This window comes from Ictidomys tridecemlineatus, chromosome 5 (assembly GCF_052094955.1).
Source record: "Ictidomys tridecemlineatus isolate mIctTri1 chromosome 5, mIctTri1.hap1, whole genome shotgun sequence".
NCBI lineage: Eukaryota > Metazoa > Chordata > Mammalia > Rodentia > Sciuridae > Ictidomys > Ictidomys tridecemlineatus.
Window position 1 is genome coordinate 130,998,727 of NC_135481.1, and position 138,432 is coordinate 131,137,158.

The 138,432-nt window shown below is 37.7% G+C and overlaps 1 long non-coding RNA gene and 1 other non-coding gene across 2 annotated transcripts; both read right to left on the reverse strand.

The window, feature by feature from the left end:
• Positions 1 to 25,928: 25,928 nt before the first annotated feature.
• Positions 25,929 to 120,935, reverse strand: LOC144377586 (uncharacterized). The gene is made up of 3 exons (XR_013438577.1): positions 120,653 to 120,935; positions 50,759 to 51,032; positions 25,929 to 26,126 (listed from the first exon to the last, which is right to left on the reverse strand). It is a non-coding gene; the product is annotated as an uncharacterized LOC144377586 (long non-coding RNA).
• Positions 120,936 to 137,254: 16,319 nt separating this feature from the next.
• Trnaa-ugc (transfer RNA alanine (anticodon UGC)) lies at positions 137,255 to 137,328 on the reverse strand. The gene has a single exon. It is a non-coding gene; the product is annotated as a tRNA-Ala (tRNA).
• Positions 137,329 to 138,432: the final 1,104 nt, after the last annotated feature.

Consider the following 138,432-nt stretch of genomic DNA (forward strand, 5'->3'; position numbering starts at 1 on the left):
ATTTGCTGTTATCTTGCTGGGTTGTATTATAGTAGAAATACGGGATCAGCAATTAGTAAAAAACAAACCGAAAGACTGTTAAGTAAATTGTTAGAGGAAGGAGGCTTCCCAGTAAAATCAAGAGCAGTCAGGGCATACGTTGATATAATACAAAAATATAGCCCATGGCTTTTTAAGGAGGAGCTGTTAGATATATCACAATGGAACCATCATGGTGAAGATTTAAAAAGAATAGAAAAGAACAACCCAGGGACTCTGCCAGTTGGCACATTGCCATTGTGGACGAACGTATCTGGTTTGCTTAGTCCAAAGCCTTCAGTTCAGACAGAGGTAGAGGAAGAAGAAGACATATTGATTCAAGTAGAAGAGGAAGTCTCTCAAGTTAGTCAGAAAGAGGAAAAGATTCAAGTAAAAGAGAAGGTCTTTCGAGATAGTGAGACAGAGGAAGGAAGTTTAGAGCAGAAAAATCTATCAGGGGAAAAGTTAAAACAGGAGACTGCTAATAAGACCTTTTTATTAGAGAGCGTAAGTGTCCAACCAACAGCACCACCTCTACAGGAGACTGCTACTAACAGCATTCTATCAACAGAGGGCGTAAGTGTTCAACCAACAGCGCCACCTCTACAGGAGACTGCTACTAACAGCATTCTATCACCAGAGGGCGTAAGTGTTCAACCAACAGCGCCACCTCTACAGGAGACTGCTACTAACAGCACTCTATCACCAGAGGGCATAAGTGTCCAATCAACAGCACCACCTCCATATGCTAAGAGACTCCCAACCCCCGCAGTTGATAGTTGGGATCCTGAGACAGGATCTCAAGTATGCCCTGTATTTGAGGTAGGAGGGCAGCGAACTTACCAGGGTTTAAATTTCAAATCAGTGAAGGAGCTAAAAGAGGCTGTAACAACCTATGGTCCTCAAGCACCCTTCACTGTAAGCTTGGTCGAATCCATTACCAACTTAAGCATGACGCCAGCAGATTGGGCTAGTTTGTGTAAAGCTGTGCTAAATGGAGGACAATACCTGTTATGGAAGGTTGCCAATGAGGAATTTTGCAAGGAGACGGCTAGTCGAAATGCAGCAGCTGGTTATCCTCAGAGAAATCTAGATATGTTGTTAGGAAAGGGACCTTATGAGGATCGGCAGCAACAAAATGCATATGATCCTGGTGTATATTTACAAATTGCTGTAGATGCAGTTAGGGCATGGAAGACTTTACAAGAACCTGGAGGTTTACAAGGTCAATTATCTAAGATAATACAAGGAGCTAATGAACCTTACGCTGAATTTGTAGATAGGCTTATTCAAACAGCTACCAGAGTTTTTGGGAATACAGAACAAGCAATGCCATTTATAAAACAACTGGCTTATGACCAAGCGAATCGTTGGTGTAGAGATATCATTAGACCATGGAAACAGGAAGATTTAAACACATATATTAAATTATGTAGAGACATTAATGAACAAGGGCAAATTGTGGCAGCTGCAGTAAAACAGGCTTTAGATGCCAGAGACATTAATGAACAAGGGCAAATTGTGGCAGCTGCAGTAAAACAGGTTTTAGATGCCAGAGACATTAATGAACAAGGGCAAATTGTGGCAGCTGCAGTAAAACAGGCTTTAGATGCCAGGCCAAGAACATGCTACAATTGTCAACAAACAGGACATTTTAAAAGGAATTGCCCCATAGGAGGAGGGTTTAACAAAACTAGGTATCAAACAAGTAGAATACCGGGTATTTGCCCACGATGCCGTAGAGGGAGACATTGGGCTAATGAATGCCGTTCTCAAACCACCATAGAGGGTACTCCATTATATTGGGCTAATGAATACCGTCCTCAAACCACCATAGAGGGTACTCCATTATCAAAAAACGAACAAGGACAAGGTGTTTATCCACAATATCGTGGACAAAGGCATTGGGCTCCGTTGCCAAAAAATGGACAGGGGGCCCCAATGCTCCGGGGCCCCAAACCACAAATATACGGAGCACTGGAGGAACCCAGCAACCCCAGCAACCCCATCAGGGTAGTGCCCAGCACATCAGATCCCTCATCAGACAAACCAGAGGGAGCGCAGGGTTGGACATCTGCGCCTCCACCAAATCAGTACTAACTCCAGAGATGGGAGTTCAAATCATTCCCACAGGGGTAAAAGGACCTCTTCCCAAAGGAACAGTAGGCTTATTATTGGGACGCAGCTCTTCTACTCTAAAAGGACTTTTGATAAGTCCTGGAGTAATTGATTCCAATTATGAAGGTGAAATAAAAATTATAGCCAGTTCTCCAAAGGGTATATCAGTAATTTCACCAGGAGATAGAATAGCACAGTTACTAATAATACCAAGCCTACATGATAAATTTTTCAGTCATGTTGTAGACAGAGGTTCCAAGGGATTGGGCTCCACAGGTGTAGATTGGGCTATGCTTTCTTTAAATTTAGATTCTCGCCCCATGCTAAAACTAAATATTCAAGGACATGAATTTAATGGGCTACTGGATACAGGTGCAGACCTTAGCATCATCTCTCGTCAAGAATGGCCAAAACATTGGCCATTACAACAAGCCACTCAATCGCTTCGAGGCCTAGGAGTGGCGACTAATCCCGATAGAAGTGCAATGCTATTAGATTGGAAGGATCCTGAAGGATGTGAAGGAACTATACAGCCATATGTATTGGATCATCTTCCCGTAAATTTATGGGGACGAGATGTCTTAGATCAATTAGGTTTGACATTAACAAATAATATCAATCAAAATGCACCCACTATTATGGCTAGACAAGGTTTTAGGAAAGGAAAAAGATTAGAAAGACAAGAACAATGTATAGCAGCACCAATACAAATAGATCAAGGAACAGACAGACATGGGTTGGATTTTCACAAAGGGCCACTGAGACAATAAAAATTACATGGAAATCAGAAAAACCAGTATGGGTTCCTCAGTGGCCCTTGACTAAAGAAAAGACACAAGTAGCCCATGATCTGGTCAAACAACAATTAGCGGAAGGACATATACAACCTTCTGTATCTCCCCATAATACTCCCATTTTTGTCATCAAAAAGAAATCTGGTAAATGGAGATTACTGCAAGATTTAAGAGCCATTAACAATGAAATGGTCATTATGGGACCTGCTCAATCGGGGATTCCTCAATTGTCTGCTTTGCCAAAAACTTGGTATGTTTTAGTTATAGATATTAAAGATTGTTTTTTTTCAATTCCAATTCATCCTGAGGATAGTCCACGTTTTGCATTTACTATCCCTGCACTAAATCATGAAGGTCCTGATCAGAGATATGAATGGAAAGTACTCCCTCAAGGGATGGCTAACAGCCCAACTATGTGTCAAATTTATGTTAACAAAGTAATCCAGCCACTTAGAAATCAAAATCCTGAACTACAAATATTTCATTATATGGATGATGTATTATTAGCACACAAAGCTAAAAACACATTGCTAGAATGTTATGCCACACTTACAAACTTATTAAAAAATTATAATCTAGAGATAGCAATAGATAAAGTACAATTAAATTTTCCAATTAATTATTTAGGAGTTCTATTATCCTCAACCATGGTCCGTCCACCAAAAATTCAAATACGAGTAGATCAACTCAAATCACTTAATGACTTTCAAAAGTTATTAGGAGACATAAATTGGATAAGGCCTTATCTAGGTATTCCAACAGGAGAATTGGGACCTTTATTTGATATCCTAAAAGGTCCATCAGATCCAAATTCACCCCGAATGTTAACGCCTGAAGCAAGAAAGGCATTAAAAATCATTGAAACATATATGGAAAATATGCATTTGGATAGAATTGATATAAGTTTGCCTTTATTATTTATTGTATTACCAACAAAAAATATTCCTACAGGAGTATTTTGGCAAGAAGGTCCATTATTATGGATACATTTATCTTATTCTCCTAACACTATTCTTACTAGGTATCCTGAGGCTGTAGGACAATTAATACTCAAAGGAATAAAAACAGCAAAGGCAGTGTTTGGAATTTCTCCCCATAAAATTATTACTCCATATACTATGAATCAAATTGATGAATTAGCTAATGAGTTAAATACTTGGGCAATAATAATGTGCAAATCTAATGTTTCATTTGATAACCACTTACCATCTAATCCTTTATTGTCTTTTTGGTCATTGCATCCTGTAATTTTTCCAAAAATGACAAGAAAAACACCTATCATGAATGCTCCAAATATATTCACTGATGGGTCAAATAATGGTACAGCAGCAATAGTTACACCTGATCAAGCTTTTACATTTTTAGTACCCAAACAATCAGCTCAAAAGGTAGAGCTTAATGCAGTATTACAAACTTTTGTGATGTTTAAAGATTCTGTATTTAATTTATTTTCTGATAGCCAGTATATAGTTAATGCTATAGTATCCCTTGAAGATGCTGGTAGAATTTCCCCTTCTTCTACTGTTTTCTCTTTGTTTTCCACTATACAAAGTTTAATCTGGGACAGAAAAGATCCATTCTTTATAGGACATATCAGGGCACATACAGGATTGCCTGGAGCCCTTAGTTTAGGCAATGATTTAGCAGATAAAACTACACGTGACATACATATTTTCTCTGTACTAGAAGAAGCTATAAATTTTCATGAAAGATTCCATGTCAATGCTAATACTTTACAAAAGCGTTTTAAAATAACTAAGGAACAAGCTAGACAAATAATAAAACAATGTCAAAATTGTGTGACCTTTTTACCACAAGTTAATCTTGGAGTCAATCCTAGAGGATTGATGCCTAACCATATTTGGCAGATGGACGTCACACACTTGCCAGAATTTGGAAAATTAAAATATTTGCATGTTACAGTTGATACTTCTTCTGGATTTTTGATGGGCTCCCTTCATGCCGGCGAAAAAACTAAAGATGTTATAGCTCATTGCTTACAAAATTTTGCCACTGTGGGCATTCCAAAACAGTTAAAAACAGATAATGCCCCTGGTTATACGTCTACTTCTTTTAAACAATTTTGCTCATCATTTGGCATTACTCATATAACAGGAATCCCATACAATCCACAGGGTCAAGGCATAGTTGAAAGAGCTCATCAAACTATTAAAATGTACTTATTAAAGCAAAAAGACGGAATTGGGAAGGGGTATATATTCCCCAAAGATAAACTTAAAATAACTCTTTTTACTCTAAACTTTTTAAATTTGGATTCATCAGGACTTAGTGCTGCAGAAAGGCATATGTGTCCAAAAAATGTACATAAGCCCAAGGTACTTTGGAAAGATATTCTAACAGGACAATGGAAAGGTCCTGACCCAGTAATTGTCTGGAATCGGGGGTCTGTTTGTGTGTTTCCACAGGAAGAACAGCAGCCGATTTGGATTCCAGAGAGATTAACCAAGGTTCTGACCCAGAACAGCAGCCGATTTGGATTTCAGAGAGATTAACCAAGGTTCTGACCCAGTGATTGTCTGGAGTCGGGGGCCTGTTTGTGTGTTTCCACAGGGAGAACAGCAGCTGATTTGGATTCCGGAGAGATTAACTAAAATCCTGACCCAGTGATTGTCTGGAGTCGGGGGTCTGTTTTTGTGTTTCCACAGAGAGAACAGCAGCCGATTTGGATTCCAGAGAGATTAACTAAAGCGATTTCTACAGACCAAAAAGAAGATGATTTAGCTCAAATCCATAATAGCTGATATCCAAAACTCCAATTTGGCTATCCTTACATCTGCGACAGAACCAGGATGCTTTTTTCAATATCTATTTTATTATTGCCCTTTCCCATATCATGAAGTTCTATTTTATTTTTTTTGAGCTCATACAGACCTAGGTTAATGTTTTGCTGATCAGTTCTATTTTTTTTTTTTTTTTGACTATAGAGTTTTTAAACATTGCAATAGAGATTTTACCTGTAAAAAGTTATAAGGCCTTTACTATTGTGTTATGTGTTGTATGTATTATATTATGTGTGCACACTTGTGTTTTGTGTTATATGTTTGAATGTACGTATGTCCAATGTACATATTTCTATATATCATATATGATGAGCGCTCATGAAAAGATGGATCCAAATATTTTTTTTTTATTCACGTGATTTAAATGGTTTAATTTAAATTGGGTAAATAACTGTTAAGAATTGTTTTAATATGTAAACAAAAAGGAGGTTAACAGATCTGTTTGTTTACTCTCACCTTTAGTTTTCATTATATTTAATAATTCTCTTCACTATAATATAAATTGTTAAGAAAATTGTTTTCTTTTAAGAAAATTGTTTTCTTTTAGTGCCTTCTGGAATGTTACCTAATTTTTTCTTTAGCCATTATTGCCAGAATTTCTATCTTCATCCCAGTGCCGATGAAGATAATATAAATTGTTAAGAAAATTGTTTTCTTTTAGTGTCTTCTGGAATGTTACCTAATTTTTTCTTTAGTCATTATTGCCAGAATTCCTATCTTCATCCCTGTGCCGGTGAAGACAAAGATAAAACTAATCTACAGTTTCTGCAATAGCCATCACTGAACTGCTTACAGAACTTGCACTGAACTGCTTACAGAACTATGTGTCACTTGTATGCATTGTGAACTATCTGTTGGTGCAGCGACTTGTGGTAGTGTTGGGGTATTTTTGCTGATGATATCATCGGTGGTACAATTTTCCCAAAAGGAGCCGTCAATTGACTTGGTATATCTTCCTCCCTTCTGCTTGTCATGATCATTCAGCTAAAATTTGGGGGTCAACAGAGGTGAGGCAAAGAACCTCACCCCCCCCCTGAGACCTCTCCACAGGTGTGGCTGTATACTGGACCGGTAGTCAATGACGGGTAAGATCCAATTACAATGGTACCAACCTAAGACAGGAGGCTGACGCCCTGAGGTCAGCTCATCCGAAGACGGGTAAGGACCATATGTATTGGACAACCTAAGGCAGGCACGGTCCATAAGCCACATGCTTGTTGTTTAAACAGAGAGGGGGAGATGTTGAGAGCCACAGCCAAAGGGGCCCCAGCAAACTTCCAGCTGCCGGCTGATGATCCAGCTGCCAGCAAACTTCCAGTTGCCGGCTGATGATTGGCTCACAGTGGCCCCAGCAACATCTAGCTGATTGGCTCCTCTGCGGTGATGTTCATTGGGCTGTTTCCCTGCCCTTCAGACTGCCAGCTGATGATTGGCTCACAGCTGCCCCAGCAACATCTAGCTGATTGGCTCCTCCACGGAGCTGCTCATTGGGTGACTTCTTTGGCTCTGCCCACGCAACCCAGCCAATCGGCCTCAAGAGGAGGAGGATTGTGGGAGGAAAAGGCTGGTGTTGGGGAGAGAGGCTTGTGGAAGCCGGTGGTGGCAGTTGGGCTCTGAGGGTTTTTCCCTGGAGCTGTTTTGTTTGGCGTTTGTAGTTCTAAAAATAAAGTTAGTTTCTTTTTGACAAGTGGCTCCTGATTTGTGCCAAGCCAGACTTCGGCAAACTTGGCTTGGGTTTGTTGACATATGTTCAGGGTGAGCAACAGGGTGCTACAGAGCAATGTAGAGTTTTCCATCTCCTTTACATGGGAAATAAATACACCAACTCTTTACAATCCCTGATCCATTCAGTTCATATCTTTTTTTCCCCAGTCGAATGATATCAGTTGACTTTGTGAGATTGTCTTAAACAATACATGCATTGTAACTATATCCTATTTATGCAAAATAGCGCTCTGCACTTTCTTCTAATATTCGAATAATCTCTGATTAAGTAGCCTCCCTAATTTCCATGCTAAATTTCACTCAGGCAGTGGGCTTCTGAATTTTAACTCTCTAGAATCTGCTTTCCAATTGCTAGCATCAGAATAACCTGGCAAGTTTTCGAAGACAAAGGTCTCTGAGCTCGGTGCACAGACAATTGTATTATTCCTCACATTAGGAATAAGGTCCAAGCAAATGAGTTTCCAGTTCAAAATGTTTGATGTCAAATATGGCCAGTGCCTCATGCCTAAGGGCTGTGATCTAAGTAGCAAATCCCTACAAGAAAGTTAAAAAGCACATCCTCATATCTCAAGGAGTCTTCCAGTTTTTAGCAGATATTGTGTCATGTTAAATCCAAAGCATAAGTAGAGTGTGTAATACTGATTAACCATTTTGTTTAAATTTAAGCATTCTTAATATAAAAATTTAAATGTATAAGATGAATGTATAAGATGATGTACCTACAGAATCACAAATGTGCATAGAAGTTTTCTATATATCAGCTTTATTTACACTTTGTATGAACACCAACATATCCACATTTATTCCTGTTCTGGGGAAACTGCATGAACTCACTCCATAGTCAGCATATATGATTTTTTTTTAAATCACCAATATCAAGGTCTACATTGATGTTGTCTAATAAAATACAGAAAACCACTCAAATTTATTTCTTCCAACTAATGGTTTCAGATATTTATTCTAGGTTTTCTATGTGTCATAGATATGTTCTTGTCATCAACCTCCTTTCTCTTCTTTCTCCTCCTCCTTTTTCTCCCCCGCCCCTTTTGCCTTCTCTTCTTTCTCTTAATACAAAGATCTTTATGAAGCACCTACTGTGTGTTGGATGCTCCAAGCTTTATGAGGAATACAAGCTCAGACTCCTTTAGGGAGTTGCCATCACATTTAGGACAATGTATCCCCTGTGTGCATGACTACATCATAAAATGGGGTCAGTATGGACAGCATAACAAGAAAAGTTAAAGAGGAAAGGCATCATCTCAATCTGGAGGGATAAGTAGGGTACCATGTTGGAGTAATTGAAACAGAATCTGGAGCACAGAAGATGCCCCATAAATCACTGCCCAGTGGAGATGCCATACGGCTTGGGCTTTTAAGGACAAATGCAGAATCTGGACACAAGAGGATGAAAAAGGCAACATTCTAAGAGTCTGTAAAAGACTGAATGGTGGAAGAAGACAAGTAAAGCTTGGACTTACAAGTGAGAGGTAAATGAATGTACCTTGATACTACTTTAATGTGTATGAACAAAAGACAAAGCAAGAAGTCTATTGTTGTAGACAGATTTCAGTTCCATGCTAAAGATTTTGCTCATTATTTGGTAGAATATTGGAAACTCTTGGCTATTCTGGATAAGAAAAAATTTTTTACAAAGATTAGTCTTTTACAAAGATTAGTATTTATATAGGTTTTTAGAAAGGAGAAAGAATAGGAAGTGGAAACCTACTAAGGGGCTAGATAATAGTAGGGCTCATGATAGAGCAGTGGATATGGAGAGGAAGAAATGGTTTGACGATTGCTAAATATGTAGAATTTATGCTGCAAGAAAGCTGGTATTTACATGTGACAAGGGAATAACCCAATCCTAACTGCCAGCCTTCCAGTTTCTGCCACCCAGACTTTTGAATCCAATATAATGATGATGAGGTAATTTGGAGACATAAATAGTTTGAAGAATGGGTTAATAGCAATACTGATTTTCCATTTTTCTCATCAATAGGAAACTCTCCTGTAATGATTTTTAAAAGTAAATCTTTAGCCAGAATTAGTTTTCAAAAATACATATTCCCAACCTGAAACCTCCTTTGACCAAGATAGAAGGAAAAACAACTATACACATTCATGTTCAAATGTGCTGGTTATACAATTGCTAAAATGAACTTTCTGGCAGGCAAGTACATTTTCAGGAATAGACAAGTGCAGTGTGCTTCTTGGTGATTACTGACACTGTGGCGTGCCAGTGGAGTTGCAGCTCTGACAATCTGTTCATTTTGGGACTCTCATCAGAGAATCAATGGAGTGAAATCATTCATATGGCACTTATCACTGAACATGAAAATGACAGAAGTCAGCACATTGGCAAAGCCATCATCCATTCATTTTCCTTCTAGAAAAACATTGTGTTTGGCTTTTGAATCCAGCTATTTCTCTTGATTCATTTTTCCTAGTTTGTTATTCAAATCCATGAAAACAGCTCAAATGCCCCTAAAATCGATGGATACATTTACTTGACCAATACATAATTTTCATTTTCAGAGAGTAGGTGACATACCAGATTTTTTAAGAATTAAGAACTTGGTGGCTTAGGATTGGAACGTGCGATTTGTGTCTTCTGTGACTATTGCTAAAAGAAAAAGTTCAATTTTGGATAATCAAAGGTAATTTTTAAGACTTCAAAACTTTTGTTCAAGTCAGAGGACAGAATTTGTTAAAATATATGCTTTCCTTGCAATGGAGAAAAACGGTGCCTCTCTCCATGTTAGGTAAGAATTATAAGCTTCTTGAAATTTTGTGCATATCCAGGAATGCAGCTATCTTCCGCCTTCACCTCCAGGATAGTACTGATGTCAAGATATAGAAAGGGACAAGGGGAGTTTGAAAACACTTTCAAAAATAATGAGGTTGCCACTGATCATACCTTTTATCTATGGGTCATAAAGCAATGCACATCACAGTATTCTTTCTCAGTCCTCATGAGGTGGACTGTATTACCTATATTTTACAGTTGGATAAACAGGAGCTCAATCAGGTTTAAAATCACACGGTGGGAGGGCTGGGAGAAGAGCCCAGAAGATCATATTCCCAGTTAGTGGTCAGAATCATTAGTGTTGCTCTAAATACACTCTTCTCCTTGGATTGTCAGTGAACTGTGACCCTACTAAATGGGGAGAAGAAGGAGGAAGAGATGAAGGAAAGAGAAAGGGTCGAGGGAAATAAGAGATGAGGGATGTTTATGGATGCACATTATATTTTCATGTGTTGGGCGTGGAAAAGACAGGCATGAATTGATCTAGCACTATCCATAGACAGCAAGAACCATATGCCTCACAGTCACTCACATAAAAGTACACACACACACATACACACACACACACACACAAACACACTGCAGTGAAAAACAAAAAGCAATAAAGCATAGTAAATCATATGTTCTCTAGTTTCTCATCTTATTCTGAAATTTCAAATGAAATGATCTTGAATCAGTTATCAAAAATTTTGGAACCTCAATTATTTACATACAAAAGTTGGATAGTAACTCACACCTTGCTCAACTGTTATGCAGGTTCAATAACACTTATATGTACAAATTGTCCGATTTACCATAGTCCAGTTCCATCCATGTACAGGTGCTCAGGACTTTTGTGGCCCTACTCACATTGCCCCTCTGGATTTTAAAAACTCCTCTGTCAGTTTTGGGACCATGATTAAGACTTTAAAAGTGTGTGTTTCATAACAGAAAAGATTGGGTGGGGAATTTGGAAAAGCTAAGCACACCGTTGAGACCATTTCTGCTGGAAAATCTAGAGGAGATATCTGAAAAGCTGCTGGTGAGAGGTCTTCATCAGATCACAAAAAGATAGGGATCTTGAGCATAGGCAAAGCAAAGAGTTCATCCACATCCTACCAGGGTTTTAACAACCTAATCTAGTTTCTCCCCCACTCCATTCTTTTCTTTTGAGATGATTCTAAGTCTCCTGCAAAACAGCAGTGTGGCCCTGTGGGACCCGTGCAGAGCTCTCGGATTGCCAGATCTGACGTAAACTTCCTTGTAGGACTCTCAGGATTTGGCTCATTGATTTCTGCACATGGCCATCCCCGTCCCTGCTTTCCCCACCTTGTCCTGATGAGGCAGTTAATTCTCCTGTTGTCTTCCTGACAGTGAGTTGGGCTAGGCCACCTTTTATTCTTTTTCTAGTCTCTCTCTGCATAATCTCAATGTTTATCATCCTTTGAGGCTATCTCAAAAGCTTTTTCTCCCTTAAGAAATAAATAATTGGAGTTGGGATTGTGGCTCAGCAGTAGAGTGCTCGCCTAGCACGGGCACAACCCAGGTTCGATTCTCAGCACCACATAAATATAAAGGCATTGTGTTGTGTCCATTTACAATTAAACAAAAAAATTCTCTCTATATATCTCTCCCTTTGAAAGAAAGAAAGAAAGAAAGAAAGAAAGAAAGAAAGGAAGGAAGGAAGGAAGGAAGGAAGGAAGGAAGGAAGGAAGGAAGAAAGAAAGAAAGAAAGAAAGAAAGAAAGAAAGAAAGAAAGAAAGAAAGAAAGAAAGAAAGAAAGAAAGAAAGAAAGAAAGAAAGAAAAAGAAAAAGAAAAATAAGTAAATAAATGCTGCAGTCCGGCTGCAGCAAAATAACGAGGGGCGGGGGGTGACGAACAACTTGTGTACATTGATACAGCAGGAGTAGGAGCCGTTTATTGTAGGACAGAAGTGGTATTTATACATTCCATACAGCTTATCTTAATTAGCATAAACTAGATACATCAGTCAACCAATAAGAAATCTCGACACTTAATGGCTCGCTGGCCTTACTTCACAAACCACTCCCTCTGGCATTTTGCCAGGTGCCATCCAGACTTGTTTACAGACTCTAATATTCCCCTGGCAAAATGCCAGGTGCCATCCTGACTTGTTTACAGACTCTAACAAATAAATAAATAAATATTTTATCCTCAGTGGAAAACTTTGGTTTTCAGGATGCAATTCCTGTGATAGGACCTCAGAGCTTATTTGAGATGTTTTAACAACCAAATCTGATTTCTCACTCGCACCATTCTTTTTTTTTTTTTTAAATGATTCTAAGTCTCCTGGAGGCAATGTAAATGTTGTCACTGACTCAACGAGGGGAGAGGGGATGTGTCAACTACAAGAAAGACCGAAGAGGAATGTTCAAAGATTAAGAGGATGTCAAGACCTTGTTGTGCCTCATGGGGAAAGCACGAAAGTAATGCACTGTCAGCCACAGGTTAAAGATCTAATGAACAGTTGGTCTTATTCCTGTGATGTCTGTGGTTGCGTAATGTGTCGAATAAAGCTTTTTGCACGTGATTTTGAATCCTTACCCCATTTACAGACATTCACCTACCTGCTAAGGATCATCTCGTAAGCTAGGTGCTGTGCTTGTTCCTGGGAAATAGTGAGATACCCTGTCTGACTCCATCTTTAAAAGAGATCATAGTTATTTAGTGGAAGAGACAATCGGGTTGACAAAAGTGTGCTGGGGAGAAGTTATAAGAATGTTTAGGGACTTCAAAAAGGAAGTTATGATGAAAGATGGGAGATGTCAGAATTTTCAGGTGAAGTGATGTTTGAACTTGGCTTTGAGGGAGAATGTGTCTTCGACATGGACGAATACAAGGAGGCATGGAAATCATGAAACTGCAAGAAAATTACTCCTTCCAATTAGAAATATAACAGAAGGAGATGCAGGGAGTGGTGGGAGCCAAGAAGTTGAAAGAACATGGGTCCAGATTGTGAAATCCCTGATCTTCTTTCCTTCAGGATTGCATAACCCTGTGAGCAAGTAGAAGCTAGGACAAATGATGCCTTCTGATGCTTCACAAACCAACGGCTGCATCCCTCTTCCCTGACAAGTGTTCCAACAAAAAAAAAATCACTGATGATTCTCTTCCAATGTTCAGAGAATGTATTTAATATAAATTGAAAACACAATATTAAAAATGTTTTCTTGAACTCCATGACAAAAAAAAATTTACCAAGTAACATTATGTCTTATAAACTAACATTAGAAGATAATTTTGTCTATGTCAATTTAAGCTTGTTGAATTAACAATTAAACCTTCTCAACAATAAAAATATCAATGAAAACATTTTCCCAGTGGTAAATCATAGTAACCACAAGTCAAATTTCATGGCACTCAGTTCTAGGTCAGTAGAAGGGCCTTAGGCACACCACTTAATCATAGGTGGCTCCTTCCTTGTCTTCACATCTTTGTGATGTCTAGCCAAGAAGCTGTGTCCCAGTTGTCACCACAATTAGTCAGTGGACCATGATTACTCATGAGATTATTTCAGTTGGTTTTGTGATACCTGTTTCCAAACAGCTGTCAGAAATGCGGGTTCTTAGGCTTTGAAGACACACCAAAAGGAAGAAGGAAGAAATGCATGGGGGTGAATGATATGTCAGTCCTGGGCTGATGTATGAGAATGTGCACAGACTTCCAGGTCTAATGAGCCTTTTTGTTGAGGAAACACTTTCAAACACACAAGATAAGACCCTATTCATGTTCATGGCTGCTATAGCTCTAATATATTGGGAGAACTGCATTTGACTATCTCATTTAGAATTACACACATGGTTCTTTTCTTATGGTGGTGTTTTGGGCTGATTTGAAAATTAGACCACATTTACCCCATTTTGTTCAGGCATCTCACCTTGTGTGAATTTGTACCCCCATCCCCATGAGCCCACTCCCATAGATGCCAACACTTCCACCTCCACCTACTTGGACCCTGACGACAATATCCTTGCTCTATGGGATTAATGCAAAAAAGTTTTCCTGAGCATGTGATTTCTATGACTCTTTTTTGGTAACTTTCCATTTGTATGAAATGTACCTTATGATTATGATGGCTTCTCCTGCCCACCCCACCCGCTTTATGCCTTATAAGCATGTTCCTGTCTTCGACTAGGGTTGAGGGTTGCAGAGAACTGCTTGGTTCTCTGTGCTTTTGGCCCCCACCAGAAAATAAAGATACGTTTTCACTTTCAAAATACCCAGAAAATTATTTGGAAACTTGGGAATAACATCTTAACAGTGGGTATGAAAATACTATGGAAATTTTTCTGGTTTAGCCATTATGAGGTACATTGCTATTTTTTCTTATTCTTTTTTTTTTTTTTTTGGTGTTGCTTTTGGAAGTTTATGAGCACAACTAGATTAATGTGTAATGGTAAACTCATTGAAAAATCAATATGATGTTTTAGATGAAGAAGCATATCTTTTTCTTACTCAATTGCTATAGCTGGTCTTTGTAGCAGAAGCTGCCACTGATCTGTGAATGTGCTCAGGTCCTAACTTTTGCTTGATCAAAACCAAAAAACTGTTTACTTCACACTGTGCACTCTGCCCAAATACATTTTTTTTCTGACTGAAGGAGTACATAATCAAGGAGGAACTCAAGAGTATTGGAGAGATGATGAACCTAGAAGCAAACTTCAACCAATAGCAGACAAGGAGCTGGTATATAAAACTTCAATTTCCTTGGTTCTCACTGGGCATAACTCTGAAGTGTGGTTCAATTTCCTTGGTTCTCACTGGGCATAACTCTGAAGTGTGGTTCATACAGTTCCTCAGAGTTCGCCTGTGAGATTGTGTCCAGTTGCCCATGGTGGCCATGAGTTTAGTAACTCAGCTTTTCCTGGTTTTCTGTGCTTTCTTGCCTCTCTTCACCACTCCTCTACTGATGATTCTCAAATAACTTCCCAGATAAACAATCTATGCTTGTTTGTAGAGTAACCCAGACCAAGACTGTCTAGCAGAGCCCTGGGTGCATTCAGTATAAATATATGTACCCAAACTGTGCCTTTTCTTGACAGCCCACAGTTCTGTGGATTCTAAAATGTGTTACTTAAATTCCTTTAGTTCATGGTGCACAAATGGTATAAACCCAGACCCTGCTGCATGTTAGACTAGATATTCACCGCTTCAGAGAGAGGAAGCTTCCTCTCACCCTCCCTGGGCTGGTGGCTGACTTTCACTAGTGCCTTTTGGATACATGGGCAGAAATGCAAGGGTCACCTCAGTTTTAGCTTCAAAGGTTCCCTCCATCCTGGGACACATTTCCTGCTCAGCACATTCTGCTCCACCATGTTTCACCCCACACAGAAGCCACCTGGATGCCAGCTTGCCCCAGCTCTTTCACTCCCTTCAAAGAGTCTTCCACATCTGACTCCTGGAAAGATTTTTTCATTCTTATTCTTTCCTTTGATCAAGTATTAATTTGCCTATTTAATTTTAAAAAGTTATTTGATAAAGTTTTAGCAAAAATTTCTTCAAATATATTTTCACTTATCACTATCTTTTATTGGAAAATATTCAAATGGTATGAATAATACTGTAATAAACATCTAAATATGCACAACTCAGCTTCAACTAAAAATTACAGATATGGATCCAGATATACCTATGAGTGCAAAGATATAAACACATATGATAGCATACAGAGATGTGTTGTCATTATAGCTAATCCAACATATATACCTGGTAAAATAAGTGAGGTTGTTCCTACCAAAGGAGTATGACAAGTTATGAGGAATGCCTGCCATTTTCAAACTATCATTTCTTTCATTTATTATCACTATAAAAAGACAACTGCATACAGAAGCCAGGGTTGTGGCTCAGTGGCAGAGTGCTTGTCTAGCATGTGTGAGGCACTGGGTTAGATCTTTGGCACCACAAAAAAATAAACAAATTGGGGCTGTGGATGTGGCTCAAGCAGTAGTGAGCTCGCCTGGCATGAGTGCGGCCCAGGGTTCGATCCTCAGCACCACATACAAACAAAGATGTTGTGTCCGCCGAAAACTAAAAAAATATATATATATATTGAAATTCTCTCTCAAAAAAAAACCAAATAAAATAAAGGTATTGTATCCATCTACAACTAAGAAAATATTTTAAAAAGGGATTCCAACAAATGCTCACCATCTCTAGCAGTCAGAGAAATGCAAATCAAAACCACCCTAAGATACCATCTCACTCCAGTAAGATTGGCAGCCATTATGAAGTCAAACAACAACAAGTGCTGGCGAGGATGTGGAGAAAAGGGTACTCTTGTACATTGCTGGTGGGACTGCAAATTGGTGCAGCCAATTTGGAAAGCAGTATGGAGACTCCTGGGAAAGCTGGGAATGGAACCACCATTTGACCCTGCCATTGCCCTTCTCGGACTATTCCCTGAAGACCTTAAAAGAGCATGCTACAGGGATACTGCCACATCGATGTTCATAGCAGCACAATTCACAATAGCTAGACTGTGGAACCAACCCAGATGCCCTTCAATAGATGAATGGATAAAAAAAGTGGCATTTATACACCATGGAATATTACACAGCACTAAAAAATGACAAAATCATGGAATTTGCAGGGAAATGGATGGCACTAGAGCAGATTATGCTTAGTGAAGCTAGCCAATCCCTAAAAAACAAATACCAAATATCTTCTTTGATATAATGAGAGCAACTATGAACAGAGCAGGGAGGAAGAGCAGAAAGAAAAGATTAACATTAAACAGAGACATGAGATGGGAGGGAAAGGGAGAGAAAAGGGAAATTGCATGGAAATGAAGGGAGACCCTCATTGCTATACAAAATTACATATAAGAGGTTGTGAGGGGAATGGGAAAATAAACAAGAAAAGAAATGAGTTACAGTAGATGGGGTAGAGAGAGAAGATGTGAGGGAAGGGGAGAAGGGATAGTAGGGGATAGGAAAGGTAGCAGAATACAACAGTTACTAATAGGGCATTATGTAAAATTGTGGATGTGTAACCTACGTGATTCTGCAATTTGCATTTGGGGTAAAATTGGGAGCTCATAACCCACTTCAATCTAATGTATGAAATATGATATATCAAGAGCTTTGTAATGTTGTGAACAACCAATAAAAAATAAATAAATAAAAATTTTTAAAAAAGATAATTGGATACTGTTCTTTAGTTGGTCATTTTGCAGTGATTGATTCATATTTCTCAACTAGGTATTATAGAATTTAGTCTTCCTTGCTACCAGATTTCAAAGCCAAGCATTTAACCTCTTTTATTTCTTTCTGAGAAAATTTATAACTTCCAAAAATTATGGAAAACATCTACTTTCTGGGTTTGGAGTGAAGAATGAAAATTGTCTTAGCCCAGGTCTGCTGCAGGTGTTAAAGTTGGTACTATGTTGTCACAGGATGATAGGTGGGGTAGAGGAAAAATTCCTGGAAAGTCACAAATAAAAGATACCTAAGGACTGCAACAAGTTTCATCCTGAACATCCTGGGCCTCCATGTTAAGAAGAACCTAGGGATGCACCACGTTCAAGGAGAAGGGTACCATGCTTGGAACCAAAACACACTGGTAAAGACTAAGAACTTCTCTTTAAGACAATTACTAGGTGGTAAAGGCTTTTAACCCAGTGCAGTCAGATCCCAGAGTCCCAGATTTTACCAGAGGGCTGCATGGCTCCTCTTTATTTGCAGATAAAAATGAATTCTGCATGATCAGATTTCACTATGATGGGGCCCATTGGATTTTTTTGCTATCAAGATTATCTCTTTTGATTTTGGGCAAGGTGGCACATAGCTGTAAGTGACGCTGGAGACTGAGGCAGGAGGATCTTCAGTTCAAAACCAGCCTCAGCAACTTAGCAAAGCCCTAAGCAACTTAGTGAGACCCTGTCTCTAATAAAATATAAAAAGGGCTGGGGAGGTGACTCAGTGGTTAAGTGCCCCTAGGTTCAAACCCTGGTACTAAACAAACAAACAAACAAAAAAAAAAAAACCAGATAGTCTCTTTTGGGTTACCAACCAATGACAAATTAAAATTGATTCTGGAAAGAAACAGTGTGTAACAGCTGGTCAACTGCTTCATTATATAGTCATATTTCTCTTTTTCATATTTTTTCTTCTTCAGGGCTTAGAACATTTGAAATATGCTAATTCAGCCTAAAATAAAGCAGAAGAGTAATATGTTACATACAATTTAAGGTTGGATTATTTGTTTTATTCTTTTCACTGTCTTTTTTCTTCCTCCACTAATGATATTAGAAGGAAGTCCAGACAATGAATAGCAAGTAATGGTTTTCTTTGACTTCATCAAAAAGTGCTATAGTATTGAATATTGCCTAATTTGAAAGTAATTAATCCTCCGTTTTAAAATTGCCTGAGATTAAATTGACTCATAAAAGGTATATTTGTACTCAATTTTATCAATACATACTCTTTTATTTCTCTATGTTCTTATAGCTTCTACCTACAAGACCTTATTACTGTAGCAGATGCTAATTCTTCAAAACTATAAATAAATATCCTGGTTTCTGATGGGATGAATTCAACCAAACAAAAATATGGTTATGCACTGAACTGATGAATTTATGTATAGGAATTTTTTTAAAAAAAAATAATTGCATTAAAAATACTAATATACTAAGAGTCATAGTCATAAATAAATATCTGCATAAAAAAGCTAAAAAGGATGTGAAATTAAGTTAGATAATCCAAAGTGCATGTAAAAGCATATATTAAGGTATGTTGAAAACACTAATAAAAATTGAAAAATGTTGATAAGAATATGTAGTACTGAAAAATTATATTCTGTTTTAACTGAAATTATAATATATAATTATATATAATATGTACATATAACATATATGTAATTATATGTATATATAATTCAATATGTGTGTGTATCTGTATTTTTGTGTGTGTGTGTGTTTTCCCTCTTAATTAAGATAAAACAGAAATTTGAAATTCAATTTCCTAAAATCATGTTGGTTTCCCCTCTGGCTCTATTTCAGTATCCCAGGCTGGATTTTAAAAAGACTCATTTACCCATCTTCTCCTCCTATCTCAAAATCTTGGTAGTCGCATGCATCTAGTACCACAAGACTGAAACCACACCTTCACTCTGTCACACACAATCACATGAGATAAAAAAGCTTGGCAACGTAAAGGAGCATGAACCCCGCTCTTTACCAGCTCTCAGATCCTTGAGTATAAGGGTGATTTATGTAATCACTTGGATGCATGTTGCATGTTTGCTTTCTCTACTAAACTGTTTGTTATTTGAGAGCAAGGAGGGCATCTTCACTCATTTTTATATATTGCACATACATATCTTCAAAATAATATTAACTGCCATTTACAAAATTCCCACTATCTGTCTTACATATCTGTGGATGTACTTCAAGCCCTTGCATCTCTGTGAGACTATCATCTCCACCATCATCTGTGACAGAGCAAACTTCTGATAAAAAGCACACAGTATGAAACATTTCCAATTGCTGTTTATTGGATGGAGGTTATCTCATGCCCTTGAAGAAATGTGTTGAAATGTGTGCATTTGATTCACATGATAACTGTAATATGGAGCATGTTTAACAGGAGGAAAACCAGGATTCTAACTGCCCAGAAATGTGAGACATGGCCTTTCTCAGTTAAGAATGGTCTTACCCCAAATGACAAGAAGATCCCATTGAAAACTACTGTTAGGAGGTTGATGACTTTCTCTCCATTTCTCTATGAAATGTCTTTTTAAAAACTGCATCCAGCTGTAGTTGGGCATCCTGAGATAGTGGACTCTAATAAGCAAAACAAAACAAAAGGAATTAGGGAAAAATAAAGGAAAGGGGGAAGAATTTGATTCTTCTGGTTTGGGGCTTCCTATTTTCAGCACCATATCTTCACAGTCAGGTTATTTCTAGGCATTTAACTCAAGTGCCTTTTCTCCTCCCATTGACCCTATTAGTCAACTGATAATGCAAAAGATGTTAAATGTAATATGTTCTTCCCCTTGACACTCCGCACACTGTGGGCAAATTAAGAGAGTTCTCTTTATATCACTGTTTACTATGGGGATAATAAGCCTAGAGCTCAACATGCATTTTATGTACTTTATGGAATAAATCACTTGCAAGTGATATTATGCCCAGATCTGTCTCATCTGACAAGTGAGTTGTTTGCAGTGCTGCAGACTGGAAATGACACTAAAAGCATACAGTGGTTTAAGAAGCTAGTTGACTCATGCACTGGCAATGGCAGAGTCAATGGATGGCTGAGGGGACTGAAAGAGAGCTGGAATATCTGCATATTTCCATTCTCTATGAAGCCAAGGCAGTCATGTTTTTAAAATAATCTTTTGTTCATTACATTCATCCTTGGCTTTATAATGAGCTTAATAAACAATTAACCCATGGGTCTTTAACCTAATTAGTGAAAACCCATCCAGTTATTTTTTCTCTGTTTTAACACAGAGCAGTGATATTGTCATGGGTTGCAGTGGGTAAGTGACAGTATGATAATAAAGCAGCCCAATCAAAATCCGAAATTCTCCCCAGCAATAGCTTGGAGAGACAGAAGGCAGTTGGGAAACAAGCAACATGTTCTAAATTAGTGTGAAGTTGCCAACCAATACTTCACTTTGGCTCTCCCACAACCTCTGCTGGTTGATGGAAGTAACAGAACCAGTTTCTAGATGTCAAGAGCAGCATTTCAATAGTAAGCACAGTTGGCACCTTCAGGGTCAAGTGCAAGACCAGCTTTGGGTCTTGATTTCAGAATCACTCCTCAGTGTTTTTCTCTCTTCTTGTTCGCTTTCCCCTGACCTTTAATCTCACTCCACATTTTTTTTTCCTAACTGAAGGAGAAAATCAATTAGAACGCTCATTGTTTAGTGCTGCTTCTTTTATTCCTCCCTTCCTTCCTTTCTTCCTTCCCTACCTCCATCCCTCCCATTCTTTCCTCCTCCTTGACATATTAGAAGCCACATAAGTCATGTTTTCATTCATCGGATATTTATTGTGTGCAACAGTCATCAAGCATTCTCTGCTCATCCTGGAGAGAGTTTATTGGCATTTACCACTTCGATTGTCTGATGTCAAGTATAGCCAACATTTAGTGAGAGGAAACTCTGTGCCAAACTCTGTGTCAGACATGGATATGCTTCATTAATAATGTATCCTCCCTGCTGTGAAAAAAATTCTTCCTATAAGACATCTAGAGAAATAAAGGATCTCAAAATAGTGGAAACAGTGGCATACAAAAGGTATGCTTCCTGTACAGAAGAAGCTCAATGTGTGCACTGGGAATGGGGTTATCCAGTCAGGCTTTCTGGAGGTTTTCGGCCTTAATGTTAGTACTAGGGAGCTAACTGAATGAAGGATATGGGATTCCAGGCAGAAGGGAGAGTTTGCATACATGAAAAGAGATGAAACTAAGCATGGTATAAATCAGAGCTTGCATGAACTTCAAAGTCTCCAACACAATGCATTTGAGATAAGAGGCAGCAGGGGAAAGGAAACCAGAGTCCAAATTGGGGTGAATCCTTTTCACATGGTCAAGGCTTAGTTAGACTGCACCATGTAGGCCATACAGAGACAGCTAAAAGATCTTCACCACTATGGAGGCAGGAGAGGGAAGCAGAGAGATAAGTGAGGAAGCTCTGTAATCCTCTTGGGAAAATGACATGGACTTAAGTAAGGAAATGCATAGATTTCAGGAATGCTTGGGGCTTGGTGGTTGATTGGGCACAGAAACATTAAGGGAGGTGAAGGACTTGGAGGCAACTAGCATTCTCACCTGGATGGATAGTGAGTGGGACAGGTAAGATATAAGTGAGACAGGTAACACAAGAAAGCAAAGAAGTTTGGGAGAAAAAAAATATTATATAAGTCCAGTTTTTGTCCTTTAGAATAGAGATTTTATTACTCAAAAAAATTAAAAAGTCAGGTAAAAAGTAGAAAAGTCATAGGGGGTGAAGTGATACATTTAGATTTTGTGCTCATTAAAAAATTAGTATTAAAAATATGTAAGTGAATAATGCTACCTGGAGAAGTTTATGGTTTGGGTCTGGAACATTCCAAAGCTCCTGTGTTGAAAGCATGATTCCAGTGAAGCAAGGTAAAGAGGTGGAGCTTTCAGACAATGATTGGGTGATGAGTGGTCTAAGCTCATCAGTGAATTAATCCATTTATAGTTGGATGGCTATTGGGAGGAGGGACCAAGTGGAAGAAAATAGGTCACTAGAGCATAATCTGGAAGGGTTTATTTTCTTTCCAGCGCTCTTAATCTCTCTCTCTCTCTCTCTCTCTCTCTCTCTCTCTCTCTCTCTCTCTCTCTTTATTCCTCCCTCTGGCCCAATTTCCCTCCACCCCGTTTCTAGGCTGCTATTAACTGAGCAGATTTTCTTCACCACACACTTCCACCATGATGTTTTCCTTACCTCTGGCCCAGAGCTATGGAGTCAGCCAACCATGGACTGAAATCTCTGAAACCATAGTTAAAAAATAAAACTTGCATAAGTTGTCCTTTTCTGGACAAAAAAAAAAGTTAACTAAAACACTAATACATCAGCAGATTAATAAAGGAAATACAGATTGCTGTAGTTCGGGCTGCTGTAACAAGGTATTGCAGACAGGGTGGCTTACAGAATGCAGGAATGCATTCCTCCCAGCTCTGGAGGCTGGGAAGTCAAGATCAGGACCCCAGCCTGACTAGCTCTGGAAAGCCCTCTTGGGGCTTGTCAGCCTCTTCCGTTTTTACATGGCAGAAATGGTGTTCAACGCTCTCTCCATCCAGTCCCTTTGATAAATCACCGATCCCATTCATGAGGACCCTCACAATCTAATCACCTCTCAAAAGCCCCACCTCAAAATATTGTCAGGTTGGGGATTTAATAAACGCTAATTAATAAAAATCTTCCAATGAAAAGAGTATTCAATGAGATTCAATTCAATGCAATATATATTTATTGGGAACCTGGTAGGTACAGGAACTCAGCTGAGAATTCTCTGTGATCTTTTGAGGGTGGGAGACACAAGCATTCAGTCTCTAACATGGAACCTAGCAATTTCAGAAGTCTAGGAGGCCTTCAGTCAAAGTGTAGAATATTTATATTTAATATTTGTGATATAGAAAGTGATAAAAATTTCTAGTCTGTTTTTGGTAAGTTAGTTAATTTTTAATGCTTGAGACTAAGGCAAAGAAAGAAAGAAAAAACATATAAATGCATTTGAAAAGCTATTCTAGATGGTTTATAACTATGAATGTTAAATTTTCCTATGTAGAGGACAGAAGTATATTCAGACACTCAAATGTTCAATGAACTGGAGCTACCAAAAATAGATAAATATTATCTATAAGGAAAATCAGAGCAAGTAAATTATGAACAACCAGGAAAGAAGAGTTGTTCTTCTCCCAGACTTACTGTGTTTAATGAAATTAAATTCAGCAAGAATTCAGTATTCACAATATTGTGCTATATCTTGAGCTGGGAATGGTACTTGATAATGAAGGATTTAACCATTTGTATAAAGTATTACTATTTTTCCTCTTTTAAGAAAAATTTTTGTGCCCCCCCAAAAAAAAGAAAAAGAAAGAAAGAAAGCTTTTTCTTAAAATTTTATTCTGTGTATCCCATTGGTAAAAGCAGCTTGCTGATTTGGAAGTTGCTAGGGAGTTGCTAAGGGATGTTGCACAGAGCAACATAAGTTTTGCATTAGCTGTGATGATCCATGATGAAAGGAAAAATACTTATTTCTTTTTTCAAAAAGGACAAAAAGATCACAGAGAACTCCAAGCTGAGTTTCTATACCTACCAGGTTCCTAATAAATATGCATTACATTAAATTGAATCTAATTGAATACTCTTTTCATTGGAATATTTTTATTAATTAGCTTTTATTAATTTTGACTTAGTCATTATGCAGTTAACTTAGTTGTCACTGTTATTCCTCCATTTATTCTATGTTGGTTGAAGGACAGGAAAATTCTAATTAAAATTCTCCATGAAAAAAGGGAGAAGATAGCTTCTATTGGTGTGTGTAAAAAACTTTAAAATACCCCCAAAATCACAGCATGGAAGTCATTACCTTTTATGTCTAACCAAAGAGCTGCCCTCAGACCAGAGGTTCCTAAGCTGTTCTGGAGTGTTTCCCTGTAAGGATACGATAAATCCAACTTATAGTAAACAATAACTGTGTACTGCCACCTGGAAACACTCCTTTTATTAGTTACCTTAAATGCATCCATTCTGCTCTTGTTCCTCAGACACCTTTTTCTAAGCCCTGCACCCAAGTTCATGGCCACACCTTTGGAAGCCACTTGAAGGCACCCACGACTTCATACAGCTATTGCTTTTTGTTATTTAATTTTAAAATTAGTCCCACACCACAAATTCTGTCCCTCGACACAACTGACATTCCAGATGATCATTCACAGATGACCTTACTAAGCACAGGATTGCAAGCACAGGCCCCTCAGCTCCATGCTGCTGCCACTAAGAACAAAGCACACCTGGATGCTGGATGCGTGCTCTTGTCTCACAGTTTCTCATGGAAACTGTTCCTTCCACTTCTATTCTCATCTCTCCTTTTCATAACACAAAGAACCAATGTGCAAGAAAAACATTATGATCCCCTCCACTCCCTCTTTTACTGAGAGAACTCACAAAACATTTTTTATCTCTCACTTCCAGGGCTAGAAGATCCAACTCATGAAAATTATGAACATATGCTATGAGAAAGTGTAGGAATAAACCTATAAAAATGTGAAGGAAAGCTTCACTGATGTTTTTCTTAAAAAAAGATATGATCCTATAGAGATTAAAAGAATAGTCACAGAAAAGACTTGACTTCTAGCTTATAGGATATTGTATAAGTCTGATATTGGGGTGGGCGACATTAGGCAAAATCTCAATGATATCATTGTCAACAAAATCATTTTTCATGTGCTTAGAATTTTTAGGCACTGATGCAAATTTAAATGATTTTATTTAACAGCAATTAGAAAAAAATTGTGATGAGAGAAGACATTCTATCATCTGTATCAACATTCTTAAATGCTTAGGTTAAAATGACTCCAGGTTATCATAAAACAATGTGAAATGAATTAAAATTGTTTAGCTTAGTTATTTGGATATTTGGAAAAAAAAAGGTTACCTTAACTGTACCATATTGATTGCAAATAAATTGTAAAACTAAGTGTTTTTAAAAAGTTGATTCAAAATATAGATGAATATTTAATAGAGCTCTAGAGAGAAGAAACTAAAGAGCAAAGTAATACATAAACTACTAGGAAATATTACTGTAATATTTTTAAATTTTACATTTAATTGTATAAAAAATAAAAGATCAAATACCAAGTCGAAAATTTATTTGTAGAAAAAATAATGAAAATTCATAAACTTCATGTTAAAATGCTTTCACTTACAGATAATGAAATAACAACAAACGCTCTTTCAATTGCCACCTTTTGTGCCTTGCCCTATCCTCAGCCCACCATTTCAGTGAAATGTGAACAGTTCCAGAAACCAGCACCTGTCTCTTTGTCCAGGGCCTTTCTCCATTGCACCTGGTAGTGGGCAGGAAGTATTAGGAAAAATCAGTCACCTTCCTCAACTGTACCCCCCTGCCCCGCTGCCCACCCGCCAAGGAATAATAACATTGTGTGATTATGCCAGTGCTCCTGTCTTGTGTGTGGACTAACTTTGAAGTTCTCAGTTCCAAAATTGGATGAAAATCCTCAAACTCATTCTGAAGATCTGCTCAAAAATGCACCTTCTTCTCTTCCCCATTCTCACTTCATGTCCCCATTCCCTACCAGCATTTTCCAGGATCAGCAACCAGATTAATCTCTTGTTCTCATATCTTGGTCTCAAAGCAGCTCCTAGAAAAACAAAATAAGATGCATTAACAACAAAATATTATAACAATAAAATCTATCAGCATGAAATTTGCCTCAAATAAAAAAAATGAACATTAAAGGAAGAACTGGTTTTTTTATTTGTTATTTATCAGATAGCTCAAGATCAAAAACTAATCCTCAACATTATAAAAGCTATACTGAGAGAATCCTTCCTACTCTGCTGAGGAGAATACAAATTGATGAGATGATGTTTATTTTAAAAAAGGAAAAGAAAGAAAATTGGCAAAAGATACAGCTCCCTAATATGTATGCCTTTTTGCTCACCGGGTCCAATTTTATTACTTTATTCATTTATTCACTGAATTGAATTACGTTAATTAAAATAGAGTTTGATTTATGGCATAGTTTATGCTAAGCATATAATCACAGACTAGGGGAACCTAAGCACAAAGTCTGAGGCTTAGTTACATTAGAGGGATCTGATTCCAGTGGAGGAGGTAGGGGTGAGGAAGAAGTGAAAGAGTCCCATGGTTCCTCAACTTTTCTCCTTTGCCTTCCTCTTGGCTCTGAAATGTACTGCCCCCAGGGCTGTGGCTCTGATGCCCATCATTGCCTAAGTCATGCCACCTTTTCTCTTGGCCTGCTTCTCTGTTTGACTTTTCCTGAGTTATAGTGCTGTGACTTCCAGCATCTTCCTACCTGTTCGCTCTCCTGTGATTGGCTTGAATCTCATCCAGTTTTCAATATCACTCCTCTCACAGCTCAGTGGCAACCAATTCTATTTTGTGACACTTTATCACCCAGACTATTGCTTCATTTGCTGGAAGGCACTCATACTCATGTCTAAAAAAAAAAACATATGCCAACTCCCTGTTTTATAATCCATGTCCTGAGCAGTGATTGAAGAAAGGAAAACATACAGATTTTGCCCATATATATTTTAGCATAAAAATTAGTTTTCCTTAAACAGTGGGTATGGCTTCTACTTTTCTGCAAAAATTTATTCCATACCATGAAAATCACTAACACATGATAGGAATGCACATTGTGTGTGTGTGTGTGTGTAACTCAGAAGTACTTTTTTTGTAATGTCACCTTTTTGTTAATTATTTTACAACAAATGATATTCAGAAATAAAAATCTGAAGTTTATATCATTCTCAGGACACCAATTATGGGAACTTTTAAACATACATCAAAACCTTCCTGAGCTCTTCAAATAGGAAAATGAAATTCTGCCAAGTTCCTGATTTCAAAATGACAAGAGTACTTGTGGCAGCAACACACTGGAGGGACTCACTACTGCTTGCTCAATTGGCCACCTGCCACGTTATTTTGGCACCAGAGGGATGTGCAGAAATGTCATCAAACCACAATTTATAGATGCCACTGCAGCTAATGATCAGAACTGCTGCTGGAATTCTGTCCAGAGAGGTGTCAGGGAGTTGGGTTCCAAGAATGGATTTGTATCCTTATGAACACATCGGACCCAAAGGACATTACCTTCCTATCATAGGTAGTTAAAAGAGAAAATAAATGCATTGTGAAATTAAACATATATTTGGATTTATTGCCGCCATTTAAGATGAAATTTAGTTTCATTATATGTAAAATAATCTGTCCACATTTAACACTACATAAAGTGTGTAGAAAACTATGTTACTCATATATTTAACCAACCTCTTTGGATTAGCGATGAATTTGTGGGATTGAACTTTAGGCAATTTCCATTCTAAAAGTGTGTTGTACTGACTTAAATGTCTCCATGTGCCCAATGTCTGCATTTGATTTTACGTTTCAATATGTGAGGTTCACTGTATATACATTTAGTTGTTTTCTATTAACTTGTGATATGACTATATGATTGGAGTGGCTTCTTAGATTGAAAATGCTTTGAGAAATATTTAATGTTTATGTCTCAAATAAAATATTTTTAAAGTACTAGAAATAATGAACTATTAAAGCATTATGTTTAAATAAACTTCATGTTTACTCAGTATTTTTACTGAGCTATTTGCACTTTATGACTACAACATGTTTATGAAGTAGGAGTCACTGAATCCAAATTGTACTTTCTAAATGGGACAGAGTCAGGAATTTGCCAAAGATCAAAAACCTCATGGTTTAACAAGGACCTGAAAAGTATATCCATGCTGCTGCTTCTTTGCTCCTTCAATACAGGTGACCTTGAAATAGATAATTTCCCCTGGCAGAATTTTTTGTTTAATATGAATAATGAATATTTATTGGTTTTCCAGATAGTATTTTAGCGAATCAGCCCTGAGTGAGACAGTTATTTGCTTAATGGTAGAGATAACCTCTGCATGTGATTTATCATGCCTTATAATTATAGTCTGCATATAATGAGTTAACTTTTACTATGTGCCATTTACTTGTTTATTAGTAATATTGTTTTAGACCAGCAATTCAATTAACTATACATATCACTGGTGATTTCTAATGATTTCCCTCTTCTTATAATGAAAAACAGTGGGTCTTTGTAGGTTTTAATATACCAGATGGAATGAAGACGTTTGCTAAGTGTTATTAGTCTATTTTGTGCAAAAGAACAAGAATGATATCAAGGGCATTAGTAATTATTTGAATAAAAATAAGTGGTATCTCTACTCAATTTACAGCCTTATGAAAAGTTGTTTAGTCTCCAGCTTGGAAAAGTAAATCACCATGCTAGCTCTGTAATATATAAAGCATAATAAGACACATTTTTGTGTGGATCCAAAATATGCAAAACAGTGTTTCATGCATAATGTCATTAAATCCTGATAATAATGGAGCAGTACTCAATACAGGAACAGGGACAGAGTGCCCTGGTACAGGCTATAATTGTCCATTTATGGATGATTTTCATAGTTTAGAATGAATATCTGAAAGAATGTGAAGCCAATGTCCAGTGTTTGAGAAAAACTTACTTTTCATAATCTGAGAAATACATGCATTAAAAGACCCTTCCACATTTTGTCATCACTCACTGCACCCCTCCCCACTATCACTTATGGCATTAATTTTGAAATAGTAAAATCAACACATGAAATTTGGACTTGGATCCTGGTAGTGTATTCTAGCAAATGGTCCAATAGTCTGAGATACAAAATGTCACAGAATATAAATTGTCACCTTTTGATGGTGGGAAGAGTGACACTGAAAGCTAAAAGTGGGATCCAAGTGAGGCCTAGGGAAAAGAATAGGTAGGCCAATGCCAGACCAATGGCAGAAACACAATATGTAGTCCAAGACAGACAAGATGCAGAAGCAGGTGGAAAGAAGGAGATGCCAAGACTAAAGCAACTGTGAACCTCAGAGCCAGTGCTTTGGTGGATGTGCAACATGGGAATCAAGAGGACAGAGGAGAAAGGTAGATGAATGCAGGAAGCCTGTCTACTGCTTCATTAGCCTCAGCTCCTCCATTCTTGTCATAACTAACACACTGAGAGCTTGAATGCAGGTTTAATTAATTTACTTAATTAGGTGTATATGACAGCAGAATGCATTTTGATTCATTGTACACAATTGCAGCACAACTTTTCATTTCTCTGGTTGTATTTATGTTGGATTACACCATATGTACAGTCATATGTATACCTAGAGTAATGATATACATCTCATTCCACCATCTTTCCTACCTCCATGCCCCCTTCTCATCCCTACCTCCCCTTTGCCTCATCAAAGTTCCTCCATTTTTCCCATGTTACCCCCCATTATGGATCAGCATCCACTTATCAGAGAGAAGATTCTGCCTTTGATTTTTTGGGATTGGCTTAGCATGATATTCTCCAACTCCATCCATTTACATGCAAATTCCATGATTTTGTTCCATTTTAATGATGAATAATATTCCATTGTGTATATATATATTACAGTTTCTTTTTCCATTCACCTATTAAAGGGCATCTAGGTTGTTTCTCCTTTAGCTATTGTGAATTAAGCTGCTATAAACATTGATGTGGCTGTGTTACTATAGTATGCTGATTTTAAGTCCTTTGGGTATAGATGGAGGAGTGGGATAGCTGGGTCAAATGGTGGTTCAATTCCAAGTTTTCTAAGGAATCTTTATCCTGCTTTCCAGATTGGTTGCACCAATTTGAAGTCCCACCAGCAATGTTTGAGCGTGCCTTTGCCCCTACATCCTTACCAACATTTATTGTTGTCTATATTCTTGATAGCTGCCATTCTGATTCGTGTGAGAGTAGTTTTTATTTGCATTTCTCTAATTACTAGAGATATTGAACATTTTTTTTCATATATTTGTTGATCAAATGTACTTCTTCTGAGAAGTGTCTGTTCAGCTCCTTAGCCCATTTATTGATTGGGTTGTTTGTTTCTTTGGTGTTAAGTTTTTTGAGTTCTTTATATATTCTGGAGATGAGTGCTGTATCTGACATGTGTGTGGCAAAATTTTGCTCCCAAAATGTAGGCTCTCTCTTCACCTCATTGATTGCTTCTTTTGCTGAGAGGAAGATTTCTAGTTTGAGTCCATCCCATTTATTAATTATTTATTTTATTTCTTGTACTTTAGGAGTCTTGATAAGGAAGTTGGGGCCTAATCCAATGCGATGTAGATTTGGGACCACTTTTTCCTTTGTTAGGCACAGGGTCTCTGGACTAATTCCTAAGTTCTTGATGCACTTTGAGTGTTTATTTTCATTTTTATTTTGCTACATATAGATTTCAAGTTCTCCTGGCACCATATGTTGAAAAGGCTATCTTTTCTCTAATGTATGTTTTTGGTGCCTTTGTATAGTATGAGATAACTGTATTTATGTGTTTTTCTATGTCTTCCATTCTATACAATTGGTCTACATGTCTATTTTGGTCCCAATACATGCTGTTTTTGTTACTATTGCTCTGTAGTATAGTTTAAGATCTGGTATTGTGATGCCTCCTGCTTCACTTTTCTTGCTAAGGATTGCTTTGGCAATCTAGGTCTCTTATTTTTCCAAATGAATTTCGTGATTTTCTATTTCTATAAGGAATAATGATGCGATTTTAATTGGAATCACATTTAATCTGTACAATGCTTTGGGTAGTATAGCCATTTTGACAATATTAATTTTGCCTATCCAAGAGCACAGGAGGTCTTTCCTTCTTTTAAGGTCTTCTTCAAATTTTTTCTCTAGTGCTCTGTAGTTTTCATTGTAGAGGACTTTCACCTCTTTTTTTTAAGTTGATTCAAAAGTGTGTGTGTGTGTGTGTGTGTGTGTGTGTGTGTGTGTGTGTCTATTGTGAATGGGATAGGTTTCCTAATTTCTCTTTCAGAGGATTCATCACAGGTATGGAAATTCATTTGATTTATGGGTATTGATTTTATATCCTGCTACTTTACTGAATTTATTAATTAATTCTAGAAGTTTTTCTTGTAGAGGTTTTTGGATCCTCTAAGTACAGAATCATGTTGTCAGCAAATAATTATAGGTTGAGTTATTCTTTTCCTATTTGTATCCCTTTAATTTCTTTCATCTTTCGAATTTCTCTGGGTAGATTTTCAAGGACTATGTTGAATAGAAGTGGTGAAAGAGAGTATCCCTGTCTTGTTCCATTTTTTACAGGAAATGCTCCCAATTTTTTCTCCCTTTTAGAATTATGTTGGACTTGGGTTTAGCATAGATAGCTTTTACAATGTTGAGGTATGTTCCTACTATCCCCAGTTTTTCTAGTGTTTTAAACATGAAAGAATGCTGTATTTTGTCAAATGCTTTCTCTGCATCAATTGATATAATCATATGATTCTTATATTTAAATCTATTAATGTAATTAATTATATTTATTGATTTCCATATGTTTAACCAACTTTGTGTCCCTGGAATAAACCCACTTGACCATGGTGCATTATTTTTTTAATGTGTTTTTGTATGTGATTTGCCAAAATTTTATTGAGACTTTTTGCATCAGTGTTCATCAAGTATGTTGGTCTGAAATTTTCTTTCCTTGATGTGTCTCTGTCTGATTTTGGTATCAGGATGATATTAGCTTCATAGAATGAGTTTGAAAGGATTCCTTCCTTTCTATCTCATGGAATAATTTAAGAAGTATAAATTTTATGTCGAGACAAGGTCTTGCTGAGTTGCTTAGGGCCTCACTAAGTTGCTAAGGCTGGTTTTGAACTCACAATCCTCCAGCCTCAGCCTTCTGAGCTGCTGGGATTACAGGTGTGAGTCACCACACCTGGCATATCATGCATTTTTCAAATTTAATTTTTAAAATATTTTTTTAGTTGTAGTTGAACACAATACTTTTATTTTACTTATTTATTTTTATGTGGTGTTGAGGACCAAACCCAGGACCTCACCCATGCTAGGCGAGCACTCTACCACTGAGCCACAACCCCAATCCCAAAATTTAATTTTTAATTGATAAATATTGTATACACTCATCAGGTACAACATGGTGTTTCGATGCATATTTATAAGATGGAATGATTAAATTAGGCTAGTTAATGTATTCATCCATTCATGACATTTTGTGGTGAAACATTTAAAATCTCTTTTAAAATTTTTGAAAGTAAATTAATTATCTAAGTGTGTATTATTTGGGTTCTTTTTAAGTTTCTTTTTAAGTTTTTAATTAGCATGTACGAATGGAGTTCAGTCATTGTTCTGTCCATGCCTGCAGTATGCACTGATCAAACCCAGCCTCATTTGATCCACCCATCCCAACTTCTAGTGGTCACTCTTCTACACTAGGGTCAACTTTTCTTCTTTTTCTTTCTTTTTCAACTTCTAGATATGAGGCAGAACATGTAGTACTGGTCTTTCTTTTTCTGGTATGCTTCATATCACATAACTTCTTCCAATTTCATCTGATTTGCTACAAAGCACAGGTTTTCATTACTCTCTAGAAACTTTCCCTGAAAGTTCAAGTGAGTGGAAACAGAAGTTCTGGGTGATAATCCTAGGAAATACCGATCAGAGAGAAGGACAGTGAAATGATAAAGATAAAGGAATTAATGAAGTGTCTGTTTTTCAGTAGGTTCACACTCCAAATTATCCCACGTGGGTGAGGATACTTCCAAGTTGACACCTGTCATACTGTAGTGAGGTGGGAAGACTGGGGACTAACTCTGGCACTTCCAGTGCACCACAGCTGAACAGAGGCATGCTCAAGGAAGAACAGCAGGCACTGGCTTCACCCCAAAAGCATGTGCCAAGAATAAAGGGGTGGGTCACCCACTGTGTCTACTACAAGGTATATTTTGGTTTAGTTGTTGTGTAAAAATTTTTGATTTTGAAGGATTATTAATTTCTAATTTTTATTAAAACTATTTTTGCTCATTTATAGTAATTTTATTTTTATGGACTTTTTCTATACAATTTTTAAACGTTATGAACTTTTCCTCTTACACTGAGCCTAGGATATCTAGACTTAAATCTTTTTCTCATTTTTTAAAATTTATGTTTCATATTTATTTTGGAAAATTCTATCAGAAAACACAAAATAATGTTATTCTAATTGTACAGTGAATATGTTTGAATATACACTGACATATTCAGTCTCCCCAGTTGCATAGAGCTGTAGTTATTCTCCCTCTTCTCCCTTCCTAACACTAAGGAGAGATTTCTTGGGAAAACTTGCCATTTGCCATTGTGTAGCAATGGATGGATTCGATTAAACTCAAATTGGGTAATCCCAACATCTATGCCATGGATGCTGGACCTTATAATGAGCCTTTGCCAGTTAGCATATGTTCTTCCCTTGCTCACAGAGACTGAGTTAGGAGTAAATCAGGGGGAAACACAGGCAGTTTTTGAAGCTCTGGTCAGGCAGTGCCCTCTCCACAGGATGAGAATGAGACGCCATGGCTGTGGTTCCTGTCTGCACCCACCTCACAATTACGTACATATGTGACACAGCGGTCTGAGAAATAAGCCAACACAAAGACGGGGGCACCAGGCAGCTTGTATATGAACAAACTACCTGCAGCCCTAACTGGATTGTGGCTTTTAGAGTATTTCAGTGGACTCATCCCACAATTCCGCCTCATTCTTGAAAATAGTTTTTATGCAGTTTTCTTTTTCTTAACCACACATAGCTGTGATTGATTGATTGACATGAATATTTGTACTTTTGTTAAGATTATATTTGATACATTTTTAGAAGGAAAGAAAAATCCACAGGAAAAAAATGTTTACAACCAAAGAGCACGTAAGTTATTTATCTTAATAAAAGTAAAGCATTAAGTGTAAATGACCTTGTTCTCTACAGGAAGGTCTAGCAACAGACTGGCTGTTGTCTACTTACAACTATAAAGTATTTTTTTCTTATAAGAATCCTCCTATATAAAATATATTTTGGCAAAAAAGTATACTCTCAACTTTAAAATTTTGAGTTTTAAGCAACAATAAAGAAATTTAGTAAAAGTTATTAATAAGGAAACTGAGCCCCATAAAATTTAACCTATCTCTTGAGAATTTGTCAACTTTTTGTAAAACAATGACAAATTAGTCCTATAATTTCAGTTTAATTCAGGAAAGCTACTTCCTTATGGATAATAAGGTGTCTGAATATTTACACATTATACCTATTAATTCAAATATTTATGCTGAAAACATTTGTGACTATCATTGAGTTTCTATTTTCTTTGAGATATGGTACAAAGTAACTCTATTCTATTGGAGACTGATGTACAAGGCAGTTAAGTATTCTCACACTTGTTCTTGGCATGTTCTTGTATTGCAAGGAGTTTTATGACTCTTTACAAAAGTGCAAGATCTTAAACTTAAGAGAAAAATATAACCAACAAAGAATTCAATGATGAATGACTGAATACTGAATACTGTGATCAAGGATTCATCCATTTGGTTCTTTAAGAAGATTTTGTTTAAACTGAGTGTGCTTATATGTTAGGTTGTTAGTGCAAGTGTTAGGGGGTATTACTGTACTTTGCAAAGTAAACATTTCTGCTTTTTCTATTTTCTCAGATATTTTTGGGTTGTCAGGCTATAGAGCAAAGTCTTTAATCTGTATTACACACTTGGGGTCAGACTTCTCATTGTTGCAAACAACCATGGAACTCTTCCAATGATTTCATTGATGACTCAGAAACACAGACAATGTTATCATTGGTATGTTTTACTTATTTCCTTTTTCTTAAATTCAGCTGCATATCATCTTTCCTATGAGACTAAGTTCCACTGAAATAGGAATAGCACAGGCCTGATTGATTTCAAAAGTATTTGTGTAAAGCAAACTGTGCTTATCAGCTAAACTAGCATGGCTCTTGTGAGGGTGATGACAAAGGTAAAAGCTGAGATGCAGCCTGAAGAAAAGGGAGATAAGACAGCATTATAGACTTGAAATCACTGAGTCAACAGATGGCATGGGATGTGTGTATCAAAGGCTGCTTGAGAGTTTTTAAAAATCATTCCTTTAAAAAACAAGGAATGCCATCAGTTAGGAAAAAAATCAATATTCCAATAACATTTGCCTGGGATTCAGTCTCATGGTGCCTTGAAAATACCAGTTTTTAATGTAAATGTGTTTGATTTTTGTAATTTATAATAACTATCAAGACAGATGGGGGAAGGTTGATCAAAGGATACAAAGTTATAGTCAGGAGCAAGAAGTTCTTTTAAGCTGCAGGGCAATTATAGATAATAACAATATACTATACATTTCAAAAACAAGGTTGTGTGTTTTCACCATACTGAATTGATTAATGTTTGATATGATAGGTACATTTAACCTAATTTAAACATCATGCAAAGTATGCATGTATCAAAACATTATATTGTACCCTACTAATAGTACAACTTTTTGTTTTACATAGGGGTTAATTTTTTTTAATTAAAAAAATAAAACTCTTGAAAGAATATTAATATTTTTATGATTATAGTGAACAAGCAGAGGTTTTATACAAGTGATCATATTTGATATTCATATCAACCATTTGGAAAAATTATTTTAATTATGCTTGTGTTACAGATGCAGAAACCAGGGTTCAGAATAGTTAAGTAATTTCCCCAAGACCTCAGAGTTTTTATGTAGTTGAGAAGAGATTAAACACAAGTCAGTTTTGAATTTAAATGTCATATTCTTGTTATAACATTAGTCAGCAATCCTACATACCAATTTTTGCATTTGTGAGTGTATTAGTCAGTTTTGTGGTCACTGTGATAAAATACCAAAAAAAAAAAAAAAAAAAAAAAAAAAAACAAGGGAAGGGAAGATTTATTTTGGCACATGGTTTCAAAGCTTTCAGGCTATGGTTGGCTGTGTCCACTGCTTTGGGACTGAGATAAGGTAGAACATCCTGGCTGAGGTGTGGCAGAACCCAGCTGCTTACCTCAAGCCAGATGGGAAGCAGGGGGTGGGGAGGGGACAGGAAAAATGTAGGGACCAGAAATAATCTCCCAGAACATACACCAAGGACACATTCCTTAATTAGATCCCACCAATTACACTTTTCACCACCTCCCATTAATGCCATAAAATTGTTAATCTGATGATTTTGTCAATGCCCTGAGGATTCAACCACTTCTCAAAAGCCCCACATCTGAACATGGCTGCACTGGGGACCAAACCTTTAACACACAGGAGCCTTTGAGGGACTTTCCAGAAGCAAACCATAACAATGAGTTATCATAGGTTTCTTTTGTCTGCGGTTTTCCATACTGGTATGTGGGATTGCTTGAATATGCATAATGAATACATGTCATTCCAGGTGACACTGTGACTTTAAGACAGTAAGCTGTCTTGTCAAAGATGCAGTTGGTCACTAAATTCCCAGAATTTTGTTCTGTTCCTACTGGAAATCAATATATGTGAGTGCCTACTGTGTTACAAAGATTAAAATGATTTTTTAAATTGTAAAGATGAATATGATATAATTCATATCCTTTAAGATTTTTCAGAGAATCTCAGTTATCTTGAAAAGTTGTAACTGTAGCAAAGGGAACCATATTAAAGGAAAAAAAATCAATTTTTAACTTTTCTGATGTCTTAAATCTGAAAACATCACTTCCTAATGAAAGATTGCTAGCTTCAGAGTTAGACTTATCTATTTGTATACTATTCATTTCATAGAAATTCAATAGGAATTATGAAAAGAAAACTTTTAAGAAGAACAGAGAGACGGGATTTGAGATAGTCTGTGATACAACCCTTTGGTCTGACAGAGGGTTTTACTTAATAATACCATTGAGTCAACATATATGCTCCATTTCTCCCCACTTTTCAATGGATCACTTCTCTATTCATTTTTTATTGCTGTAAAAAAATTAGAAAAAAAAATAGTGGGTTAAAACAGCACCCATCTATTAGCTCACAGTTCTTTCAGTCAGAAGTCTGGCACAGACCTGGGTTCTTTAGGTATCGGCCATGGCTGACTTCTCACATGGATATTCTGGGGAGAAGTCTGTTTCCAAGCCTACTTCAGCTGGTGGAGATTTCCGATCCTTGCAGTTATGGAATTGAGACCCATATTTTCTTGTTGGCTGTCAACTGGAGTCTCTCCCAGATAGATATCACCCATATTCCTTGCTTACCTTCCTTCTTCAAGCCAGCAACCATGCACAAAGTCCCTTTCATGCTTTAAACCTCTCTGACTTCCTCTTCAGCTACCAGCCACAGAAAGTTGCCTGTTTGCCAGGGTTCCCACAGCTCCTTATGGATTAAGGCCAGTGAATAATCTCCAAAAGTCGTAGTTACAAACTTCAGGCATTAGAACAGGACAAACCTACTTCTACAGGATGTTCATAAAATGTTGGGTCAATCTTGCATGCCCTTGTAGAAGTTCTTTTCATAGTTTGTGTCATAGTGCATTTCACAACCTCCCCTGATCTTTGTCACAGTGGCCTCCTCTTGTCTTGCAGCTTATCTTGTACCAGAACTCTTGGCCACAGTGCCTGTTCTGGGCTGATGTTTTTTCTCTCAAAGTCACAGAGGAAGTTGAGCAAAACCACATTTCTCTGGACTTAGTGTCCTACACTTTTCCCAAATACCATACAAGTCTTCTACGTATAGCAGACTTTATGAGGGAGGAAGACAGGAATCCCTCTTGACATGATATTTTCAAAGACAGGAGTTGGAACAGGTAAAGGCAAATAAGACACTAAGGGCACAAAATTTAAGAAATTGCTCCGGGACCAGTGGAAATGACAATCCTGTACCTGCCAACTCAGTGCTCCTTCACACCTGAGAGTTAGTTCTCCCTCCAGCTCACACAGCCACAGGATCCAGCCCCAGTCATTTTCAAATCCATAAAATAACATACATAAAAAATGGAAACTGATTCTATAAAAGCATGATTAAAGCAATTAAAATCAATTATCTGACATTCTAATGTACATGATTTCCTATGAATGTAGTAAATAAAAATAGACCAGTAGATTAGAGGAAGGGAATCAGAAGGAGGGAGGAGAGGGAAAGGGGAAGTACTGGAGAGTGAAGTGGAGCAAATTATACCCCATGATTGTATGCTTATGTCAGAATAAACCCCAATATTATATATCATCATCTTTCACTAATAAAAACATTTTAATAATCCAGCACAGAGTCCAATAATTTTGAAATAATGATGAACATAAATGGTATTTCAAAATATCTTCAAACTGATGATTTTAAAATATCTGTGATTTCTAGTAGTGGCCAATGTTTAGGAACACAGCATTACTATCTTGGGGGGAGTCTTATATTCACAGTAGAAGCATATTTTAATTTCCAATTAAAAATCACTCATGCAGAAAGAGAATTTTTTTACCCAGGGTCACAGACCCCTTTACTTCTGTCCACCCACTCCAGTTTAGGATTACAATATAAAACAATAATCCAATATTCTGAATGCTTCAAGAAGTTGAGAAATAAAAAAAAAAGATTATTCTGAGTCTCCAAGAAATAACAAATTTAAATTCAATTCATAGATGGTTTTTGAGTACAGTGTATAAGGCATTGGTTGAGAAAAGTGGTAAAGAAAAATAATAAAATACTTTTTAAAAATGAAAAACTAAGCCACAGAAGGATTTTCTTCTCAAACACATTGCTGGCTTTACAATGGTATTTCAGCTGCTCCCAGGGGGAGCCCAGTTTCAATTATTTAAACTTACGTTTGATCTACTTTAACTAACCTACTTTCAGTGGGCCTGGTCAGGGAAGGAGGGGGAAGATGTGAAAGATGATTGTTCTATAGGGCACTTTTGTGGTAATTCAAAATATATAACTGATTCATCAAAGATTACAAATCCACAAGATTCCTAAGCATTGGTAAATATTTAAAGCTCCTATGGAAATGGAATTAGAAGTAGGAATTAAGTCGTCTAATCATTTCACCTGCTCAGATGCAATGGGAAGGCTTAATGAGAGAAACCCTTGGATATTTGCTGATGGTGCATTTGTGAGCTTCCCTTCCATTACTGAACACATGGAGAGAGTAATTTTTCATATTGACATTCACTTTTGAAAATGGTTTCATGTGTTAAAATAAATCCAACAAAGGAAAAGAACCCATTATCTTAAAGGAGATGAACTACAATAAGCTGATTCATGCCATGAGAACAATTTTATCTTACAAATGTCTCCTGCATATCATCTGCAAAGCCTTTTCTAAAAATACACCTTGAGGAGATAACCCAAATTACCCTTTTTCAGCATGTAAAAAGCCTCAAAATACTGTGACTATAAGTGAAGTTGACCAGCTTAGGTTGACTTTTGACTATATTCTTTTACAAAATTGAGCTGCCATAAGTTTCATAAATCATTTCCTAAATCAGAACTTGATTTCATAGAAATAGGACACAAAATAGATTCTTTAGCAGAACTTGGAAATGCAGGATTAGTAACTCACCAGTGGGGCTCAACTTTGGTGTCTCCATTAACCAGGAAGATGGTAAGATGCTGATCATCCATCCCTAGTTCTCACACTGACCACTAGGATGCATTTCAACTTGGGTGCCTTGTAGGGTAAAGTATAGTATCAGTTTATCAAATAGTCTAAAATAAAGAACTTTAAGCTAAGGATGAGTTTATGTGCCTGTAAAATGAACCTAATAACCTCACTTAAAGGGTTATCCATGAGTATCAAGTGAAATAATGTATTTGAAAGGACCTGTAAACTGTAAAATATGAGATTGATTTTTTAATCTGACCTTTTCACCCATTTTGTTTTAATTTTCATTTTTCAGACACAAAAGTCCTGAACATACTTATTGTATAAATTTAAAGGATATGTCTGGACATATGTATATAGTTATGAAGTCATCACTACAATTAAAATAATAAACATGGAGGTTGGTTGCTATTTAGATTTTTTTCTTTTTACCCAACTAACAAAGGAAGCTACAAAGTTCTGTTTGTGGGTTTCTGAGGGCAAAGGAACTAAGTATCTAGCACAAGAAGTGAGACAGTAGGCTAATGACAAGGGGTGTGCTTACCTTAGCAAGAGTTCTAAAATTCAGCAATGGCTAGACTTATGGTATGACATACTGACCCTTTTAAGACAATCCAGCTACAAATCCATGTACCCAACAAAGGATCACATCCAGAATAAATAAAGAATTCCTGGGACTCAGTAATAAGAAGTCACCAAGTTTAAAAACAGGCAAAAGTTTCTTCACCAAAGAAGACATAAAAATTGAAACACACACACACACACACACACACACACACACACACACACACAGACAAATACCATCTGTTGTGAAAATACAAAACACATGAAATGGCTCATTCTAAATGGCTAAATTTTTAAATTACGGATGACACCAAATGTCAGTGAGAATGTGAAGCAACTAGAACTCTCATACTTTCTTGGACAGGATATAAAATTATAGGATAATTACTTCAGCCATTCCTGAAACTGGAACCTGCCTAGGAATTATTAACAAAAGACTACATACAATGCAACTCATTCATGCAGTGAAATACACCTTAATCATAAGAAGAAACTGACTACTCATAGAAGCAACATGGGGACTACATCTCAGATCTTCATGCTGGTTGGAGGAAAGCTTCCAAAGACAGTGCATACAGTAGCATTCCATTAATACGATGGTCTGGAAGTGAAGTGTGGTGTCAAGTAATTAGAATGCTGGCTTTTGGGCAGGGGAAGGGCTGAAGATTGACAGGAATGAGGTGTAAGCAAATTTTTCTGAGGTTATGACAGGATATAAGTTGCACAGATGTGCGCATTTGTCAAAACCAGCAAATGTACACTGAAGACTTATACATTACCTTGTCTTTATTTTATATCAAAATTTTAAAAAGTGAAGAATTATTGAGCTGTAGGTATGTTCACACTAAAGTATTTAGGGAAAGTATACAGATATCTGTAATTTATTAAATGCATCAAAAATAGGATAGATTGATGGATTGCTAGACAGATGGATAGATATGTGACAAAACAGTGTGGCAAAATATAAAATTGAGGAGATAAATCTATAAATGTTCACTGTACAGTTATATTTTAACTTTTTATCAATATATTTGGAACTTGTATGATAATGTTTTGAACAAAATTGTGAAAACACATCCAGTATGCTACCATCTGTGAATCTTTTTCTAGGAAACCTGAAGTCCTGTTTTACAGGATGTGTATATCCTTGCCTTTGCATCCTGATACAAAGCCAGACACCAAATGGGAGCAGTGGGATATACCTTGTTATATCCACCTTTATTTTTCACCTTCATTGTGACTCCAAATGTCCCTCCTGGAGAGTTCCATCATGGTGGAAGGGAGTTTACTAGGAGCTACATTAACATCATAACTAACCTGGAAGCTGAGGTTCTGCCCCCATGTTTTCAAGAATCATAAGAAAAGTAGAGTGACATTGGCTGAGGGAGAATGAGCTTTGCCTCATGGGGTGGGATTGCTATCACCGAGCACAGGCCTGGGGGGACTCTTCACAACACTTTTATGAAGTGAAGACACCCCCTCCAGTGAAGAGTTCCCCTCAGCAAATAAAGTGTGGGTAAACTCTGGGCTTGGAAACCTGACCAAGGAAAGGAAAACAAGCAATAATCAGAGGAAAAAAAGGGGTACTGTTCTGGATCAAGATCACATGAAGAAATGATGGCATAGATTCCCTCTGTATCTTAGCCTTCTTTAGTGGCTTTCTTTGGGACATTCAGTCCCAACAAATGACAGCCAGTGGGAAGAATCTAACAGAAGATGCTCACATGGTTTGGTTTCATTTTTAAATTTTCATTTAAATATCTTTCACTGGGTCGCACACTCTCCTGTTCAAACAAGTTGCGTTTCTCATACTTTTCTCACATACTTTATTCATAGGCATAATTACATATATACATACATCTATATATTTGCATATGTGTATACATAGGTACACAGGTGTGTACGTATGTACATACAGATGTGTGTGCATATATATTTATATATGCTATTTGCATAACCTTTATGAGATATTGAATTTACTCCCACTTCTTCAGAGAGAGATTTCCATGCCTTTTTTTCTTATTTTTCTTCTCAGTTTGCAATAGTTATTGATTGAGTTATTGGCTTCAAATTATCTCATGATTGTTGTTCAGTTACTGATAGGTTTACACACAGTATTTATTTCAAACATTGCAGAACACAGAGCACTGAGCTGACTCAGGTACTCCTGCTATGTCTCCTCTGGCTATAGCAATTGGTGTGGTGTGGGTACCTTTCTGTCAAAGCAAAGGATTTTTGCAGTTAAATACATTATTATTGAATTATGCAAACAATGTATGGGTATTTATGTGACTTGATATGCAAGGTGAAACACTAAAAGGTCATGAGAAACCCAAATTTCTATGAGCTTCTTTAGCTCAAAACATGCTCAACAATTATGTTCACTGCTGGATGATGATAAACCAGTCTAACTGGAACTTCTCCCTTAAAAAATACAAAGAAGTAACTCTAGAAAAGGTGGATTTCTAAATTTTGGGTCTTATCCTTAAAAAATACTGAGCTTGGTTTTGTTCCTTAACAGGCTTGCTGCATGGTCCAAAAAAAAAAAAAACAAAAAAAAAAAACTGAAATCTAGAATGACTTCTTGCCTGCTAAGACAACCTTCCCTGCTCCGACATTTACTCATACGTCCTTAAAGTAAAATGCCACCAGGAAAGATAAAATACATGTCCCATTTTGTTGATAAGTAACAAGATTCCATAAATGGTAGTTCATGCATGTGTGTGTGTGTGTGTGTGTAAACATACATGCACACTTGAATTATTATTGCCATAAATGTATCAATGTAATATTATATCAATTGTCTGTCACTGTATTATCAGAACCAATTAAGTGCCCAACACTTCAGAGGTGTTTGTTTATTAAACAAATGCTTACAGAAGCTCTTCTCTAGCATGACCCTTACCTAGGTGCCAAGAACACAAACATTGCTAATAAATATTTAAGGAATGAAAGGCCTATTTAGAAGTTTCCCTGAACTGATTTACAGAGCTTTCAAGAACCTGAGTGGTTAATAGTTAGAATTAAAAAGTCACAATCTTTTATGCATGATGTAGTTGGACTCATGGAGGTCATCCATCCAACTGACCAACCTTATAGAAGGCAATGACCTAGAGGTATCCCAGAATAGGCACTTATAGTTTTAGGACAAGTTATAGCAGAAGACAAGATATCTCAGAATAAGCATTTTATAACTTTAAGAAGGTTGGTACCAATTCTATCACAACGAATATACTTGCTAGGCATAGAGGGTAATTCACATCTTTCCTCAACTTAGACTAGTTGCAAAAATTTGTTCTGGAAGAAAGAGTTTCATAAATGTTTTTTGAAATCTAATATAATGTGCGTAAGGATGTTATTATGCTTATTACCAAACCAGGAAAATGTTTCTGTTCAACAATTTAGTGCAAAATAATTAGCCTCAAAAAGGTTGTGATTTAGAAATGCTGCCCCTATCTCCCATTTACTTTAATTGAGTTTATGGTGCATGCAGGAAAAAAGGGTAAGCATACTACTCCCCTCTAAAATTAAATTTTGGGAAAACTCAAGAATTATAGCCTCTTGTTGACCTGGTTTTCCTTCTGAAATCATCCCACAATTTGTTTATGACCATTTTCACATCATTAAACTTAATAGTGTTTTTTTTTTCTTCAGTCACTGCCTCTTTATCCTTTCTGGGTTCTTCATTTGGAGGCCTCTAAAATTGTTTATGAATGGCTAATTATTTCCCACTTGCCCTATTTCTTCCTAACTCAGTCTCAGTCATTATCATTATGAGGCTGTTTCTCCCAGTTCATTCTCCTTCTCCTGGAGCTTCACCATTTTTGTTCAGACTTCCTGATTCTTTCCCCAATGAGATATTTGCCACATATTAATATCTGAAAATATTACCTATGCATTATTGTAGATTTTTTTCAAAGAGGCACTTGATTTTTTTAACACAAGGTATATACCATTCAAATGTCACAGAAGAAAATCTAAACTGAAACTTGAACTTGAACCTAGAGGGATTATCAGGTCAAACAATCATAAGGAGACAAGATGGCACTCTGCCATGGAGACAGAGACAGCAGGGAAGGGGGATATAATATGCATGATCTCTTCATCCAAAATTTTAATGTATGCTTGAGTTCTCTATTAATGAAGTTTATAAACATTTCCAATTAATGTTACAACTTCAACTTCTTTAAAATCATAAACTACAATAAAAACACAGGGAAGTATATAAAAAATCTCTTTAATTTTCTAGTACATCTTGTTTTAACATTTGCCATTATTGCTTATATTCATTTTCTATTTCTCTATAATAAATTACCACCACTCTGTTGACCTAAAACAAGAGAAATCTATTATCTCATCATCTCTGTAAAGTCTGGAGAAATACAACTCATTCTGCTGCAGGTAATTTCGAGGTTGAAGTAAAGGTATGTTGTGAGCACCATCCTCATCTGGAGGTTCTGGGGATGAACAGTGTGCTTCCAGGTTCATTGCAATGTTGAAAGACTCCAGTCCAGTGGTATAGGACCAAGGACCCTGTTTCCTGTTGGCTGTTAGCTAAGGGTCACCTTTAGCTCCTAGATTTGCCTGCCCATCCTGCCATGGGACTTCCTCCACACTCAAGCCAACCAGGGTACACTGAATCCTTTTTATACTTCAGTTTCTTGGTGTTAGTCAGCTTTTCATAACTATGACAAGATGCCTGAAAAAACCAACTAAAAAGGAAGAAAGATTTATTTTGGCTCACAGAGTCAGAGGTTCAGCCCATAGTCCCTTGACCATACTGCCTGGACCTTTGTCTAGTCACAACATCATGGTAAGAAGCATTCAGTTAGAAAAAGATGCTCACCTCATGAGGGCCAGCAAGCAGAAAGAAGAAGAATGGAAGGCTGATACCCAACTCCCTACACTAGGCCTCCGAAAGGTTTTATCTCCTCCTGAGAGACCAAGCCTTTGGCACATGAACTTTGAAGGATAATCAAGATTCGCACCATAATATTACGTGATCTATTTCTGACTTCTAGACCCAGATATGAGGGTTCCTGTGATTAAGTCATGTGGTTGTAAGGGCTCAGATAATCTGCCTTTAAAAGTTAACTTGTGTTCTATAAATTAATGCAAACAAAGACACAGAATCCAGCATATGTATAAAGTAGAATTAGTAGAATGTACAGAATAGCCCAGAATCTCAGGGATCATCCTAGAGTTTTGCCTACCACACTACTTCTGCAATTTCTTAAATAAAACCCTGAAAACATACAGTGCATACTGCATTGAAATTGAAATGAACAGAGAAGTTCTTTATCAATCAAGGTGGATAAATCATTTTTGCAAAAGAAGTGGGAAAATCAAGGTTAATATGGCTGGGGTATGTATTATTATCTGGGTAAGTTTTATAGATCTATTTCTCTTCCCCCAATCCTTTAAAAAGGAGACAAGCATAGTGCAGGCATGTAATATATTTGTTGAATTAATTAAAATAAGGTAGAATTTTATTCTTCAATTTTTTAGTTGATTTTGAATTTTGAGGTTAAAACTAATACCACTACATATTTTTCCTTGGATAAATAATAGAAGTTTTCTGAGAATGAGATTAAGCACTATATATAAACTATACAAGTGAGATGATATATAAATATGTAATACACAGATTGACATACTTAATAGATCCTCAGTAAATATTAATTATCTTTCCTTTCTTCTAATTGGAAATATTTAATATATGAAAAACATACTTTCTCTCACTTCCCATTTTATCTCATTTTCCTTTAATTAAGTTAACTTTTTTCCTATAGGGATTACATTTTACTTATTTTATTTTATTTTTAATTCCACATATGCTTTCCAAATCAAAGCCATTAAACTATAATAACACATTTACAGCCTGGGTGATTATTTTGTTCCTGCTTTTAAAATGACTTCTGGAATTCAAGTCTATTGGCTAGCCTTATTCCTATGAAGTTTAACTTGTATTCACAGAATGGACCTATGAAAGATTCAATTAAAACTTCAGTTACAAGTAGCAGTAGTAGAGCTAGCTAAGCAGCTATGATTAAAGAAAGTAACAAAATTTAAAACAGGTACTTTTGTGATAGAAGAATATTGTCTGGGGTTTTGGTAGATACAATTTACAATTAAGGAACAAATTAATTTATTCACAAACATTCAGTCCTAAAACTGAGGATTTTTACATTATGCAAAATATGTGTGTGTATGTGTATCATAGTATTTTCAAAAAATCTTATTTTTTTTCTGTGCACTTATACAACTGATCAATCCAATAAGCAGTGGGGATAATGATGAAATTGAAAGTAATGTGTACTTTTTGATTACAGAGTGATTGATGTCTTTGTTGTATTTATGTCAAGGCATCATCATCATCATTCATGTTCTTTTCTGGGATTCAGCATTTCCATTTTAAGATCCCATTCAGCTACTAATACTCCATTATAAATCAGCCTATTGGCTAAAATTGGTATTTATACAGGCAATAAGCTTAGCAGTGTATTTTCTAAATGATGATCAAATTTAGTCCCTCTGAATGATACCTTTTGATGGATCTATTCTGCCCATTTTGCTATAGATTCTTTCTATTTCTATTGTGCATGATTACACTGGCAAGAAACTGAAAACACATTTTAAAGTCTCTAATTCATGTACTTATTAATGAGGATTGTTGCCACACTTGAGGCACTGATATTTTCATGCACCTTGACTCACAATCCTATCTGTCATCTCTCAATAGGACACACCATTTATTGGCAAAGAAGTCATCTTCAATTTTAACAAATCACTACGTGGGGTAGGAAGGAAGAGTATGAGAAGAAAATTATCTCTAGATAGGGAAAAGAGGTGGGAGGGAAAGGGAGGGAGAAGGGGAATTGCATGGAAGAGGGAAGGAGACTCTCTTCATTATACAGAATTCAGGTATGAAGATGTGAGGAATTAAAAACAAACAAACAAAAAAAGAAGTAAGTCACATTAGATTGGGTAGAGAGAAGTGATGGGAGGGGAGGGGAGGGGAAGGGGGGAAAGAAAGACATCAGAATAAAATAGACATGATTATTGCTGTATGTATATACGTGACTGCATGACCAATGTGATTCTGCAACCAGTACACTCAAAAAATGAGAAATTATATCCCATCTGATTCAAATGTATGTTATGTCAAGATTATTTTACTGTCATGTGTAACTAATTAAAACAAATAAAAACTAAAAAGGAAATCACTACATGATTTTAAAGAAAGCAGTGATCTACTCTTGAAGTGCAATGTTTCAATAACACCTAATCAATTACTTACAATAAATACATGCTTATTACTAGAATGGGATTGGGAACATGAAGAAAAGAGAAAAAGAAAGAAATAGAGAGGGAGGGAGAGAGGGAGGGAAAAAAGAAGGGAGAAAGAGAAAGGAAAGAAAGGAGGGAGTGAGGAAAACCAGCCCTCTTGGGATGCCTCTTGGCATCCTGATCAGTTGTCATGGCTTAAGCACTTTCCTGCATCAATCACAGGACAGAGTAAGAGATTTGAATAACATCTCACTTGTTATTTTCTACATGGCTGAATCTTGGTAAGAAAGACTCTATTAGAAACAAGAAAAAAAGAAGCAACATTTCACTGAAGAAAAAACTCAAGCATGAATCAACCATTCAATAACTTAGTCATCAACTACGAATCATCTATTGGCATTTGGAAAATGGCATTATAGATCATTCTTGTGATATATATTTTCAGGTAACTACTATATATTAGAAGCTGTATGAAATACTAGAGATAAAATTGTGAATAACTATCCTACTATCACAATAATAGTAACAATAATAATGTTAACAACATGATATCATATGTTAAACCCATCATTATCAAGTGGTTTGCTTGATCCTTTGCTTGCCTCTCAGAACCTTTCAAATACCTAAAATCTAACTGCATTTTGTCAATGAGGAAACTGATTCCAAGTTGTGTGATTTTATCTGTGCCTCAGTTTGCTCATCTGTGAAATCTGAATGATGTGATTGCAGTACCAGAATCACAGTTAAAATGATCACGTGAACAAAGCAAAGGAAAAGTGCTTAGCACAGTTCCTGGCATAAAGCAGGCTGGGTTCTGTGCTGTGATGACATCGTAAAAAGTAAATAGGTTGCAGAACCATGTTCAAATTGTGAATGTACTTTGTTTTACTCACATATATGCTCACAAGCAAAAAGCCTAAACCTCAGAGTGTTAATCAATCTCCAGATGGAGGAGTGGAAGTGGATTACAAGCTATGACCAGTCTCTTCTTAATGTTTTCAGTACTTTCCACATTTTGTAAAATTAACATGAACTATTTTATTGATGAAAAATGGGGGGGAAATTGTAGCATAATAAACTGAAATTAATGGTAATTTGCTTTATTTCCTAAATCTAGAAAGAAATGAAGTTGCCTTAAAAGACTATTCCTAAGCACTAAGCAGTTTTGTAATAAGTTTCTTTCTGCAAATCACCTTCTGCTCCATTTGCCTGAGTTTATTTTTCTAATAGGATATGTGAAATGGCATTTTGCACATTATCAGGTACATTGTGAATGAAATTATATGCATCCCAAAATAAAAGTTTTCCTTCTGAAATTCATTTTGAAAATAAATATATGCTCTTGTTACAACTCATTTCCCCTCAGGTAAGGCAGAGATGAAGAAAGTTCTATTAAAACATGCCTGCAAGATTAATATATCTCAGCAGCTATGGATATTCCAAGAATAACTGTAATAAAGCAAAATGAAAAAGCATGGCTGATAGCATCTTTAGTTCACCTCTGAAGTGCATGCCAAGCCAAGGTAAGCTCAGATGCAAGGGATCTTCTTTGACAACATATTGGAGCACCCCAGAAACAAAACAGACCTAACAAATGTGTTTCATCTGTTTGACTAGATATTAGCATCAGTATCCCTAATCCATATCATAGTACAAGGCACTGATTCAGACTCTGGGGAATCAAGGAATCAGACAGCCCAACTTCTACTTCCATGAATGCTGCCATCATCTGGGAAATTGGAATTCAAGTGTTTGACAACATAACTGGAAGTCAGAGGTAGTACATGGTCTCTTCCCATGGAAAAATAGAAGCTTTGAGAGTTTCTACAAAGGATCTCACTAGTTTATTAACACTAGATTAGTTTCATGATACTGGAGATGATGTGGTATGTTGTCAATATATTTTTCTTGTGTATGTGTTGCATGCATATAGCTATTATATTATCCCACTCTCCTTCAAAAATTAAGATACTCTTTTTTTATAAAAAATGATCTATAGCTGGAGTATTTGTACTAAAAGCCAGTGAATGTTGTCTTATTTACAAAATTTATTTTTGTGACACTATTTGAACTCTCACTATAGTAAGTTAACTTCAGGTATACAGGTGCAATTCTCTCAACTTAAAGATTTGAGGCAGGCTACAATTTTCTCCCATGAAAACTTCTGTTGGGGATTTCAATATGGAATCTAGGTGGGCAGTTCAGAATATTTTTATTTGTAATGTTCATCAAATTTGTAATAACATAGTATGCTTTAGTCATAAATTTAGGATGCATGATGCACATCATCTCATGTGATCCACATACTAGCTGTGTGGGAAGAGTATTATGATGTTATCCCCCTCTTACACTGGAGGAAAAGATTGCTCCAGGATGTTCCTGGACTCACTCGTGTTCACAGACAGATATAGAGAGCCAACTTTTAGGATTACTGGCAAGAAGCAAAAGGGCTACATTTATTGATATAAAGAAGTATTTAATTTTTTTTCAGTTAAAAAAACAACTCTTCATTTACCCTAAACATATTTTTATAAGTACATATAATAATGTTACTACTCTTAAATATTGAAAGATAATTGTTTGATGACTTTCCAAGTTTTTTCCTAAAGCTAACCTTGTGGTATCTCCAAGCAAAAACGTTCTGAAAATATGGCATTAAACCCTGGATTCTACATAGGTGATTATTCAGAAAGTGCTCAACAATATTGGGAGCTAAAAAAAAGACGTTTCACTCAATAAATCTTTTAATTAGAGAAAATTGATTGTAATATTGCTACAACATTGAGGTTCAGCTGTTGATAATCATAAAGTAAGTCATATATTGCAGAGATCCTACTGTAATTTTAAACAACAAGCATCTAAGTACAGACCTGAATCAAGATCAATATTTAAGTGCCTTATTCACAGTGCACTAATGGTCCCTAACATGCCCTTAGGTTCTTGCATGAGCAGAATTAGTTTATCACCTGGGAGTTCATTGGCTATGCCATGCTGGATCTTAAGGCTTGAGCTGCACATCTACTTGCATACTCTTCCCTCCACTGTGATTGATACACTTCAGTTCTTGGCATTGTCTTCCTCAGACCAAACCTTTGCTGTTGTGCTCTGGATCACTGCTTCCTTGAGTATTCCTGCCAACCCCATGTTTCTTCTGTGTTAATCATGAGCTTCATTTATTTATGCATTCATCTCCTTATTCAGTACTTCGACCAAAATGTTTTCTCGGTGCCAGGCACTGTCCTAAAGGCAGAAGATATGACAGAGAACAAAACAAATAAGATTATTGTTACCATAAAACTTATTATAGCCCTAGTGGAAGAAGACATGAAAGAAAGAAAGAAAGAAAGAAAGAAAGAAAGAAAGAAAGAAAGAAAGAAAGAAAGAAAGAAAGAAAGAAAGAAAGAAAGAAAGAAAGAAAGAAAGAAAGAGAAAAGAAAAGAAAAAAAGAAAGAAGAAAGAAAGAAAGAAAGAAAGAAAGAAAGAAAGAAAGAAAGAAAGAAAGAAAGAAAGAAAGAAAAAGAAAGAAAGAAAGAAAGGGCAGGAGAAACAGTGACAGATACTACTAAAATTCAGATAAATATTTAAAAGAAATAAATTGAGTGGTAAAATATGTTATAGAATATGTTTAGATGAGAAATTACATAAAGTATTATCTTGGAGGGCTATTTGAGAATAAATTTGAACTAAGAGTTTGGAAGGATGACATTTAAAAGTCAGTCTAAAAACAATCCATGGAGATTGAACAAAGCTCACAGGCGAGAACGGCTTGGCCTGGCTGAGGATGAGAAAGCACCTGGAAGTCGAAGCCCCATGAGCAAGTGAAAAGAAGCAAGAGCTCTGAGATGATTCTGGGGCATGTGCAGTCACTGAAACGCATGAGACCTATGAAAATTTTAAATTATTTGAAGAGAAATTGGAAGACTTGGTATAGTTTTTAAAAGGGAAATGACATAATTTTACTTTTTTAAAATTGATGAGTTCTCTTTAGTTATACATGACAGCAAAATCCATTTTGAGATAATTATACAAGCATGGAATATATCTTATTCTGATTTGAATCCCATTCTTATTGATGTCCATGATGATGAGATTCACTGTGTTATTTTCATGTATGTACATAGGAAAATGATGTCAGATTCATTCTACTGTCTTTCATTTTCCTATCCCCCCATCACTTCCCTCCCCATTGTCTAATCTATTATCTACCCTTCTATTCTTCCCCTCACCAACCCCTTATTCTGGGTTAGCTTCCACATATCAGAGAAAACTTTCAACTTTTGGTTCTTTGGCACTGACTTACTTCACTTAGCATGATAGTCTCCAGATCCATCCATTTGCTGACAAATGTCACAAAGTCATACTTCTTTATGGTTAAGTGGTACTCTATTTTGTGTGTGTGTGTGTGTGTGTATATATATATATATATATAACATTTTCTTTATCCATTCTTCTGTTGAAGGGCACCTAGGTTGGTTCTGGGGAATCTCTGTAATGCTTTCTAGACTGGTTGCAACAACTTGCTAGCCCACCAGCAATGCATGAGTGTACCTTTTCCTCCACTTCCTTGTCAACATTTACTGTTACTTCTATACTTGATAGCTGCCATTCCTACTGGAGTGAGATGGAATCTCAGTGTAGTTTTAATTTGCATTTCTCTAATTGGTGGAAATGTTGAACATTTTTTTGATGTATTTGTTGACCATTCATATTTCTTCCTCCATTAATAGTCGGTTCACTTCTTTTGCCCATGTATTAACTGGGTTATTTGGTTTGGGTTTGGGTTTTTTTTTTTTTATTTTTTTGGTACTAAGTTTCTTCACAGCAAAGGAAGCAATCAAGAGTGTGAAGAGAACCTACAGAATGGCAGAAAATCTTCGCCAGCTGCACCTCAGATAAAGCATAATTTCCAGGATTTACAAAGATTTCACTGTTCAAAAATAATGTTTCAAGGGCTTCTAGTTCAATTTTCCACACAAGCATACATACCAGTGCATATCAAATATGAATTAACTCCCTGTCTTTACCTGCATTCTTTCCAGAACATTTCCTCCTCAAGCTTCAACCTTGATTTTTTTATCTCTAGGTTATATATATTTCCCCTTTGGAATTTCTCTTCTCTGCCACCTTAGAAATTCACTTCTCTCTCTCCTCTATTATATATTACACAAATATTATTGTAACACTCTGTTTCCTAGATTCTTTGGCTATAAGTGTGTGGCAGATGTACAATTAGCTCACAAGATATATTCCCTCCTCACCTTTTCCATATTTCACTGCAGGAAAACACACGTCTTTCACTCCATTGACTTTGGGATTCTTTTGGCCAATGGAATCTAAACAGATATTATACTTAGTCCCAGGAGAAGTTTTAAGAATACTTGCATGGTTTGGCTCACCTCAGTTTTTGGAAAAATCTTTTGTAACAAATCTTAAGAATTTTCTTTTTTTTTCCTTTTTTCTTATTCTGTTCTGCAACTCCTACTAGTGGAATCACTGATATTCTGCATGGATTAACTAATTATTTAACTCTTCTATTTTTCATTTCTCTATCCTAGTTATTTCCATATTCTGAAAATTTACCCAATTTCATGCTGCTTTCCCTTTACTTATTTAAAATATTGATATAGAAAACTGGGTAATATGCATTGTCATTTACTGTGTTCCAAAGACTGGTGGAGTAACAGTATTGAAAGGAAGAAAAGTTAGAGTTAAACTTCAGGCATATGAAATTTTACTACTCTTGGAAAGAGTAGTGGATACAAGAGATATGAATTTGGCTGTCATAAGCATCTACACCAAAGATAAAGGATAAGATTACTGAAAAAAGGAGATGTGATTAGAGATAAGTTCTACAACCAAGACATTAGGCGTTTTGGTAGACAATTATGAGATGGCAAGAAATGGAGGAGTTATGAGTAATGTAGAAAAGAGTGTAGAAGAAACAAAGAGATGTGGGCATAAGTAACAACAAACCAGAGAGTTGTTCATTGCATCAGCCCAGTGGAAGGCATTAAAGTCTGCCACAGCAGCTTCAGTGATTATAGTAAGGATGCAGGATTCGGTAGGGTTCATGAGCCGAAGAAAATAGAGTAAGTTCCTGAAGGGGAGTAAAGAAATAAAAAAATGACTCCCAAGCATTTTAGAGCCAATAGAGATTTTGGAACATTTTATTGCTTTTCTTTAACTCAGGCAAATATACAAGAGAACACTAGTCCCTGGATTAGTAACTAGGATGTTTGCCTTTACAGAGATTGTAAAATTCTGTCCCTTAAGCAATGTCCTATAGCAACTCATTAAATGTTATAAAAGATGCATGTTCAAAGCACCATCTGATTGTAAGAGAAGGAATAAATCAGTCCCCCCTAAGTAGGTTAAGAAAGTTTCCACAAAAACATGACATTTTAGCTCCATCATGAACTATGAGTATTATTTTATCAACAAGATATACGGATATGAAAGGAAAAGACATGTCCATTAAGATAAATGGTTTAAGCAAAATTCCAAGACTATGAAAGGGAAAACATGCCTGTTGAAGAGTGGGGGGACTAGAGATCAATGGAGAAAAATAAAGAAATATTGGCTGACGTAGAGACTAAGGCTGGACATTAGACTGGAAGGTAAAGGTGATGTCCAATTAACAAGGACCTTGTATTTTCTACTGGTACACAACAGTAAGAGCAGTACCCTGTGACAGAAGCATTTGGTTTTTATAAGCCCTTACAGTGTTCCTGGCAGCAGCTCAAGAAGTCATGTTTCATGTAACTGAATCATCAAAAAATCCCTTTGAGGTTGTCAAAGGGATAGATTTGTAGATTTGTCTGTGTTCTATTTTAGAAAAAAGAATATATAGCAAGACTAACATTATGACTTGCTCTTACTCTATAAGTCAGGGAGAGTTAATTCCTATAACCAATAATCTAATGTTTTAATGACTTACACCAGGGACTTTTTTCTCAATTATATAGTATCCAACAGTATGTACAGTAAAAGGCAGTTCATACAGTGTTTCAGAGATCCATGTTTCATCTGTGTTGTGGATTTAAGCTCCAGATAGTTCTCAGATCCCTCTAAATTTATCCAACAAAGGAGGGGAAAAATGTGTGGGGAAGATATCACTCACCATTATATTCTGAGCAGCCTTAAGAATTTTCTGCATTTTATCACCTGTCATTTGCTGGTTCGTTTCATTTTCCATGAAATATCTGAAGTTTGGGGGAAAATCTCATATTCTTGGGAAGGTGTCATAAGTAAGAAATCTGTTATGTGCATCACACACCCAAAAAAATCAATAAGAATGTCTCATAGGTAGAAGTTAGTCCATCTCTTAAGAAGAACAATGTTATCAGGATTTTATAACTCAAGTCCAAGGCTCTCTTTATGGGTGGCCCACATTGGAGTATCTATTCTAGGGATTCAATGAGGTTCAAGATTTTCTCTGCACAGAAGATCTCATTTGTTGCCTCCCTTTGGCTTCACGGGTTCTACTTAGAAAATTTCTAGGAGATTCACCATTTGCAAATTTGGATATAGATGGCCTCCCACTGGAGGAATAATTGTGTGCTGTGAGTCACAGATATTTCTTCTGTAGAGGATTGAATAGCGACCCTCAGAAAATTTGTGTCCACTATTACTGAAAACAAGGTGTCTGCAGATATAAATATTTAAGGATTTAAATGTGAAATTATTTCAGATTTAGGATGGGCCCCAACCATTGACTTGTATCCTTGTAAGAAGATGAGAAGATAAAATCTAAGAGAGAAGAAGGCCATGTGGGGACAGATGTGGTAGAAGTCATGCTGCCAAGCTGTCACCATCTAAGCTGGAAGAAGGAAGGCAGGATTCTTCTAGAGTGTTCAGAGGAACTGGGGTCCTGCTGACACCTTGATTTCAGGTTTGTGGACTTCAGAGGATAATTGTGTTTAAACTGTTTTCCCACATCACTCCTTAAAATGAATCAGGCCTCATTTTCTCTAGGTTTTATTGTGAAATATTTTGGCTTTATGCCTCTTATATTCCATGCCCCATATCCTTTATTTCCTGCCTGGAATTGCAGTATCTTCCCTGTGTTTACTCTCTCTGTAAATCCCCTTTCTCTCCCTCCCTTCCCTCCCCTCCCCACCCCTCCCCACCCTCTCCTCCTTTTCCCTTCCTTTCTTTTCCTTTTTCTTTAATTGTAATCACAAATGATTAGGGTATTCATCCCCCAGAAATTGAGAAGTGGGGTTGAGCCCGGTATATATTAAGGCTAAGATAATAAAATACTGCATTGTATTCTTAGCTCAAGGTCTCTTTCAGCATAACAAACTGCAAAGGTTAATATTCAATTTCCCTAAAGTTGGATTTTAAATATACCTGGACCAACCTCTTTTCTTATCTCAGGACCTCTAAGGTAAAATTAAAAGATGAGGGGAGGACAACATGTGAATTGGTTTTCAGGGGTGGTCATAACCAAGGTCTGCCTAACAGTGTCTTAAAACAACAGCAATTTATTCTCTCACAGCTCTGGTAAGGAAATATGCAGGGGCCTGGAGTTAGACAGACCTGTCTCCGGTGGCTGCCTCCAGTTTTTCACTCGAGGACATTGAACAGTGCACTTGAAAGTTCCAACTCCTAGATTTTTTATCTGTGAAATAGAAATAATTCATTTCTGATCCATATGGTGGTTGAGGGATTAAAGAAGGTGATCCAGGTAAAGATTGTAGCTCACAGATTACAAGGACTCTATTGCAACTCTATCTATAGTTGGTGATATTCAGAATTGCAAGTGATCCATGAGTGTTAGCTATTATATTAACAGACATGAAAGTAGCTGTTCTCACTTTTATAATACACCAGACATCAGGATGGACAGAGGATGCATGACATTCTAAGTGAAATCATAGACCTTGAAATCAGGTAGAGCTGACTTGAATCACAGCCCCACCAGCACTGCCTCGGACTAGTTCCTAAGGTTTTTGTAAGGTTCGATATACTCTATATCAAATGTGATTATTAATGTCACCCACATCAAAAGACAGCTGTGAATACCTAAGGAGAAGAGACTAGTAAGGCATTATATGTAGACCTTGCACATGATTAGCAATTGCAAAATACTAACTACATTATTATCCAAATAATACTGCCATTTACTCAGTTTCTACTAAGCCCTGAAACCTATGGCAACTCATCCTGCAGAATATTCTCCTGAAGTCTCAGAGCAATATGATAAATTAAATACTGTCATACCCTCATTTCACAGTTGAGAAAACATAACTCTTCAATGAATGGTGCAAAGTTATAGAAGGGTCAGCAATTCACAGTGAGGACTTCTGGGTTGAGAGGTTAGAACTACTCAAGGACTTCTCAGAGAATAAAGATCAAGCAGAAATATGCTTTGAGCTGCAAAATCAACAAAATAGACATCCAGGGAGAAAAAGACAAGGACTCGGTGTCCCCTAAACAAAGAATACTGGATCCAAAGAAAGATCAATAGTGTATAAAGCCGGTCATTTAGAGTCAATTATATTTCACATCCCAAAAACATATCAGATCTCTCTTCTCAAGCAGTTTTTTTCTAATTTATGAGTCATGGAATAGCTTTAATATATATATATATATATATATATATATATATATATATATATATATATATATATCTTTAATCATATATATAATACACAAAAAATATTCAGAGAAATTTGGCCATATTACAGTAGTTTAATTATAGGCCTTAACAATGATTAATCTGCAGGCTGAAGAAGATAGGAGGAAAAATAAATATTTATTGTCTGAAGTTTTCTTAATAAATAAAATACTATTTTTTAGATATGAAAGGAAATGGCGTGAACTAATTGTCACATTTGTCAAAATATAAATCATGTAGTTTCCCCATACTGGTTTCCTAAATCCCTGTGTTTCCACTTTGAATTATATATTTGTAATAGGAACACCAATTGTTATTCATTCACAAAGGCATTTTCTTTCATCACATTTCAAACTTTTTTCAACATTATATCTTGCAGGAAGATCCGAGAATATTCCTTTCATTAATCCCTATTTCTAAAGGCAAGGACAAGGTTCCCGGATCTGTTTGGATCCAGCTGGGTCACCTCCAAGGTACCTTCAAACCATTGATTCCAGAGGCTTCTATTCACAAGAAAGAAACACTGAAGCCATCATGCAGCTGTATCCTAGGAGGTTGTCATGGTAATGCATGAGCATGACCCTACAAATGCAGATTCAAGTTTGGTCACATCCAGTACAGTCAACAAAAAGATAACATCCAATAGCCAGCTGTCAGTACGTAAGATTATCAACGTGTGCATCTAGAAGGTACATCAAAGGAGGGAAACATACATACCAGTACTATTGGTTCAGGGATTAGCTTCAAATCTCCCACCTTCAATATCCAATCTTTATCAACAATTGCTATATCTTTATGTGTCCTTGCACACACATACACACTATATATACATGTATGTATACATGTGGGTGCATGAGAGTGCATTTGTATGTCCTTTTGTCTCCGACTCTTCTTTTTCTTCACCTCAGATTCTACCACTGTGATCTTTCAACCAAATGACTGCAACAATTTCTGGTCAACTAACTTCTACCCTGAAATATTCCATACTTTTCACAGTGCCAAGGATGAGTCTAGATATAGTTTTCTTAAAACAAAAACAATTTTCTTCTAAATTAACCAGGTTATGGCAGGGGAAACAATATATAAATAGAATATGTATGCCAAAAATTAAGGATGTGCTCAAAAACTGCTGGAAACATTTTGAAAATGCAAATGGCTACCTTGAAGGAGCTCCCGCTGGCCAAACATGAGATGATGCATATTTTAAAATGACTGATATAGGGACAGATTTTAAATCATTCATAAAACCAGAATTCATGAGTTCATATTGAGAGTAAAAAATAAATAGATAAAGAAGTAAGTATTTTTTTAAATACATGGGAAAGAGAACTAATAAAAATGACATGGAAGGATTATTAACTTCTACCCTGCAATATTCCATACTTTACAGTGCCAAGAATGAATCTAGACATTGTTTTCTAAAAAAAAAAAAAAAAAAAAAAAAACCACTTTGGCACTTTGGTTTTTTTTGGATTCAGTAAGGATTATAAAAAGTAAACCAACCACTATAAAAATAATTTTCTTGGGTAGAATTATATTATCAATAGTACTAAATACTGTTGAATAAAAATTAAATAGAAAACGGGATATTAACAGGTTCTCAAAGTCTTCTCTGAGAAAGAAGAAGACATGCAATGAAACCTCTCCATGGAAAAACTTCACAGATTTATCCACCTTAAATACATAGAGCGAGTATCACCAATTTAGGGACAAAGTGATGTCAAATATTTCTTGATGTGATATAGTGCGGTTATAATTTCTGTACTGTTCCTGTGAAAGAGAATCACTTTTGTGATATTCCTGCCAAAAATTCATTAGCTAATGTCAAACTGAAGGGCTTTGGAGTTGGCACCTCAGCTGGTCTCTACTCTTCAAAATGTCAATGAAAGACGAAGGACAAGATCTCTTCCAAACCAAGGAGACAAAGGATGAATGGCAACTACTGCAATTTCAGTGCACCTGCAATTGATTCTAGATCTGGAAAGTGCAGTAAAGAATGTTAGAGAGACCACTGGGAAATCTGAATATGTTCTGTGTCCTGGATAGTAATGTATCACCATTGTACTCCATAAACTTGATAATTTACATTGGAGTTGTATAAGAGAAACTCCCTTTTCTTTGGAAATACTGAAATATTTAGAGGTGGAGAGTCACACTGTATATAATTCACATGCTGATGATTTGGAATTAGTAACCATAGTAACACTAATTATAATAAAAATAGCTTTGCCTATAGAGGAAAAAAAGGATAAAACCACCAATCTAGATCAAGAATATTAAGAAAGTCATTGTGCCATTCTTGCTAATATTAGATTTTCTTTTAAACTAAAATCCAGAATTTAAAAATCAGTTTTCTTGTGACATAAATTAGGTATTTTTTTGCCCTAGATTCCTTCATTAACTGTCTATTTCCATCAGAGTAAATTCAAATTTTTAAATTGTCCAAACTACCACTCTGGCTTTGTTCAGAGCCAATCTCATTTTCATAAGGATTTTCTTTCATCTTCAAGAACACATCGAGAGATCATGACTTTAGGTGCTCTTCCTTCTATTTGCTTATCTGGTTTTCTTCCTTCCTTTCCTACATCCATCCTTCCTTCCTTCCTCTCTCCCTCCTTCCCTCCCTCCTTTCTTCCTTCTTTCCCTCCTTCCTTCCCTCCTTCCTTCCTTCTTTCCCTGCTTCCTTCCTTCCCTCCCTCCTTCTCTCCTTCCTTCTGTCTTTCCTTCCCTCCCTTTCTTCCCTCCTCCCTCCCTCCCTCCCTCCCTCCCTCCCTTCCTCCCTCCCTCCCTCCCTAGCTATCTATCATCTATCTACCTATCTTCTAGCTCTCCTTTTCCTTTATTTTATAAAGCTTCCACATTCATGATCAGCAGCTCCTTAGGGAAGTTTCAGAGAAAACTTTTCTTCTTCCATCACCTCTTGTCCCCATCACAGTCCCTCAACTGCTTTTCTTCACAGCACTTTCTAAACTGACAGTTTTTCTACTTAATCATCTTCCTAAAGTTTGCTTGCTTATCAGTCATTTTTATTTCAACTTTCATGCTTCTAAAGGTCAAAAACCACAAATGACTTGTGCACTGCCCTACTCCCACTCCAGTGCCTTCAAAGCATGGAACCTCCTACAAGAAGGGGTGTGACTGGATACTGTATGCCAATCACACATACACCACAGAGCAAGCTTTTTTCTATTCCACCTGGTTAACAGCTCAGGGCTTTCTCTCCCTCTTCTTATTCTAATGGTCCTCAGAAAACCATTCAGGGAGTTTCCTGCTCTGCATTATAGGTAAACTTTAGAAATCCAGGTCTAAGGCAGGGTACCTTCACTGATTGAGTTCTTCATACAGCAAAGTGATTTTCCAGCCTCTGGGATTTGAAGCTGATGCATCCTGATGTAGTCCATTCCACCTGAGTGCCTTTCAGAGTTTGTAAACCTTTTTTCTCGATTCTCTTCCACCTTTCATTGTAGCAGCTGTAGTTCTGGGTCCCCTCAGAACTAATTTAGCTCTTCTACATGACAGTGTTTTCTCACTGTTGATAGTTAGCTCTTCTGTAAATGAGGTTTTCTCTTATCTGAGCTTTTCTTCATTAGTCTTTTCTCCTTTGGTCTCATGGAAAATATTCCCCCCTTCTTTCCAGAAAATGAAACCATTTTCTTTTGTGTTGGAGTATTTTCTCTATGTCAAAGGGGGATGGCAGTTTTTTCTGTAGCCCTGCTCCCAAGCAAAAACACAAAGGATATGATACCTAATCCTGCCTTTGTTAATCAGTTAAATGGGTCTTTTCCAAGAGAGCAAAGACTATATTCCCTTTATGAGCTCTTCAAAGATTTTCTTCAGCAAGGTACTTGCAAAGCATTCTTTTATTAGGATTGAGTGGACATAAAGGAAATGACTGACTGCAGCCACATGAGGGGTGCTCAGATTTTGAACGCTTACTTTATGTCACTTACAAGTTCCATGCCATTTCTTCCTATCAAACTTCCATTTGGTTAGAATTATCCCCATTTTCCAGATCAGGAAATGAAGGTGTTAAAATAATTTACCCAAAGGCATGTAATAAATAAATGACAGTGTATGGATTTTCACCTTTATTTTTACATCATGGTGACTCTTTAATTTTTTGATTAATATGTAATAAATGCACATATTTTTTGGATACAGTGTATATTTCAACACATGCATATAAATCAAATCAAGAAACTGATAAAATCAGGGCTATTAACATTTCCATGTCTTTCTCATTTCTTTGTATTCAGAGACTTTGACTCTTCTAGTTCTTCATAAAATGTTATTGTAAGCTATAGTCACCCCACTGTGTTGTGGAACACTGGTCTTTCTATGCAACTATTTTTTGATACCTATTATGGAATGCAAAAAAAGAAAATATAGATTTATATACACAATAGAATATTATTCAGCCATTAAAAGAATTAAATTCTGTCATTTGCAACAAAATGGATGAAACTGGAAGAAATATGTTAAATGAAATAAGTCAGACACAGAAAGACAAATACTTCCTATTCTCTCTTATATATGAAAGCTAAAACTGTTGGTCAGGATGTAGAAGAGGGATTACCAGAGTTTAGGAAGGGTAAAGGGAATTGTGAATAGAAGGATATTGGATAACAGATATCAAACTGATTTTAACTAAATCAAAAGTGGAATTTAAAGAAAAAAATATTATGAAAAAATTACTCAGATGCTGATACTGAGGTTGCAAAATAGGATGGACATACAACAAACCACTAAACAGATAACCAAATATAATTAAGAGGAAAGAGATCTGGAGGCAGCATTGGGTCACAAGTGAAATATTAGCATCTATTTGTGTTGTGGTTGGCACATGGGTGATGTTTGCAAGTAGTATTAGAGTAATGAAGGTGAATAAAATTTTAGGAAGTAACAAAACATCAAAATAGAATGATTAGCATCTAATCCTCTCAATTAGTTAGATTCTTTGTATAGTAGTGTATAATATTGATCATCAGTCTTTAAAAGATGGACATCACTACCCTAAGAGCATGTATGAAGAAGACACTAATGGCGTGAATATACATTGTATGCAAGCAAAGATATGAAAAATCATGCTCTTTATGTGTAGTATGAATTGCAATGCATTCTGCTGTCATATATAACAAATTAGAATACATTTTTTCAAAAAAAAGATTCTAGTATACTTGGAGAGAGTCCAAGAAATACAACAGAAATAATGAAATTCACAAAAATAGGCTAAAATTATTTGCTAAATGAATACACAAATTAATGAATAAAATTGGTCCTTTATACTGGAACAAAAATACAAAAGGGTGACCTAATTACAATCTTGAACAAAGTTGTTCTCTGCATCTTTGGAGACGTTAGAGGAGACCTTAAAAAGGGATCTTTAATTAGAGTTTAAGAATAACTTCCCTGTCCTCAAAATAACACAATATTGAGATAGTGGTGGGCAGATGTTCATAAATGAACTTTTCTAAATAAATTGGACTTCTCAGATCAGAATGCCTTGACCTAGACTGCAATTCACACTGGGACCTGTTCTAACTCTACTCTTCCGGCCACAATTATGAAATCTGATTTGGAATTGCAAGACAAAAATGAATGCTTAAGACACATTTATCTCAGAAGTTCTTGAATTTTTCCATTCTAGTGATTCAGTAAAAATCTAGGTTCCACCCACCACCCCCATGGAATCAGGTTAATGCTTTCATTGCTTACTTCCTAAAGGTAAAAAGAACTTGGTGTTAGTCTAAAAGGGAAAAGGAACATAATCAGAAGAAGATAAAAGGAATCCATACTGGAAATTGAACTTCTTTCCCTCGTTTCTTTTCTGCTAATCACATTCTGGAGCATGTCTGAAGTCTTTGGAACCACCTAATTCAAGAATACCTTGATATCATCCACCCATTGTCTTAAAAAAAGAATCCCTATTCTTTGAAATATCTCCATAGATGTCCCACTAGGTATATTCCTAAAATTAACAACTGTTGCCTGAAGAAACAGCATATTCATAACAATAATAGTAACAAGTGACTTCTGAATTAGTCAAGGTCCTCTGAAAAGAGGGAATGAAAGTGGGAGAGGCTGGAAAAACCAACAGACCACAAAGCATTTGTGATCCCAGGTGAAGGAGAAAAAGGAGGAAGAAAGCTTGGGAGAAGCATATCAGATTTAAGGAAAACTCAGCAAGACTGTGCAAGAGCCTCGGGGACCAACGCTCCTGATAGAAGGAGCCTGCCCATCACCAGGTCTACCAGAAAGCCCTGTCTTGGAGTCCCTGCCACACTGAGTCAATGGCACTAACAGAGCTGTGGATTTCAGAATGTCCAGCTGACACCCTGACTTAGTTTTACTTTCTTCAGCCTGAGAACCAGGAGCCACATTCCCACTTCCACCAAGGCAACAGTCTCTTTTGACCCAAGTCTGTGCCACTCACTATGCTCAGTGCTCTGGATGAGTCGGTCTGCAGAGGACTTGCTCATTTTCCCACAGTGACAAAGTGGCAAAGAACACACTTCAGTTCTATCTCTCTGACTCTGCTCAAAACCCCCACTCCCTGCCTCCCACTGGAGTGTTCTACCTCCCTCCACAGCACACCTTCCTGATTACCCTTTTAAAATATCCTAAGTGAATAATCTAGGCTATAATTTGGAGCTATTTCTGCTTGCTTTTTATTATAATGGAGAGGGAAGGAACAGTTCAAGCTAACCTTTCAAATTCTTAGAAGGGTATTTTGGTCATTCGTTCTTTTTGATGAACAACATACATTCTCATAAAAAGTTTACAGGAAACTTGTGATCCAGTGCTACCATTATCACTATGTACCCGTAGCTTCACAGGGAGCGACACCACCCAGTACCTGTTAGATTCCGGTGCTGACTCATCACCATACATTGCTCCTATTTCTGGACATCTGGAGCACAACCTGTGTCTACCTCCTGTGGGTGTACCTCCCCCTCTCCCCATAATCCTGCAGTGTATTTTAGTGTCATCTTTTCCAATAATACTTCAGTTTCTCATTGTATATTTTTTAGTGATTGCTGCTGGTTTTATTACTTGAATATCAGCTTGATCTCATTTAGAGGTTTTACAAATATGCTTCCTCTGAGCATGTCAGCTGCAAACATTAGGTCCAAAACCCAAGTGTGCAAACAAAAGCTTCACCTGTCACGTACATTTCCTAACTGTCTCCGATTCCTTTCTGGACATTATTTTATCAGCTGCTTAATCAACAGTAAGTAGATTTTTTTTTAAATTTTGAAAATTATTTTAATTAAGGTACAGTTTACATACAATGAATCAGCTATTTTAAAGTACAGCTCTGTGATCTGTCTCTGCCAATAAGGTATGTGACACACAACTATCAAGATAGACAGTAGTTTCTCCCCCACACACCAATTCCTCTGTGTACTCTTAACACACCTCCCTCCAGCTTCTTTTTAAAACTTATCTTTCTCTATCTTTGTAGTTTTGGCCTGTCTGAGATACTATAAAAATGGAATAATAGGTTTTGTGACCTTTGTGTCTGTATTCTTTCATGTTAATGAGATTTATCTCAAATGATAGCTAGTAATTGGAAAGAAGAAAATTATATTTTGTTCCAGAAAGATTTAGATAAACATACTTTATATGGCATATAATTCTTATGACTTGTTAAATTTCTACTGTATGTTGTACCATATACTTGCTATTTTGCATATATCATCTCCTTTTGTCATTATTACATATAACAAATTTATGTATTATGCCCAATTTGCAGATGATAAAATTGAGGATCAGTGAGCTTGTCTGGTATCATATCTAGTGCACAATTCAAATTCAAGACTGTCCAAATTCAGAGTCCATGGGTTTTCCCTTACCTATTGACTCACAGTTTAGAATATAATCCAAAATACCTTTCTTAATACTATTGTTCATGGGCTTTCATTTTTAAAGTCAAACAGCTATCTTCAATCTGCACTATTGGATTAGAAAATGTTTTCTATTGTAGATATTATAAAAACTGAAATGCTAAATGTTTTAACATTTTTTTCTGTTCTATACTACTTTGTTTCTTTATACTTTATGGCCTAATTTTTTATATTCAGTCTACATATAATCTTGTCATGATCAAAAGATCTGTTATTTGTTTACAATATGAAGCACAAATTGTCCCAGGCATTTTCACTTGTTTTATATCTATATAAGTATTTCAGCATAAAAACAATGAACAAATATTAGGATATTGCTTGCATATGTAAAGGTCTAATGCTTGCATTTTAACAACATATTAGTTTGAATTGTGAAGTACCATGTTTAAATCACACTGTAAAAAAAAAAAGCTGATAGGTATTTTACAAACAATTTATATAAAATAAGCATTGATGATAAAATTCAACATGATTTTGCATAAGGAAACAGTCTTAGGGACTAGGGGGTAGCTCAGTGGAAGGACACATGCTTTGAATGCCTTGGAATCAATTCCAGCAAAGGAATAAAAGGTGGAAGGAAGGAAGGAAAAGCCTTATTCAGAAAATAGGAAACCTTCACATCTACACAGTAATGGGCCTTATAAATTTATATAGATGCTCCAATTATTCCACTCCACTTCATAATCTTTCATGCAGCAATAGCTTGAACAAACTACATCTGTAATCCTCATTGATGTTATAGCTTGGACATTGAAGTTAGGCGCCATTAATTTAAACCTAAGCCCAGCCTTTATTTTGTGACTTTATAGTTTAATAGCATACTTTATCTTTCTGAATCCAACTTTCTGTTTCGATTTTTTTTCATTTTTATAACTCACAAATGATAGTAATAAAACCTCCCTACCATTAATAATTTTGTAATCCAGCAATTTGCAAAAAGCTGAAGAATTAAAAATGTATATATTTTAGGCAGTTCTATGCTGCCTGAATTTTCTTTAACTTGCCAGTGTTGGGGTATAAGTTATCAAAGAAGAGTTAAAAGCAAATTTTTCTAGTCCAGGATCATTTGTACCTCCTCATCCTCCAATTCCCAGGATCCTAAGGTCCTCTGCAGTAACTGAATCAATCCTTCAAGGCAGACTTTTCACACTTGTAGTTAAATGTGGCCTCTGCAATCCCCAGAACCTTTATACTCTATACCAACCCTTGAGCTCTGCTCTCTGCCCTTCCGTGGCCACAGTTCTCTGTGCCTCCCTCCCCCATTTGACCTCAATCCTCATGCCACTACAATAGCTTTGCAGTCCTGCTCAAAGCAAAAGGTTGAATAGCTCTCACTGTATATGAACATACCTCTGTGGGGCCCTCAGAGTCCCATCATTGCTATAGAGTTAATTTTCTTGCACAGTATTCCTGTCATCAAGGATGTGGTGATGGGATGGACTGAGACATTAACCTCCCTAGGCTCACAATCACTATTTCCTCCCATCAATGAGTTCTTATTGCTGAATCTACTTTGTCCAGCACAGATTTCTTATTCACTCAAAGCAAGCTCTCAGGTTGTGAAGCCTGACTTTCCACATGCAGGTTTCCTTTCAGTGTGTGCTGTCCCTCCTCTGCTACCACACCCACCCATCTTTACTTGACACATCTGCGTGCATCTGAACCCTCATTAAGCACACAATTTGAGAGATTTTGCTTGTTTGTTTGTTTTCTGTTTTATGTCTCACCTCCAATAACATCTCCATTTATGTGACTTAACAGAATCAGGTGTTTGGCCAGGATCTGAGGCATAGTTACTTATCTCCCCAAAATTGTGTACCTGAGACCCATACTAATGTAGATAACTTTGGCAAAAACAAGGGCTGAGAATTGATGTGGATGTAAAATACCAGACATTATGGTGAACATACAGGGCATTCTTTCTTTGCTCCTAGGAGGCAAAGATGTTTTAAGTCATAAAGCATTTTGTTCTGATTTTTCTTATCACGTCATTATGATTCAATTCAATTGTTGTTTACTGAGTGAATAAATAAATGTTTAAATAACATTATTAATACTTACTGGAAGGACAAATAAAATTATATCTACCTGAAAATCTCATATCTTACTTGCTTTGTGACTCATTTTCTAAGATACATAATGAAAACATCAATATAGGGGATACTTTTCTAGATTCCCTATTTTGCAAAAAAATGTTAGGTCAATAATATGAATATAGGTAAAAATCCAAAGATAATCTAAGTAATGACTTCCAAAGACTGATTGAAACTCAGAAAAAAATTTAAAAAAAAAATTGCAAATTACATTATAATTAAAAAGGTAAAATTATCAGTTACATTAAAGCCACTACACAATATACTGATTTTAAAAAAAACTGTAAGTTTTATTTGACTGTAAAATGAATTTGGTTCTTCGGCATTCATCAAATGAAATATAATATTTGCTTTGAGATAGCCTGTTTTTTTCATTTCACATTATTCAGAAAGGCAAGATGTGTCTCTGGCATATTTTCATTTTAAAATTCCAAATAACTTCATCTTATAAGAAATGTCATTTTCAAATTAGCAATTATAAAATATGAAGGGATTTAATATTTCCACCTCAGAGATGTTTTAAATATGCTGTTTTTATGAAAACTTTGATATTATTATGTCAAGTTTCATAGGCGATCATGGCCTCTTTACACAGGTTATCCCTACAATCACAGTAAAGCTCATCAGTCTTCTAGAGCAGGAGGGATGTATAAATATTATGAAAACAAAACAGCATCTTCATATTCGTAGTAACCAAATCCAGCCAAATTTTGGCTGACTTAGTTCTCAGGGTTTCTAATTTGTCTATAGTCGTATCTACAATTGATCCAATTTATTCTGCATCATGCCATGGTCAGGCAAATCTGAATGGTAAATAGCCCAAAATGGATCACTAGTTTTGACATTGTAAAGAAAACTTAGAGGAGTCACCTTATTAGGTTCAGAGAGCACCTGTGTGTTTTACAATGGTTATTGGTTTGAGGTACTTCCTTTCACCTCAGACAAGTGTTGCCAGTTATTTAAATAAAGGCAAATATTCTTGGAGGTATATTTCACATTGATTTATTCATGTCTTTAATCCTTCAAGAAATTGCATTGTTATGATAGCATTTTAGGTCTTTTTATGTTAAGTAACTATTTCTAGTTATGTTCAATTTCAAATACTCTGAGTAATTAGTCCAAGATGGTTTAGCATAATTCCTAGTAGCAATTGACTCCTGAAAGATGGCAGTGAGCTGATATATGGGCTCTATTGAATAAGTATTTCCTATGTGAACAAATAGGAATATAAGATTATTTTACTAAAAAAAATTGAATAACCTCTTTCTACAACTCTGCACCTTGGAATGAATGATCAGTTTGATGCCAAGTCTCTTATTTAATGGAAATCCAAATATGTTCCCAAAATTCCTTTTAATATTTTCAAGATTTTGAATTAAGATAGCTATCTGTAAGAATTATCTTCCTCTTTCTCTTTAATCACACAGAACTTTTGCCCAAGAGCCATTCTCATGGAACAGCCCCCCATATCTAAGTAATATACACTTGCCTCTAAAGGAGAGCATTAAATCATACTGGTTTTGGTGTGGTCTACATAGCATCCAGTAACAAATATCCATGAGAAGGAGGTAGGCTAGTAAAATTAAAGATTGCATATAACTAACTGCAAGCAGGGAGCCTGCTTTTAAACATTAAAAAAGCTGAGGAGACAGAGATAAGTCAATGAAAGAGTGTCTTTATATAAGTTACACTTGCAAAATAATAAACTCTTTTCTAATTTAAAATAATTATTGCAAGCCTTAAAGTAAGTTGGTTTATAACTATAAATTATTTTTTACTTCAAACTAAAAATATCACATTTATTATACATAAACATAAAAGTATATTTAAGCCATTTAAAAAGAATGCCAGGACATATCAAAAGGGTACTAAGAACATACCAAAGAAAAATTATGTCTAACTTTATATCTTTTTTTGGTAGAAAAAACATCTAATAACTGTTTTAGAGTTATTGATTACCTTACTTGAGATATTAAAATTAGAGTTTCTAAAATTATCAGTGATCCTCTCAAGAAATGGATATATTTAACATTTTGTTACTTTTAAAATATTTTAACACATTTTAAATATTATATCTTTTGACTAAGAACTAATCTCAGGAGCCAGGATGATTCTGCTTTTTGAAATACAAATTTTGCCAGGTGGAGTGGCACACACCTGTAATCCCAGCCACTGGGAGGCTGAGTCAGGAGGATGACAGGTTCAAAGTTATTCTCTCAGCAACTTAAGAGAGGCACTTAGCAACTTAGGGAGACACTGTTTCAAAATAAAATTTTAAAAAAATGCTTAAAAGGTCTGGGACTGCAGCTCAGTGGTAAAGCATCCCTGGATTCAATCCCTGGTACATTCTCAGACCAACCTTTATCAGACATTAGTTGGGTCATAAGATCTCCTTCTGCCAGAGGGGTCCTGCCCCAAACCCTGGAGGAAGGAAAACCACACAGAGAGACCAAGCAGCATTTTAAAAGACAGGCCTTGTGGGCTTCCCCACCCAGTCTCTGAGCAATCAACCCATGCAGTGAAGTCTCAAAAAAAAAAAGGCGGGGCTCAGAGAGCTATTCCAGGGGGAGAAGGAAGAGGGAAGCCCCATGCCCCCTCTGATACACCTCACTCTTTGCATCTCCTCCTCTGTATCTTTTATAATATCATTTTTGATAAACCACAAACATAAGTAAATGTCTTCCTGAGCTCTGTGAGCCACTCAAGCAACTTAATCAAACCCAAGAAGGGGTTGTGGGAATTCTGATGTATAGTCAGTTAGAGCACAAGTAAAATGACCTGGGGCTGGCTACTGACATCTGAGTGGAAAGGGGGTCAGTCTTGGGGATGCGGCCTTCAACCTGTGGAATCTGAGGCTACCTCCAGGTATCTTTATGTTGGAACTGAATAGGATTAGAGGTCAGCTGGTATCCACTGCAGAATAGATTGCTTGTTAGTGTGTGGGGACAATTGTTTACACAACTGGCGGTGGTATTGGTTGTGGTGTGAGCAGACTACAAACAAAACAGGTATTTGTTTTCCTTGGTCTGCAGTTGTCAAAGAAGCTGGGTAGTGTGCAGCTCGGTTTTTGATCGGAGGTCTCAGGGTGAGCCCTCCCCTGATGCCAAAGGCTGTTTTATGCTGTACAGATGCATAAAATCATATCACACGTGTTGGGAACTGACATCTTACAGAGACAATAGCACAGTAATTACTGATAGTCGTTAGCACTCCAAGCTACTGAAAATGACCCATAAGACCAGCTGCAATGAACTGGGAAACATGAGGAGGTCTGCTGATCAGAGAAGGCAACAATTTTCTCAAAGCCCCAAATAATGATGAATAGTCAGATTGTCTAATAAAGGTCACACACAATAATCCAGACTCTAAGGTCCCTCCAACTCTAAAATTCTGTGAGATAACAACGGCAGCTAACGGTTTTCCCCACAATGATTCTGCCGGACATCTCACCAGGATAATTAATTCTACCTCAGAGCCTTCTGTGAAATGACTTTGGCTACCTGTAAATAAGTAAATAAGTAAATAAGTGCAGGGTTTTTTTTTTTTTAAAAAAAGTCCTTCTAATGTGTATGTCTTTGAAAGAAAATGGGAACAGTAGTTACAATGCTGATTCAGAGAATCATATAAAAATCCTAAAACAGTACTGTTTTCCCATCCCTTTGACCAATGTGAATTGGTATCTTCCTAGCAGCCCACAGCTGTGGAAAGGACTCATTCCATTTTATTTATAAAGTTCACACTTTATTTGCTAAATGGTTCACTGGGGAATAGTGACTACATTAGAGCAGAGAGTTCTCATCTTACCCTGTAGACCATTCTTCCCAATTACTCTAGCACAGATTTGTATTAAGGTGTTTAATGAACAGAAGCTGCTATTTATAGCATTAGTTATCAAGGAGTACACAGACTGCATCTAGAATTACCCAGCAGCCTCAATCTCAGTGCCCTCTAAGGAACTCTGTCAATCAAGTTTCTCAGTTTCCCCAGAATTCCTGCAATTGTGGTGAACAGACCATTTAAAACTTCTTCTGCTTTCTATTCTCTTTGAGTGTGTGGCTACACTTGCTTCCACAGCACTGGAGTGACAATTGCACTGACCTACACAGTCATATTGTCCCAGTACAATTATTAATAGTGCCAGGTTTTCATTCAAACAATTGATTTATAAGTTATATGCTTCTCCTGCCTATAGATGATCCTCCCAAATAGTTAGGGAGGAAATTCTGCAAGATGGTGAACTTTGAAATGTTGAGAACCACCACTGTCCACTCCCTGCATATAGAGAAACAAGAAAATATTTCACCTGTGAATATTCTCAGATTGCACCCCTGTAATTGAGAGTTTACTACAAGGATAGAACAATACATAAAAGATTAGGATGCAACTCTGCAGCCATAGGCACATCTCATGGAGAGTTCAAATGACTTTTAATATGCGATATAACTGGCACTCCAATTTTTCTTAATACTATTCCACCCCACTCTATTGCAATAAGCAGGCATCCCATTCTAGAATCCCCTCTAATGTTTTGCTATAAAGATGACCTAGTCTCTGGATTTTACTTCTGATGTTAATGACTGAATCCTGAATCGCTTATTAAGTCCTTCCGGGCCATCACCCATCCATGGCATGGCCTCTCAGGGAGGCTCAGGTTTATGTGTGTGTCCAGCCTCTGACATCAGCCCCCCTCTCTCTCTACAGCCAGGAGGAGTCTGAGTCCAGAGCCTGAATTACCAGACTTGAGGACAGGAACTTGACCATATTTTCTATGAGTGAAATGTTCAAAGAACTAAACATTATCTTAATTTGATCTACCCCATAATCTTTGTCCATCCATAGAGATGAAGATATCATGACTAGCTTGCTCCCTTGGCATCTCTTTTCTGAGGATGGAAGCCTGAGCCTCAGGCATGCTCGGTAAGCACTCTACCACTGTGCTACATCCCCACCTTCTTCTCTCTCCCTCTTAATTTCCTCTTCTAGCTCTTTCTTTTTCTTTAATTTTTATTGGCTCTTTTTTGTTATACATAACATTAGGATTCATTTTGACATAATATAAAAGCATAGACTACAATTTGCTCTCATTCGGTCCCCAGTGCTTCCCTTTTCCCTCTCTTCCTCCCTGCCCCTGTTCCCTTCCCCCAACTCTCCTGATCTTTCTATTCTAGATCTTCTACCCCTGTGCCTAAGCTGTATGAGGCATAGAATTGTTCTATGGGATCCATGCCATTTTTGAGGGCCTCTCTGCTACCATGTGACTGTAAGCTTGCAAGCAACTCTCTGTGAGAGTCTGGGTGACCTAGGCCACCTGAGGTATGTGGTAACATGCCCTTCCCCTCTACATTTCTAACACTATGGAGCTATCACTGTGTGGCAGGCATTAAAACCCCACGCTAAATATTTTACTGGCATCTTTTCTGTTGGTTTCATAGCAACCCCATGACGTAGAGGGTCTTATTATTCTCATGGCAGGGAAACAACTGATGCTTGGTTTGAAGCTACTTGAGTTTGCTTTAATGTGGGGAAAATGAAAACCTCCATGTTTTGCAGATATTTAGAATAAAATCTCTGGTGAATGACAAAAGCTGACTTTTCCTTTTCTTCGTGTGTTTGTGTTCCAGAACTTCCCAAGAGAATAAATGCTAAGGGATTGTATTTGCACAATTCTACGTATCATGCTCGGATACCATATGATGCTGCCTTCTCAGTTATTTATTTTAGTTTGCTATTTCTGGCAAATAATAGACTAATTGATGCTAAAAGGAACCAAATAAAAGCTAGGTTTCTTAGATGCACACAATAAGCTCATGTCCACCAGGGATCTAGTGGCCTCTCTGTTCTGCTTGACTCATCAAATAATAGAGATATTTTCCAGAGGTACCTGGAACAAACTTTCCACTTTGCATATGATATCGGTTTTGACCACAAAGCCATGAACATGCTGAGTTTGCATGAGTTAACAAAACCCATTACATAATCATGATTGTCTGAATTTAAAGGCAAGGAAACACATTTAGAAAGTTGACACATCAAATTTATTTCCACCTGGTAATTTCAAGTACTAATTATTAAAATCTCAAGTACATATTTCCATACCACAGCTAAGTTTGGATTACAAAAAGTCGCTGACATAGAATACAGGAGTAAGTATATACGTCAAATCATTCTGAAAATAGTAAAATATCAGAGTGTCATTTTGATGGTACAGAACACAATGAGTCGTTATCTGTAAATAAATTTTTTAGCCATTTAGTTTTCCATCTTTCTACATTAAACTTGTTATACTTATTCTAAGAGTCCTGAAATTCTATTTATTTCATTTACAAAGGAGGACATCAAAGCCTATAGATATGCATGATTGGCCAAATCATTTGCTATTTGATTACTATTATGACTAAGAATCATTTTACATTGACCTGTAACTTTTATTTATTTGATCACAAAGTACTTTGCATCCAACTGCAGAACAAAAGTGCATAATAAACAATTCAAAAGAACTCCCGTTATCTCAAGCCACCAACCTTCTCTTTTGCCATTATATCACCCCATTATTCCTTAGTCATTTTTTAAATGTCTGTGAATTCTCTTCTTATAATAGTGGACTGACAGTTCAGTGATTTTCTAGCAGTTCTCAACAATGAAGCATCAGGACAATCAAGGATTATTTAAATTCATAGAGGTGCAATGTATAGTACAAAATTCAAGTTCTCCTTTACCACCCAGGTTAATAATATCTCAATCTTCATTCAATCAGACTCTAGATAGCAGAGCCCAAAATTGCCCATAGATGACTTTCTTTTTCAAGGGATGAGCTACTAAACAGAGCAAGTTAGAAAAATAGCAAGAAAACTGGGTAGTTGCTAAAATAAAGGCTGGTTTCAAGTTACATATTGCTAGTCAAATCAGGGCAATGTCAGTTTGGTAGGTGTTTACACTTTCAGGACCATGGTGGACACTGAGTAGAGATGAGCAAGTTGGCAGCACTGACCACTGTGGCGTCACCATTCCATAGGACTGACAGAAGACAGCCCTCTAAATATAAGCAAGACAGATTCAGATAAAGGAAACAATATAGAAAGGAGTATTAAAGCATTAAAATTAAAATAGTTTTACCAAGATAATAAGAACAAAGTGAAAGGCTTCTATTTTTAAAACTTTTATTTTTGGTTTCCTTTTAAAGAAAAATGATAAAGGCAGGGAATGTAGCTCAGTGGTGGAGCACTTGTTTAGCATGCATGAGGCCCTGGGTTCAGACCCCAGTATGGCAAAAAGAAAAAGAAAAAAGAAAAAAGAAAAAGAAAAAAGGACACTAATAAAAATTGATAAGAAAGGAGGAAATTAGGTACATACTACTAAAGAGAAAAAAGCTACTAAACCAACCTATATGGTTTGGTCTTCAGAAAGGGCTCCCAAGACATTTCAAAATGGAAAAGAAGAAAATTCACTGAGCAAAGACAAACCATGTATTCACAGGAAATGGCAGAAAGTCTCACCAGGCAATGTGAACATGAGTCCAAGGTGAAGAAGAGCTTTGTTTTGTAGAACTTCAGATTCAGAACTGATGCCACCTCTACATCTCTGCCTTCCCTGTTACTATCTGTGTTCATTTTGTGCAATGTAGTCTATATTGCCACTTTGTTTTTAAAATATTTTAAAAAGATATATGCCACTAAAATAAATTGAATAACAGATCTCTCAACATAACTGTAATAAAATTTTACATCAGCTCTGGATGGAAGAGAATGAATCCGAAGCTCTCTTGTCCTAGTCTCTGGGGATGCCCGAGGTCATGCCCTCCTCTCATTGCCCAACCCAATTCTCTGTTCTGTGTAAGCTGAAAGATTTTGTTTTAAAAGTATGGGTGTGCTACAGAGCCCTCCTTTATCTTCATTTCCCTACCTTTGGCATGGGTGCAGCTCAAAGATAGATTATTCTTTTGTTGGTACATTTAGATGCATCAGAAAATTATTCTTCATTGCTTTCTAATTGCGCTTCCTGCCGAGTGCATGGATAATTTAAGTGTTCCATTAATATCATGTCTTACATTTCTCAGGTGTCTCTGTTTGACTGAGCTCTCCTCAGCTCATAATAAATCTTATTCATAATAGAAGTTTGCAATCGTATAGCAAGTAGGCAAGAAAATCAGGAAGTGGATGCCTAAAGTCAATATCTGTGGAGCTCTTATTGCCCTTGTCACTCTGAGCAAAAAGTTCAGCCTCAGTTTTCACATCTGTCAAATGAATGAGTGTTCACAGGACCTAATCCCCACCCCACAGGCTCAGTCTAGTTCCAGAAGCAGGATAAGTAAGTGCTCAATACATGTAATCACACTGAAAAAGAGAATGAAGAATTTTCAAACTCTGCTTGTCTTCTCCCCACTTCCCCTACAAGTGGTATTTCTTATTTCCTGTCTCTGCCTTACCCAGGGACATACAAAGCTCCCTGGATGATGAGGGGACTGGGGGTGTGGGCACAGCTCCCTGGGCTTTGAACTTAGCTCCCATGGCAATGTGACATGAGTTCCATAAACCCCTTGGCAGTCCTTTTCCATGGTAAACAAATTTGAAATAACATACCAATCCCTCACTTATCCCCAGGTCTCTCATTTTGCAACCTCAACTATTCTGATCACAGCCAAGTCTGGGAAGGAACATAAGCAACTTTTGCAGAGCCAGAAAGACATGGCACATGATTAGTTCCATGAAGCTGGTGGGAGTGATGGGAAGAGGTGCTCAGACCGCCACCAATAGCATCACCTCCTTGCACAGGGTTCTAAAGAACTTGCCAGCCAAACATGCAGCAGCTTTGGATCAGAAGCAATGTAATGTTGACCTACCCAGGCCTGGGGAACAGAAAACAGGCACTTAGAACTGGCATCCCTGCTGAAGGCAAGTGTGCCCACAGCCTCTTCAAGGGGTTGTGGCAGGCTGGGCCATTAAGTCACCGGAAAGAGCGTGGAACTGCTCCTGAGGGTGGGATTGAGAGCACCTTATTCCAACTTGGTATCTAAGAAGTGATTCAGAGCAGTGAACCCGGGCTTTGGAAATAGAGGTCTGAGATTGAACCCTAGCTGTATTTCATGACTTTAATTCTCTGAGTCTATTTTTCTCAATGGTCCAATGAGAGTAACATGAACTCCTTTGCAGAGCTGTAACAAAGACACTTAGTATAAAACACTGGCATAAAGAGCAGATGCTATTACTCCTTCACTAGTTATTACTAATGCCACTATTGTTTATTAATATCACTATTATTCTAAGTAAATGCTAAGGAGGGCAAATAAAAGTTTTTTAGGTCAAGGCTCAAAGCCAGTGCAGTTATATGCAAGTAGTATCTCTAGCAAGGGGCAGCCTTGGCATTAGGATGAATGGCAAGGGCTGGGGGTGGGGTGGGGGTGGGCAGAAAACATTATGGGCTCCTTTTAACTAGGCGGCAGGTCCCAGTACACTTACAGGTATGAGAGACCACAAAAAGGAAGGCACCCATGATCAACAGTCCAACCAAAGAGAGAGAAGAAATCAATACCCCCAGTATCTGGGACTCATCCGTGATGGGAGCCATAAATGAGGTGAAGGTCAATGTGAGTGACAATGTCACAGCTCTATACAATAATGAGCACTTGCAGCCGTGACATGGATTCATTCAAAATGTCATATGATGTCTGGTGACCATAGTTTAGGGACAGAAAAATCTGTGAAACAGTCTAGATAAGTTTCTACCAATGACTGCTTTTAATTTTTAAAAGTTTAGTGTTGAAATTGGATAAACGATGTTATTTTCAAAAGTTATGACATTATATGAAAATTGTTCTCAGATGATACTAGATAAATGCACTATTGACTGTACTTTCAGTACTTGTTCTGCCTTATTTCTCATGTTTGCTTTTTTTTCCACTTTGAATCGTGGCAGGAACTAACCACCCACCTCCTAAACATTCCAACTCAAATCTAGTTTACTATAATTACGAGTTGCTTTCCAAACACAAAAACAGCAGTCTTTAAAGTAATTTACAACTGTTCTCTCCAAATCAACTGAAGAGATGAAAAGGAGGATGTCAGATATCAGTCAGCCCCACATGCTTTGCCAGAACCCAGAAAAGCAGCCCACCGATCTTTGGAGGGTTTGTACAAAGTGCCCAGCTCTGAGCTTTTGAAAGGAAATGAAGGCAAACCAAGGTTTAAATCCAATGGGAACAGGAAGAAGGGGTGATATTCAAAAAATTAACTTGATAAGATAATGTTCAGCTTCTCTTTGAAACCTAAGCTGCAGGATGAGAATACTTAAAGATTTGTTGCTCTTAACTTTCAGTTTCTTCTACTGACAATGGAAGTCTTGCAGTTCTTCAGGAGGACGTCTCCACATGGTGGGAACAGCAGTGAACAGGGTGGGCTCTGACATCAGGTCTTCCAGCAAGGTCTGCCACCTCTTTCTCTGGGTCTAAGTTTGCTCATAAAACTGAAGATTAGAACAGATGGTCTCGGGTTCTTTCTAGATCTAGGTTCCTTTAGCTTTATCAAACCTGGAGATTCAGAGAGATGTCCAGACTTCAGAGTAGAGAAGATAGGAGGAGCTCCTGTGTGACCACAGTTCCCTGTGTATACATGTGGCTACAGGATGTGGAGAGCACGATACCAAACCATTATGTGTCTTAAGTTTGTTAAAACATTTTAAAAAATGTGAACTACAATTTTATATTGAGGATGAGGGTGCTCCTGATATAATTTGGCCTTCTTTGCATTTTTATTTTAAATCGACATGGAGTAATTGCTATGGTTTAGATATGAGGTGTCCTCCAAAGGCTCATGTGTGAGAAGATGCAAAATCATTCAGAGGTGAAATTATTAGACTATGAGTGTAGCCTAATCAGTAGATTAACCCCTGGATGTTGATTAACTGAGTGGTAACTGTAGACAGGTGGGGTGTGGCTGGAGGGTCATTCATGGCATGCCTTTGGTGTTTACATTTTGTCCCTAGTGAGTGAAATTCTCTCTGTGTTTCCTGATGGCCATGTTTCTGGGCTGCTGTCCTTGTCCACACCCTTATGTTACGATGTTCTGTCTCACCTTGGGCCCAGAACTATGGAGTTGGTTATCTAAGAACTGAGACCTCTGAAACTGTGAGCCGCAAATAAACTTTTCTTCATCTATGCTGTTCTTATTAGAGCTTTTGCTCAAAATATGCATAACAGGAATCATACATATTTGTAGGATACAGAGTGACATTTCAATATATGTATACAATGTGTAGGATTAGGGTAACTGGCATAGTCATCCCCTAGGACGTGTATCGTTCCTTATAACATTCAAAGTCCTCTCTGCTAGCTATTTTGAAATCTGTGATCAATTGTTAGCAACTATTATACACAGGACATTAAAAGGTATCTCTCCTGTCCAAATGCATCCTGTCCCCAACCTCACTCCACATCTCTGCTGTCCTACCTCCCACTAATTTTTAAAAGGCTGCAGTGAATAACAAACAGCATGTGCACAGAGGCCAGAGCATCAGGTGTACTAAGAGCTGGGGAAGAGCTGGGTACATGGTGAACACCTATAATCTCACAGCTCAGGAGGCTGTGGCAAGAGGATTGTGAATTCAAAGCCAGCCTTGGCAACTTAGCAAGGCCCTAAGCAACTCAGCGAGATCCTGTCTCTAAATAAAATATAAAAAAGGGCTGGAGATATGGCTCAGTGGTTAATCGCCCCTGGGTTCAATCCCCAGTACAAAAATAAATAAATAAATAAATAAATAAATAAATAAATAAATAAATAAAATAAAGAAGGAAAAAAAAAGAGCTGGAGAAGACATTATTAGATATGAGGTAGCAGAAGAAGGTTCCATGAAACTCATTTCTTCAACTTGGAGATGGAATAATTATCAAGTCAGAAACCAGCAGGACTTTATTCTATCTGCTTCTCCTCTTATCAGGAAGTGTCCAGAACAACGTCTGCCCAGTTAACTCCCTTGGAAAGACCACAATTCCCTGTTGAGCAGGTTGATGGAGAGGATAATGAGAGGACTCTTCCAAAGCAAGGAAAGTGACCATGTAATGGACCATTCAAACCATAACCCTTTGAAAGTGAGAGAAGGTCCCATTAAAAATCATGCTAAGGCATAAAGAGGGTTATTCATAAATAAAATGAGACCCATGGTCACCTTAGCAATGTCTATCCCCTATAATTGCTGTGAAAATCAAACAAAGCATTCATGTGAAACCACTTATCCAGATGTTGGCGCAATAGTGTCAATAAATATTAGCAACATGATCAGGGCTTAACAGTCAAGGATTCCAATCTCCAGGTGATAGATAAGAAGCCCTGAGAAGCTTGTGAACTTGTCTCCCCAGGAGGGTTGGTGGCTGGCAGGAAGATTGCATTTCAGGATGAGAGGGGACATAGTCAGCAGACATCAGAGGAGACAATAAGGCAAATTCCCAGCACAGATGGGGTGAGCAAAAAGAAGCAGAGGAGGGTCAGGCTGCAGTTTTGGAAAGATGCTGCCATGAGGACCAGGAACTGTATCTGAAGCTCTTCTAGCCATGCTGGCTTCCAATCAAGGAAAGGAGAAGGAAAAGACAAGTCTCCCAGCTCAGGTTCATGTGGTCTCCCAAGAACGTAGCTGCCCTACCCCTGGTACCTCCAGAGCCTCAGCTCCAGCTTCAAAGTCCACCCTATCCTTCAAATGCCTATTTCTGTATTTCCATCCAAATACTCTGCACTGCCAAATCCATATGGCCTCGGGGCCTTGTTTCATCAACCAGTTCTGCCTCTCGACCGTCCTGCTGCTTTTAAAAGCTGCCTCATGTTCCCTCAGCTGTTACTTGATCCTGGCTGCTTTCTCTTCGTGGCCATCACCTAACATGCAAGGAGCACAGCTCACCTGATCTGCAGTAACAGAAGGGGAAGATCAGAACAGTCTGTGTTGGGTCCATATGCAAAAGCCAGTGTTGGATGCTGTAGTTGGGTAATTGGAGGAATGCCAAGCACAAGATCTGAGGTCCAGAGCTATAACAAGCTGAGGAGGCCCTAAGCAGAATCCAGTAAGATAGCCACCGCCAGACATGCAATGGGATCCAAAGCCACAGAGGATGCTAGGTCTGAAGACAGATTCCAGAGGGGAGATTGATGGCCACAATGGAGTGAAGAACCCACGGGGAAAGCAAGCAGGATGTGGTGTGTGGACACAGAGCTAGGAACACATGCTGTCAAACAAAGATGTGCCATCCAAGCTGCCTATTGTCTGCTTTTTCCACAGTGCAGGATTCAAAAGCTGTGAAGTTCTGTACCTGCCGATGATCTCCTAGTGATTGTCAAATGTGTTCCAATTCCTGAGGCCACCACCCTGTTTTAGTTGATTACCTTCAATCTCAAGGGAGCCTGGGGTTTTGGGAGCTAGAGAAATGGAAATCTATTTCCAATTTCCACTTAGAATTATGCCAACTACAAGTTTTTCATGTATTTCCTGCAGAGTATGCCTCTCCGGCCGCTGGTCTGTGAGTCAGCTGTTGCAGTTACAGAAAAATGAGTGAACAAGTAGCAAAGGAACACGACTGAAATGTCTTAGAAGCATCTGGGTTTTCTTGGCTCAACACCTTGGTGTTGTTTGTATGAGTGCTGCTCTTTCAAAATATTTACCTACATCCTCCCACACCTCAGTGTCAAGATGTAAGGGAAGTTCTCCCAGTTAGCCTAGCCCTGGGCTCTCATCTTGCCAGGGCCTTGCCCCAGCAGACACCGCTTTCCTCTTGACCACTATTCCCTCCAGCAGCACCAAAGCATCTCCCATATATAAATACTAGGTACACGTATGATTGCGTGAATGGTGTGGCCCTACCTTGTGTACAACCGGAGAAGTGAAAAACTGTGCTCCACTGTGTACAATGAATCAAAGCGCATTCTGCTGTCAGGTATAACTGATTTGAACAAATTAATTAATTAATTAAAAAAAATAAAACCTCTTCCAACCTTGAAAATCTCAATGGCCTCAGTATTCTCTTGCAAGGTTCAGCTCAAAATCCTTTTTTCCTCTTCTCCTCTCCTGTTCTTTGTTAACCCCAGTCCTCCATCAGAGGGGGCCCTGTTGACCCCTCCTTTGCAACTTCTTATGTGGAAAAAAAACAGCCATAGTTCTTAGATGTATTCTTTCCTCTTATAAAAGTGTTGCTCTAGAAATCCCCACTCACAGTATTAAGCTTCTTTTGAATACCTTCCTTAGGGCGGGTTCGGCCCTGTTATCCCAGGGAACAAAGATCTGCTGAATGGGATGTCGATGTGCCACCTTTCCTTAATCTCTCGCTCTCATCCTTTCTCTCTTTACTTGTTGACTATTAGCCAAATACTGGCCTCTGTCAGGCACTACCCAAGGGGATGGATATAAAGCCATGAGCTGAGAGAGAGAGACTTTTAATCCCTTGACACTTATATTTTGCTTTAAATAGCAAATAAAATATTAAGCTCTCTTGGGGAATTATTATCCATAAACACTGTAATGGTGGTTGTGTGTGTCTGTATCCTTTAGTCTAAACTGAGCATTGACTGTTGGAATGCCTTTCACTTCAGATAAGAAAAATTAAGCCTAAAGAAGCAACTTTTCCAAGTCCCTAACTTGAGAGTTGCAACCCAGCAGTCCACAACAGGAAATCCAAGTGCTTGGCAAAGCTCAGCTATGAATTCAAAGTTTTATTACGTGTAATGCAGCAGGGTCCCTCTGAAGGCTCTTCGAACTGCAGCCTGTTGACATCACAAAGCACTAAAGCAATCACTGTTGGGTAGGCAAGTGACCTTTAGTTGGAAGAGTACAGTGTATTAAAGAGAAAAAGAATGTGACTTTCATACAACTTTTATGTAAAACTACAGCTGGCCGCAAGGATTCATGATGAGTCTTCCAAAGCCATACTGGTTGTTTCCAGTCATCTGTAAAACAGAATTGGGGCCACTCTTCTGTCTCTCTCTCATATACACACACTAGCTTTACACACCATGGAAAATCAACTTCAGTCCACTGCTTACTTTCGAACAGCTTGTTTGCTCATTTCTAAAAGCACAAGAAAAGAATATGTGCATTTTGTTGATGAGAGTCTTTTGTGGAATTGTGTGTTCCATGTGAGGAAGACCCAATGGTGACTGTTTTAACAAGGGAAGGTGTAACTATTGTCCTGAGCACTTCCAGCCAACAGCCCCTGGAAAGCAAAGTATCCTGTTAGAAGCCCAAGAGAAGTTCAGCACGTTCCACAGTGCCTTGTGTACCTTCCCCTCAGAGAAAGGCCCAGGTGCTCAAGCTATGAACAGAAAGAAGACCGGTCACTAGAAGGTGTTGTATTAATCTGGCCTAATAACATGTTCACTAGAGAGTTAACCTACTAAGGAGGTTTATTGCTAATGAATGTCAACAATGAGCAGTCGAGGACTGTTAGAGTTAATGGTCTCTTGTCAGTAACTTAAATTTGTTAGTTAGCTAATAGTAATAGGAGTAACAAAGTAATCCAGTATTTCAGGGTGTCCCTACCTACCAAGAAGTATAAAGGAGTTGGGAGTAGTTGCAAGGGGTTTAGTGAAATACGGTTGGAAAAAGGAACACCATGGTCTACAACAGAATCCTGACAAGAGTTTTTCTCAAAGTAGCATGGAAGGACAATATCTGCTGTGGTGTCCCCCTAAAGCTTACGTGTGAGACAATGCTATAAGGTTCAGAGGAGAAATGATTAGGTTCTAAGAGTCTTAACCCAATCAGTGAATTAATCCCCTGATAGGGATTAATGAGTGGTAACTGAAGTGGTGGGGTGTGGCTGGAGGAGGTGGGAATTGGGTGTGGCTTGGGGGTAGGTATTTGTATTTGTCTAGTGGAGTCTCTTTCTGAACACCATGTGAGCTGCTTCCCTCTGCTATAGTCTTCTACCATAATGTCCTGACTCACCGCCAGCCCCAAGGAATGGAGCCAACCTTCTATGGACAAGAACCTCTGAAACTGTGAGCCCTCAAATAAACTTCTCCTCCTTTAAAATTATTCTGATCAGATCTTATAGTCACAACTGCGAAAAAGCTGACTAAAAGAGTGTCTTAGTTCATTTGGGCTGATGTAGCAAACACCAAAAAACGGGTGACTTACAAACAATACAAAAAAGTTATTTCTTATGATTCTGAAGGCGAGAAGTTCAAAGCCAGACAGATTTGGTGTCTGGGGAGGGACTTGCTTTCTGGTTCACAGATGTTGCCTTGTGGCAGAGGGCCCAATGAGTTCCCGTGGACCTACTTTGTAAGGGCACTAATGTCCCTCATGAGGACTCTGCAATCATGAACAAATCATGTCCTGACCTTCACTTCCTGATATCATCCCCTAAGCCTAGAATTTCAACCTGTGAATTTTGAGGGGGTACAAACATTCAGACCACAGCAGATACAAGGGGGCAGTAATTTAGCCAAGAGCTGCAGTCTTTTACAGGCTAAGATATCTGAGCTAGTGACGAAGGAGGACACAATGGGAGAAGTGAGGAAGAGTACTTCCTACACTAGACGCTATTTGGTCTAGGAAGGCATCTGACCTTCTTGACCAGATGCTGATATTTCTCCACATAGACAGTGCCCCCTGCTGTCCACTGTGAGAAGATGCTGCGTACACAAACATTTAGCCATTTAGCCCCATAATAAGGAAGCAGCTGCCATCCTCAATATCATTTAATCAAACTGTCTCTTCTCCATGTTTCCATTCCTAAAGTGCATGTTCAATAGAAGGGGGCACATACCAGTAGCAATGAAAAACCTCTTCTGAGAATTTGAAGGATAAGGAAGCTGCTTCTGCTTCTTGGGGTCCCTTATGAACAGACATGTCATTAATATTCCAGCATTGGTGGCTGGAATTTGTCCAAATATCCAGCTCTCTTTAACTGATGAAAGTACTGAGTGTCTGCTCACTGCAGGGTGACACAGCCAAGCCAAGCCTCAAGGAGCTGGTCACACACTCAGGTGGACAGACACTCACACCCAAATATACAGAAGGAAGAAAACCAGTAGGTAGCCTCTGGTGACCACAGCTCCAAGGAGGGCCTGCAGTGTCACTTGATGCTTCCAACCTACTGCAGAAAAGGTATGGCCCTATCAGTGTAGTCTGTCCTGGGCTGGAAAGGTATGGACAAATGGCCCAGAAAAGTGGTTAGAAGGACAAATCCCATCTCTCTTTGAGAATGGGAAGGAGTTGAAGAAGGTTTCAGTTTTGAGTCCCCATTTGGGGTAAATATACACAAAGACATGCCCGGCTCCCCAATGGTGTGTGGTTAGGGGTCTGTCTCATCATTCCACCAGCAGGGTGAATCTTGGGAGCAGAATCGTCCCTAGCAATGTGGCTGACTCAAAGAGGACCAGAGAAAAGATCCCAAATCCTAAAAAAGCTCATTGCTAAGTTTACTGACTTCATGTATAAACAAGTGAAATTTTGTGTTCAAAACAGACAAGTCTAAAACACAGAAATACACTTCATTTCTTTTAGTTTCAAAGGTAGCATCTAATCATAGTCTTTGTTTTAAATATTCCAGAGTGGTATGGTTGGTACTTCATTAACAACCTTGATCTCTAATGGCCTGCCTGTCTGCTGAAATTACAAAACACACCATCTTCTTAAAGTTCTATAATATATGTTTACACTAACAAAATAAGGTCAATGACTCCCAAACCACTCTGGAAGAGAGAACTTTTCTCTGCTGGAAGGATTCAAAGAAATTGGAGTCTCATGTATGCCCATGAGCTTCAATCATGACAGAGCTCAGTGTTATTTGCAGCTAGGTCTTCTATGGTAAACATCAAGGTGACAAAACCAAGAAGATATTTAACCATCAACAAAAGACGATGACTAATATTTCCTGAGCATATTCTTGGCATTTTCTCATTTAGTCTATGCTATAATCAAAATTGTCCCTGGGTATAATGCTGGCCTCTGAAAAGATATACCTGCATCCCAATCTCTAGAACACATGAATGTGACTTAATTTGAGAGAAAAAAAAAGAGGTCTTTGGAGATGAGTTAAGGATCTCAAGATGAGATAATCTTGACTTTTCCAGTGGCAAATGGGGAGGGGGACACAGAATGAAGAGGAAGAGATGCAGAGATGTCATGAGGATGGAGACCAAGATTGGAGCCATGCTGCTATGAACCAAGAAATTCTGCTGGAAGAGGCAGGAAAGAGAGGACTACTGACTTGATTTCAGACTCTTGGCTGAAAGAGTAAATTTCCCCTATGAGAGAGGAAATATCTATTGCTGTAAGCTACCTAGTCATGATCATTTGGTGCAGTAGCTCTAGGAAACTTATGTGTTCTTATTTTAAAGTGCAGAAAGCTGAAGTTCAGAGAGGTTAAGTAACCTGCCAGGGCTGCACAGTTATCATTAGTCTCTTTCTGACCTCTGGACCTGTGCTCCGAGCATAAAGCCACATGCTGGCTTGGCAGTCTAGAAAGCACCTGTTCTCTGCAGACAGAATCAAGAGCTGATCATGTGCTGATACAGGTTCAGAGCAGCCTCTTCCAGCAGCTTCCTGCCTCCAAAGTCAATTTTTTGCATTAAAAGAGCCATTAAAGTCTGTCCATCAGCAATTTAGTTCATGTGTAGCCTCGTTTCCCAGCCCAGGGATAAGGTAGTTCTGCACTTGGCCCCAAAAGGCTTTGCTTTATTTCCCCAATCATAAGTATGATCGTTTTTACTCATGCTGGGCAATAATACAATGGAGAATGAACACTAAATTAAATGTATAAAGCATCTGAAATCAATCAAGCCCTTCATGAAACTAATATTAGAAAAGTGGTCATTAGATATATTACAGTCAATTGGAAAGTGAATTGAGAAAGCAGACCTTGTGTTCTTTTTCTAAAAAATACCCTTTTCTTCATGAGATAGAGTTTTTATTACCTTTCATCAGAGTCCTTCAGCTGCCACAAACACTCCTATAACCTCTAGAAGTTAAACTAGTGATTTTTATGCTCCAAGTAGAAGAGGCTACCACTGCAATTTCTCTCATCTTCTCCATGTTCATGATCAGTACTAGAAAAGGGTAAAGGGAGCCTTCAAAGTCCCCAGTTTTAAGAGAGCAAGAGTAGCCCTAGGTTGAGCCCAGGAGGCACACTGTATTTTGAGAGAACTCACCTGCCTGAGGCATGGCTCTGAGGCTGTGTGGGGACGGGCTGGGAGACTCAGGTATGCACCATGTCCCAGAATTTATAAGAGGAGTGTAAGTGGGTTCTGCAATGTGTTTTCTTGCTTTATGTTTGTCTCTGGCAGAGTGAAGATGAATAGGAGGTTTGTTTACTCTGGGAAAGGAAATGGAAGTCAGCAGATACCAGTGGAGATCACTGAGACCAAATCCCGTCATAGTCATTGTGCCATCTTTTTCCTTGTTCTGAGAAAGAAAGATTTTCTGAATTTCATGAAGGCATCTGATAAGACCTCCAAGCTGTTTCTGTGGACACTCTTGGAGGGTGGTTTCCAACACTGAGCAGCAAGGCTCTCTGATCTGCTAAACACTTGCATGAATGAGTCAAGTGACCAGGCCACGGGGTCATATAGTTGTAAATAACGTGAAGCTAGACACAGAATTAGAAGGTTGGCACAAAAGAGCCCATGCTATCCCCACAGGCAAGCTAAGTCTAAGAAGGTGAACTTCAAGTAAAAACAAATCACAAGACATAAAGGAAAGGTGTGATTTAATAGAGTTTTGGTGAAAAAGATGTGGGTTGCAATGGAAACCAGCATGTGGCAAGGAATCCAATATTATGTTGTACTAGCAGAAAAATAGTGTTCAGAACAGAGGAGAAGGTGATTCTCCTATCTTGCCATTGATGACATTGAACATATACTGTGTTGAGTTCTTGGTGACAGAGTAGAAAGGAAAGAGAAAAATAAAGGCCTGTTATGAGGGAAATAATGACATTGAAAAATCTGCATAAGGGAGTTCTGAAAAAAAGGAAGATTAGCTTTATAAAGCCTGTACAGGTATAACAATTGTTTTCAAACATGTACAAATTGTATGTAAAAGAATTATGCCTATCCAGGTATGGTGGCCCACAACTGAGGAGGCTGCAGCAGGAGGATCAAAAGTTCTAGGCCAACCTTGCAATTTATCAAGACCCTGTCTAAAAAAAGGGGGGGTAAAGATGTGGCTCAGTCATAGAGCACCCCCGAGCTTAATCCCTGGTATCAAAAGGAAAAAAAAAAGAATTATGCCTAATTATGTACATGCTTGGTGATATGCACCCTGTTCTTTGAGAGACTCTACTATTAACTATTTTTTATAGTAGAGTGGGAAACATAACAAAGTAAAAAAAAGTTTATTCATAGCAAATAACAATGTTCTTAATATCACCCAAAGGAGTGGACGTGACTGCTGGAAGTAAATAGGGATCAATTCTGACTCAATATAATAAAGAATTTTCTAGAAATACAAGCCACACCCCAAAAGGCATTATTCACTTGGCATTCACTCAACACACCTTTGAGTGGAGACTCTTTACATTTTTCTGGATCGTGGGTAGTTAACACATTTTCCCCTGAGCAAGTATTATGCCAACATTTATGAGTACTCTGACAATATTCACATTTTAAGATGATACATTAAGGCATGTTTATTTCTTCTTTGAGAATGTATGTATGTATGATTTTCAAAAGTCAATTTTCTTTTTTTTTTTTTTTTTGGCCATTTGATACTTGTATGTTTATTTTTATAAAAATCTGCAAAGCTCATATTCAGAGTAGTTGTAACACTTTATTTCCATCAGCAATATAAGAATGATTGCTTCTCTGCATCCTCATTCTCATTTATTCTTTTTAATTTTAGCCATTCTAATATTTTAATTAGGTAATATTTTCTGATTTTAATTTGCATTTTCCTAATGTTTATGATGCCAAACATCTTTTTGTGTTTAACTTCTTTTTATTATCTTCCAAGAAATATTTATTTATACCTTTTGCTCATTTTTCTACTGTTGAGTTTTAAAGAATTCTGTATAATTCTAGATATTAATTCTTCATAATATATGTGGTTTGCAAATACTTCATACATTTTCTTTCAGTCTTTAGATTGTCATTTTATCCCCCAGGCAGAATCTTTCACAGAGTAAAAGTTTTTCACTTTGCTGAGGTTTAATTTAATGTGGGGGACAGTTATGGGGATTGAACTCAGGGATGTTCTACCACTGAGCTGCCCCAGTCCTTTTTTAAACAATTTTTACTTGTTTTCAAATAGGGTTTCATTCAAATTGTCAATGCTCTACCTGGAACTTCCGACCCTCCTGCCTCAGCTTCCTAAGTAGCTGAAATTACAGGGTTGTGCCATCACACCTGGGTATTTTGAGGTTTAATTTATTATGATTCCCTATTATGAATCATACTTTTTTTTTATTTTTTTTTATTTTTTTTATTGATTGTTCAAAACATTACAGAGCTCAAGACATATCATCTTTCATACATTCGACTCAATTGGGTTTTGAACTCCCCAAATACATAATACAGACTCACTTCTGTTACATACTCACATTTTTACATAATGGCATATTAGTGACTGTTGTATTCTGCTACCTTTCCTATCCCCTACTATCCCCCCTCCCCTCCCCTCCCCTCCCATCTTCCCTCTCTACCTCCTCTGCTGTTGTTCAATTCTCTCCCCTTTTTTTCCCCCCCCACCCCCTTGCCCCTCATAACCTCTTATAATTTTGTGTATCACTGAAGGTCTCCTACCATTTCCATATGTTTTCCCTTCTCTCTTCTTTTCTCTCCCCCCATTCGTCTTAGTTTACTGTTAGTCTTTTCCTCATGCTCTTCCTTCCTGTTCTATTCTTAGTGGCTCTCTTTATATCAAAGAAGACATTTGACATTTGTTTTTTAGGGCTTGGCTAGCTTCACTTAGCATAATCTGCTCTAATGCCAATCAGAATCCCAAAGACATTTCTTGTAGAAATAGATAAAGCAATCATGAAATTCATATGGAAAAACAAAAGACCCAGAATAGCAAAAGCAATTCTAAGCAGGAAGTGTGAATCTGGAGGTATAGCGATACCAGAGCTCAAACTGTACTACAAAGCAATAGTAACAAAAACAGCATGGTACTGGTACCAAAACAGGCAGGTGGACCAATGGTACAGAATAGAGGACACAGAGACTAATCCACAAAGTTACAACTATCTTATATTTGATAAAGGGGCTAAAAACATGCAATGGAGGAAGGATAGCATCTTCAACAAATGGTGCTGGGAAAATTGGAAATCCATATGCAACAAAATGAAATTGAATCCCTTTCTCTCGCCAGCCACAAAAGTTAACTCAAAATGGATCAAGGAGCTAGATATAAAAACAGAGACACTGCGACTGATAGAAGGAAAAGTTGGCTACGATCTACATATTGTGGGGTCGGGCTCCAAATTCCTTAATAGAACGCCCGTAGCCCAAGAGTTAATGACAAGAATAAATAAATGGGACCTACTTAAACTAAAAAGTTTTTTTTCAGCAAGAGAAACAGTAAAAGAGGTAAATAGAGAGCCTACATCCTGGGAACAAATTTTTACCCCTCACACCTCAGATAGAGCCCTAATATCCAGAATGTACAAAGAACTCAAAAAATTAAACAATAAGATAACAAATAATCCAATCAACAAATGGGCCAAGGACCTGAACAGACACTTCTCAGAGGAGGACATACAATCAATCCACAAGCACATGAGAAAATGCTCACCATCTCTAGCAATCAGAGAAATGCAAATCAAAACCACCCTAAGATACCATTTCACTCCTGTAAGATTGGCAGCCATTATGAAGTCAAACAACAATAAGTGTTGGCGAGGATGTGGGGAAAAGGGCACACTTGTTCACTGCTGGTGGGACTGCAAAATGGTGAGGCCAATTTGGAAAGCAGTATGGAGATTCCTGGGAAAGCTGGGAATGGATCCACCATTTGACCCAGCTATTGCCCTTCTTGGACTATTCCCTGAGGACCTTAAAAGAGCACATTATACGGATACGGCCACATCAATGATTATAGCAGCACAATTCACAATAGCTAGACTGTGGAACCAACCTAGATGCCCTTCAATAGATGAGTGGATAAAAAAATTGTGGCAGCTATACACAATGGAGTATTATGCAGCACTAAGAAACGACAAAATCAATTTTCTTTTACTTTCAAAATTTAAGACATCTCTTGTGGGCTGGCCAAAATTTCACAGGGTTAACTACCTAAATTTCCTTTGAATGAGCAGTTGGGAGCACTAGTCCTACTTCCTCTCCCAGACTGCAGAACTTCTCTTATATACCAGGGATCATGAATCCCTGAGTTGGTGGAAGTGTGACAAGAGTCAAGACTGGCTTTCTAACCTTACAAATCAGAAAAATGAAGTCAAATGGGCCACAGAGGTGACATGTTCTACCACAGAGCACAGGTCCACTGAATTGCTGAGGGTGCTCCCAGCACTCCACTGCCTGCTGGTACTATTCCTCAGGCTGCTCTGAATCGATGCCATCAAGGACTTGAACTGAACAACTAACCACAACCACTGGACCACATCATCTCATTTGCTATAAATCCTAAACAAAGTGCACCTATTAAGTTACACATTTATCATGCTCTAATGAAGCCTCCACTACTGATGGATTTACCAAAATACTCCCCTCTTGCACTCTAACCCCTTCAGCCTCCCAACACTTAAAGACCATCAAGAAGTGAGGATATGGTGCCCTCTAGGGATAAATGCACTAAACCAGGTCAACTCATAAATGAGGGGTCAAGGATGACAAAGTTGTGAAAACTTTATATCCATAGGAAGTGTTCAACCAAAACAAGGTATTAGAGTTTTAGCTAAGACATACTATTCTATATGCCAAAAGCAAAACACCAGTCGCTGAATCAAAATATTAAAAGTAGCTGATATTAAGCTCTATGAAAGTAAAAATTAGGAAACTCGTCTTACTACTTCAAGACTTTCAGGTGAATTTCTAAAAGAAAAAAAATGCTCCTTCTTTGAGATTTTGAACAAGAGTATAAAATATCCCATCTACTTATTTGCTTCAACCCAATAAGAAAGTACTTTTGCAATTATCCTTCAAGTGAAAGGCCTGTTTGCTCTTCCATAGTGTCTCTCTGAAAGTCTTAATTCCCCTGGGTGGCTCCTAGAGAGGTTAACAGAACATCTAAAGAGAATAAATAGAGGTGAAGGGGATGAGGAAACAAGCCCTGAGGCTTTTTGTTTTGTATGTTTGTTTTAAACTTTCCAACAGGCAACAAACTTGTCCTGCTCACCCAGAAGACTTGCTGCAAATTTTCATTCTGACCCAAAACTGTGCTTAGTCTAACCACACTCAGGGACATGCTTAGCTCCTTTCTGGTCTGTGAATATGATTTCATAGACACTGAGAAGTGCTTTGAATTGCCCTCCTGTTTGGCTGAGTCACTAGATTCCTTTAACAGTTATATCAGTTAACTGTTGCTGAGTAACAAACCACTTTAAACACTCAGTGGCTTAGGAAAAAAGCAAAAATAATAATAATAATAATAATTGCTAAGGAGCTTATTTTCTGGCCAGGCAGCTGTGGTAGTGGCTAGAGATTTCCTCACGCACTTGAAGGAAAGTGCAGTTGCAGGTCAGTCGGGCAGCTGTGAGGGACTCTGGTGCCTTGGCTAGATGAGCCAGGCAGACTCAACTCTTCCCCCTAAGTCTCATTCTCCTGTACGAGTCCAGACATTTTGTCATGAAAATAGCAAAAGATCAAGAGAGAGAGCCAAGGCATCATACGGGCCCAGACTCAGCATGGAAAGCCACCTGCCTGGTACAGGGAAGCATGAAGGCTGGGAAGGTTAATGCCATTGTTCTACCAGGCCAGGAGACAGAATCTTATATTGTCTAAGATGCACCTAGAGAATACCCAGATAAAGCTACTTACTGCTTACTGGTATGCAATCCTAACATCAGTTTCTTTGAAGAGAGAAAACTGAAGAATGGAAGGGGTTTGGGGATAGCAAAAGAAAGATGAGTTTTGGAAGCTCCAGCACTTCATTTTTTGATCAAGTCAGATACTTCATACCAGTTGGGAAGTTAGATTTTAAAAGAATGAATTAGAGTTGGGAATATTGATTAAAATTTGTGAAAAAAAAAGAAAAAAAACAGATGTGCTTTTAAAGAGAGACGTCAACTGGTGCAGAATCAGAAACAGAACGTCCACAGCACTAGATCCTGCAACACTTTTCTTCAAAAGAATCATTTAGCCTGCTAAAGGGAAGAAGCCACCCTGCACAGTGAACACACCTGACCCCACCACCCGCAGTCCTCCAAATCAAACCAAGCACAAGGAACAGGACCGTTGAGTCAACTACGTTGAAGGGAAAATGGTGAATTATTTTGAGTTTTAGAAGCAAGGCTGAGTTTAACATCCTCTGACTCACCCAGCAGGGCACACGTTTTCTGACAAAGGAAAAGTAGTAATGGAAAATATTGATGTGGTATCTATCACAGCATAGGTACCTAGTCAAAGGTCCTTCACAGCAAGGATGTCTTGACAAATGATCAGTTCAAAGACAGTTTTGCTCCAATGACGATTATTACAAAATGAAAAATAAAAATAAAAAAGGAATACTACAGTAGCTGCCAGAAAAATCTTATGGCTTTTCATATAAGTGGAAAGTATTTGAATCATATTTCTTCTCTTGCTCCTGGGAGGAAAAATGAAATAGGAAGCATATGTCCATCACACAAACCAACTTGCTGGAGGTATTCCCACCCGAGAAGTAGCACCTTCTTAAAGTGACTCCCTTTAAGCCAGAGAGAAAAGAGGCTGTAAATTCATGTAACCTAAAAGAACCATCAAAAACCAAACTAACAATTCTTAAAGGGTGTTGCATATTGAGAACAATGACAACCACCAACCCTGTAGGTCTGTGGTTGTGACTCTAGGTGATGCCTGGCCTTTTCAAATAATAATAAAATTTTTGTGTTAAAGATCTCATTGCAGTTACAACCTTTAAAATGGAAGTGCATTCACTTTGTTCATATTTTTAAGAATTAAAGAGAAGACTCTGAACACTAGCAAAAAACTCAACCAAGTCAAGTCCAGAGCTAGGTGCAGTGAAATAAAAGGAAGAATTTGTGCACCAAAAGATGTAAGAGGGCTTGTGCGCACAGATAGCAATTGGCAGAGAGGCTATGTCATATGCAAACAGCCACAGGCACCTAAATGTTCTGAAAGAAAGGTCAAGCTGCTCTCGGCTATAGAGTGAGCAGAGTTAGATGGCACAGCTGGGTTGGGGGTGTGGTAGAGCAGAGTTAGATGGCAGAGTTGGGTTGTTCAATGGTATAGAGTGTTTGCCCAGCATGCATGAGGCCCCAGGATCCATCCCCAGTAAAGGACCTGAGCTGCTCTTTTGGACCTGACCACTGAGACTGGTTCAGTAGAGTAAGGTCAGTGCAGACATGTACTCAGTGAAAACTAGCTCAGGTACACTGAGAAAGGGAAAACAAACTGCCTCCTAAGTCCATTCACTGAGGAGAAGGCCTTGAAAATGGTGTTGCATGATACTATTGCTATCAGTAATAATTCACCCTCATGCATAGCATGGCTCTAGATTTTTCAAAATGAGGCCTCATTCATTTAGCATCTGAAGCACATAAGCAACAGGAAAAGAGAGGCCCAGACTCGGACTTGCCAGGGGTTACACTGAGAGCCAGGGGCTGCAGGCTTTTTGCCTGGGTTTCTTAATTTTAGGCTCTGGACCAGACTGCAATGGAGTGTAATCAGATATAGCCCCTTCCCATGAACCAAAGGTTAAAAGTATCCTGAGTTATTTCTCTGTTAAAAAAGGAGATTTAGAAAAACATTTGCAGGCATGCACAACAATTAGTCAGGGAGAATAGATAAGTCATTCAAAATATGCTTTAAATTTCATTTTATTTCACTAATAATTTCATATGAAATTCCATCTGCTTCCACTTTATTTTCAAAATAAGAATGTGTAGGACAATTCCCAATCCTTTAATCTATGTGTATAATAACATCTGCTTTTTCAGTTTTATACTCAGCCTTCAAAAAAAATTATAATGCCAACAGAAGTTGGCTTTTCCATCAGAGAGCAGAAGGAGATGTTTACATCTGCTGAGAGTTGACAGGGTACTTATACTTTATGAAGCATTTATCTAATTTTATGCTTATAACTCTAATACTACTACTAATGTTTAACAATGATGAACAATATATAACAGGTAAAATGCTAAACATTACTTGTTTTAAAAAATCATCAGAAAAACTCTATAAATAATAATAATATGATTATTATCCCCATTTGTGGAGAGAGAAAATGAAAGCTTGCTAAGTTTGATACTTCAGGTCACGTGTAAGCTTTGTTTATATTTCAAAACATTCAGAAATTTGTTTTCCTGACTAGCTGCAGCAGAGTGAAATCATAATTCAGTCTTAGTCAATACTCTAACTCACACATCAAGAAGACTGCATGGTTTGTTTCTTCATTAAAACCAAACCAAATCTATTTATTTCAAATGTATGAAGTTTCCATTTCCCTATACCTATAGGAAAATAATGACTTACCAGTTGGAAAACAAGCATCCTCAAAATCCCTAAATATAAATGCGCTTCAGCACTCCAAAGTGTGTTCATTGGTACTTGAATATTTAAATGTCCTGCTGTGAAGGCATGCTGAAGTTTCAAGTATTCTAATGTATTATGTCTCATAAATGGCTCCCCAAATTGAATTAAACCCCACCTTTATTCTGCATTTCTTTTAATTGGTAAGGTCATGAGCAGAAAAGCTCATGATTCTGATATGAATGAAGCAGTGTAGTCAGATCACTGCAGTAAAGGCAAAGGGGAGACTTGGGGTTTGTTCGTTTATCAAGCTGGATTCTCAAATGCCCTAGTTAAGAAACCGTCTGGGGTGACTTAATCTGTCTGCATCTTGGCACTACTGAACAAGAGGTGGGGGCGATAGCAGGTAGCATCCTACCCATCCTGGTATTTACAGTTTGCTAGTTCTGACCGGTTGCAACATCAGCTCTCCCAAATCAATGGCAATGTAATAGAACAGAGATAGAAAATTCAGCTCAGGTTGCAGGCTATGTGTGTGTGTGTGTGTGTGTGTGTGTGTGTGTGTGTGTGTGTGTGTGTGTGCTGGTGCATGGAAGAGGGAAAAGAACGTGTAATAGTAAATGATGAAAAACAGATAAGTAGTTCAAGAAATGGAGAACTTTCCAAATGTTTTTAAGGGCCTTACATATTTTTTCTTCTTTCTCTTTTCTGTGTATTCTAGTATACTATCACTTAAACAATAGTCACAATTTCAAAAATCAAAATTTCCCAGAAGTCTGAATAGAAATGTTATTTTTTTAAAAAAAGAAAAATAAAAAGAAATACATCTTAAAAACTCACTGGAAAGAAAATACCTAGGGCTAGATCAAAAATCCCCAAACTGAATGTAGATTTTTAAACTGACACTTTGCCCCTGGGAATTTTGATGATATCATTTACTTCCTTGGGTATTGGACATCATGGAATCCTAATACATTTTCTTTTGTATATCTTTTAGAGATAATGAAAGTTTTTTGAAAGAATATTTTAGATTTTTTTGTGTTGTGAAAAATCTTAGTTGCTTAAAAGATATCCAATTTAAGTTGAAGGAAATTTTCTTACAAAAAGTAGGAATATTTTAAAAGTAAAAAATGTTATAATACACTAAGCTATGGCAGTATCAGTATACACTGAGTATTCTCTGTTTTGTAACAGATATGATTAATCAGCTTAAATTTACTGTGGTTAAGTATTGATGTATTTGGATTGGTTTCCAAGATTTTATTTTGAGATGACTATTACCATACCTTTTTTTTTATAGACACTATTTTTTCCTTTACCTCTTCAAGATTCTAACATACACTCCAACATGAGAAGCCCCAAACTCTGTATATGGCCATCATGTCATCTGTGACTGCCCTCCATCATCAGCCTGTACTCATAAAGGCTGAATAAAATTTTATTTAAAAGATGTGGAAAGAGGACATAGGGGTGCAGTTTGGAAGTGACCATTTTATGATCATTTGTGATTTGCTGAATTTAATACTTGTTACAAAGTTTGTAATAGTTGTCTTTGAAAAACTTTCTAATATATCCAATAAATTTTTTAAAAACCATAAAATATTTTCATTTTTTATTCCCATAGACAGGGAAATAGCCAAAATATGGTTCATTATACTTAGAATAACATAACATTGTAGTTTGTATATCTAAACTTTTATGGGCTCACATCACCATGTTCTGTGATGCTAGGGTTTTGCTGTGCTTTCAAGGAACCTTTCCCAGATTGCTTTATTATTCCACATAATCAAGACAAAATTCATCTTTTGAATATTGATTTATTTTTTAACTTTTCCATAACATTCCTTTTTCCTCATATGTTCTGGAACTTCAGTCAGTAGACTGATCTTTTTAATTTCATTTTAATTAGCTTATAATAATTGCATACATTATGGGGTACCCTGTGATAATCCAATATACATGTACAGTGTAAAATGATCAAATCATTTAGCATCTCTATCTCCTTAATGTTTGGATCCCTGGAGCTTCTCTCATCTAGTTCTTCAAAACATATATAATAGTTTACTGAAACCTACAGACACCTGACTGTGCTGCACATCACCAGAATTTATTCTTCCTAACTGTTTCTATCCCTGTTCTCACAATTCACTCTATACCCCTCCTGTTCCCTTCCTAGCCTCTTCTGCTTTAAGATCAACTTTTTTCCACTGCTATATATGAGAAAGAACACATGCTATTTGTCTTTCTATGCCTGGCTTATTTCATTTTACACAAACTGTGAGCTAATCTTGAGGTAGAACATTCTGCATCCCACTATCTACCCGCCCTGTGGCCTTAGGGCTTCCAGAGCCAGTTCAGAGGTAGCCTGTGCAGAGAGGCTGGGTTTCAGGATGAGGCTTGAGGAATGGGACAGGGGGCAGCTTTTTCCAGGCCTTTTCCAGAGCACTGAAGCGCCATTCCAAATTGCATATAGCCGGCCTCTGGATTCCTATATGAACTATTTCTTGTTTACAGGCCTCCTTGTTGCTTTGCCTTTCTATTTTATTCCTCGGATTCTGTGAAGAGGTTTATCCTAATTACAGCAACTGTGTTTTCTTTCAAAGATTTCACATTTGATAGATATGGAAAAGTAGAGGAGAAGTCTCAAAATGTCAATGAAATAAAATGAAATTTTATTAATCCAAAAAAAAAAGCTAAAGTAAGAACTAGAAATTTTACTTCAACTTCATTTTTTTTAATCACAGTCTTTCCAAGGCTTAAATGAGGTAACATGTGAATGTCTAGAGTGTTCGGGTCCCTGGGTAAGGGTCGAAAAATCACCGGGACACAGGGGATGAAGAGCCAAGGCAGCAATTGCAACTGCATGCTGAGGTTTATTTGTAAGTTTCTTTTATATTCTTCTTCTAACAAAGCAAGTGATTCTTCAGTAACACTTTGCCCACATTGCCCAAATATCATGCCTCAGCGGGTACACAGAGCTAAATTCAGATTGTTCCTGTCTATTTGATAAGTACCCTCTTAAAGTTCTTTGTAGACATTATCTAATCCTCTGAGGATGTATTTGTTTCATTAGAATGTACTGTTCCAAGGACAAGTATGCAGGAAGCTTCTTCCTCTTGGCCAAACCATGCAGAACTTGTGGCTTGCAATAAGGGGAAGAGAACTTTTCCTCCTCCTAGCTGAGGTTTGCCTCAGCTGACCTAAATCACAGCCACAGCTCTTGCAAACTGTCAGGCCTGAGGGAGCTAAACTCTGCAAACTTAAACCCCAACAGTAATATGTGCTAAAATTCTTGGCAAATTATTTCTGCATTATTTCATTGGTGTTTTTAGGTCAATTATGGTTTCTTCATCTAGAGTCAGCTGGTTTTAAGAGGTTTGGTTAACAGGTTTGTCACTAGTATATAATTTGCTTCTTAAATGCCTTACTATGATCTCTTCTATATCAAATATGCAAGTAAACGGGAATAATTAAATATCTGGTAGAACCTGGGGTTGTAGCTCAATGGTAGAGCACAGGCCTAGCAAGTGTGGGGCCCGGGGTTCGATCCTCAGGACCATATACAAATAAATAAATAAATAAATAAATAAATAAATAAATAAATAAATATCAGGTAGATATAAAAGTCTTCTGTTTTTATCTGGACTTTTACATCATATATAAAACTAAAATTTTATGCTCAAAATAAGGTTTACTCTTAATAATATATTATAATTTGTATTTTAACAATATGTCTTGTTAAAAATCTAGGGCATGATATTACCTAAATATAAAGTCTTTTTCAAATAGCAAATCCTTTTACCATAAATTTTCCAAGCTCAAGTTCAAATAAGACTGCCCAAAATAAAATCAAGAGAAACTTTTGAAAGGATTTCTTTTTCAGTATAGTATTCAATAATTTCTTCTCCTCCTCCTCCTCTTTTTCCCCCTCCCTCCTTCCTTCTTCTCCTGTCTTCCTTCTTCTTCTTTGGAAATGGCAATGGTGTAGGGGAGTTATTCAGTCTTACTTAGGGTCCTCTAAATGCACTCTCAAAGGTTGTAAACTACCAATGATTCAAAAGATTGGTTTAGGATGAAATACATCATCTGACTTTTATTTTATTTAAAAAAATATTTTTCTTAGTTGTTGATGGACTTTATTTTATTTACTTATTTATATGTGGTGCTGAAAATCAAGTCCAGCACCTCACGCATGCTAGGCAAGCTTTCTACCACTGAGCCACAACCCCAGCACACCTGACTTTTATTTTTGAAGACAGCATCACTACAGGAAGAAATCCTGTGATCCATAGAAGGAATTACATGTTCTATGGAACGAAATGAAAGCAAAAGTGATGAGAGACTGATTGATCAACTTACCTGGCATGCCATTTGGGAAACATCTCAGATAATTTAATTATTCAGCACGAATACCTCTCCAACTTGTCCATTTTCTTTTGATTAATCTTTTCTGCTCTGACAGTGGATGGAACTCTCTAGCCAAAAAAGACAATAACTGAAGATATGCCTACTATTAAGAAAAAAAATGAAAATAAGCAAAAAAGGAAATGTTGGGCTGGCTTTTCTGTTTAAGCTGGCTCCCCTTTTAGCCCTTCACTAATGAAGTTAGGTTAATCACTGATGAAATCATCTAGAAAATTCAATCAAACAAAACCTTGTGTTGACTGAGTTATCCAAGTAATCCTGGTTTGGGCTATAATTCTATTTATAATTGCATCTGTTCTTCGTTATCCCTGCCAAGAGAGAACAGAGGCCACCCTCTGATTGCCAAGGCCTGTTCCCTACCCCTCCATATCAGTTTTTCTGTTGGAATAAAATGAATTCAGTCATGGCAGGTTGGCCCCCGAGGTGTCCCATAACTCCTGTTTGACTGAATCTTTTCCATAACAAAAGGTAAGCTTTCAGGACATGACAACTTGCTTTCAAATGCAATATTCATATGTTTTAAAAGAAAAATACAGTGCATTAGAAAACATTTTTATAATGGTTATTCTCAACAAAGCATTTAGTTTTCTCAATTTGGTTCAGGCTTGTTTCTCAACAGCTGGAAAGGAGAAACACTTTCCCAGGGTTGGTATGGAGGGAGTTGCCATTCCTTGCAGGACTAGGAGGGTGCTGGCTGAGGAGAACATAACATCACACTCTCTCCAGGACACAGCAAGCAGGGAGTTTTGTAAAAGGGCAACAAGTTGCAACTGAAAGTGGGAAAATTCTAGGCCTTTTCAAGATGTCATATAAATATCTACAGAGCTCTGAAGCCCACAAGCAACCATCTTTTTGAAAGGATGTAGGTTTTCTAAGGCTTTCTTTTAGAATTGCTTAGAAGAGAACACTTTGGCAATTCAGTGAGGGAGAAAACAGCCCCATGGTTAGGCTGCAGTAGAGATCAATCCCCTAACTTTTGGTCATCAGCTTCTCTAAACCTTCAGGACCCCAGCTAGTATATGTGGGATTTTTAATGAATCAAGGCTCTTACTCCAACCACATGCTGTGACAGTCTCCTGAACAGATATGGAGAAATACCATGTTCCCCAACTAATGCGGGCTCTGGATTCCCAAGATATGAAACAGACTCTCATGGCCAGCTAAAAGAAGACAACTGTAAATTTGGGGAATGGCAACTTCAAAGCTCAAGAGAGTGTGGTTGATCCCCCCAGACACCTTGGCTAATGTACAAATTCTCAAGCCAATTCGACTTCACAGTCCTATGTTCTTGCTTTCTTCTCTTTTTATACCCATGTTTTTAATAGTCCGGGCATCTGCTTCCTTTTGGCTTCCGTTCGGTTCTAGCTGTTGAATGCCTATTATTTTTCTGTCAAACACCGCTTCCCATTTCCCCCAGACACCAAATCTTCCACTCCAAAGCAAAATGTTTACTCCATCACCAATGGAAGTTTCTTTGCAAATATTTGCCCTTAGCTCTGGCTTTGGTACCAGGCTTGAATACAAACGTGATGAAAGAGACTGAAAGTTTTTAATGTTCAGTTCCCCTTCTACAAAGCATGGCCTAATAATTTCATGATTATTAAGCAAAAGATCAGCAGCCAAAGTCTGAGAATAAGCTAGGCAAGTTCCCATGCTTTCTGACAAGCTATGTGACCAACTGACAAAGCTGAATCCCTTGATACACGGGTGTCAATTACAAACATATTTGTGGTCCAGATGTTGTTCATGACATTCATTCCTTATGAAGCCGGCTCAGAGTCAGAGAAGCAGACGCAACACACATCTCCTCGGCAACACAGAGCATTTGCCTTCATGACATTTTGTGATTTGAAAACTGCCCCCCAGCTTAATGCCAGGTTCCTATCTCATTCTAGAACATTCACATTAATGATTCATAAGTGGATCTTCTTGAAACAGATATTCAAGTCTATAACATTTTTAAAAGGGGAATCATAACAATTTCTACTGTATGTCCTTGACATTTTGATGAGAATGATGTACAAATTAATATTCATCTGTTGCCAATACAGTCCACAGAGAAGAACAGATGAGTCACAGAAAAGACCAACATGAAATATGGTGAACACATTGGTGATGCGGTAGAGAAACAGTGAGCTAAGTGTGAAGCAAAGAATCTGCTGCCAAACAACTCAACCTAGAAACTTATAATATTCAAAAAGCAAATTTCCCTACATTTTTTAAATGATTGCTCTCTAAGAAACATCACACTTTCTTATATTCCTTGGGAGAACAAAATGTATACTGATTGCTGTGATGTATTCTGGGGGATACATATTCTCTTCTCTGAGTAGAGGTAGATTTTAAGATTCTAAGATGCAATTTATCAACTTAATGGCAATCATGAGATGATACAATTTTTCTAAAACTAGATTGCAAGCATCTCAACTTAAAATAAATGAAACAATACTTGCCACCATTTAGAACAATCTTCACCTTTAGAAATCTAATTACTGGCATATGTTAGAGCATTTAATCTTAGTAAGGAAAATGGAATTGGTTTAGATTCCCAAGAATCTTGAATTTCCTTCCCATGCATACACATCACTTGCACTTGTGTGAAAGTAACTGTTTAAATGTGATGGAATGTGTGTGTGACATAGAATATTGTTTATGTCCACTGGTTTTCTGAACATCTGCAGGGATATAAAAAGTCAGTATTTGGTTTCAGGAACTACACTCTGGGGGAGATCTGGGAGATGATCAGGGAGTTTGCTGAAGGCAGGGGGAGTTGGAGAGCTCTGCCTCAGGCAGAGGCACCAATGTGATAGGGGCAGTCATTGTCTGGTTCAACAGAAAGATCCTTATCTACCATGCCCCTTGTCAAAACACATCACCATGTAAATGATGTGATAAGTTGGACTCACATCCCAGCAACATTCCAATAATCTGTTTGATTACAAAGCAAACAAAATTCAATGTGTCCTGTGTTCATGAGAGAACCTGGCAGGTAACAGGCACTTGGTTTAACAGTAGGAAAGTAATCAGTTCATGAAATTTTCCTTTTTCAATAGCCAAACAGGTACTTCTCACCCAAACTGTGGGGCTACTCACTGCAGGATTCCTTATTTATGACTGTTTCCTCCAAAAAAAATGTTCTTACTGTTTATTTAAACCTAATTTTTATTTAATAAAATGTGGGAGAAATCTGGGAAAAAGAAATCCAGAGAAGGATTTGTCCACAAAGACTTCACCCCTGCTCAGGGCTGGGGCTTTATTCTCTTTGTGGGGAGCACTGCCCATGAAATATTTGCAGTATGCCCTAGAACCATCACCTGTGTTCAGGATTTTTGCTTTTATGAATTTGAACTTTTATTTCTAACTCAGTTTGAGATAGAAGATAGAAGAAAGGGTCATGGGGTTTTTGATGTTATAATTGTTGCTGCTTGATTGTTTATTTCTTTCCCAGTTCTTCTGTAAGACATACAAATTTGAGTGTCGCTATTCCTCAGTATTCCTGGTGCTCCTATACATAGATGGTTATGTTTGTGGAACAAAGCTCATACCAGTGAGTCTGTTTGCAGTTTATCACATAATACAAAAACAGGACCCACACATTAAATAATTTGAGCTATTCTACAAAGTCTTAAATATTTTCACTTCAATAAGTTATACATTATAGTCTTTTTTTTTTTTTTTTTTTTTTTATTGGTTGTTCACAACATTACAAAGCTCTTGACATATCATATTTTCATACATTAGATTGAAGTGGGTTATGAACTCCCAATTTTCCCCCAAATGCAGAATCACATCGGTTATACATCCACAGTTTTACATAATGCCCAATTAGTAATTGTTGTATTCTGCTACCTTTCCTATCCCGTACTATCCCCCCTCCCCTCCCCTCCCTTCTTCTCTCTCTACCCCATCTACTGTAATTCATTACTCTCCTTGTTTATTTTCCCATTCCGCTCATAACCTCTTATATGTAATTTTGTATAGCAATGAGGGTCTCCCTTCATTTCCATGCAATTTCCCTTTTCTCTCCCTTTCCCTCCCATCTCATGACTCTGTTAAATGTTAGTCTTTTCTTCCTGCTCTTCCTCCTTGCTCTGTTCATGGTTGCTCTCATTATATCAAAGAAGACATTTGGTATTTGTTTTTTAGGGATTGACTAGCTTCACTAAGCATAATCTGCTCTAGTGCCATCCATTTCCCTGCAAATTCTATGATTTTGTCATTTTTTATTGCTGCATAGTACTCCATTGTGTAAAGATGCCACATTTTTTTTATCCATTCATCTATTGAAGGGCATCTGGGTTGGTTCCACAGTCTAGCTTAAAAGAGCATGCTACAGGGATGCTGCCATTATAGTCTTTAGGAGAAATCACATTTCTTCTATCTATTTATTTTCATAATTTCATTATGAAAATTTTATATGGGACATTTAAGTACTGAAAAATGAAGCTCACAAACTCAATGGCAGAAACACACTGTTCAAACCCAGGGTTCCCACATGCTAAGCTTTTCCATTTAGTGAGTGAGAAAAGAAAGCAAATAAAGTTGGATTTTATACTTAATATATATTTCATTTTCCCAATTATGCATTTTCCCCATTATGCCCTAAAATTCATAATGTTCTAATGTCCAGGCACACACACAAACACACCTACATACACACAAACATTCACAGCTTCTTACAACATAGAGGCTAAGACAGTGAGTTTAGAGTGTCAGCCATCACACTTCCATTTAACAAGGGCCATCTTGAGCCAATTACTCAGTCACTCCATTTCTCTTATTGGACCTCATATGAGCTGCCTGTTCTGCCTTGTTGGTGCCCTTTACCTCTTCTGGGAAGATTCAGCTTTGCCACCCAGAACCCACACAGTTGGGTCCCCAAACCAGCTCCAAGTCATAATCTTTTTCCATAGCAAACCTGTGATAGTAAAAATGAGTCTTCTACATTCAACTCACTCCCATGACCTTGTATTTTCATACAAGTGTAGAATGAAACTCTTAATCTAATCTTATTGTCAAAAAGGATGAAAAAGCTTCTAATATAAAAACCAAGTACTACCACCAGAATCTGTCCCTGAAAAAATCCTGAGACTTTTAAATTGCAATCTTTCAGGATGGTTGTTGTCTACTACTTAAATGGAATGTAGTGTATAATTCAGTTTTGATTTAAACAAGGCAACCTTTGCACAAGAAATGCTTGGGGCCAGGAAACTCTATAGTCTAAATAGCTCTCTTGTCTCTCAACTAGGGCAAAAACTGGAATACTTGAGATTTTCTTAAATGGAGACACCTGCTTTCATTTATTGCTATGAATTTCATTATGAAAATTTTATATTGGGCATTTAAGTATTGAAAAATAAAGCTCACAAACTCAATGGCAGAAAGACACTGTTCCTAATTATAAACATAGTTTTGAGAACGTGCTAACAAAACTTCCCAATGCAATTTAAATGAATTTAACAAATTTCTTCCTAAAAGCTAACCTCTAATAATCATCTGATCATTTATTTTTTGACACATTTACCATATGAGTGTCAATCTCCCAAGACTAAATTGTCAGTGTGAAAAGAAAACTGAATGGCCCCCTAATATACAAAAGATGCTCTACTTCATTTGGTTAAGAGGGAAATACAAATGAAAACTGATAGGATCCCATCTTACAGCCACAAAATTGGTAAAAATGGGAAACACTGACAATTTTACTGTCAAGGAAAAGCAGAAAGGAAAGCCTTTGACACTAATGTGAGAGTGAAAAGTGACATGGTAATTTTGAAAAACTAAAACCAAAAGCAAAAATCCTGGGAGTATTAAAGTTGAAGAAGCATTTGCCCTTAGAGAAATCTGTGTTCTTGTTTACCAGGAGATTTTGAAAAGGATGTTCATAGAAGCATTGTTTATAAGAGCAAAATTGAAGACTAATAGGAACATAGTAAATGTCCACCCACAGGTAATTCCGTTTCAGGAAATTATCACAACTGGATGCTGAGAAATGAAGAGAAGGAATGAAGAGAAACAGGGACTCTCAGAAGGTCCCCTCACAACTTACTCATGGTTTACCGAGGGGAACCTACAAACTTCACAGAGAAGAAACCTGCAGACACCTGGTAACTAGTGACCAATGAAGGAGCCAACCAAAACGTTCCTCCTGACATGGTGCACATCACTTCTGTGATATTCCTGCCCACATCAGCACTACCTGAATCTCACCAGGAGGATGCTTCAATCTAAAAGTAAATAAGGGCCATCTTACAAGGATTGTGGTTTCAAAATTTTAACATCAAAGACTGAGAAATAGTGACACATCAGGGAAAACTAAAGAGACCAAAAGAGAAAACTAGTAGGTCAACTGGCAAAATTTAATTATGTCTATGGACTATATATTACTGTATCAAGGTTAATTTCTTGATGTTGATTATTTTATTATAGTTGTATAAAGAAATTACTTTTAAAAATGCATCTGAAGTATTTAGAGGTAAAAGGGTATCATGCATACAATTTATTTTCAAGTGTGTCATGAAAAAAATATTCTGTGTGTGGAGAGAGAGAGAGAGAAGGAAAAAGAGAGACAAAAAAATATAAAGAAAAGAAGAAGAGGGGGAGATTAGCACATTTAATTAGTGGTTATGTACAGGGAAAAGGAAACTGGGATGGAATACTGCAGAAGTATTGGTATTTCATGATCAAAAGTCCTAGGGTCATTCTTTAAACGGTAAATATATATTCCCTATACTTTTATACACTGTATATTTCATAATTTTAAGAATATATGTCATGGAAAGGAGGGACCCAATGCAATTCAAGCTACCTGGGCTCTGGATGTATCCGGGTGGTAGGAGTATTTTGGGTAGGAGAAAGGAGAAACCTGAGGATGATGGTTTAAAGGCACATGCTGCATATAGGTGCTTAAGAGTTGGTTCTGTAATAGGCAGCAAGAGGATGTTAGAACTAAGAATTATTAGATAAAAGATTTTCAATGCTAGCAATAGGACAATTTAATACGACTTCCTATTTTCCCCAGAAAACTAGATAATTCATAAAAAATAATGTACAATTTAATATGACTCGCCAAAATTAGAAAAAAAATATTTAGAAATGGTACAAATGTTCAAGAGCTAAAACTTCCAATTAGAAATGATAAGTTATGTGCTTCTAAAACTAAAGAAATCACAGGCCTAAAACACATCCCTCCCCCCTCCATATTCACATCATTTAATTGAAAGGCAATAATTAAAATGGGTCCTTTGAAAAAGTCTGAACTTGTTTCATTTTTCAACGTCATTGAATCTGAATGCCTGGGCTCTTGTTTCTAATGCTAGGTAATATTTAAAGCATTGAAGTAAGGAGGAAAAAGATAATGCCGTATTACAATATTTGCAATGCATTTCCTTTTTAAAAAATGTCATGAAATGGTGAGAACATTTAAAAGGACCATAAATATGGAGGCAGTAACCAAAAGCATCAACAGCATTCAAGTGGGCCTGCATCATCACAGACCTGGGTGAGCACAAGATAATGTAGGCGGACGTGTACATGTGGGCAGTGGATCACGGTGTGGAGAGACCAGAGACAAGGAGCCTAATTAGAAGGCTGGAAAGGAACTACAAAGACCTTGCAGAAGACCATCCAGGGAAGAAATCATGAGCTACTTCCTGAGATCACTAAAGTCAGGGAAATGGTTGAAACATTTAGGAGGTGGTAACGCCAGTTCTTGGAACATGAATGGTGGCAGAGAACAGAAAGAATTTAGTTTCATATTGAGACTTATTGGACCAACTGAATATAAAACTCAGGGGGGAAAAACAGAATTATGAGGTAAGAAAACGTGTTATCCATGGACCCTGTTGAGTTTGAAACAACAGAAGGACCTGAAGATAAAGATATCAAGGGCCTGGGCTCAAGATGGAGGGAGAGTTGGAAGCATCAGTGGATGTGTGAGAGGAGAAGCTAAGCGAGAGGACACAATGCCCCAGGGAAGTTTCGTGGGGATGGATGAGGTTCCAAGGCTACATCCTCCGTGAACCCTAACCTTGTGGTTCCTTTTCCCCTTAAGGTCTTCCATGAATAAAAAATATTGGGGAATACTCGATCCATTTTTCTGTGATCAAAAATGTGACTGGATTACTGATGAATCACAGATGGTATTCTGAGTAAATCTACCATGTTAAATAGTCCAGTCTATTTTTTTGAGTAACGGTCCACATACACGTTGTAGACAGTTTGCCTTGTCCTGGGGCATAGAGTACTGGATTCTGCCCTCATCACATGATAGAGACCATAGGAAAGAGGTTTAGAGTCTTGTAAGTCTGAAAGCAACCACAGACTAAAGCTACTCTTTTGGAAGTAAAATAATGAGAGCCGGTCAGAAAGAAGGTGCTATATAGACCTCATGAGGTCATGTTCCCTTGAATACCCAGATCAGGTTCCATTACTGTCACCTTTGTGATAGTCAGTCATCTACTGAGTTAAGGGGTTCTTATTCCAGGATTCTCATTTCTAGGAACATGGATAGAAAGGCAACTGGGCCACATCCCCCTTGGCCAGATGACAACTGTGATGATGGACACAAATGGACCTTCAAAAACTTTTGACCATGTAATAATTTGATCCTCTTGAGAATTTTCCTGTCTACTGATCTTATAAGGAGAAAAACTGGGTTCAGTGACTAAGAGCTGTACAAGTAAAACGTCATGTTTAAGAACTGAACTACACTGAGCTTCTACAAAGACTATTTCCTCCACTTTGTTTTGGGATCAGAAATCTGTACGTAGTGAGGAGTTTCTCCTTTGAATAATATTTCTGAGCATTTTTGCAGTTGGCCCCACAACTGCATAACCTCCAGAACCTGTGAATATGCCCATTTCTATGGAAAAGGGAACTTGGCAAATGTGATTAAGGACCTGAACATGGGAAGATTATCCTAGATCATTCAGGGATTTAATCCAATCACATAAGTCCTGGACAGTTGGAAGGGAAGGTAGAAGAAAGGATGAGAGAGATATGACAGGTTAAGACCCTGAACATCATTGCTGACTTTGAACATGGAGCACAGGAGCCATAGCTGAGGAGAATAGTGCCCTCTAGAGGCTGAAATGGACATCAGTTGACATCCAACAAGAACCTGGGGACCTCCACCCTGAGGTCTTAAGTGTCTGAATTTTGTGACACCTCAAAACAGATTTTTCATCTAGTCTCCAGAAAAGGACACAACTTCTAATGAGACCTTGATTTTGGCATGAGACAGACCCTTTCCAGGCTTATCATTGTGGTGTTGTTTAAGCACTAAATTTGTTGTAATGCAATAGAAATCCTACCACAGTGTTAACATCCATAGAATATCAGAGAAACCCAGGCTCAGCCACTGGGACTAAAGGCATGTGCCACCATGCCCAGCTGTGTAAGATATCATAAATCAGTATGTGCATGACTTTTTTTTTTTACAAGTTTATATATCATTCAAAGACGTATAGCTTTTTTTCAAGTTCTGAACCCTTCTTAGGGAACTGAGAGTTTATGTATAGTCATTCACATCACTAAAGAGCAAGGTAAGCCTACAGGATGGCTCAGGCCAATGGCATGTCTAGGCCCTCCTTGCACTCATGAGCTGGAGAGAATAATTTTTAACTGTCAAACGCAGGTCATATGTTTGGAGATACCTGTACAGATTCTCAGCAAATAATAGGTAACAGTGACCTCATATGGTCAAGAAGTAAACAAGGCATGGATGCCAAGTTAGATGTTTACCAGTTAAATTCTTTTATATGTGCTGCTCTGCTGGAGAAAAGCCTCTTTCACTTTTCCTGAAGAACCCATGGAAATCTGAGTAGAATTCTAGACTTCCATGTTGTGATGCAAAATTATACTTACTGTTGCAGATGGTGCACTGGACCAAAGGAGAACAGGCACTGGGGGGCTCAATGGCTTTGCTCTGTAACACTACCCCCATCTACTTAAACCACCCCTGTGACTTAGTTTCTTACCTATTTTTATGTTAAGTTTTCCTTAGGATGTTTTGGCAATGAGACTAATGCTTCAAAAGCTTATTATACTGTGAGTGATTACTAGTTTTTTTTCTTCGTTATTTTCTGTGTCTTGAGTTACTAACTTAATAAAACCAGAAAAATTTGGAAAGTGTAGATGTAATAAGAGAATGCTCTATGAAAAGAGTCATTACAAAACTCTAAACTAGTGTCAGGAAAGCTCTCTAACCTTGAGGACAGAAGGCAAGTTTTCAAAGAGTAAAATAGCATTTAAATCCACTGATAAAATCACACAGATCTGGTTATTTATTAAGCTTTTTTTCTCCATCATGGAACCAGGAACAAACCAATGTCAAAACTCTTTGACCCACACTTCCTGTGTTTTCATCAATCATTTTCTGTACCCTGCTCAGTTTTATTCAGCCTCAGCCTTGTGTCTGCTCACAGCATCTGTGGGAAAAACTGATATGGCGTCCAGCAGTGTGGCCTGTGTGCTGCTCAGCCCCACCAGGGAAGGAGCTGGAGTTGCAGAAACCATCCTACCTGCTTGGCCCTATCTTACATATTGTTTTACATATTCAAGAACATAAAGGCATACTGATACAACACAATCAGCATTTTATTTTCTAACTTTTCAATAGCCTTTTGCAGAAATCTTGAATTCTGTTCCATTTACTTCAATGCCACTTGCCAGTTTTGAGGTGATACTATATGCTTGTACTTAGACACTAAGGTATTTCCTCTGCAACAGATGTAAGAATGTATCTACTGCAAGCTATCCACTTAGATTTCCTTTCACATGCCTAATATGTGCTTTCTTTCTTCCATTTGAGAAGTGTTTAGTCAGTACTTACTTTATACCAGGATTTTGCTATCCTTGGAATATAAGGACAGTAATCACAATTCTGGCCTAGAAAGGCTCAGAGTTTTGGAAGATTGAGGGGAAAACGCCACTGACTCCTCCTGGTCCAGGAAAGATAATGCAGATGAGTCTTATTTAAATGGTGGAAAGAGGAATGCCATTTAAACAGATCTACCATTCATCAGGCTGACTAGCAGTGAAATTATACAAAGGCATCTCTGGCACACTAGCCTCCCATTTTTATGCTCTTTTATCCTAACAGGATAAAAACTGAGGAACAGGTTTATACTAGGAATCGATTTAAACCCATCATGATGACATTTTGTGGATCTAAGGCTGATGGCTAACTGTGGAATAACATGCCCTGTGTCTTGTTAGGTACCAGGTTGCTAGGAGGACTCTGAGCCCAGGGCTGGAGGAAGAATCGGCTCTCTTTTCAACATCTCTGAGATCACACCTGGTCCAGGTCAGATCATATTCCCTTTCTTAGGTGTGAAAGGGAGAAGGAGATGAGAGAGGCAGAGGGAAAACAGTAGTCAGAGACTGAGCTGCCAAAAAGGAGGTTCTCGCTGCTTTTATCAAGGCTGGGGGGACTGGAGGAGTTCACACTCGCCCTCTGCTTGCCTCCATGCCAGCCCTGTGGTGCCCAGAGGAGCTCGGCACAGACATTAAGCCAGAAGACTGGAACGACAAAGATCCGGCATGGGGTGTGGAAAAGATGCTCTCTGAAAGCAGGTGGATCTCACCCTTCTTTTCAGGATGAGGAAGAGGGCAGGAGGTTGTGTGCTTGCCTGTGGCTTCTTGAGGTTGGAAGAACCCAACTGGCCCAACCTGGCCACTGCTGTTTACTGGTGCGCCAGGTCCCTTACCCCTGGCTCCTTCTTGGAGATGTGCAAACAGCCACTGCCTTCCTTACCATCTCAAGTAACCACTTCTGTATTTCACTGTTAAAATAGAAATTTATTAGAGGTCATTTAAACCAAATTCTTCCAGTTTCAAACATCAGAATCTGAGTCAGTAATGATGCTATTAAAGTGAAAAAAAACACCACATTTCATTTTAGTCCTCTTTGATACCCCGCCTCCCTCCAAACAGTAATAAATCTCTCAAATTTTTAGGATTCAAAAGCATCTTTAAAGGTCTGGCATCTAATGTCTTGTTTTAGAAGCAACCCAATCCAAAGGCGGTTAAACACTTGATCAAGGTTACACTGCCTGGAAACCACTGCTTCCTAGTGATAAAAAGATACATTTTTCAAATTGATTGGAGAGCAGCCACAAAATGGCTTTTAACTTCAAAAACTTGAAGTTAATGAATGAACCTTCCCTATTGGTTCTGGGAAGGGCCCTGAACGAATCTTATCTTTGCATGTTGGTATACCAGTAAATTTTATTACTAGCAGTTTCACATACAGGTCAAATTTGTAGCTGTCCATATAGATAGGCTGTAGAGGAAACGTAAATGCCTTTTCTCACTTGAAAATTTCTTTTGAATCAATGCCTAATTTTTAAATAAGTGAATAATGTAAACATCATGGAAAGTAGATACCTTTAAGTATTTCTTCTCCATGTTCGCATTTTCTTCTTCAAAAAAGTGACTGAGCTCTAACATCACTTTCAATTTTTGAAGGTTTCTCAGCTGCATTCAATTTTCTTTTTCACATTCTAAAGAGCCATGACAAAAGGATTTTGAAGAGCTTATCAAATAAACAATGGGTGTTCCAGAATTATTTAATTATCAAATTTTATTGAATAGTAAGTTTTGTTAAGTATTTTTTTTTTTTTTTTTGCTTGTTTGCCAAGTCAAATGTTCATTCCCGTGTTCTTTTTATAGAATGTGTGATTTGAAAGGCCAAAAAGTCTTTGGTCATTTTGACAGCCTTAATTACTCATTAAAATTGGGAATTACTAAAATCATTATATGAAGAAAAGCTCATTGTGCTAATCATAAATGGTGTCATCTTTCCAAAGAGACTCTCTTCCAGATCCTTTTTTAAAACTCTGCCATTTTGGTTTTTAATTTATATTACAGAGCTGCCTGGTTTCCCAAATTCTGTGTCAGGAGATGAGGCATGCTCAAACTAAATTAGAAAAATTGAGTATTTTTACATTTTTGTAGTACTAATTAAATGAACTTTCGATGAGTGGGGTCCATTAATTCTTCTAATCTCACAGGCAGACATTTCCACAGTCCAATTGCAAAATATTAACACTTTCAAAGGCAAGCGTTTTTCTCTATTGTCATGAACTTGGTCAAGTTGATTAACTTTTGTCATTTCTGTACCATTAAATGTAGGTCACCATGTCAGTTCCAGCAAACACATGCATTTATTTCCATCCCACTGACACTGCAGTGAATGATAATAAGCAAACAAATATCACTTCAATGGAAAAAAAATCCTCTTATTTCTGAACACGAACATTAAAATCAAGACACGAGAGACGATGTAACCTATGCAACACTGCAACCCAAACACTCCATGCTAATTTGCCAAAAATGCATTTCTGCAGAAGGAGAAGAATCAAATTATGCCTCTTTCAGAGATGAAGGAGCTTTTGTTTGCAAAGCTTAACCCACTCCATACCAGTCATGTCCTTGGGTAGTGACTGAGCACTCATATCCTGTCCCAAGTGGCTGTCAATCCCAATATCCTGTATTGCCAGAATGTCATGAATAAAAAACTGTTAAGCAAAGCAAAAGTAGCCACAGCTCTGCTCTTGTAAAGAAACTCTTTTTTTTTTTTTTTAGAAACTCTTTCTATGGCTGGTATTCTGGAGTTTCCTTTGCTCACTGTTCTTGCAGTAGATGTTTAACTGCATGTTTAATGAGGCCTTCTTTACCAGGTAGGATTAGTAGGCTGTTTGACAGTGGTCAGGAGGAACTCAAACCTTGGACTGCCTGCATGGGGTCCTGAATTCACTATTGATTAGATGTTTGATTTGGATACATTCCTGGTCTATAAACTTCTTTCCTCATCTATAAAATAGGAATGGAAACCTATTGCAATAGGATTATGGTAAGGATTAAAAGAGACTGTACCAGTAAAATACTTGGCACACAGGGCATGCCCAGAGTTCCTGAGTGACTGTATGTCTAGCTTTACCAATCTTTATGGAGACTATGGAGAGGATGAGTCAAAGAAGGACAAGTGTATTTGTCCCCACTATGATTCCCCGCTTATGTGCACCCAGCCCATTCTTCTGACTTTCCTTAAGCACCTTATTTGCAGTGAGAAAGAGGCTTCGCCTCAAAAGAAAAAAAGAACTGTTTTCATATGGTAAATGGAGCATAAGTATAGCAAAATGGACAAATTCAGAAAGATCATTTTGGGTAGCAGTGAGAGCTATGAAGAAACAAAGCAGAGTAAAGGGACAGAGGGGACTGAGGGACGGGATGCTGGGCAGGGGTACTTCCACCTGTTGATGCTGGATGACCTTCCGAGAAGCAGTCCTTGAGGGATGAGGGGGACTCACTGTGAAAACTCTGGGGCAAAAAAAAAAAAGCAAATAAACGGACCCAATCAGGTGATCCCCTAATTTCACAGATTGGGAAACTGAGAGGTAACTGTTCAAAGAGACTCTCCAAAGAGAGGGTTTGGAATTATAGTCTTCAGACTCACAGGCTCTGCCATTTCCTACTCTAACTCCCATTTGCTAGACTTCTATGTGGCCAAATTGCTAAGAGTGTATTTTGCAACTCTAAATGGGATAATCAAGAAAATAGTCTTCCGAGATGGTGGTGAAGGACAGCCAGTCAAACAGATCATGGACTACATTACAGTCTACGAAGAAAACAAAATCTTTAACTCCATGGAATCCCATCCTTTGGGGATTTGAGTGTGGACAAGATAAATAATTTTCTTCTGGGACTCAATGACTATGAGACAGAATAACATCTTGAAGATTTTCTGATTCCAGCAATGGGTCTTTCTGATGTAGCCAATTATTATCAAATCCCAATGGTCAATAAGGTAGCAATGAAGGTCTTACAAAGCAACAAGAAATCATCGTTATTGCATGATCTATCCATCAGTTTAGGCAACCGATATAATATAGGTGGTTTGAATAACATTTCTTATCGTTCTGGAGGTTAGACATCTAAGGTCAGGGTGCCAGCCTGTGGGGTCCCTGGGGAAGGCTCTCTTTCTGGATTACAGATGGAATCTTCTCACTGCATCCTCACCTAGCAGAGAGAGGACAGGCTCTACCCCACTTCTTCAAAAATCTCTACTCTCCTTATAAGAGTCCCACTATTGTGGTCTATTTTACCCCTAATTACCTTCCAAAGGCCCCATCTCCAAGTACCATAACATTGGGGATTAAAGCTTCAATCAAGATTTGAGGAGGACATAAACACTGAATCCATAACACATGGGCTGGGATGGTGTTTTAAGTGACCTAGCATGGGGAATAACACTCTTCACTCTGCAACATGGCTTTAGTGAGAACTTGCACCCTATGACCCAGGATGGGAACTTTTGCTGATTTAGAGTACAACTATTTAATGTCTGAGATAAAATATGTTTCTTAACCTAGATGCTTAAATTAAGCTCTCACTACAATTAGGGTGGTAGATGAAGAAGAAATACAACACGAACACACAAGCGATTTCCCTAAAGTCATTAAGAAATGAACCAAATTCCATTTTCAATCTCAGGTGGTCTGAACTTCATTTTTGCCTTAAGCAAAGCATTCAATGAGTTCCATAATAAACCACATGGCATTAGACTTCCATACAATGAAAATATGTCTTTAACTGATCATATACTGCAAAAATATGGCTAATGTTGTAATTTAATGTGCTTATGAGTAACCAGAGGACCTTGTCAAAATACACAACTAGTATGTCTGGTGTGGGCCCTGGGAATCCGCATTTCTAGCTATACCCAAGTGATGCCAATGCTATTGGTTCTTGGATTTCACCCTGCTTGGTGAAAGTCTATCACTGCATCATACTGTCTGTTATAAAGAATCACAGGGAAACTGTCTTGTCTCTTGAATCTTCATAGAAATAAAAATTGGAAATGTTAAGAGCAAATTATTCTCTCTCCTTTTTTTAAATGGATCTATTCAGTCTCATGGTCTTTTCCTTTTGACTTGGGCACAAGAAGCACCTTTAGTAAGTCTGTGATTTCATGGTTATGCATTTTATTTACTGGTTCTATTTCATTGACCCACATCTAACTTTGTTAATATTGATGGGTTTTTTATATTTATTTTTAGTTTTTGGTGAACACAACATCTTTATTTTATTTTCATGTGGTGCTGAGGATTGAACCCAGTGCCCCGCGCATGCCAGGCGAGTGTGCTACCTCTTGAGCCACATCCCCAGCCCCTCATGTTTTTTTGTTACAATTGCTTTTGGCCTCCTTGCTTACTATGTTTGGTTACTTTACTACTGTCTTACATGCATCTTTGTGAAACACTTCAAATCCTGCTTTTAAATAAGATAGAATGTGAAATATGAAAAGAATCTTAACACAACCTAGATAAATGAAAATATGTGCTCCAGGATACAAGATGCATTTGGAAATTTTAGGCACGTGATGGAGGGTGCTAACAAACTAAGAATGGAGAAGCAAGTGATTTTAGAAGCAGACTTGCGAAGGATTAACCCTGTTACCTGTCACAGTTCACTTCAGGCTTTGCCAGGCAGTCAGGATGAGGATGACTCAGTGCATTCACATTGCTAAGGATTTAGCAACTGAGCTTCCAGTTGCCTAAGGAGGTACATGGAAAAACTTCACTGTCACTACTAACCTCAGGAATACTCAAGTGAACGCTGGCAGCTACTCTGAAACACTCCTTGGAAGAACAATTTCCTGTTCCTTGGGTAGAGCTACATCTTAGATAGCCCAAAGGGCAAAATCAACCAAGGCCAACTCTTTGTGTCCTCCAATTTGGAGATGCCATGAAGCAGATACTAAACTGCAAAGCTGCTGGAAGTTTGCTGGAATAGTAACCCTGTGTGGCTACTATTCAGGATGCATAAAGGTCCCTTGTCAGTTACTTGAGCTTTGAGCAAGGTATTTAACCCTATGTGTCTCAATGGCTTCCTCTACAACTTGTAACAATAACTTCATCTGAGAATTAACTAAAACACTTCACATTGTGTGGGATAATCAATAAATGTTTTACCACAATACATTTACAACTCCTCGTTTTCTATACTAGGCCATCAAGAAAAGTGGTTGAGGAGGAAAAGATAGCCCCAAATCATACATGGTGACTCATTCTTTCACTTTCTTTTTTGGACCCTTCATGGAAATTTCTAGAACCAATGTTGTTACTGTTTATTTTCAAAGTTATTTCTTCAATGTCTTTGAGAAGTCAAAAACATGAGCAGATACAATCAGTACCATTCAAAATTGATTTTGTAAACTAAGTTTGTTTTGATGTCTTTACCAAGCAAAGAAGACAGGGAATTTCCTCATATGACAACATAAATGTGTGATTTCTGCTAACGCATAAACATCCTTGTCACAAAAAGCCCTGTCAAAGGAAAGAAATGAGGTGGCAGTGAATGCCAAACAGGCCTTTACTTTGCATATTGTTTTCAACTCTGAACATCTACAATAAAACAAGTGTTTTCCTTTCATTCAGTACATTCAGTATCACTTTCCCCATCTTCTCACTTATTCTGACAAGACTTTTGGGAAATTCCAGTCCCACCCCACCCCACTAAATTTCTAAAAATCCCTCCTACTTTCAACTATTTAAATGTCAGGGAGTTCAGAGGAGAGGAAATTCTTCCTTCTAGGAATTCCTCATACGCATGTAAACATGTTTGCATATTCATTTCTTCTCAATCAAAGCTCTTTGGTAGGTCAAAGGTTCAGCTTCTTAGTCAAAGCTACATATAATATCAAAAGTGGTATTATAAGGGTATACAGGAGTTAGGAGGCATCAAAGCAAGGAAATGGAATTTTTGTAATTAATGAAATAAAATACACTCCTCTCTTTACTCTTTACACCTTCTGAGTGAGTGGGCAGGAAGAAAACATAGTGGTTAACTCCAATCCCTTCTGGCAGGATGCTTCCTCTTTTATAAAAGATTAATAATAGCCAGGCATGTTGGCACAAGCCTATAATTCCAGCTACTTGGGAAGCTGAGGCAGGTGGATCACAAGTTCAAGGTTAGCCTGGGCAACTTAGTTCAAACCTGCCTCAAAAAATGAACTAAATAGGGCTGGTAGTGTTCAGTGGTAGTGCCCCAGGTTCAAACAATCCCCAGTACCAGAGAGATGGAGGGGTGGTGGTGGTGGGGGAGAACACCACATAAATGAATCAACCCATTTGGTACAAACACACTTCATACATTTTAGAAGAAAGTTTCTTATCAAGACAGAATTTCTAATCAGTGGCATTACCACTTTGAGGCTAACATGGTATGTATATTCAACCCAAATAAAAAAACACTCAAATCCTGACATGGGAGAAACATTTTTCAATTCATTTTAGAGCTGAGGTTTTATACTAGAAAAGCTTGTTTTGTAAGACAAGCGGCAATGGCATTTCAGAAAATTATTTAAACTTGACTTGATCCTATGAATTGGTCTTTGCATGAGTTGTTATTCATTTACTTTCTACAAAAAGTGGGGGATAACTGAAAGCAGCATACATTTCTCTTTTCAAAATGTATGGCTTTTATTCATAACTGCTCGAAAAATAAGATGGATTCTAACCAAGACTCTGAAGACACTTAAGCCTGGTCCATTGCCTTGGGTCAAAAATGAAATCAAGTTTGCTTTGGTGTATACCTTTACCTCCCTCAGCTACTGCCCTCAATGCAGGGCCCCTGGTCGCTGACATCACTCAGTAACCCTTTGACTGCTTCCACATTCCAAGAACATCTTGAAGGTTTCTTGGTCTATGTGTGAATAGAAATCAATCAGTCAATAAAAAATAAATCACACACACACACACACACACACACACACACACACACACACACCATTCACAGAGTTCAAAACAACCTTGTTAATTTGACAATCTCTTCAGCTCCTATTGGATCTGACAAAGTTCAACCCTACAGCAATCTCTTAACATGCAGGAGGAGTTGGGTTCCTAAAACATGGCTTTCAGAAAGGACACTACCTATGCAGCAGCAAGATGGATTTTCTCAGCAGGACTTTTCAGTGCCCTTCAAATATCTTTCACTAGCTGACAGCTTACACACACAGGTAATCCACCCAGTCTGTGCTGAAATGAGTGACCCATCATTTCACCCCCTTATTCTATTCTTTTTCTCCCTTGACAACCAGGCTTTGAGGACCTCTAGAAGACATATTAAGAATCTAAAGGGGTTGGATCATCACAAGCCAGGTTTAGTCTCCACCAGAGTCTAATGTCAAGGTTGTAGGTCCCAAACAGGCACCCCGCCTCTCAGCATTCCCCCAAGTGGGGGTACTGACTCAAGAGAACTCATCACCTTCCTGCTTCCCTTCAAGAGCTGATAGGGAGGAAAGCAAAGCACATGTCTCACTGCCAAAATCGCTGCCAACACTGCCTGCCTAGATGTGTAAGATCCCTTGAAAAGTCTTGGCAAGAGCTCCTCTGGAGTGTTGGCCAAGGAGCTGAAGTGAAGCAAGGGAGGCAGAGGAGCACCTTTGCCAGTGAATCCTCCTCCCCTACTTCTCTTAAAGACACTGAGCTTATTCACTGTGACAACATACTGCTAAGATTTCAAATCTCATACAATTTTAGAGAAAGGGTTTGTGCATATGTGTGTGTGTGTGTGTGTGTGTGTGTAGAAGAGATACACTTTATAGAAATTTCAGTGCTACAAAAATTCTAGGAGAACACACTTAGAAACTAAATACAAACTAAAAATAGATGCATGCTGTTTATTTCAGTTAAACGCTATTATGGCTGTATTTCTCTATCACATTGTAAACTGGATTCTGTAAAAGGAATCAATTGAAAAGCAAAGTTATTGTAAAGCAAATGGTAGAGAATGACAAAGTTGCAATCCCAAATGATGGTTCAAAAGCAAAAACTGTTTTCTACTCATGTCTTAAGATTTCTTATATCTTTTCCTTTTTTTTTTTTTTTTGGTTTCAAATGTTCTTTTTGACAGTTTGTCCTTCCTGCGTGAAAATGTCCATACTGATATCAGAACCACAGGCCGTCCCTGGCACAGGGCTGGCTAACCGTCCAATCATCTGGAGGTAGCTATAGAGTGCAGCCAATGGTGAAAAAAAAAGGGGGGGGACCCAGGCCACCAACTCACTCACCCCCACCTTCTTGGGCATCTGGTGCCTCTTCCTCTGCCAGCCAATTTGCTTCCGTTCTGTTCAACTTTCCGACCTCTAGCTTTAGAGAATAGTCCTCACTGTGGGAATTGGCTCTAGCTAGCCTTTGGCTACCTCCTCATTGGTGATTGACAAGAGCAACACTGTCTTTGACACTCTAAAAAAGAGCCGTTTAATTCCTAATGATATTTTACTGGCAAAAAGGTAAATGAAACACACAAGGAGGATTCCGGTCCAGCAAAGTCAAGCTGTGAGCTCAGCTGCAGAGCCTGGGTCTCCATGTAAGGCTATTCCTCTTCCCTTTCCCACCAGAGTGGACTCCCCGTCTTTTGCCACTTCCACCCCAGATTGTGACACCTACTGGAATTTACGAACATCTGGAGATGTATGTATAGGATTTGGGCACCAGACACTGGCTGCTGCCCCATAAACTTCCCGCGGAAATCACCCAGTACTCAGAAGGCATTTCAATAAGGAAGTAACTAGTAAGGCGCCACTGAAGGGAGAACCCCGCAAAACCTCAGAAAAATACCAGAAGCCACTTGGACCCTTTTAATGATCCACGTCTCCACCAGCCAGTACAATTTGCCCTTTCTGGAGCAGTATAAAGTGGCTTGTGGGGTTTTACCCTGTGGTAGGAGCGCTGAACGGAAATACATTTATTTCCATGCTAGAGTAAAGGTGGTGGGGAGGGTGTCCTAGCTCAAGCCGGGGCCAGGAGCCCAGATAACTTCCTTTGCCCTCTGCTCAGTAGTCGACCGGGGCGAGAGGAATGCGCAAAACCATGGACTGAGAGGTGTAGTCTGTAGATCCCCACCCCCGACGCGGTCCCTTAGCACCCAAATCACCTATCCATAAAGTGGATGCACCCCCGCCTCCTCCCAACCTCCTCAAAACCTGGGCACATCCTCTCCCACGCTGCATTTCTGCTGCCCAAGCAGCTGTTCCTCTCAGCGTCCTATGTGCCCCAAAGCGCCCCGTGTCCTTATGCGTTGGTGGCACTGCCTGGAGGAGGTGGCGTCAGGGGCGCCCGCAGAGGCGGCGGGGGAGAAGTGCGGGGGCGAGGACTAGTGAGCTGCAGGGCAGGGGCGCGCCGAACTTTCGCGGAGGCCCGCTCGGGCCCCCTGACAGCCCCGAGCGCGCGAGGAGGCTCGGAGGACGCGCCGCACTCACCCGCTGCTGCTGTCGGCTGCTGATGGCCACCGGGGCGGCGGAAGCGACGCTGTGCCTGAGCTCGGCCGCCTGAACCTGCGGGTCCGCTCACTGGCCATCGCCGGCCGCGCTGATCCCGCCGCGGTCCCAGAGTGCGGGTCCCTCAAGTCCTGCCCGCGCCAGTCTTCGTTACCCACCCGCCGTTCAGGAAGCAGAACTCGGAGCTTTTCCCCCGCTTCCTCGCTTAACTCACGAGAGGCGGGTTTTTCTGTCTTGCACCCCCACTCTTCCCACCCCCTTCCCTCCGCTGAAGCTTCCAGACGACTTTCCAAACTCTGCGCTCCCCTGGGCTGGGCGTGCACAGCCACTCGGCGGGCTGCCCCCGCCCGGCGGCGGCACAGCTGGAGCAGGACTCGCGCAGGGCGGCTCCAGCACCGCCCACCGGCCTCAGCTGGCTGGACCGGGCTGCCACTCCGGGGACCGCAGGCGGCGGGGGAGGGCGCCCGGCGGCGGCTGCCAGGCTCCGGGAGGGGCCTGCCCACCTCTACCATCCCCATTTGGAGAGTGCTTGGAAGGTTGGAGCTCTGGCCGCATTTGCTGATTAGACCTCTATTTTCAGACTGGAGAATGCGCGGGGGCGAAGCTCACGTCTTCTATCCCTGGACAGGGGTCAGAGCTTATTGAGGGTCTGGTGGCTGGGATATCTGTAACCCCTCCTAAGCCAGCGTTTTGAAGTCTCCATTGTCCGAAGTCCCTCCTGAGAGAAAAGGACTGTGGAATAAGCTTCCGCATTCATTCTCATCCTCAGCCAGTATTCATTAAGCACCGAGTGTATACTAGTTTCACACTGTTCTAGAAACTCAGGATAAGGAGAGTAACTTACCATCCCCACCTTAAGGCTGTATGGGACTGATAAGGTGTTTGGTGGTGGAAGTGGGAGACAGCAAGTACCCACCTATATAAATAAATGAATAGAAGAAATGAACAAGGCAGTGTCGGGTACTAATGCCATCTAAACCGCAGCATAGTAGGGTAGTGTGGAGTAAGAGATTTCCAGGCGGTGGTAGGGTGAGGAGGTAAGAGTTGAGTTGTGGGGTTACTGGGCAGTATGGGTCAGGTTTGGAGAGTGGACTGAACATTTGTATTGTTTTTCTGTTCCCAGTCTTACCAAATGTCTGTCTGGCCTGCTCTCTGCCTATCGCTATCTGATTAAAGTCTTCTAAGATTTCTCAGCCTGAGTCACATGCTGGGTGGTTTTCTAACTCAATGTTGGCAGGTGGAAGAAAGATGCTAGCCCCTGGGAGGGCAGTCTGGGGAGATCTGGGATAGCCTCTTCAAGTATTCTGGGGTTTTTAGCCTCTTTTTATGGTTTTGTGACCCTGCCATTTTTTTCTAAAGTCAATAAACATGTAGTTTTAACCCAAGTTCACATTTCGGTATAAAGTTCTAAAACAGCTGCTAAATGCACTTGGGTCAGCTCCCTGCTGCCTAGGACTCAGTTAGACAGAAATACTGACTTGGCATCATTTCAGCATATTGTAGAAATTATGCTTGGCAGGAGCTCTGGAAGATTTTGGAAGTATCTGAAAGATCATCTGGTTCCAACACAACCTATAATACAAAATACTGTATTCTGCATTGTATATGCACTTTCCCATTTGGTACTCAGTACGGGAACCTCACCTCTAAGTGTAAGCAAGTAGGTGGTTACTTCTGTGATGGCTTCAGGAGATCTCTGTAGGAACAATTCTCTCTAACCACACCCTTTAACAGGTGCACCTGTGTGATACCTTTAAGTGCATAGTCTCTTGAGATAATAAATTAAACCTGAGCATTTCTGGAAAGGATACCTAATTTGTCTCTGATTTCAGAACACTGGCTCATAGTGGGCACTCAGTAAATATTGTTTCATTGGGTTAAGATTAGGGATAGAGTTAGTGTGCTGCCACTGGACATAAACTTTTGCATAAATATTTTTTTTGAATTTTAAAATACTGTAAATGGAGTTATTCAACCTCTTTATCCTATGTTGTAGGCCCATCTAAAATTCTAGTGGGGAATTAAAGAAATTCCCCCAAATTCAAGGAACAGGCACTGTTGGAATTAGTTGTTTCAAATTTTGTTCAATGACCTCAAATCATGTTTTTACTATTATTTGGTCTCCTTTAATATACAAAAGCATAAGATACAATCAAATTTTATCATGTTCTAATTCTCCTATTCATTTGAGGTGGCATGGGTCAAGCCATTCAATCAGAAAGAAATAACCCTACTCAACAGACACTTAATGGAATATCAATTATGGACCATTCTATTCTCACTCTTCCAGAGGATGCAGATCTAAGAAAATAGTCCCTGTCTCCAAAAAGCTTTATTTCAAATAAAGTAAGCAACTTACAAAGCATTAATGGTGGGGATGGGTGGGCAATGGGGAACAGGGGATAAGACTTCAGAGATGGAGTCTCCCAAAACTGTGTTATTACATTTCATATTATTATGGCTCTCTTATAAGACTGAAAATGTTTCAATAACATGGAGTTTTCTTTTCCTTGACCCACTCTCTTTCCTTTTCTCTCTCCCCTTTTGTGTTAGTAAAAATACTCCAAACACTTGAGATAATCAACTTATGGGGAGGAAAGATTTATTTTGGCTCATGAGTTCACAGGTTTCAGTCCATGATCTTTTGGCCTCTCACTTAGGGCCTGAGGTGAGGCACATTGCAGAACAAAAGTGCTCAGCTCCTGGTGCTCAGGAAGTAAAGAGAGCAAGGAGGGGTCAGGGTCCCAATATCCTCTTCAAGTGTGCACCCCCAGTGACTACCTCTTCTCCCACTTGGCCTGGCCTCATACAGGCCAGTACCTGCCCTTTGGGGGACATTTCATATCCAAACCATAATACCTTTCCTTCCTCCCTCTCTGCCTCCCTCCCTTATTTAAAGCCCAGATACAATTCCTCCATATATGAAAGCACAAGTGGCTTTTTTTTAAGACATGGAAAGCCCTTATTACTTGTCCAAAGATCTATTAGACTAGAAGAACAAAATTGTCAATAATCCTCACTTGTCACCCTTCTACAGGACTTGGGGGCATAGCTCAAAGGGAGGTAAATGACTGACAGGAAAGAAGATTTTTAAGTGGAAACCAATCTTGTCTTTTCTATCCAAATTTGGCTTTAATTCATTGTCTGGCCTCAGGGAGGAAAAAATGTCCTAGGATCTTTTTTTCTCCATCTGTGAAAGTTATGCAGAGGCAGATTTGGGCTCAATCTAAAGAAGAAGGGAAGGATTAGTAAATATTGGATAGGATGTATCAATTTCTCCCACGCCTGAGTCAACCCTGTGAATTTCCTTTGCTTGGCATTTTGATTTTCTCCTCCTCTTCAGCAGTGTGTGGATTATTCCAGATATCCACCATTCCCAGATAGACACTTCAATATCTAACAAAGTGGTCACAGAATTATTTTAGTTTTTAAAGGCAGCAATCTAAAAATAAATCCACATTCTAATATTTCATTAAGAAGTTTGCATCTCTACACATGGGTGGGATTGTTCTTTTCTCTTTTAGGAATTAACTTTACTACATTTTGCCAGAGATATTTTTCTAGCTTACTAAATTGGATTGGAGAGCCTTCTGCCTCTTTCCATGGCCTACTACAGCTTAAATAACACAGGGATTATTTATTCTCTAGTGGTTGGAGAGAATCCAGCTGTAGAGCCATCTGGTTGTGGCACATTTTAAATGGGCGATCTATAATCAGTTTCAAATCTCTTCTGTGGTAATTGTTCTATACAAGATTTCCACTTATTTTATTTATTAATAATTATATTTTACTAACAATATCCTCCAACTTTTCTAGATTTCAGAAACATTTGCCTTAGAATTTCATGTAGCATTAAATTATGTGTTCCTTCTAATATGCATTCTATTTAGCTTCATTATGAAGATTTTAAACATTCCTCAAAATTGTTAAAAGAAAAACAAAAAGAATAGAATGTATACCCATAATTTGAAATGGTTAAATTGTGCTATAACTTTCATCTCTAAATAGTTTAGCATTTATCTCAAAAGTAAGAACATTCTCCTACATAAATACAATATCATTTAACACAGTAAACTCAACAATTCCTTAATTTTTTATTACCCAGTTCATATTCAAATTTCTCCAGTTGTCCCCAAAATGCCTTCTTTCATTTTTCTGTGAATATATTATTTTTTTTTAGTTCTACATAACATTAGGATTCACTTTGACATAATTATAAAAACAAGGAATATAATTTGTTCTAATTCAGTCCCCAGTACTTAGTGTCTTGTGGATATACATGATGGTGAGATTCACTGTAGAATGTTTTCTCTGACATGCAGAAGCTAATCCAAAATAAGAGGTAGGGGGATAAATATAGGAAAAAAATTGAAAGGAAGGGGAATAAAGGGAAGGGCGGAGGAATAGAATAAGGAAAGACAGTGGAATGAATCTGACCTGACTTTCCTATGTACATATGTGAATATACCACAGCAACTGCCTTCCTTTATAGCTGACCTGAGCAGAGCACTATTTTCTCATAGACAATGAGTGGACTTGATCATCCTATCTCATGTAAATAAGCTCCCTCCCCTTCTCCATCGTGACACTGACTTGTAAGAGAGAGAATGAGCCAAGAGTCCCACATTCTATTTCCTCTGTTGACATTTAATTTTGTCTTTTTGTTTTTATCTAAAGGCTCTTAAAATCTTTCCTCAATCAGTGGCTAAATCACTTATCTCATTCTTAATCTGGAGTTATTTTGCTTCCTTCCTTTGTTCGTCAATTGGGTTTTCAAGGGGGATTATCTACTAATTATCTAATAAACTCAAAACCAGTTCCTCAAGGAACTGGTTTTGAGTTTATTAGAGTGAGAGTAAGAGAGAGAGAGAGAGAGAGAGAGAGAGAGAGAGAGAGAGAGAGAGAGAGAGCGCGAGAGCACATGTGACTGTGTGTGTGCATATGTACGTGTGTTGTTAAAGTGCTGATGTTCTCTTAATCAAGAGGGGTGCTTTAGATATTATAGAAGAAAAAAATCGTAATGTTTAAATACATAAAACTTAAATCTTCATTATGGTAAAAAATATATAAAAAAGCCAAAAGGCAAATTATATAATTTGGCAAATATTTGTAGTAAAAACAAATAAAAGACCAATGATCAATATCTGTAATAGACAAAGATTATAAAAATTCTTTACCAATTGATAGGGAAAAAACACCAGGCAATTTCCTATAAGAAAAGAATGAAATAAATCTAGCCAAACTCACTTAATTTTTTTTTTGCCCATTTTAAATTGTGTTAATAGTCTTTCTCTTATTGATTTTAGGGTCTAATTCATATAATTTAGATATGTCATAGATATGTGGATACATATGAACATAAAATTTGTTCCTATTGGGAAGTCATAGCATAATTTTCAATTTGTTCACAGAGTTAATAGAATGTTAATGTATGTATATATATATGTATGTATATACACATACATATATATATATATATATATATTTACAAATATCAAGTGATTATTTTCCAAAAGAGAAGGTATGCATATTTTTTTTCTAATAGCAGATTCAGAAAGAAGCATAATACTTGTAAAGTTTAATAAATACTCTAAGTTTTGCAAAACATTAATTCCATACCCTGATTAGGTAGTAGAAGACAGTTGAAGAAAACATTTTCGGTAGCTCTAATTGACATAAAAAGATTTCCAGGAAATTTTTCTTAAAAAAAAGAAAAGAGTGTCAGTTGTCACCACCCTTTTCTCAGGCATGTGGTTTTGATGTGCACTCGTGTTTGCACTAACCCATTTCCTGTGCATCTATTCTGCCTGCTTCTGCTCTTGCTGTGGTAAAGTGAAGTGAAATAGAAATATCACAGTTTGGCCCACAGAGGTGGGAAAGCAGCACAAATGGTAAGCTTCTCTGAAGCCCTGAGCAGAATTGGCAGATTGATTGGTCTTGAGAATGTCTATTCAAATAAAAGCAAATGGGTTTTTGTTCTTCCCCACATGATCATTAGAATTTATTAATACAAGTAGATGAGGGTTTTTAATAGCTTTATCTTCTTTCTAACAGTTTCTCGTGTGTAGGCTTTAAAATGTGCTCTGTTCTGAGCTAATCAAGGATATTTTTCCTTTTACCCTTGTTTGTTTATTTGCTAAACAGGAAAAAAAAGAAGTAAAATAGCTATTTTTATAGAAATCTTAAAAGCAATAGGAGAGTTATTATGCAACTAGTTTTAAAAATTCTAATAAAATCAAAATACTCTTTGTAGTTTTTTAGGGAGGATGGTTAGTGTCATTGTGTGTCGAAAGCTCCAAGCTGACAGGAACAAGAGGCCTTGCTGACACTCTGCCACATAGCCCATCTTCTACTGAAGAAATGCTCGCATTGGAGAGACTTAACAGCACATGGGTATGATTTGTGAAGCTCGATAAAATATTCCCTAAAGCATCAGGTTTTCATTATCCTTTTCTGCTTTTATTTGCTTCAACATTTATTCAACCAATGTTCACCACTTAGATGAAGTTTACCTGTGAAGCCAAATCTAATGGTTAGTATGTGATTCTATTTAATAGGCTTTATTTAACTTGCTAGTGTGAATTTTCTTTTTGGATTCACATTTAGGGTGTCTGATATATAGACGGCAAAGCATTTTAGAGACTGTCAAAGCCGGAAGTGGCATGGAAGTCATTTAAGCTATTTATATTCATTGGCTTTGCTTCCATTTTACTGTTGGTGTTTTGTGTATAAAACAAATGAAAAGCGAGAAGTTCAGAACTGTATGTCAGATCCACTAGGGAACAATAAGACTGCTTGGTGGCAAAAGTAGGAATGCTACCTAGTTACTCAAATCCTATGATTATCCCTGTTTACCATCAATCCAGAAACATGAAAGGGTGAAAATCAAAGGCTAGTGATAGTGTTCTTGAAATATAGTACAGAGCCACAGGGATCATGATTCTTCCTATATATTCACAGATTGAATGACGAAGAGATCAGCATTTGGAATTTCTTTTTCCTTGTTTTTGGCCTTTGCATAGTTCTAGATTCAGATCAGAAGCCATCTTCTTTAGGATGAATGTTTCCTTCCTAGTTTCACATGTGTCACTTTTACCTGATCAGATATTACCCTCTGTGTGCAGTGATTTTTAATTCACTTGTGCTTTTCTCCATTAGTAGAACTTCTTTAATTGCTGAGTACCTAGTGCCAGATTTTTACCATAAACTTTTGAAATGTTTCCCAAATTCTTGAAAAACACTCCAAATTAAATACAAGTCTCTCCATTTTTATGGGTGAGGATGCTGGTGCTCACACTGCCTAAGTCATTTGAACAAGGTCATACATCTAATACACAGTGGAGCCAAAATGGCCTTACTCCATATTCCATGTCTATGAGTCACAAGGAATAGACTTAGAATCTATTGGTGGTGGTGGTGGATACTAGACTTCTCTCATTATCCATTCAATTCTGCTTCTATCCTGAGGTTGGAAAGGTAAAACCTTCCACCTCAAGCTCCCTTGAGTATGTATTCTGGATATGAAGTAAAGTTTGCAGTTAGAAGTACTGGGTGTAATAGAAGGTTGCAGGGAGTTTCAGAAGGCACTATAAAGTGCCAGCTGGATTGCAGCGGTGGGGCTGCTGGGAAACAAGGTAGAAAGGGACTTGGATTTACTGAGGCAGTGGTGGAGGCCAGGCTTGGGATCTAGGGTGCAGCCACCAGCTTGAGGTTCACAGGGCAGCTGTGGCAGTGACTGTGATTAGTAGCTACAGAACCTCCCTGATAGCTGAATCACAGTTTTGAGATGTCATATTTAGACTCAGAAGTCTAGTAGGTACTCCCAATGTAAGAATTCTTCTTGATATTCCAATGGATTTATAAACCTAAATTTCTTTTGACTTTGAATATTTAGAGCGTGTTCCAGATAGGTATTGCTATGGAAAAAAAACACTCTAGAACTCTGTAGACTAAGATAAAAAATGATTTACTAGTATTAACTCTGATCTTGGCTTTGGTTGGAATCAGTTGGAAAGTTCTTCTTCACATGGTTGCCTGGGATCATTTCTGTGCCAGTTCAAGGAGGAGTTCTACTGTGGCTAGAGCATCTAGGAGGCTCCCATATTTGCTGAAGTGCTCTTGTACAGTTTCTGTGACTTTGTTCTCCATGACTTTCCATCATTCACTAGTTTAAATCTATAAACCAGCTAGATGGTAACTGGTTTTCAAGAGGGAGGAGATGGACCCTGCCATGCCTGTTAGTTGTCCTGGAATTAATGCACTACATTCTCTTGGTCAAAGTAAGTCATGAGGCCAGCCCAGATCAAAACTCCACATCCTGGTGGAAGGAGGGGCACTTATGTACCAGAGTTAACACAGAAGGACAGGTGCAAATCTAAAAAAGCAGGACCAAGATGGTTATCCATGTTAAAAACAGATTGGCCTGTATTTAAGCAGGAGAAGTACAAAAGGAAAAAACATTGGAAAAAAATTAGAAGTTAATTTGTAGAGGAGAAAAAATTTAGACCAAATCTCTCCAATTGCCCATTATAATTTCACACAATTAATCTTATCCATTTACATGGCAAACATTTGTTTGATATATAGTATTTGGGGTAACTTTCATAGGTGCTGGAATAGAAAAGTTCTATCCTGGAGGAAATAAGTAATATAAGAGTATTATGGTAATCCAGAAACACATACAGGGAGTCACAGCTCTGCCAGAAAGTCAGGAAACCAATGTAGGAAAGGCTACCCTTGAGAGAGTGTTGAAAGCTTAGTAACATACTGGATGAGTGGATTTCTTTGAAAGATATAGGAAATATCTCAGACTTACAAATAGTGTCATGGCTCTGACCTCTGCTTTCAGTTATGGTGCGATATCTCAATGATGGTAAGAATAACTGAGGTAGTGATATAGTGATATGAAATATGTGCTTGTGGCAGTTTTTAAAATACAGGCAGAAAGTCAGAATAAAGAATATTAGCACACTGTAAGGAAAAATCCACACATGTAAAGAGCATTTCAGAATACACATTATTTTAAAAATAGACTGAAAATTTTCTAGAACAATATTAAGTTCACAGCAAAACTGAGCTGGAAGTGTAGAGAATTCTCATAAACTCCCCGTCCACATATCTACACAGCCTCCCTCACTGTGGACACCCACAACTAGAATGGTACATTTGCTACAGATGATCAGTTGTTAAGTGTATAGTTCACATCAGGGTTTACTTTGTGTTGTACACTTCATGGGTTTTGACAAACGTGTGTATAATGAGATATACCCACCATTGAAGTATCATAAAAAATAGTTTCATTGCCCTAAAAGTCCTTGATCCTCTGTTATTTGCCAGTAGCTGCTTATCTTTTTATCATCTTCAGAGTTGTTCTTTTTCTAAAATGTAGTATAATTGGAAACTTTTTCAGATTGGCTTATTTCACTTAATGAAATACATTTAAGTTTCCTCTGTGTCTTTCCATGGCTTGATAGCTGAGTTTTTTCTAGTACCAAATATAATTTCATTGTTTGGATGAATTACTGTTTGTTTATGCATTCACCTACATTCATCAAGGACATCTTGATTGACTTCATCTTGGTTGACAACTAAGATTAAAGCTGCTATAAACCCTTGGGTGCAAGATTTTGTATAAACTCATTTAGTATATAACAATGGAAGGTGGCTTGACAGTTTCTTACAATACTAAACACACTTTACCTTATCTCTAATACTACATTCAGTAAATAACAGGGAGTGTGATCACTGGATGTGTGGTGTATTTTTTTTCTCCACTACCACATGATCTTTATTACTGTATTTTTATAGTAAATCTTGAAGTTGAGGAATATCAGTCCCCTGAAGATGTTCCTCTCCTTCAGGTTGTATTAGCTATTATGATTATAATTTTTTTTTGCTTTTGCATATCTGCTTTAGAAATAGTTTATCAGTATTCAGCAAATAAATTTCCAGGGCTTTGGTTAGGATTGAGTGGAATATATACGAATCATGTTGGAAGAGCTGACCTTTTGGCAATGTTGAATCTTCTGATCCATGAACATGGACTATCTCTCCATTTATTTAGGTATCTGATTTACTTCATAGAATTTAGTAGTTTTCCTTGTGAATTCATTTTAAACATACAAAAATGTATAAATCCATTGAAAAAACATAAAGTTCTATGTGTTTTAAAATTTATAAATAGACATCTAAAGCTTCCAAAGCTTCCATAGCTGTTTAGCAAATCTCTGGAGAAATTGATCAAGTTGGAAGAAGAGAAGAAACACTATCAATATTATGGTAATACAAGTCTATAGTAGATTATTAGCTGGTAGAGCTAATGAAAAATTGATGATGACCTAGCAAAATTAACAATTTAGTAAGAAAAATTGTGATGAAAACTGGAAAAATTTTAATGTAATGGAAAAATTCCTGGAAAAATTAAGCTTATTAAAACTGACTATATTTGTTCTAAAATTATATAGTAGCTTGATTAAATAAATTATTGAAATAACATTCCAGGCTCAGCTGACTTCTCTGAGTAGTCTAATCTAATATTCAAAAAGAAAATAATTCTAAAACTGTACTAGATCTTCCAAAGAATTGAATAAAGAAGCTATGTATTCTAACTCATGTTATAAAGCTAAGAAAACTTTCCTACTACACCCAAAAATGATGGTGTGAGAAAATAACATATTCCAATCTCACTTAGCAGTATAGGTAAAACAAATCCTAACAAAGTATTAACAAATATGGAAGAGCTTCAGTTCAAGTTGAATTAATTTATGGTCAAAAAACAAAGTTGGCGTAGTAGTTGAAAATAAAAGCATATGTTTTGTCACAGAATAAAGGAGGAAAATTGCATAATCTATTCAGCAATACAGGGAAAACATTTGATAAAATTAATACACAAAAGCTTTTTGCAAACGAAAAAAGTGGAAGTAACTTAATCTAAAAAGAGGAAACGATGTTTAAGTAATAAAACAATTCACCACAATCACTACTACTGGTTTCATTTTTTTTTTAACAATCTATGTGGCATATTAAGGCAAATAACCACAGTAAGTAAAATAAAGTGACTCTACTTATAGAATTGTAAGGAAAGAATAGGAATTGTTATTGTTGAAAGAGAATTTGACCGGGTAGGTGGAAGATTCAAAACAATATAGTACTTGCTTTATTACCAAATTATTAAATTAAAGGAGAGATTGTCAAGTTTTCTGTGTGCATAACTTATATAAAAATCAGTTTTATGTGTATGTATGAATATATATTAATATTCAAATTAATATCTATACCTATGTATCACAGAAACAAAGGAAAAAATTAAAGATACCATTTAAAATAGCATAAGAAAAATTTCATATCCATGGATAAGTATGATATGAACTTTATAAGGCTCAAAGGAAAAAATAAAGTTTGTAATAAGATGTAAATATTTGGAAAAGTATGCAATATTAATTGATTAGGAAAAGATAAACTTTGCAAAATTGTCAGTTATCTCCAAATTGATTATAACTGATGTAATAGATTCAATGGAAAACCAATTAAAAGCTCATTAAGCATCATTTCCCTGTAGCATTTTGCTCTTTAAGGTGTCAATAAAGTTACATTTCCTGTCCAGGTTATATAATAATTCCAGGTGCATCCTTTGGTAGCACGAGTGGACCTTTGCCCTGAAAGGAATTTACATATTCCTTGGGGTAGGAAGAGGAAAAATATCTTTCAGCATCTGGAAAAGCATAGAAGTTATTATCTCATTAGCTCATGCTGCACATTCTCGCTAAGATGTGTCATGATAGGCATATTCATTAACTTCAGTAGGCTCAGTATGCTACTTCTACATCCTGGTTCAAAGTCATTTCCCTGGCTTGGAATTTTCTGCTTGTCTTACTTCCAACTATCATTCAAATCACCTCCCAAACCATTTTTTCATTTGATGCCTTTCCTGAGCAGTAAACAAAATTCTGTTTATGTGTGGAGAACAGGTAGTGCCCCTTGAGCTGACCGTTGAAGCACTTTTCACATTGTTAACTTTATAATGTATTTTCTATTACCTTGCATAATTTCAGTTTCTGTGGAAGAAATGATGTAATTTCTATTTGGATTTTTTCCAGCATTCTAATGTATAATTTTTCATCCTATGTACACAGAAGGAGTCGTGATTGATAGAATATGTACTTTCACAGTCGGATTTTCACTCTAACAATCTGAAGATATTTTTATTGCAAGTTTACTTTATTTATCTTAAATTCAGATAAAATAATTTATTCTGTTAAAATATAGGGAGCAAAATTCACATCATTCTCATTTATTATTGTTTAATAACGTTGTAAGTCACTTGAGAGAAACACTTCTATCTTGTATGTAAATATTGAATGCTCCAAGTGCTGGATACTGATGCTATAATCTCTAGATATGTTAGTCAGCTTTTTATCACTGTGACCAAAATTCTTTAACAAAACAAATTAGAGGATAAATAGCTTATTTTACTTCATTATTTCAGAGGTTCTGTCCATGATGGGCCAACTCCTTTGTTATGGACCTGAAGTGAGGCAGAACATAATAGCATAAGGGCATGCCCCCAGAGTCCCACCTCTTCCAGCCATATCCCACCCTCTACAGTAACCACCTAGTTAGTCCTTGCATATTATTAATCCACCCAATGAGATTGCACCTCTCACAATCCAATCATTTTACATCTGAACATTCCTTCATTAACACAGGAATTTTTGGGGGGATACCTTGTATCCAAACTATAATACTATGTCATATAACATTTTACTGATAATGTGCTTAATATGTAGTTCAAATATTTCTGAGTTTATCCTATTTGCAATAATCAAGGAATAGAAACAAAATGTTTTAGTTAATGTATTAAAATTGAAATATTCTAAGGGAGACATATACAGTACAGATTTCTTATCTTTATGTATGAAATAATTCGCAACTTACATCATGATCATGAGTTCAATAAATAGAAACAATAACATATATTTATTGTATCCAGTCATTCAACAGATACTTATTATGAGCCAGGCAATATTGATACATACAGCCTATTCCTCTCCTGAGATCTGTTCTAGTTAAGGGAGAAAAACATCATATGAAAAATTACAGAATTGATTGTTAGTTACACTCGTTATGGGTGTCATTACAGTGAATTATTGTTAGGAAAGTGTGTCACAGCAGGGACTTGATTGGTCTCTTATGGAATTTGGACTGGCCTGTTTCTTTTATTCTATTTCTTGGAAATCAGAAATTAGAATTTGGTATTATCTTTGAGATAAATAAATGAAGTTGTCATATAAATGCAAAAATAGAGAGATGGTAGGACATACTTCTGACTTTCAAAATTCAGTCATTTAAGAATTATAGCCGTACCATGGACTTTGAAAATTAAAGGCACAACTAGGGCATGATATATAGATATTTAACAATGTAAAATAAAAATGAAAAACACTCTAAAATTGATGTATCTCACTGCCAAAAACAAAAAAATAGGGGTGAGTATATAGAAAAATGACTTTGGAGAGATCTCGGTTCTGATCCATTACTGTATACCATTCAACTGAGGAAGATACTCCTAACACATACAGAAATATTTCCAAGTATTTGGAATAGCATATACAAAGCATTTGATTTCTTCTACTCTGTGGCTGATTTTTTCCCCATGGGTATTCTAATTTTACAACAAATCCAACATTTGTTTGGAATGAATTACTAGTGTCTTGGTCCAACCTTGGGATGAGTGACAACTTTGGGTAGAAAGGGAGTCATTTGATGCCACCTGAAGATGAGCATGCCGTGGGAGTCCCCAGATGTGGTGATATCATGCCTTCAGAACAACACTTATTGGAAACTTGTTTTCATATGTGCATTCGTTTCCTGTGGCTGTTGAACCTGAGACACAATGTGGCTTCTGGTTCTAGATAAAACCAGCAAGCCTTTATTGTCTTTCAGTTTTGGAAGTCTTATGAATGCAGTCAGTTTCTCTGGGCTGAAGTTGAGATGCTGGCTGCCACCCTCCTGCCTTTACCAGCTTGGGAGCTGGATTTCACACTTGCTCTCTTCATGCCTCTTCTCCCAGTATCCAGGCCAGCAGACTACATGTTCAAATCCTTTCCTGCTCCATCTCCTTACCTTTTCCTCTTCTCCATTTGTCTGAAATCTCTTTTATAAAAGATTTTCTTTTTTTTTTTTTTTCCGATACCAGGAATTGAACTCAAGGGCACTCGACCACTGAGCCACATCCCCAGCCTTATTTTTTGTATTTTATTTAGAGACAGAATATCACCCATAATAATTTCCCATCTCAAAAGCTCTAACTTAATTACATCTGCAAAACATTTTTTTTCCATGCAAGGTAATATTATCAGGATCCAGGGATTAGCTTATAGGTATACAGATATCTTTGGGAGAGATGTGGTATTTTTCAGTCTATTATAATGTATGTCTACTTCCATATATCATGCTTATATTGTGTACAGTCCAAATGTTTAGGTTTTATTTATTTATTTACTCATTTGTGATGTTGGGGATTAAAATCAGACCTTCAAGCTTACTAGGCAAGCACTCAACCACTGAGCTAGCTGCACATTCACACCTTTTAAAATGTGATTTTGAGACAGGATTTCTATTTCCGTTTTTTTACTGTTCTGACTGAAAGACTTGTCAAAGAACAATTATAGGGGAGAAAAAGTTTACTTGGGTCACACAGTTTCAGAGGTCTCAGTCCATAGAAGGCTGGCTCCATTCTACTGGGGCTCAAGTTTTTTCAATGTCCTCTGGGTGGCTTACATTTGTTCATAAAAACAAAATGAGAAGGGGGTATAGTAGAGGATAGGAAAGGTAGCAGAATACAACAGTCACTAATATGGCAGTATGTAAAAATGTGGATGTGTAACCGATGTGATTCTGCAATCTGTATTTGGGGTAAAAATGGGAGTTCATAACCCATTTGATTCTAACGTATGAAAAATGATATGTCAAGAAAAAAAAAGAAAATGAGAGGTGGACGATGACACATGGAAAGCAAGTTTCAGATGCAGGAGGAGACTGTCTCCTGGATACTACTTTTGAGTCACTAAGTTAAATTGAATCTGGAACTTGTTCCCTACCCAGACCTTGATCTGATTTCTAAAACAAACAAACAAACAAAATATCTTCATTTTTTCTTCAGATTTGAGTTGGGTTTTCTGTGTTCTAAACTGAATCTATCTCACTGATATACATCTTTCAGGGGAAAATAATTGAAGTTCTATTCAGCTTTTAGAAAGCAATTGACATCATGGTGGTAAAGTGTGGTGGAGGAAAGTAGCTCACGTCATGATCATAAAGCAGACACACACACACACACACACACACACACACAGAGAGAGAGAGAGAGAGAGAGAGAGAGAGAGAGAGAGAGAGAGATCTTCATTTGCCAAATACAAATATATACCCCAAAGCCAGCTCTCCAGTGCCCTCCTCCTCCAGCCAAGTCCTACCTGTCTTCATTTACCACTCATTCCCATCAGGCGGTTAAGTCACTGATTGAGTGAAGGCTCTTATAACCCAATCGCTTCTCCTCTAAACCTCCTTGCATTGTCTCACATGTGACCTTTTTGGAAGGTCAGGAATCCAATTCTATTTGACTGGGTACCCCAGGCCCAGGATCTCTCTTACATTCAAACCATGACAATGTTTTTCGATTGCTTTCTAAAAGCTGAATAGAACTTCAGTTATTTTACCCTGAAAGATGTATATCAATGAGATATATTCAGTTTAGGACACAGAAAGCCCAAATTAAATTTGCAAAAATAATGAAGATAATTTTTTTTCTTTGTTTTATAACTCAGATCAAGGTCTGGGTAGGGGACAGGTTCCAGATTCAATTTAACTTCCTGACTCAACGGTATTGTCCAGGAGATAGTCTCCTCTTGCATCTGAACCTTGCTTTTCATGTGTCATCTTCAACCTCTTTCCTTTTATGAACAAATGTAAGCCACCCAGAGGACACTGAAAACAATGATGAGATTGATGCATACATTTGTCCTTCATGAGCTACCAGAAAGCTGGCCCTGGCAAAAGATATGCTGAATCCCCAGGTAAAAATTTTAGATAGTCTTACTTATAGGTTTGTCTATCTGATATTTGTAAGTCATTAACTTTAGAGACTTTTTAAAAATATATTTTCTTATTTTACTGTTTGTCTTTATTGATGTATTATACATATTAAAATATACATGCATATTATATTATATACATGATTCATGATAAATTTTGATATTATTACAAGAGCATGGAATATAATTTGTTCTAATTTAGTCCCTAGCACTTCTTCCCCACACTTCCTCCTCCTGATTCCCTCCCTCTAATCTCCAGATCTTTCTTTAATTTATTTATAGTTTTTAAAAACTTTTTTATCATGGATATACTTGTTGTTGGGATCCTCTGTGGCATGTTCTATGTGTATGTACATAGGAAAGTTCAGATTTGTTCCACTGCTCTTCACTTTTCCACCCCTCCATGTTCCCTCTCAATCCCTTTAATCTGCTCTACTGATATTTCCTCTGTTTTTATGACACCCCCCCCTTTATTTTTATATTTATTTTTTATTTTTTGTGGTACTGGGGATCAAACCCAGGGCCTTGTGCATGCAAGGCAAGCACTCTACCAACTGAGCTATACCCCCAGACCCTGCTGCCCTTTATTTTGGATTAGCTTCTGCATATGAGAAAAACATTCAACCTTTAACTTTTTAAGACTGATTTATTTCACTTACATGGTAATCTCCAATTTCATCCATTATAGAAAATGCCATAATTCTATTCTTCTTTATGGCTGAGAAATACTCCACTGTGTATATATAGCACAATTTCTTTATCCATTGATCTGATGAAAGGCATCTAGGTGGGTTCCAAAACTCAAAGTGGATCAAATACCTAGGAATTAGATCAGAAATTCTGCTAGAAGAAAATGTATGCCCCACACTCCTATATATCAGCTCAGGAACAGATTTCCTTAACAAGATTTCTAAACACAAGAAATAAAATAAAAATTCAATAAGTAGACTTGCTCAAATTAAAAAGCTTCTTCAAGTTAAAGGAAATAATTAAGAGTCTGAAGTGAGAACCTACAGAAGGGGAGAATATCTTTGTCACCTGCTCCTCAGATAGGGAATTAATATTCAGCCTATATAAAGAACTCAAAAAACTTAACACAAAACCTCCCCAACCTCCCAAACCCAATCAATACTATGTAAAAGAACTAAAGAGACACATCTCAAAAAGAAGAAACACAAATATCCAACAAACAGATGAAAAAAAATTTTCAACAGCTTTAGTAAATCAAAACATTTTGCTTCATTTATTCATCTCCATTTTTTAACCCATTATTCTATTTCACTAATTTTGTTTTCATTTTCAGGAGTATTAAAGAAAGATAAACTATTTAATGGCTCAGGAGGAAGTTGACATGTCATTTGTGTTTAAGGGTAGATGTACTAGTTATTTATTGCTCTGTAACAAATTACACCCCCAACTACTGTATTAAAGTAGCACATGTTTATTATTACAGTTTTATACGTCAGGAATCCAATTCTGCTTGACTGGGTACCCCAGGCCCAGGATCTCGCACAGTGCTGCAATCAAGATGTCATCGAGGACTGGGGTCTCATCTGAAAGCTCAGCTAAGGTTATCAGATCTGCTTTCAAGCTATGGCTTTTGGTAGGGTTAATTCCTTTCAGGGTGCTGGACTAAGCTCCTCAGTTCCTTGATGGTTATTGGTTGCAAACTGT